The sequence below is a fragment of the Mesoplodon mirus genome, assembly GCF_964341445.2.
Source record: "Mesoplodon mirus genome assembly, chromosome: 12".
Taxonomy (NCBI): Eukaryota; Metazoa; Chordata; class Mammalia; order Artiodactyla; family Ziphiidae; genus Mesoplodon; species Mesoplodon mirus.
Genome location: NC_138988.1, coordinates 83,934,222 through 84,077,608, shown reverse-complemented (window position 1 = coordinate 84,077,608; position 143,387 = coordinate 83,934,222). Strand labels below are relative to the sequence as shown.

Here is a 143,387-nt window from a genome sequence, read left to right as displayed (position 1 = left end):
CACAAAAGGAAAGCTTTCGGGCTCTTTCACATCCACATATGAATTCTTTTTTCCAGTTACTCAAGTTCTGGAAGCTTTGAGAATCATCGACGCAGGCAACAGTCAGAACCTCTGTAAAATGGCGTCCTTAGGCTTCTGAATCGCTCTTGACCGGACGTGTCCCAAATCCGCATGGTAACAAAATGTCCATCCACCTCCAAATCTTTACTTAAAAATTCCACACCTATTGTATGGAAGAGCTGGGTATCAAACTTATTAGTCACATATCTGTTCATTCGAGAACTCTTCCAACTCCACCATCTCCAAGGAGAATTACTTTAAAAAGCGATGATTTTCCTGCCATTATTAATCTCAAGATCTCTGATTTCAGAACCCTTAATTGTTCAGGTCAAACATCATCATTTTCTCTAGGACTGTCTGGAAGATTCACCTGGACACGGACAACAGGGAAAGCGGTTCACCACTGTGCCGGGCTCATTATAGGAGTGCAGGGAGTTTCTCGCGGCCACACGGAGGAAGCCTGGGAGCTCCGGTCCGGTCAAGGACCCGGCAGACAGGACGCGTCGGTGGCACTGCTGACCCTCGAACTTCTGAAAGAATTGCCATTAAACTAAATTTCCATTCTCAGTTAAATTCTAGCTCCAGAATGAGGAGGAAATGAAATTCACAGAGAAAACAAAGGTAGTTTACCACAAACCTTTGCTGAGAGATCTCCTCACATTTCCCTCAGGAAGAGGGAAGTTAAACCCAGGAGGAAGTGGGGGTGGTGGTGTGGGGATGCAAGAGGCAGCCATAAGAAGGGGCACTGATGAACATGTGAGAAGAAGGAAGCATTAAATCCGTAGAACAACGATAATAGTGACTAATTGGAGGCATATTAAGACAAGGCGTGTACCAGATTGTTTTCAGACATCAAATTTTTATTTCAGACATCAAAGTATTAAGGAAGGGACTTCCCTGGTGGCCCAGTGGTTAAGAATCCGCCTGCCAATGCAGGGCACACGGGTTTGAGCCCTGGTCTGGGAAGATCCCACATGCCGCGGAGCAACTAAGCCCATGCGCCACAACTACTGAGCTTGCGCTCTAGAGCCCGTGAGCCACAACTACTGAAGCCCACGCGCCTAGAGCCCATGCTCCGCAACAAGAGAAGCCACCGCAATGAGAAGGCCAGGAGCCGCAACCAAAGAGTAGCCACCGCTCGCCGCAACTAGAGAAAGCCCACGCAGCAACGAAGACCCAACACAGCCAAAAATAAATAAATTTTCTAAAAAAAAGAAAAAAAAATTTTAAATATGAAGGAAAACCTGTATGAGAAGTAAAAGTAATCATGGTTTACCTCATGGTGTAAATCGCTTGGACATACACATGGTAATGAACATATTCAAGTACTGCGATGGCCAAAAAGTTCGTTCAGTTAATGAATACGTTGTTCAAGAAAGTTCTTGGTGAAAATGTGTCTTATTTTTACTTAAAACTGAATGAACTTTTTGACCAACCCTATACTTACCTGATGTTAGGTCTACATTGAAGGGACGGGAACACGTGGGGAGAGTGTGTGTGTGTGTGTGTGTGTGTGTGGTGAGAAACAGGGAGAACAGAGCTAAATCTTCCTTCTCCACAGTGTAAAGTAGGAGGATAATGCCCCAAACTCATGTTATTTACAAAAAATGAAGGTGAACACCAAAATAGTCTGCTAAAAAGGATGAACTAGGCGACTGGGGAGAGTAATAGGGCAGGGCACTGTTCTTTTTTCCTCTGTAATAAGCACTGTAGATATATTTGACCATATGTGCAGGTGTAGCTCATAAAAAACTTAAAAATATGAATATAAAAAATTTTTTAAATCTGTTGAATAAATCTTGCTGGCAACTTTCTGTACTAGGATGGCATCATACATTTTTATTATTACACATTTTTATTATTTTGCAAAGGTCTTCCATGCTGACACTTTATCTTCTACAGCTTATTGTAGAAGTATGACACTCATAAAACTCATTAAAGCAACAGTGACCTGAATGCATTAATACTCTGTTCAAATGGAAATGTTCCCATTTTAATAACTATTAGCTTTTAATTATACAATAATCAACTAAAAGTTTCAAAAATCCCTCATTGTTGTATAAAAACTCTTTCCAAGAAAGGGTAAAAGGCATTTTGAGAATATGAAATTCTTTCATAAATAAAGGGTTAGTAGTGTATAATTTTAGGGGACAGTTCACATCAACCAACAAAATAAAATTTTCAAGAATATGCTAGTAATCAGATGCAGAAAGACAAACATCATATGCTATCACTTATGTGTGGAATAAGATGATACAAATGAACTTATTTACAAAACAGAAACAGACTCACAGACTTCAAAAACAACCTTATGGTTATCGAAGGGGAAAGGGGCAGGGAGGGATAAATTAGGAGTCTGGGATTAATATATAAACTACTATATGTAAAATAGATAAGCAACAAGGACCTACTGTACAGCACAGGAAACCTTACTCAATATTCTGTAATAACCTATACAGGAAAAGAATCTGAAAAAGAATGGATATATGTATATGTATAACTGAATCACTTTGCTGTACACCTGAGACTAACACAACACTGTGAATCAACTATACTCCAACATAAAATAAAAAATTTTAAACAGATTATGCTAATAAATATTATCTCTCAAGATTCAAAAGTGAATTAAGACTTTATTATAATTATGCATGTCTTATTTCTAATAATCGACACATTTTACATGTATGTATTTAGAAAGAAAAAATAAATTTACGAGGGAAAACATTAATGAGTCCACAAATGAGAGCACAGGGGGGAAATATGCTCTTTGCCATTAGTATAATCTTAGAGGTACTTTCTGTAATCCTCCCTCTTCTACCTTTCAGATGGCAATTTTTAAAAAATCAAAAAGAACAGACAAAAAATGGTGAGATAATTGAATGTTAGGAGGCAGAATTGAATCTCCGTAGGTTGTATTTCCTTTGGGGCACTGCCTGTTTTCCAGGGAAGGACCGTGGGTGTGCCGTGCTGGACATTACTCTTCTCGCAGGAGCCCCATGCTCCACAGGTGCTGGATCTCAGCGCAGGGCCACCACTGCAGGAGGGGAAGAGCAAGGTGGAACCTTGGCGTTGGCTGATCTGTGTCCCATGGGGAGCTCTTCTTTGGGGACTTCCACGAATGACAGCATGTGTGCAAGCAGAGTTGCAGAGTTCTAAAGGACCCAGAAGGGGCACGGTAGAAAAACCCTGGGCTACTGCTATCGACGGAACCTCTCTGTAGCCATAGACTGTGAAGGTCGGTAATATTTGAGTTACAATAAAATATATACGAATCCCAGCTGTTCATTCACCAAGTTTTTATTGAGCACCTACTCTGTGCCCAGCACTGCACTAGGTGCCATGGAGAATACAAGAGAAGTATAAGATACAGTGTCCGCCCTCAAGGAGCTTACAAAACTAGAGGCAGAAATCAGATGTACATGTGACTCAGGCAGCATGTGATATATACAAAGAGTACGACTACAGATAATGTAGTGGCTAAGAGACGCCCGAGATCCACAGCAGCTGGGAAGAGTCTCTTAGAGCAGGGGAGGAGTTAAAACTGGCTAAGCGGGGGACTGGCAGAGTGCCTGGAATGGGCAAGGACAAAGGCTGCGAGGTAATCTAGCTGGAGCAGGAGCTTGTGCTCAACCGTGGGCACTAGCGGAGCCTGGACAGAGGCTGGGACTTGGGTTGGGCCCGTGGGCAATGAGGATACGCTTTGATCCCTCTCTTGACATGAAGACCTGGTGGCTTGCTGGGGACCCCTGCTGCCCTCCTCTCCTCTCCCGGCACAGCCCTGTCTTGCCCTCCCCAGCTCCTCTCCTAGGAAAATGGAAGCTGGATGCTGAGTGGAGCCAGTGACAGAAGTTTAATACATACCCTGCTGCAAAAACTGATCAGGGCTTCCAAGGCAGGGGAGTTTTTGCTTGGCTGGATATTTGCCCTGGTGCTTTCATATGAACTGACCAAGAGGAGGGTATTTTGGATTCTTTTAAAAACTCTCCTCAAGAGGACCAACCCAGAGATAATTCATTGATCACCAATCACAACTGTTACCCCAAAGCCACAAATATCTAGATCCTTCCCCTCAGATCAGAGATGGCTTCAGGGAGTCCCACCTCCTGGTAATGGAAACCTCACATGCTCAGCCCTGGTCTCAGAGAAGCATGGACTCCGCTCTGGACCTTGTGAGGAGATGTTTTCCACTCGCACTCCAGGCGGCTTAAACGGCCTGGGAAGCCTCAGTGGATTTTCATTCAGTTCATTTCCAACATTTTCATGTATGTTTAACTCCGCGCTGGGGTGGCAGTAGGCGTGTTTAAAGTGCCAGGGGAGGTAGGCAGCAGAGTGCATTTGGGCCAAGGAGAAGCCATGGGATTGGAGGGCAGTAAAATGGCCTCGGGTGTAATAGTCAACTGGTCTCTCCCAAGAACAGCTGGCATAGGATGCCACACAGGGCAAGAAAGTGCTGCCTCGCCTCTTACTCAACAAGGAGGGCAGAGCTGGGGCAAAGGCAGTGGGCAGGAGGGAGGGAGAAGCCCTGTGGACTTCAGGGTCAGAAGTCAGCACGGGAACCCCAGGAGGCGGGAGAGGAGCCCGAGAGCAGGATGGATGGAACAGCACTGAGTGAGGTCCCACGGGGGCCACAGTCACAAGGAGGGAGCAGCAGCAGACACGGGGTCCCTCCCCTTGCCTGCTCCAGGTGCTCCAGCCAGGCCCCTCCTCTCCCGTCACAGAGCCCAGGAATCCCAGAGCAGTGAAGCATCGGTGGGTGTGGGGCTCAGGGTCTCAGCAGGAGGCGTGTTCCCGGCCACTTGAGCCACAGGAAGGGGAGCAGGCGCCGGGTGAAGGTGGCAGTGAAGGTGTAGAGGAGTTCTTGCGACTCGGCGTTGGTGAAAGTCACGGTGCCCCCTTCGTAATCCAGGGCAATGCCCACTCTCCGGGGCCGCAGTGCCGGGAAGAGCTCGGCCTCGGGACTGGTGTTGGCCCAGATGCCGGCGGAGGAGAGGCGCAGCGCCCACACGCCGTCCTCCGGCCGCAGGGAGAGGTCGCCCTTCCTCTTCACCGAGTCTCTGGCCACCCCCACCATGCAGCTTTCCAGAACTTCCTCCTCCTCCTCCGCCTCCTCTTCTTCCTCTTCATCCCCCAACGATTCCTCGTCCTCATCCGTTTCCCAGTCATCATATCCGTCCCCATAGCCGGCCTCCTCTTCCTCCTCCTCCTCTTCCCCCTCTTCCTCCTCGTCCCCCTCCTCTTCATCCTCGGACCAGCCCTCCCTCTCCACCTCCACCTCCCAGTAGACCTTGCCCCAGGTGAAGCCCTTACTGCCCAGCACCCCCGGCTCACAGTCAAACTGCTGGGGGTGCAGGTACGCGCTCTGGTACAGGCCGCTGTAGGTCACGCACTTCCAGTCCTCCGACAGCTGCAGGTACCCACTGGCCGACTGTGGGTCTAGGGTGACACTCACTGTGGGGACAAAGGAAGAAGTAGCGGTGTCGCCGGCGGACCAGGAGGGGAACCCCCCAGTCTCCACAGCAGGGCTGCCACACCGCACGATCCAAGGGGTGCGCTCCACGCCTGTGGCAGCGTGAACAGGCCCCTCAGGGGTATGTGATGCGCGGCCTGACTGCAGGGCCAGAGGCAGCACAGCAGCGGGGCCTTGGGTGTAATAGTCAACTGGTCTCTCCCAAGAACAGCTGGCATGGGATGCCACACAGGGGCAGAGAGTTCGCTCCGAATACAGGAGCCACATGACAGGGCAGATGAGAAGGAACTCAGTCATGGGGAAAAGGACTGGCGGCAGGACCTCTGAGGACAGAATAACCAAACACGGGCGGGAAGGGTCAGAGGCTCCAGTGGAGGGCTCTACTGCAGACAAAGGGTAGCAGAATAGTCAGAAAATGCAAGGTGGGGACTTCAGAAGTGCAGCTGGGAAACTCTCCCTGCTGTACAAGAGAATGGGCTACCTGGGGGCAGAAGGATTCTGTGGGGAGAGTATTCTTTATTTGAGGCAAATCTAGGAACAACCCTTTGGATACTCACCTGTCTTATACTCTAAGTCTCTCAGCAGCTTCCCTGGGGAGAAAAAAAGGACAGCAGTGACCCTCAAGCCCAGCAAACCTATGAACCTGTTTCTCACTTGGACAGTATTAATTTGTGACAAGTCTCCATCCCTGAGATCCCAAGAAGGGAAAAACAACCAGGAGACCTCAGAGGAATAGGTCAGAGAATACGACACGAAGGAGCCAGGTATCCTCTTCTCAAAGCGGCACCCCAGCTCCTGACTCCCACCCCAAGGCCCTCCCCAACCCCTACCTTGGAATTCTCTCAGGCCCCGCTGCAGAGACAGAAGTCTATCTGAGAATTCTCCTGTCCTTTTTTTAACCACACGAGCAATGGGTTTCCCAATCCAGAACTTCTTCCGTGGATACCTGAGAAGATGACAGACAAACCTGCTACTTAGCTCTTCCTACATTTCTCTCAATCCTCATGACAATTTATGAAGGGGGAGGGAAAGGTATGATTATCCCCAGGTAATGGAAAAACAGGGCCTCTGAGGTACTAAGTGAACTGCCCAAGGCTGAGCCAAGACTTAAAACCACCAGCAGACTGAACATTCAGGGCCCTTTTGTCTGCCAACATGTGTTCTCACACCATCCTGTCCCGTCTCAGACAAGGATAGTGGACACAGGAGTGGGGATTATACGGAGAACTTGCTCCAGTGCAGAGAAAGTCTCCACCAATTATCAAGGACATGTTCTTGCTTCCCAGGAGAGGTTATCAGGATGAACCATGCGATGTGGGAACCTCTGGCCTCATATCACACAGCCATTAATTCAGATGGATCATGGTCAAGGAACAGGGGAGGGGACAAAGGCACAGGGGAATGAGGTGCACCATGGAAAGGAAACTCTTTTACCTGTTTAAGAAGTCTCTGGTGTCCTGGAAGGGAAGAAAGCACAAGAGTCAATGTGAATCAAAGAAGACTTCATTCATATGTACCAACCCTATTAGAGACCGGGACACATCAGTGAACAAAACAAATGCAGTTCTTCCTTATGGAAATGACATTCTAGTGGCAGCAATGGATAAAACAAAAACAAACAAAATCATCACAATGACAGAGCAAATGCAGGGGGGTGGTAGGAGAAGGGGATGACAGGCCAGCTTCTCTGAGAGGATGACACTTGTGCTGCGATTTGAAGAACTCAGTACTGGCCAGGTGAAGAATGGGAGGAAAGCAAGGTGGGAAAGGGCTTGGCAAAGGGGGCAGGGGCCACATCATGCAGAGCTGGACAGGCATATAGCAAGGAGTTCAAATTTTCTTCTATGTTCAGTAGAAAGCCACCAAAGTGTTTCAAGTAGGGGAGTGATGTATGTGATCTGCTTTTCAAGTGGCTGAGACTGCTAAGTATCCTCCAGTATCTATTCTCCCCTTCTTCCTTTTAGTAATCGAACCTGTGGAGTAATAGCTGGGCAGAGGGCCACCCAACAGAAAACTACACTTCCCAGATTCCCTTGTAACCAGGTTTGGTCATGTGACAAAGCTCCAGCCAATGGGATGCGAAAGGAAGCAATGACTATAATTTTGGGGTCACATCTTTTAAAAAAAGAAATTCCATTCTACTTCCTCTTTTTCCTTGGCTCAATTTTGGATATGATGGTGAGTCCAACTTTGACAAAACAGCTGGGGACAGCATCCCTTGAGGTTAGTGAAACAACCAGATGGAAGTAACCAGCTTTCTGAATGACCTCATGGACAGCTGCCCTGACAGCTCTAGACCCCTCATGTCTGAACTGTTTCTGGGAGGGAAATAACTTGTTTGATATAGTCGCTAGCCAAAATCCCAAGTGATCAATCACTTGGCCATCCTGTACAGAATGGATTAAGAGAGGCAACGCCAACATCAGGGGGCAGTCTGGAGGCTGTTTATGGACCTGGCAAGAGATAATGATGCCCTGCCTAGGGCAGTACAGTGGAGCCAGGGAAGCAGCACATTCTAGGTATGTTTGAGACAGACTGGGCATACTGGTGAAAGATAATCAAGGACAGGCCACGGCTTGCACAGGAGGGAGGATGGTGCTATCTGAGTGATAGAAGGGGGTAGAATGGGAAGGAGGTTCTTGCGAGATGCTGGTTATTTCCCTTTTATAAGTCTAAATCCTCCATAATACTCTATAGTAATTTTTGCCTTCCTTTTACTCATCCCACAAATTTTAAGTGCTTCTTATGTGTCAGACACCACTCTAGAAGCCTGAGATAGAGCAGGAAAAAAAAAAAGAGAGACACACACACACACACACACACACACACACACACACACACACAAATCCCTAGCAGCGGGAAGCAGAGAGCAAAGAATCAACATAACAAATCCATTATATGATGCTATTAAGTGATAGGTGCTATAGGAAGAAGACAGTAGTGTGGAGGGGGACTGGGTAAGGGTGGGGGCAGAGTGACCTCTTTGAGAGAGTGGGATTTGGGAAACAAATGGGATCGCCAAATTGTGGCTGCTGCGGACTGTTTCAGCAAGTCTCCGGAACAACTTGGGGTTTTGCTCGAGGAGAGGCCACCCAAGAGGTCAGAGCCACACCTCGCCCCCACCGTGAAGCAACTAACCAGAGACTGGTTGTGAGTTGCTGGCAAATCCTTCTACTCTGTCCCTCAAAACAAGTAAGTCCGAGCCAGCTTCAGAGAACAGGGGGACAAATCTTGAGACAGTGTATGCCACCAGCTCTGCTGGGATACGTGACATAAAAAGGCAAATAAATGGGCAGTAGGTGGGTGCAGTTAGGGAGCCAAGAGGGCATATTTTGTGACACAGGAGCTGCTAGAACAGAGAGAATATGAGGCCAGTCTAAGGGCTGAAGGTTGTGAGTGGCCCAGAGAGGGTGGGACCCGGAGCACCAGTGCAGGAACCCTTCTGTCAAAGGACGCAGAAGGGGAGACTGGGGAGTCCCGAGGCGATCTGCAGCCTCACACACTGGGCCTCCAGAGGGACGCAACCTGCCCAAGGCTCCTAGAGGGCCTCTCACCCTCCAGACTCCTGGGGCTGTGGTGAAAGAGGCAGCCAGAGCAGAGAGGCTGGGGCAGGAATCACAGCGATGCTGGGTATTAAGAACCCTAAGGTTCTTCATGGGTGTGGATGGCGACCGACAGTGGAACAGGCAGAGGTACGACCTGCCACCAGACCCTGCAAGGCCTGTCCAGGGCTGAACCAGGGGGGCTTCATAATTCCCTCCAGAGGGGCTCTCCTATCCCCTAGTTCCCTTTATTGTCTTCCTGATAGTCCCAGGCCAGAGATCTTTCCTTTTCTATCGCCTTTGTCAAAAGGCCTCTGTTTCTGTCTTTTTTTTTTTTTTGCCACACAGCATGTCTTGTGGGATTTTTAGTTCCCCAACCAGGGATCAAACCCAGGCCCTAGGCAGTGAGAGCACCAAGTCCCAACCACTGGACCACCAGGGAATTCCCTGTTTTTATCTCTCTCTCACCTGTATTTCTCTACCAGACTTTTGGATCAGGGCCCCTATCTTAGTAGGGCCTCATCTTTACTCTCCATTGACAATCAACTAATCTCTGGTAAAATACTAATGACAGTTCAGAAGTGAGCGGTCCAGTTCCCTTGCAGCAAAAGCAAACCCAAACAAAACACACAGACAAAACCCATCAGCAACAACATTTCCTTTACTGACTTTCAGCAGACACCCACCTTCTCTCCTTTCCCTCCTCCCACCTGGCCCCAGGGATGTCTTCAATCTGAGTGGTCTCAGAGGCACTGAAGGCTGGGCCTCTGCTGGCCCACAAAGCTCTTCTGGGCAGACTGTGGAGAGGCTCCCCTCCAGGCAGACACGGCTGGATCTCAGCCCCCTCAGTACCCCAGTTATGTCCCCCCTCTGTTCCACAACAAGTACACATCCACATGGTGGCAGCGGCTGTGGGGGAAGAAAGGATGTGCACCCCTGGAGAGGGGGGAGGGCGTGGAGAGGCAGCAAGTGACCCAGTCAGAGTCTGAGAGAGAAATTCTAGGGAACAGAATGACTTCTGGAGGAAAGGAAGGAACCAGAGAGACATTCTGGACAAAGTGAGAGAAAAGAAGAGCAAGAGGCCGGAGGCCTGTGAGTCAGGACACCCGAGCTGGAGCTCTAACGTGATTTCTGACCTGCCCCACGGCCTGGGACAAATTCTTCCTCTCTCTGGTCGTCAGGGACTTCATCAGTGGGGGCTCGACCGGAAGAGTTCTACATCCCCGCCAGTCCCAAGGCATGAGTCGGAATCCGCAAAGATGGAGAGGCAGGCAGAGGCTACCTGTGCCGGCCCGTGTACCCGGTGGACTCGTCATCTCTCCCCAGCATCCCACCTCTGACTCGCCCTGCCACTGACCAGGGACAGCACTTCCCTAGAGGAGGTCCTGGGCGGTTCCGCTGCCGGCCAGCAGCCCCACCATGCAAGTGGAGGAGCTCATCACACAGGCCTTCTCCTGGCCTGCAAGGGCAGAAAGATCGAGCGTGCTCTCTCCAAAGGCCGCTGAGCCCTGTTTAAGGCAGTGTGACTCCTCTGAGAGGCTTGGGGGTGGAAGGAGCTGTGGTGTCATTTCAACATGACAGCCTTTTCTCCAATCCATGACCCTCCCTTTCTCGGCGCCAAAGCTGCCTCTTCCGGGAGGTGTTCCAGAGGCCCCCTGCCTGCTCTCCACCTTATTCTCTGAGGCTGATTCCACAGTCCCAGAGAAAACCTCTGCCTTCGAGAAGTCTCCCTTCCCCAGCTACCCATCTCCTCCAGACCCTCTGGGTTCTTGACAGAAGCCACGCTCAGCCCTCCCTCAGTGACCCCTGACCCCACAGGCTTCTTCATCTCCAGAACCATAAACAGCTTCCCCTGGACCAGTGTCTGCCAATGACTTGTTAGAAGACAGGCTCGTGACGGTAATGATGAGCATGGAGGACAGTAACGAAAATACTGATGACCTTCTCTTCCATTTCTACAACACTTTTCAAAGTTTTAAACTCTTTCATGTAGAAAATTTACTTTTTGAAGTGACAACATGCCAGTTATTTTATGCTCATGCGATCATTGCAATAAGTGGTGGGGATAAAGATTATCATCTCCATGCTTCAGATGAGAAAACTGAGGCCCCGAAAAGAAGCGACTCTCCAAAGGTCCTGTAAGTGAGTGGCAGGGCCAAGACCTGCTGTCCTGGTCTCCCGGCTCCCTGCCCCAGGGAGGTCTCTCACCTGCATGAGCTCTGCAGCCGGCTGCTGTGCCTTGCCCTCCAGCTCGGAGATGACCAGCGCCAGCCGGGCAAGCTCCCCGACGCCCCTGGTCTTGTACTTCTCCCTGCCCTCTGTGAGCTCCTGCTCCAGCTTCGCCAGCTGGTCCAGCAGGCGCTGTTCCCGCTCCCTCAGGAACTGGTGGCCCTGCTCAAACTCAGCCACGATGCACTGCCTCTGGTCCTGGAGCTTCTTCTGCAGGGGTGGGAAGGGGAGAAGGGGGTGACACCTCCGCCCCGGGGCAGAAGATCCCTCCAGGACCTGGTGTAGGGGAGCACAGGCTGGCTCTTTGCCTCTCGTGCCCCTCGCTGACCCCATTCATGAATTCTACAGTGTTTGGGCTGGAAGGGGCTTTAGAGCTCTCCTGTGGCAACCTCCTTTCCTCAAAGAAGACACAGTAAGTCAGTCAGGTCAGTTCCCTCAGACACCATGGGATTGGAACCCTGACTGCCTGTCATTATCTGTTCTAGGTAAACCAGTATGTTCTGGGGTCCTTTGAGGAACATTATGAGCAAACACATTTTCCCCTCCTGGACACCAATCGCCGTGTGCTGCCTCTTCTAGGAAGTTTTCCTTGATTAATTTTATCCAAGCCTGACCAATCCTCTCTTCAGCATCCTCCCCCTTATGTGTAAAATATCTGTGTGTACCCCATCCCTGCCATGTAGGACTATATGCTCTTCCCTCAGTGAAACTGTGGAATGTCTATGCTCAGGGACCATGTCCTTTCTTGTCCCCAAGTCTCCCTGCCGAGTCCAGGCTGGGATCTGGTCAGCATCCTCGCACACTGAGCACCTGGAGGCACTCCTTGGATTGGGCCGTCTCCTGCTTCACTCTGTCCCTCTCCCAGGGCCTAACTGCTCACCACCGGGACTGGTCCCAGCATCCCTCCACCCTCCAATGCCCACTTCCCCAACAGACGTTCCCCTAGAAAACTGGAACCTCTTATCAGTTTTTTCCCTCTGATCCCATCTCTCATCAAGCACACAACGCGCTGCCTGTTTCCTAACTACTGGCAACCACAGGCGCAGGACTCGCTAGACACAGTGTCTTCAGAGCTGGTCGGGCCTTGCCTAGCCCACCCCTCTCAGTTCTCGTCCTGGAGCCAGCGCCCTCCTTCCAAACCCCCTGCTCCCCTCACTCTCAGGAACCATGTCTTTCTCCCTCTCTTTGAAAGGAAGAACGAAGCCAGGCCTTCCTCAGTTCCCTATACTCTGACTCTGCTGAGCAGACACGCCCTGCAGCTGCGGTGAGTCACAGAAGGAGGAGGACCTTAGCTGACATCCAGGCAACCCAGTCACTTGTGAGACGAGGAAGCAGGCCAGAGCCACAGAGCTCAGACCGGCAGGGCCTGGGCTAAAGCCCAGGCTTCCCGGCCGTCGGTCCAGTCGGGGCTCCCTCTCCCAGGGAGCCGGCTGCCTGCCTCAGAGCTTTCCCTCAACAGCCTCACTTACCAGCACAGCCAGGATATCAGCTTCTCCCTTGGCCTGAAAGCCCTGAATTTTGTCTCTGTCTCTCCTTAGGGTACTCAGGTGGTTCAGGATTTTTTCCTGTAGAAAGACAAGCAGTGGGGATGCTCTGGGCTGAGGCAGGAGGGTGGACTCGGGCTGAGTCCTCGGCCAGCGAGAAGCCTTCTGAGGGGTCTGCGCCGGGCCTCGCCTCCGGGTGGGTGCCAAGCAGAGCATCCCTCCCTGCGGGGGTGAGGAGGGCTTACCCTGTGGGGCTGGGCCGCCTTCTCCACGAGGACGGCCGAGTGGTGCCTGTGCTCGCGGGACTCCCGGCACATGACACACAGCAGCCTGCCATCGTCCTCGCAGAAGTAGTGCAGCTTCTCCTGGTGCCGCTCGCACAGCCTCGTGTCCTGCGGCTCCCGGGCCGCTTCCCCCGGCTGCCGGCCCTTGTCCACCTTCAGCCGCTCGATGTTCTCCACCAGGCTGGCCAGCTGCCACACTGGCCTGATATTCTCCTTCTTAAAAGGCTTCTTACACAGGGGGCAGACAGGGCGGCCCCCTGATGCAGGGCGGACGTCGGTGGTACAGCTGCGGCAGAAGACGTGGCCACAGTCAATGGTCACCGGGTCCCGCAAGTAATCGAGGCAGATGGAGCAGGTCACCTCCTCTTCCAGGCTCCGCAGTGGTGCCAACGCAGCCATGGTGTCCTGAGCTCAGAGGGGTCCCTGTTCACTGGTGGGGACTTCTCCTCCTTGGAGACCAGACACGGAGTCAAGAGCAGGCACAGCAGAGGGGCAGAAATGGCAGCCTTGCACAAAGCTGCCAGCCCCAGCGATCGATCAGTCAATCAATAGATACTTAGCAGCTCCTACGAGGCTCACACAGAATCAGAGCGAAAGGACCTTACCGATCCTCAAGTCCAACTCCCTCATTTTATAGATGAGGAAACTGAGGCCCAGAGAGGGTAGCTTGGTAGAAGGGAGAGCAGAGCTGCCACCAGCCCATGCCACGCTGTTGGGAAAGCACCCCTAGCTCAAGACCCTTTCCTTCCATCTGTTGGGAAATTGCTCTAATATACCAATTATGATAGAACAAGGCACCAGATAACTACCTGCTGAAAAACTGTCATAACATGCAAATCTACAGTCTATTATGTGCACAGTGCTGTCTCACTTCTGCACTGCATGGGTGGCACACCTGTTCATGGGGGGCCCTGACAGAGTCAAGAGACTCCTTTGTCTTCCCTGTAGATCTCAGGTGTCAAGGACTAAGCGCACTGAGGTTCTTTACCAAGACTCAAGAAGCGTCAAGAGTCTGAGTTCTGGTGTTCTCCTTTATAGATGTTTCCTTGGGCTGTGCTGAAGTTTTGGCTTGGTTCACTTCCCCCAGAAAGCAGGTCTCTACCCAGACTCAGCCTGCCGGCAGAGCACGGCCTGACCACACCAGACTCGTTCTCAGATGTGCCCCCCTGTGCAGCTGGCCTGGCTGCTCTACTGCTAACAAGGGCGACTGAGACCAACGTGAGAGGAAACCTCAGGTGGCTTGTGACCGTGATGTGCTGATGAGGGCTTGGCCGTAAGAGGGAGCACAGAAGCTGAGCACAGAGAGGACTTTAGTCCTGTTTACCTCTGCAGCCCTGGCCCACTTCCTGTCTGAGGTTAGGAGCCTCAGCACACCAAACCCAACAGCTTCCTCCTGCCCCTGACACTGTGTGACAAGAGAGAACTCATTTAAGTACTCTGAGCCTCAGTTTATCCATCCATAAAATGGGGAGAGTGATACTTACCTTCAAGGGTTTCTAAGTGGGTTGAGTAAAAGAATTACGTTGCAAATACTATGCATAAGTGCAGTATAGAGGGGGAATCTAGGAGAGAACCCAGAACCCGCGGTTCCCAAATCCAGTGAGTGTTCAAAGCACAAGTAGAGCAAGAGTGGAAATTTAAAGTGAGGATGAACCGCCATAGTGACACACGAGCTCCAGAGTTAAAGCAAATGAGAGACTCGTGGGGCAAACTGGGGAATCTGCTGTGCCGCAGACCCACAGAAGGACCCACAGGAGGCAGTAAGCAGTCGCTGGGAAGACAGCCAGCAGATAGGGCACGCAGGTAACTGCGAGGCTGGAATGAAGCCCTTGGAACCACAGGCAAATCAATCCGATTACTGACTATGTACGTGAAAGTCCATTACAGCAGAGTTCAGTGGCCTTCAAGGTCTTTCACTGTAGTGACATGAATGAGCTAGAAATAAAGCCCCAAAGAGAAAACGACACAGGAATACAAAGTCTACTTCTTGAGGATCTAACGCAGCAATATATAAAAAGTGCTTTATAAAGTGAAAGTACTGTACAAATGTAAGGGATTATTTTACTGCTGACAATGAACTCCAACTGGAAGCTCCAATGGATTTAGAGATGTGTGACTTTAGGAGTGTGGAAAAGACCTGTACCTACAAAGCTCAAATGAAAGAATCAAGGAATTTAACTGGTAAATGAAGGTAATAAAGTTTTTAGAATGTTAATAAGGGTAGTAAAAATCCTAGGAATTGCCTGGTCAACTCCCTGGTTTGTCTGTTGAGGAAGTGAGCCTGAGGTGATTCCTGCGGGTGGTGGAGCCCTTCACCAACTCACTTTGCTGAGGGGCTTGGAAGTTCAAAGGCTAAGGTTATTTGTTTCTTTTATTGTTGTAGGGGGATGGCATGTGTTTATCTTCGGGGCTGGGAATTTAATTCTGTTGCAAATGACCAGATGAATAAAAGTACTATGAAGAGCTCAGCTACAGCTCCCCGTCCACACAAAACCTGACACAATCAGGCACCCTCATCACCTGGAGCAGGAGTTCTTAACCCAGGCTCCATGCTGGACTTTCACACATCTTTAAACCCCCAACACTGTATGAAAATGGTTACTAATGTACTAGATGAAAAACCTGTCCAGGGATTAGAGAAGAATGCTGGTGAGTAAGTGTAGGAGGGATGATAGAACTAGAAAAACACCATCTTGCAAGCTCCACTGTATAAGACAAGGATCATCATCAGATACTAAAACCATGAGGTACTAGGGGACAGGACAGTCCCATGGTGCTAAGTACCGCCCAGTGGGTTACTCCCTAATGTACCTTGATAAGGGAGAGATCTGGTGATAGCCTTAGTAAATGACCAAATCCAGCATCGCTAATAGAGGGACAGGTGTTTCTGGCATATGGTTCCCAATGTGGCACCATATGAATTGCACAATGTCACCTTTGAAGTAGTCGTGCCAAATATGTTTGAGGTGGGACCTCCCTGGTGGCGCAGTGGTTAAGAATCTGCCTGCCAGTGCAGGGGACACAGGTTCAATCCCTGGTCTGGGAAGATCCCACATGCCGCGGAGCAACTAAGCCCATGCACCACAACTACTGAAGCCTGTGCACCCCAGAGCCCGCGCACTGCAACTACTGAGCCCACGTGCCACAACTACTGAAGCCTAGAGCCCGTGCTCTGCAACAAGAAGCCACCACAATGAGAAGCCCGCGCACCGCAACGAAGAGTAGCCCCTGCTCGCCACAACTAGAGAAAGCCCACGTGTCGCAACAAAGACCCAACGCAGCCAAAAATAAAAAATAATAAAAAGTTTGATGTGAATGAACCCAATCACATCTTTCAACCTACCTTCCAGTTTATAGAAAATATGAGGGTTAGAAGAATGAGTTAAAGCCCATCATCAGGAGACAGATAAATCCAGAATAGGAGACATTCCACAAGACAACTGGCCTGGACTTTTAAAAAGTCAGTCATGAAAAATAAAACAGGATTGTTCTTGATTTAAAAAGACTAAAGAGAAATAAGAATCAAATGCAAATACTTTGATTAGATCCTGTTTTTTTTTAAAAAAGCTATTAAAAACAGTTTGGGGACAACTAGAGGAAATTTGACAAAAGACTAGGTATTGGATCATATTAAGAAATTATTATTGATTTTTTACTAGCAGTTATTGAAGTTATGTATGAGAATGTACATATTTTCAGGCAACACATGCTGCAGTATTTAGGACTGTATGACTACAACTTACTTTTAAATGGTTCAACGAAACAAAATAAAAAGTCAGAAAAACTTTCTGAGGAGAGGGGCTAGAGTTTTCCATCCTTCTTAAAAGAATCTGTACAAGAGTCTGTAACTATCAAAGATGTTGAAAATCTCTAATAGAGAGATGATCGTGCCCAACACTTGTAGAAGCTCAATACATAGGTGCTGAACAAATGAATGGATTCAGAGGAACGAAGGCAATGTTAACTGCATATGCATTTGTTTGAGAGTCTGCTGAAACTAACAAATGAAACACAGTACAGTTCTACGTTCAATCCCATTGCTTGGTTATATAGGCTCCATCCTGAATATATAACAAATATTGAAGATGGCTTACTCTGGCGTTGCTGACTATGTATAAGACTCGAGGTGTAAATCTGTGGGTTGAAACCAGGTTCAAGTTAGGGCTCTAACCCAAAAGCCCAGCGACTAACAACTTCTTGGTGACAGCATTTCTGTAGGACCCACCTTACCGGCCATTTACAAATCTTATGTTGTTTAATGCTCAGGATACTTTTCTGAGGAAACTGAGGCTCAGGGAGGGAAGCAACTTGCCCAAGAGCACGTGGCTAGGAAGCAGTGTCTGGTGCTGATGCCTCAGCCCAATCCATTACACTCTCTTCTCTGCCCAGGCAAACTGTAAAACGGGGCCTAATACCAGCTCCTTTGTCAGGAAGCTTGGATGAGGTCATCTCAATGGAAGGGCTTTGTAAACTGGAGAGTGCTGACAAAAGTAAAGGGGCATGTATTACTGCTGACGCTGAGGGAAAGCACGCTTGCCTTAGATTTGACAGGAAGCAGGGCTCCTGTATGAGACGCGGGTGGACCTGGGTTACCACGCTCCCCTGTGATTCTGCCTTTTCTATCATTTGTGCCTTTAGCATATTCTGATGATCTCGACAGGTTTTCACAATAAGGGGTAAAACTATCACACTCCTCTCCATTCCTGGCTCTCTGGGTGGACAGAAACCACAGAAAGCCAGAGCCAGAAAAAGTCTTCACAACGACATGGTCCACCCTACTTCCTTTACCCAAATGAGAATTCTGAAACCTGAGGAAGTCGTTTCATGGATTACCTTCTACCAGAGGCCACTCACCCCTGCCCTGGGGTGGACAGGTCTTCTGTCCTTTCAATAAACCAGAAGCTGGTTTCAATTCCACAGAACCAGGCAGAACTGGAGACACTCCCGACCTTTTTGAGTTCCCCTTGCCCCACAATCCACCTGTCCCCTACAGCTCTCTGCATCTCCTAAATACCTACTCTACATATGTCAACAGACTGGCTGAGGTGACACCACATAATTTCTGGCACACATTTCAGGATGTGGATGCCGTGCACAAGTGCTGGCTGCAAGAACCCCTGTGAGTTGTAAAAACTAGCTGAGGTTTCTCTTTTCATGGTTAGAATTCTGGTAGATAGACCTTATCAAGTTACAAAAAGAAACTTCTATTCCTACTATTTAGAGAATTATATATATATTTATACATATGTGTATATATATATAACTTGATACATGATTTTTTCTTCTTTATATAGTCATGTGTTTTTTTCTTTAATTCATTAATGTGATGAATTGTGTTAAAATATTTTCTTATAAGTCATCTTTATTTAGGAATAAACCCTACTTGATTATGATGTATCATGTGTAATTTTAATAAACAGTTTGAGTCAGGTTAAAAAAAAAAAAAAACTAGCTGAGGGAAGCATCGCCGCAAATGCCCACACCTTGTAAGGGACAGGTGCTTACACTCCTCACCCACCCCAGAGGGAAAGGATCTAACTCTAGACCCCTGTTTCTTAACAGTTGCCAACTTCTACCCTAGCAGGTTCTAAACCTTCCCTCAACTTCCCATGGCTTTTGATGCCCCACACCTTCGTCCCTCCTTCCTGCTGCCTTGGGCTCCCACATGCCACAGCAAGGGACCCTAGAGGACACCGAATCCCAGATGTGGACTCCAAGGCCCAGGGAGGTGAATGGAGGGGGCTGGATTTGCACCCTGGTCTCCAGGCTGCTTCTCAAGTCCACGCATGGGGCTCCAAACAAGAGCCCCTTCTTCCTTGTGATCCTAAAGTGCTGAGCCTAGGGCTCCGTGCCCTGTGGGAAGGCCATTTAAGGGCTCTTGGGGCTCCAGATTAAGCCTCATTTCTTAATCTGAAATAACCAAATTCTCCTAGAAGTAAACTTCTGTGAGACACCTCTAACAAAGCAGGAAAGGACAAAATTCAGGGCAAAAAGCAAGTGATCTGGATCTGGATACTAGAAGGAGTGGCCATGCCCCTGCTGCCGACACCTGAACTCCCAATATCTTTACAGTCCTGGCTGTGGGCTGGGCACCAGGCAATCTCAGGGGATGCCAGTTTGGTGGGCGGTGCATTGCTGAGGTCACACGTGGGTTACTTTTCCCCCACAGGTCAAGCATCACTGGTGCTCTGAGGCACAGTGCAGGCCATGCAAACCCCCGGGGCCAGGCCGAGACATGCTCTGAACAGTGGAAATCCCCACAGGGCCCAGGGCAGGGCATGGAAGCAGCAGCCACTGGGAGTTGGATGGGACAAGGCTTTGAAGTGCTGCTGAGGCTTTTAAGTAGGAGGGTGTCAAAATTCATTCAACAGTTAATAGGTATTTACTATGCGCCAGGCACTGAGGATACAACAGAGAACAAAAATGGGAAAGTCCCTGCCCTCCCAGAGCTTACATCTAGTGACATAACTGAGTGATCCTTTGGAAGCTGCAATCAGAGCTAACTGTGGGGATTATACAATCCTCAAGGCCTTCCCGATGTACTTAAACCTCCTCTCTTCATTGCCTAGTGTTCCAGGCACTGCAGCCTTCCTTTCGTCCCTCAGACATACCCTGCCACGTGTTAAAACACAGGTTCGCTCATGTAACCACCCAGGCTCCAGGGATAAAGTGAAAACTCCTTCCCATGCTCTGTGAGGCCGCCAATAATCTAGGCCCAGGCCTTGTCTCCAGGCTCATTTCCTGCCATTGCCCACCTCAAACTCGACCCCACAGACAAACCAAACCCCTCTCTAAGCCTCCAAAAGTGCCATGCTCTTTCCTGCCTGAACCCTTTGAAAATGGTGTTCCCTCTGAATAGAACACCGTTCCTTTCCTTCTTAGTAGACTCCTTTTCCAGCTTGAAGTCTCAGCTGAAAGCCACCTCCTCTTTCCTGACCTGTCACACTGAGGCCACATGCTCTCTCCCTTATACAGCCCCCCAGCACTCCACACTGCACTGGATACTTCTATGCAATCGTGAGTCCCTACTTATTATTATAATTACTTATTTAACACCAGGTTTTCCCACCGCGTTGGACAGAGGCTGTGTCCGCCTTATCCCCGGAATCTAGCACAGTGCCTGGCAGAGGAAACATGAAAAACTGGCTGAGGAAGTGAATAAAGCACAGGCACAGAGCGTCTGATGCCCACAGAATGCTCCCTAAGTATCTGCTGAACTAGTGCAAGAAATCTCAGCCACTTGTCCTTTCCCTCCAGCAAGATGAGAAAGTACTAGAGAGAAGTGATTTCTTCAGATTCCCTGCAGAACAGTGGGCTGCAATCACCAGCACACCCCCAGTCATGGTATCCAAGGTTTGGCTCCAGGAACGTACAGAAACCAGGAGAGAAGAAAAAGCTGTGTCCCGGGAAATGGTTGTGATTATAATGGTGATAATTGCTCCTTCCCTCTTCTTTCGTTTTACACTAGGTATGCATCCGTGAACAAAACAGTTTATTTGTCCTGGTTTTGAGCATTTCAAATGAATGGAATCATATTGCATTTGCGGGGGTGGGGGTGGGGGGGACTATCTACGTCAAGTCTGTGAGGTTCACTCACATGATTGTGAGCCGATTTTGTTCATTTTCATTGCTTTATGACTGTATAATTCTACTTCTGATGTAGCCTATTTTTGTTTTTCGGCCACGCCATGCGGCTTGCAGGATCTTAGTTCCCCAACCAGGGATCGAACTCCGGCCCTCGGCAGTGGAAGTGCTGAGTCCTCATCACTGGACCACCGGGGAACTCCCTGATTCAGTCTACTTCTTATGGCCCCTGAGTCGTTTCCAGTTTGGGACAATTACAAACACTGCTCTGTGAACATTTCTGCTCACATGCCTTAGTACACCCAGGCAAGCAGGATGCACCCCCAACTTACCTAGATCAGGCCAAACTGTTTCCAAAGTGGTTGTACCACCGCGTGTCCCCACTAGCGGGCTCCGAGCGCCCATGTTGCTCCACAGCCTCACCAATACCTGATATTTTCATCTTTTAAATTTCTGCCATGGTGACTATAGGTAATAATACTGAATTGCATATTTGAAAGTAGCTAGGAGAGTAGATCTTAAAAGCCCTTAACACTGGGCTTCCCTGGTGGTGCAGTGGTTGAAGAGTCCTCCTGCCGATGCAGGGGATGTGGGTTCCTGCCCTGGTCCAGGAAGATCCCACATGCCGCGGAGCGGCTGGGCCCGTGAGCCATGGCCGCTGAGCCTGCGCGTCCGGAGCCTGTGCTCCGCAACGGCAGAGGCCACAACAGTGAGAGGCCCGCGAACCGTTAAAAAAAAAAAAAGCCCTTAACACAAGAAGAAAAAACTTTGTAACTATACATGGTGACACACGTTAACAGGACTATTGTGATCATTCTGCAATATATACAAATATCAAATCATTATGTCGTACACCTGAAACTAATGTAATGTTATATGTCGATTATACCTCAATTTAAAACAAAACAAAACAATTAAATACGTAATAGATGCTTCACACTCTAAAAAAAAAAAAATTGCCAATCTGGTGAACGGGAAATAGAATCCCATTGTGTGTATGTATATGTATGTTTAATGCTTAAAAAAAATAGTAAAAAGAAACAGCATGAAGAAAGGCCCAGTAACAGGCCAGGGAATCAGCCCTAAAGCAGCAGATCAGATTGTCCCTTGATCCAACTAGTAAGTGCTGTAAATGTTTATCTTTTGCAGGAAGGGGTCCACCAGCTTCCATTCTTCCTTCCTCTGCTAACTTTACCCAGTTCCTTTCTGGGGATCATGTGCTTGGGGTAGAGCTCTCCCCCCAGCTCAAAGGTGGAGCAAGAGAAAGAGTCGTAAGCCCCCCTGGCCACAGTGCTTGCTTTAGGGTTGAGAACATGACTCAATTGCAGCCAGTCACAAGGAGACCTAGTTGAGTCACGGGGGAAAAAAGATTCTTGAGAACTTTTTCTCTAGAACTTGCAAGAAGTGAGGTCAAACGGTTTGGAGCTGCTAGAGCAGCTAGCCAGAGGGTTAGCCTGTTTGAGAATGAAGCCAACCCAGGGATGAAGTGAAAGAAACCAGGTCCTGATGGCATCCGGTGAAACCTGTACGGAGCTGTGCCTGAATCTAGCCTAACCTTGAACTTTTCTGTCACCGGAGGCAATAAATGCCAATAAATGCCCTTTCTGCCCAGCCAGCTTGGACTTGTCTATCATCTGACCTCTCCCATCCCCACCCCAAATTCCTGCCAGATACAGCAGAGGAAGTTATTGATGGTTACTAGGCTGAAATATACAAAGAGCTCATGCAGAAAAATCAGCCTCTTCATCTAGACAAAGCACTGGGCAAAGGTAGACACTAAGTGGCAATTCTGTTCTCTCTAGGCCCCACAGGTAGAATACAACCTGCCAGGACATAACAGATCTCCAACCTGCTCCATTGTTGAGTAAGGAGCAGGCAGATCTTCTTCCACCCCAGCTGTCATTCTAACCAAAGCCTAAAGTGAAGAGTCCTGGGTTCGGATGAAAACCCAGATTATCACCCAGCCTCAGCTACTCTGCTGTGCAGCCCAGGGCTAGATTCTTGACCTTTCTGGGTCTCAATATCACCATGAAGTAATAGGGGTAGGAGGTAACATCCAGGCAATTCACAGGACAAATTGACATAAAGGTTTGGCAAGCATACCAGAATATTTACTGTGCAACATAAAGTCACTGCTGTGATCAAGAGCCACCAAAGCAGAATAAACATAGATGATATCTTTGGATCAGGTATCCCAGTTTTATTGGGTTTTTTTGGTTTGTCTGTTTGTTTGTTTTGACAATTGGTTATCAGGCAGGAAAAAGCCAGTTAATCAAATTTAGTTTCTTCAAGATCATAAATGGAGTCAGTGAACTCAAAATCTATGGGTTAGTGAGATGGAGACAGCCTAACCATTCATTCCCCAGAGGAAGGAGGGCCCTAAGCCACCAGCTAGGAAGTTACTACTTTAATCAAATTTGAGACACCCATGTCATTACATGTTTGCATCTCTGAAATGTGATAAATGGCATGCCATAATTTAACTGGCAAAATATTTTTTCTATGTGGAAATAAAATAATTGATGACATCTTAGATGTGGTGAAATGTAGCATATCTCGTACAAAGTGCTGCCAGGGTCCTCTAACACATGGAACTCATCCTGCCACCCTCCTGCTTCAAAATTCCTGAGGTCAAAGCTACACAGCAGGGCACACAGGCCCCCTATAATCTGCCCCCCACTTACCCATCCAGCCTTGAATCCTAACGCTAGAGACACTGAACTGGAAAGACAGCCCCTTCTTCACCACCCCCTCTCCCCACCCCTTGCTCTTGTACATGAGCTTCTCAGTCCCAGCTCATCCTTGAAAGCCTGAATCAGATATGCCCCCTTATCTGTGAGGTCCTTCCTGTGCCCATCCCACCTCTAAGCTGAATGAATTCCCTCCCTCGGGAAGCTCCTGCAGATACTACATTTCTATTATAGCACTATCATACCACTGCCTAATTGATATTTTTACCCATCTTTCTTCCAACCAGGATGTGAACCCAAGGGTCAGGTCTCACCGATCTTTTCATATCTCCAGTATCGGGCACAAAGTCTGTAAATGTTTGTGAGGCTAAATGTTATCCCATGATTCCAGAGCCTCATATCTTCTTCATTATCCCCCTCACCACACTCCCTTTCCCACTTTGCAATCTTGCTTCAGCAGGAGGCTCCAAGGGCTCCCCTCAGATTAGACATTCTTGGCCACAAACACTACCCAGATCTCCTCCCTCTGCACATATAGTTTGGGGGGAAAGGTCACTGTATTTCTACCAAGTTGGCAAGTTTTAATTTACCCTGGATGCCAGCCAAATTAAGCCTTTGTTTTCCAAAACCAATTTCTTCCCATTCTCCATGTCTTTTCCTATTCTGATCCTGGGGGGGTTTAAGTCTGAAGTCACCCCAAGAAGCCTCAATTCCAACTACCGGCTCTCCTCTGCAGCTCGCAGTGTCTTTTGCAGCGGTCACCCCAGTCTGAGCCCAGCCTATCACTCCCTTTGGGGGAAGTGACATCTAAGAAGTCACCTACTGCCGCTGGGCCTCAGTTTCCTTACTGCTTAACAAGGTAAGAATAACGTCTTGTCAAGTTCTCCAGGCTGTTTGAACTTCAATCGAGGTCACATAAGCGGAAGTGTTTTCAACAGCAAAAAACTCTATAAAAATACATGCTAGAAAAGAGCACAGGAGCCAACTTAAAAGAACTCGCAATGGCTAAAGTTGTAACAAAACAAAGTAGTATTGAATTATAACCCAAAGTATAAAATAAATATCCATGAGTCCATACTGATACAAATAAATGATTGAATAAGTGATTAAATAAGGCAAAAGAGACAAATCTCCCACGCAGAAGAATTCCAGATAATATATGTACGGAGTTGCCCTTAAGGAGGCAGGAGATAATCCCACTACTTAGGTCAGGGCTGCACACAGTTTGACTACTGTCCAAAGAGTACAGTATGGAAGGGGGTGGGGGGGCATGGGGGGGAGGAGGGGAGGAAGAGTAACTTTACAGTGGAGAAGTCTGACTTCTCAGCCAGGTAATCAAGATCAGCATCAAGTTATAAAGCATGTTCCCTTGATGTGAAGTGATGAAAACGGCAATCTACCTCTGTGGTCTTCCTCCCAATAACCCATAAGCCCAGACTCAGGAGAAAAACAACAGACAAATTCCAATAGAGGGGCAGCCTATAATACACATGGGGGATATTCCTCAAAACTCTCAAGATCATCAAAAACAAAGTCTGAGGGGCTTCCCTGGTGGCGCAGTGGTTGCGAGTCCGCCTGCCAATGCAGGGGACGCGGGTTCGTGCCCCGGTCCGGGAGGATCCCACATGCCGCGGAGCGGCTGGGCCCGTGAGCCATGGCCGAGCCTGCGTGTCCAGAGCCTGTGCTCCGCAACGGGAGAGGCCACAGCAGTGAGAGGCCCGCGTACCACTAAAAAAAAAACAAACAAAAAAACAAAGTCTGAGAAACTGCCACAGCCACGGGGAGCATAATGAGAACTAATTGGAATATGGTAACCTGGGTGGGATCATGAAACAGAAAAAGTACTTAGGTAAAAACTAAGGAAATCTGAATGCATTATGGACGCAGGCCAATAATAATGTATCGGTACAGGTTCATTAATTGTAACAAATGTTCCATATTAATGTAAGGTGTTAATAAATGAATGGGGAAAAGGTTTGGGGTATATGGAACTCTGTACTAGCTTCACGATTTTTCTATAAATCTAATACTGTTCTAAAAAATAGTATTTTTTCAAAAATATGGAATTGTAGTTTGAGGAATATACAAAATAAAGTCTATTTTTTAAAAAAGCTGATTCTTTTAAGCTTGGGGGGTGAGTAACTCTAGGGATTGATTTTTAGCTCAGGCACGGTCAATGACACTGATATTTGTTGCATGCACGAACGAATATCATTCTCTGTAAGTGCACACAAACCGGCGTGGTGTCAAAATCTGGAACGTACTGGGAATTTGGAAGTGTTTGCCTCTCATAAGCTCCACAAAGGCAAATTTACACACTTTTCTAAGGCCATACAGGGTGAAAAGCAGCAGGGAAAATGCTGATGTGCTAATGGACTGGAGGAGGAAGTGAATGCACAGCTCCAAGTATACGTGGCTAAACCGGTTTATTCTGACCAATTTAAAAAAAACAACAACAAAACACCATGGCTCTGGTCCTGGAGCCTGACTGGCACTCTACGCGGCTCCAAGCAACGAGACCGTCATCTGGGCCCCGCTTACTTCTGACTCTGGAGCCAAGGATGGATGGGTGCCTGAGCTGGACACGGGAAAGCGAGGAAGACCCAAGAGGAGGGAGCGAATGGAGGCCCAAGCAAGCAGGAGGATTAGGCCGGGAGGGAGGACGCCGCGAACTTCACCCTTCTCCCAAGCCGGCCCGGCGGCCCGGCCTCGTTCCGCTCGCGCGGCCGCGTTCGGTTGCCCGGACCCCGGGGCGCGTGTGTGACTGCTGCTTTGCTGCATTTCTCACCGGGCGCCCCCTACTCACCGGTCCCCAGCTCCGGGCCGCGAATCCCGGGCTGGTGTCGCTTCTTTCCCGCGGCGGTCAGTTCCGGGTCGCGCGCCTCCGCCAGCATCCAGCGCGACGGCGCGTCCCCGCCCGATAATCTCCGGGTTCTTTGGAGCCCTCCACCGAGATTTCCCCCGGACCAGCGCCCGGATTGGCCCCTGCCGAACGCCGCCTCCCAATGGGAGCCTTAGTTCCCTCTTCGTCACTGATCACTGGGCAAATCCCCGGGCCGCAGCGGTGGGTGGGGCAGCAGGGGCTTAGAAAGGGAAACTGAAATCTTGCGGAGTTGAGGCTTAGCGGATGCCGCAGCTGGAGTTTGGCGCGTGGTGCGCGCTTCCGCGCTACGGGGTGGAAGGGAGTCGAATTTTGAGGCCTAATGAGACATCTCCGTAGGACTCTGGGACCCCAGAATCCCTCCCCTCCCAATTCCCGCCCCGGTCTGGACGAGGGTCGGAGGGCACTAGGCGGCGAAGCGAGTTTGCCAGGTGCTCAACATTAAATATGACTCTGCCCGCAACGTGGCCTAAATTTGCTTCCTGGACCAGGCAGAATCTTACCAAGCAGATAGTCTCAGGGGACTATTTGCAGAAATTAACTACCATTTCCGAGGCGCTTACGATGAGGCGCTTTACATAAAATATCTTTAAACCAGTCAGGCATTTTTGTCCCCATTCGACAGAGATGCCAAGAGCTTAGGGGCCTGGGCTGTTTCCCTCTTCGGCGTTGGATTCAGAAACCACACAGCCCGAAAAGTGGACGGACACTCGGGTTCCCAGGATCCTCGGTGGGGAGATTTCCTTGAGGCTCCCGAGCGTCCACGCCACCCGGGGCCCGGGAAGCTGACGACGCCAAGCGTCCCTGGCCGCTCACTCGACTCCTGTGTAGTCGTTGCCGTGTCCCAGGCACCGCCGCATGAAAATCGCCCAGTCTCTGTGGGCCAGCGGGACAGTCACCACGTTCAGCACATAGGCCCTCCAGCTACCTACTCTTTTAGTTGGTGTTTTGGAGGAAATGTTTGAAATGCTCCTTAAATGATTTCGTGCTACTAATTTGTCCTCTCCTTGTCTGTAGGAGGTACTTGCCCCACCCACAGGCCATTCGTGCATCCTCCAGCCACAGAGGTCCTTTCCCCTGCTTGAAATTCTCTGATAACTTCCCAGCCCACTTAGAGAGACAGGAAGGCCTCTTCAGGGCCTGCGGGGCTGACATAACCGCCCGGATTATCACTCTGACTTCTCTCTTGCCACTTTTCCCTAAGTCCCTGTGCTTCAACCCCTCTGGTCTTGAAACTCCCAGCCCTAACCCCTGGCATGGCTGCCCCCTTCTTGTCAGTCATGTCTCTGCTCCCTTGACATCTCAGAAAGGCCTTCCTCCACCATCCAGTCTGTTTCACTTTTGTCATACATTTTTCATCATTCCAAAGCATCTTGTTCATTTCTTTGTCAATGTGTTTATATTCCCCACTCGCCACCCACCCCTGAGCAATGTAGGCCCCATGAGGGTGGAGACATCACCTGTCTCCCCTGCACATGACTGTCATTCAGTAAATGTATATTGAATGAATGAGCTCTGCTTGGGCATTTCTAGAAGCTTTCTAAAGCCCTATGGCCCTGCTTGGCTGCAGTGTCAGTTATGCACTCCCCTCTCCCACCACACTACACCTTGGTTGATGTGGCTTCTCAAGCTCAAGTAAGGGCAATGGTGACTCCAAGGCTTGCTTTATACAGTCAAAGGCAGTTTTGTAGTCGAACACAGTGGTATCTGCCCCTATAGCTACTGGGTGCTCAGACTCACTGCCCCTGAGTTTCTGAGGGCAGAGCCAAAATTCCTTCCTCCAGCCCTCCAGCCCAGTGTTCATACCAGCTGGAGACCAGAGCATCATATGGGGCTGGTTAAGAGTTTAGCTTTCGAGTCAAGTTGCTGCTTGGCTCTGCATGGGCTGGGATCCTCCTCTCTGCTACTTTCTTCGTGATTCTGGGGAGTTGCTCAGCCTCTATGTGCCACAGGTTCTTTCTCTGAAAAATAGAGATAATAATTATATCCACTTCATAATTATATCCACAGGCTTAAATGAGATAATACATGTAAAACCTTTGAAACTGTCTATAAGTATTGACTAGCCCAAAGGATATAATTACTTGCATTTGAAATGAGAATCTTAAATCAAGCAAGAAAATTTAGTAGGTATGTTCCTACTATTTACCATATTTATTGAATTAAAATATGGCTTTCAGAAATCTCAAGGTCTGAAGAATGTTAGAGTGCTTGGAAAGAGGCCTCTAAACAAAAAATACTTAAAAATATGAAGTTCCCACTGGTAAAGAGGCAAAGAATTTGTTTGAATCTTTCATATGAAGGATACCTTGTAATCAGGGCCAGAATAAATGACTACCTCTAAAGGAAAAGCTAAAAGTTACATGAACTAAACTGGGTTTTAAGCCTACATGTCTGTTTTCTAGCAAAGGTTTAACAGAGAAATAAATGTATGCTGCTAAGAACCGACTGCTTTTGTGCTAAGACCTGGCTATGGGCTAAAAAAATAACAGGCTTCACTGTCCCTTTCAAAAGGAAAAAGAAAGGCATTTTGAATGCTAACAGCATTGACTGCCGGGTTTTAAACAGAAAGAAGGCATAGGCTGAGCCAATTTCTTATATGACTTGAGTTGTTCTTTAAAATAATTTATATTCCAACTTTAGGGATGTTTATATAAACGTCTTTTTGTGCAAAAGTTAGTGAAAATATGCTGTATAGTAAACAATGAGAAATTCAACTTTTAACTTTAAAATTAAGAATTCTAAACCTTATGTGGTGAAGGTGCAGTTACCCCAGAGTGTGAAGCAGAATACTATCATTACATTTTTAAAAATTATTATGGAAATTTTCAAACCTATACAAAAGTAGAGAAAATATCATGAACCACTTGGCCTCAACAATTATCAACAAGTTGTTTTGTTTCACCTATTCCCTCCCCCCACTTTCTTTTTTAACTGGAGTATCTTAAAGCAAATCACAGACATGTTTTACTTTACTTGTAAATACTTCCACATGCTTTTCTAACAGATAGGGACTTTGCTTACATAACCAAAAGCCATTATTGCACCAAGCAAAATTACTCATTTAATTATTCAATATTTTCATAATATAATTTAGTACCCAGACCATATTCAAATTCCCTGATTTTCTTAAAGATGTCTTTTTGCATTTGAGTTGTATGAATCCAGATGCAAACAAAGTCCATACTATTAAGAAAAAGAAAATTCCAAACTTGGACATAGACAAAATGATGACTGTGTGTCCTTTCTGTGTAACGCTGGAGCATTTTCCAGCAGGCCCATGAAAGAATTATCTCATTCTCTAGGGAGGTTTTACTTTGACTTATTATTTTAGGGTATTTAGCATATTCTTTAAGGGTAGATGTGAATTTATAGAAAAATAATATAGATACAAATGATTCTTGGTCAATAACAATGTACATGAATATTAGTCAGTAGAGATATAAAAGATGTATGTCCAGTGCCCATGTATATAAGTTTTTTTTAATCTTTTTGAAATAGTTCCTTAAATGCTCCTTAAATGATTTCGTGCTACTAATTTGTCCTCTCCTTGTCTGTAGGAGGTACTTGCCCCACCCACAGGCCATTCGTGCATCCTCCAGCCACAGAGTTTTTTAAAAAAAATTTTTTTTTAAATAGTTTTTTACTGGTCCCCTTGTTAATACTTCCTTGATAAATGCTCTTTATATTTGTCTAAGACCACTGTTTTTAAGTTTTTGAAAATTATACTTTGACAATACATTGCATTTTATTATTATGTCTTTTAATCCTTTTCTTATCTATAGCAATCCACCCTCCCTTTAGTTTTATACTATTAATATGTTGGAGAAAACTGTTCATTTATCCTGTAGAATGTTCTACATTTTGGATTTGCCTGGTTTCCTCATAGTGTCAATTAACTTGTTTCTCTATCCCCTGTATTTCTTGTAACTGGTAGTTAGATCTAGAGACTTTATCAGATTTGGGTCCCTTCTTTCTTTCTTTCTTTCTTTCTTTATTTATTTGGCTGCATTCCGTCTTAGTTGTGGCACGTGGGATCTTTCGTTGCGGCGCGCGGTCTTCTCTCTAGTTGTGGCTCACGGGCTCCAGAGCTCCTGGGCTCAGTAGTAGCGGCACCCAGGCTTAGTTGCCGTGCAGCATGTGGGATCTTAGTTCCCCAACCAGGGATCGAACCCGAGTCCCCTGCATTGGAAGGCAGATTCTTAACCACTGGACCACCAGTGAAGTCCCTTGAGTCCCATTTTTTAAGGCAAGAAATATTCCATAAGTGCTGCTGTGTACCTATTGCATCACACGAAGAAATATATGATTTCCACCCCACTTTGAGTGATGGCAAGTTTGATGGAAGGTTCAGATATTGTCATCCTGATTACTCTTTCCCATTGGGATTTGTTATGTATTTATTGTTTCTCAGCTCTGAAATGCACCTGAGCCATTTAAATATTTTTCCTTTGCCAGCAGGCACTAAGCTTTGTCACTAGAGGGCACTAGAGAGTCATTGCAGGGAAAACGATTTTTGCTTCCTGGTTCTGATATGCTCCTTGCCAGGCTCCTAAAGCTAGCGCCTGGCTTTTCCAGCACCAGCTCCTGAAGCACAGGAAATCTCCCTACCATCCAGCTTCTGCCATGCATGGTGGTCATCAACAAACAGCGCCAGCAGCAACCCCTCGGGAGATTTTATATTGTTCACCCTGGTGTGAACAGCTTTCTCCTGCACCCAAGAGGGTGGATTTCTGGGAAGTTCCAGAGGGCAGATTTCCAGTAAACCCTAGACATCATATTTCCAGCAAACTCTAGACATCATATTTCCAGCAAGTTCTGCTGTGGCAGAACCACCTTGACTTCCCTCCTGTCCAGTGAGCCTCGTTGGCACCTTCACTAACAAGGCCAGATCCCATCCCTTCTGTTTTCTCGAAGACTATGCCTCTGTGATGTCCCACCTCCTCTATCATCATTTTTTACCTTTTCACTGACTTAGTCTCATAAGCGTACACACATATTATAATATCCCTCATTTAAAAAAAAAAACTCCTTGATACCATAAGTTTTTCAAGGATTTTTGCTTAGCCAACCCCTCCCTCCATTCCTCTGCTCCCATGACTGGAAATCTTGTTTGTACTTGATTGCTTCATTTCTTTTCCTTCCTCCCAAAGACTGTGAAATATATCAAAATATATCATCTGTTGGAAAGAGTACATATAATGCATGTATATGTTTTAAAATAAGAAGAAGATAATAAAGTAGACATTTGCACTCATCTCTCATTCTAGGAAATCAGATACTTCCATCATCTTTCACTGTGTGCCCCTAACGGATGTATCACTCCTTCTCTCCTCTAGAGGTAAGCATCAATGTGCTTTTCTGTGATAGTCATTAGCTTTTCTTTGTAATTGTTTTACACATGTAGATATCCCTAAACAGTACATTACCTAGTTTTGCCAGTTTTTGAACGTTATATACATGGAATCACACTGTATGTGTTCTGTGACTCATTGTCTTTGTTTTTGAGATCCACCATCTTGATGCATTTAGCTTTGGCTCATTCATTTTCACTGCTGTGTAGTATTTCAAATATGAACAGTCTACGTTTTTTTCTATTCCACTCTACTGTTCCTGGAATTTGGTTTGTCTCCATCTTTTTGCTATTATGGGTAATGCTGCTATAAACATTCTCATACATGTATCCTGGCATACACCTGCAAGACTTTTTAGGGTATGTGACCAAGAGTGGAATTTCTGAGTCTTAGAATGTGCATATATGTCGTGTTACTAAGTGAGGCAAGACTATCTCCCAGGGGGTGTATTTCTTACTCTTCCTCCACTGGCAGATGAAGTTGCAATTGAACCACATCCTCAGTATCACTTGGTATTGTCAGACTTTCAACTCTTTGCCAATCTGATGAGTGTGAAATGTTATCTCATTTTAATTTTAGTTTCCATTTGCCTAATTATTAATGAGGATGAGAATTTTTCATTTTTCCTTCTTTTTTTGCCATTTGTATGTTTCCTTCTGTATAATGCCTCTTACGTCTTTTATCCATTTTTCTATTGGGCTGTTTTTAAATTTATTTTGTGGATTTATGGGAGATATTTGTTTTTTCACATGTTCTGGGGACTAATTCTTTGTTGGTTGTATGTGTTACACATATCAGAGTTTCTGGCTTGTCTTGATGGTGTCTTTTGATGAAGAGAAGTTCTTCATTCTAAAGTAGCCGAATTTATCATTCTTTATGTTGTGGACTCTGGGTCTAGTTTAATAAATTCTGCCTGTCCCAAGATCACATAGATAATCTCCAGTATTATTTTATAAACATTTAAAAGTCTTGTGTTTCAAATTTAAGCCTTTAATATACCTGGATTAATTCTTTTTTTTTTGTGTGTGGTACACGGGCCTCTCACCGTTGTGGCCTCTCCCATTGCGGAGCACAGGCTCCGGACGCGCAGGCTCAGCGGCCATGGCTCACGGGCCCAGCCGCTCCGCGGCATGTGGGATCTTCCCGGACTGGGGCACAAACCCGTGTCCCCTGCATCCGCAGGCAGACTCCCAACCACTGTGCCACCAGGGAAGCCCCTTCATGAATTTTTTAAAAAGTATTTCCTTATTTATTTGGCTGCACCAGGTCTTAGCTGCAGCATACAGGATCTTCATTGCGGCATGTGGGATCTTCGTTGCTGCATGCGAGATCCAGTTCCCTGACCAGGGTCCCCTGCATTGGCAGCGTGGAGTCTTAACCGCTGGACCACCAAGGAAGTCCCTTCATGAATGTTTTGAGGACGAGACTAGTAAATGCTGCTGCAGTACGATTCTACACAGGAATGGCTTTTTTTGCTGATGCACCCCTCAAAAGTGTGGAAGAAAAATGTCATTAGGCTGCCCTACAAGAGCTTTCCTAGGTGTCTTCTGCTTTAAGTAGAAATGAGACCCATTTGCAGTGATAGAAAATGATGATTTTGGTGCAGTCTGTGCTCCTTGGCACAATGTTGTATTTGGAGCTCTGTAAGCTGCTTCTCAATAAAAGAAAGAAGGTAGCAACCTTTGGAGACAACCAAAAAAAAGCCAGTGCAAAAGAAACAAACACAAAACAATGAGCCAAAGCCACCCATCATCAGCGCCTACTTTTTGTGCAAAGTCTCAGCTGCTTATCCTGCAACTTCTGTTGGTGACGACCCCCTGCCTTGTTTCCATAAAACACCAGCTTCCATCTTTCCTTACCCTCTCAACATATCTTTACCTTTACCTTTTTTTTTCAATAACAGTAAAGTCCTTTACCTCATATTATAATCTTTATCTATTAGCTATTTAACAAGTCTTTTAAAAACAATGCTAGTGTTTTTATTTGGATTGTTATTGATTGTTTTGTTAGTGTTAAGTTTACAAAGAAGTATAGATTCTGAGTTGTCTGCCAAAACCCTATTTTCCCCATAAACCCTGTTATTTTTGTGGTTATATCTTTATACTCTTTGATTATGTGAATCATGTGAGTCCCTTACTATTCAAAAAGTTTTAAACAAAGAAAATTAATAAACCACAGGAAGATTAAAAAACAAAAAAATTATCTATACTCCCACCACAGTAGACCCCATAGCAGGATGAGGATGCCTAGTTGGAGAGTGACAATTTTCCCTTTGACCAGAGGATCAGCCTTCCTTCTGGACCAGGAACAGCTGGCAGCTGCTGTGCAAAGGGCTGTCCTGCTCCGCAGGGAGAAAGTTCATAAGGTCCAAAGTCCTGGGGCTGACAGGTGCTGGAAGAATCTTGTTGCCAGAGACGCTGGGGAGCTTGGTCACAGATACCCATTGCTCTGTGAGGCCTGAGGAAGGCAGGGAGACCAACGGCAGGACTTCTTTACAGTTGCTTGGATGCTTTTGTGACTTCCTGTTACCAGACCCCCTTTCAAATTTTGTTTCTTGTCTGGGAATTTGGTACAAAGTCAGGGAAAGTGCTGCCCCCAATATCCAAAGGTTAATCAGATACTGGCAGGAGCGTGAGGGCAATTTTTCTTTGCAGTTGGAGGCTGTAAGGCTAACAGTTTATCTTTTCTGGGTTGTGGAGGGTCTCTTTGGGCTCTGTCTGAATGGCTCCCAAGGAAGATACAGAGCCCTGGATTTTATCCTCACTCAAGGCCCACCCAGCCTTAACCAGGTATGCAGTGTGAGCTGAACAGTTTCTTCACTGGGGACTGCTATCCATATAATATCAGTGGCTTACCTTGTGCTGAGCTTTATTCAACCCATTGATGGCATATTGAACAATACTTTAAAGCCCCTGTGGAAGTATAGCAAAAATATATTGCATGACTTGCTAAAGAAAGAAAAACTGATCCTGTTTGGAGGACTATAGAAAAGTAGGTGTTAGCAAGGTCCAAGGCTGCGTCCCAAAGGCCAGGAGTGGTTATAGTTTGTCCACCCCCAGTAGTAATACCAGCATCTGCAGGAGTAAGTGGCCACCTCCTTGTATGAGCCTCCACAGTCCACAGTGGGAGGCCCAGCACCAGAGACCTTTTCCCAAGCACGAAACAGGCTGCAAAAACTACTCATTTGCATGTATGTGCTACCCTTCCAGAAAAAGGAAGGATGACTCTGAGGGCAGAGCCTTAGGCCCAGAGGATGGAGCTGCCAGCCACAGAATTATTTCTGGGCCTTGAAACCAAATGGAATTTTCCCTGCTGCTTTTAACATTGCTTCAGACCAGTGACTCCTTTCTTCCTTGCACTATTTCCCTTTTGGAATAGGAAACATAGCTGTTTCATATACCTGTCTCAGCACTGAATTTTGAGAGAAGGATAACTTGTTTTCTAGATTCACAGGTCCATGGTTGGGGTAGAATTTTGCCCCAAGATGAATCATACCCAGAGATCACTGATACCTGGTTTAATGATTTAGATGATGAGATTTGGGTCTTCTGAGTTGGTGATATATACATGAGAGTCTGAACTTGAGTTCATGCTGTAATGGGTTGAGACTTTCAGGATGGCTGAGATGGGGTGAATATCTTGCACTGGGGATGGACATGAATTTTGGGGGGCCAGAGGGTGGAGTGTGGGTAGGCTGAATAATGGGCTTCAAAGATATTCATACCCTAATCCCGAGAACCTGTGAATGTTTTCTTATATGACAAATGGAATTTTGTAGATGTGATTAAGTTAAGAATCTTGAGATGATGAGATTATCCTGGATTATCCAGGTGGGCCTTAAATGTGCTCACAAGTGTTCTTATAAGAGGGAGGCAGAATGAAATTAGACTACAGGAAAGAAGAAATAAAAAACTGGAGTGATGTACTTCGAAGACAGGGGAAGGAACCACAAGCCAAGGAATCTGGCCATCCGAATCTGAAAAAGGTGAGGACACGGATCCTCCCCTCAGAGCCTCCCCTCAGAAGAAACCAGCCCTACTGACATCTTGATTTTAGTCCTGTAAGACTCATCATTATGACTGTTAAATTAACATCTGTTAAGTAGAGCACAGAGTGCTAGATGGTGAGCATGGCTCAACAACAGACCACAAGAGAAATGGAAATAGGGAAGTTTATTATTCACGGGTGCTGGAGGAGGTATGTAGCATGCCTCAAGGGGCCACAGAGGAAGTTTAAGAGAGAGTGCAGACAGAGAGAGAAGCAGGACCTGGGGCACCTGCCTTATCTAAGGGTTGCACGGGGAATGGTTCTGGGAATAAAGGGAGACTGTTAGGGAAGTCATATCAGGAACTTACATTTGCTTGTGATTCTGTGGGCTGTTTTCTAGGGCATGTGGTTGTGTGGAGTGGGGTTAGGGGTAGTTAAAGGCCCCTGCAGGCTGCTTTGGGGTAATTTGTTACAGCACCAGTAGGAAATGAATACAGTTGGCCACTGGTTTAATGCACGTATTGCTTCCTTTGGGATAGCACCCTAACCTCCTAGGGGGTCATCTTCCACTTGGTGCTGTAAGTGAGCCTCAAAGTAAGTCATTGTGCAATTTTATGAAGCCAGCTTCTTCTAGGTGATGGGACATGTGTTAAGATCAGTGAAGTCCATGGGCATAAGTCCATTTCCACATTTCCTTTGCTGTAAAATATGTCACTTGTCAGATGCGATGCTGTATAGAATACCATGGTGATGGACAAGGCATTCTGCAAGGTTACAGTTGTAAGCTGGGAGAAGTGAACCAGTCACAAAAGGCAAATCCATATTGGAGTAAGTATCTGTGATGGAAAGGTTAACTCAGCAGGCCTGAGTTGCTCAAACCCTGCACATTCCCAAGAAGGGCCTGTTTTCATGACTGACCTTTGGCCAACTCCTGGGAATTGAGCTCTCAGAATGTTCTGACTGATAAAAATGTTTTGCATGGGCTTCCCTGGTGGTGCAGTGGTTGAGAGTCCACCTGCCGATGCAGGGGATACGGGTTCGTGCCCCGGTCCAGTAGGATCCCACGTGCCGCGGAGCAGCTAGGCCCATGAGCCATGGCTGCTGAGCCTGCACGTCCGGAGCCTGTGCTCCGCAACGGGAGAGGCCACAACAGTGAGAGGCCCGTGTACTGCAAAAAAAAAAAATGTTTTGCATGATGTGGTGTAAGGCTTAAAATTATGTAATTAATATTATAAAATTATAATGAGCTTAATACTGTATGCTGCCTTGACATTAGGTAAAATTGGGGGAGCCCTGAATGACCTAACTGCAAGTTCCCCTCCGCACTCTGTTCTTGTGGATAAGGGCCCTAGCCAAATAACCCTCCTTATCAAAGGGACCAGGCACAGTTCCTGCTTAACCCTGAGTGGTGGTGGTGTCAGGTTCCTGACAGCCTGAAGAATTATTCAAACAAGCCAATCACATCCTCCTCCAAGAACCAGGGGTCACTCGGCTTCTTGATACTACAAAGCTGGCCTCCCGCAGAACCTAGTTGCTGAAAGTGTTACCAGGTGCAACCCCTTGGTGCCCCTGCGTGATGTACCATGGGGTACTTAGCCTTTGCACACAATCTTTGAAAGCAAGACTTTAACTGCATCTACCCTTCTCCAGAAGAACAGGTATGATATTACATTGATGACACCGTCCTCTGAGAAGATTCATTTGACACACTCATTCAGGACATAGAAACAAAGGAGATCACAAAAAAGGGATGGCCCCACACGTAGTACAAGACCCTGCCAACCACCTCTGTTCAATTCCTACAAATTATTCAGCAGCTCAAGGGCTGCTCCATCCCCTACACACTGTTAAGAAAACTGTGACCCTCTTGCCATCCACAATGTTAATAAAAGCTCAACCTTTTGATCTTTTGCAGGGATTCTGTAGACAACTTATTCCTCATTTACAAATTTTACTTAATCTCACTTTTGCTGTTACCTGCAAATCAACCCACCGTGAATTTGCCCGTCTCCATCCAAAGGCTACAAGAGGCACTCTTATTGGTTTCTCCAGAGACTCCTTCACTGTAGAGGATTTAGCAATCTCCTCTCATACCTCCTGGAGTCTCTGGACTACCCATGTTTGCCATAAGTTGTTCATTGGTTTCTGAAGCAAAAAATTGCCTTCCTTGGTTCTGTGCTATATATCATTAGAGGAGCAGCTGCTAGCTGCTTATTGTGTGCTTCTGGAAACAGAAACTTTCACAGGCCCTGTATCTGTGACCCTTTGTACCCAGCTTCTCATTATGCCTTGTATCATGAAAGCACCCCACAGCCCAGCATAGCTACCCAGGCCTCCTTGCTATAGGATGGAGCCAAACCTGGACCCTTTGGCATACTTACCTGCAGGAGGGGATGGCCTCCCCTGTCCCTAGTCCCTTGCCAGATTTCTTGGCGCTAGAGGAAGTCCTCTCTCCCAGACCTCTTGGCTACCTGGGATGCCCCTTGGGATCAACCAAGTGAACAGCAATGGGAGTTTATACAATTTGCAGATGGTACCATCCCCATAATACATAAAGGAGCTCAGTGGAACATTTTTGATTTTCATCCCTTAACCAGGATGTCCCTAATAAAGGAGAGGACCCAAGGGTCAGAACAATTGGCCACACTTCTGGCAGTCATCTTAGCACTGAATGCCTGGCCAGCAAATGGCCACATCTGTACTTTTTTACAAACTCTTGGGCCATTGCCTAAGAGTTGCCCCCTTTGGGGTAAAGAATTCTGGGAATATCTTGCCTCACAGATACCCAAATCATAAACTGAGGTAACAGATGTCTCTACATATACTAAGGCCCCAATACAAGTTTCCCTCCCAACTCTGCTCCTGCAAATAAAATCCTCTAGTCAAACAGACTTTCTTATCAAAAGAGTCTGGGCATAGTTCCTGCTTATCCCTGAACAGTGTGTTTCAGTTCCTTGCCAGCCTGCAGAATTTTTCAAACAAGCCAATCACATTCTCCCACAAAAACCAGGGGGCACCTCACCCTCTTGATACTACATAGTCTGCCTCCCACAGCCACTGGTTGGTCACTGTTCCCAAATGCACCCTCCGTGTGTGGCTCTGCATGGTGTGCAGTGTTCTCTTTCCCTGGGGTGTGAGTAAATGTGACTATTAAACTGCTGTCGAACTCATTTGACTCTTGATGGTACACCTTGGCCAGATCCTTCATCTCTTTGAGTATAAATATCTTTCCTCCCTTAGCAGGTCCACAATTCTCCAACTCAGTATTTTTGAGTTGATGATATATACATGAGATTTTGAACTTGAGTTCATGCTGTAATGGGTTGAGACTTTCCAACTATCCAACTCATAGTTATTGATCTAATGGTCAGGAGGAGAGGTTAGCCCTTGGTCCTGAGAGGAGTACATATTATGTCACAAGGCAGAGGTCACTGTGTCATCTTTTAGTAAGGGGACATGTATTAGTTTCTGAGGGCTGCGGTAACAAATCACCACAAACTAGGTAGCTTAAAACAACAAATGTCTTCTCTCATAGTTCTGAAAGCCAAAATCAGAACAAAATCAATGTACCGGCAGAGGTCACTCTCCCCAGAGGCTCTAGGAGAGATTCTGTTCCTTGTCTATTCCAGCTTCTATTGACTCTAGGCATTCCTTGAATTGTGACTGTATTACTTTAAGTTCTGCCTCTATCTTCACAATTGCCTCTTCCTTTTCTCTGTGTGTCTCTTATAAGGACATCTGGGTTGAATTTAGGGTCCACCCTGGTAGTCCAGGATGGTCTCATCTCAAGATACTTAGTTACAACTGCAAAGACCCTTTTTCCAAATAAGTTAACCTTCACAGGTTCTGGGGATTCAAGCGTACACATATCTTTTGGGGGGCCACCATTCAACCCACCACTGGGGAGGACAGCCCATAACAGAAAGGAGTGGGCCACTTCTCTAGGCCAAGAAAATGCAGAGGAATCTGAGGAGTCAAGTGTTTATCTGGCTTTGGTGTCAGGGTAATGCTGGCCTCATAGACCTAATAACCTGTCTGGCCTAGAAGCAGTTAAGATGTAAATTCCATGCAAAAATGTTTTTTTCACAACTACTATGATCTTTTTCATCTTTTGTGCTCCTATTTGGTTTTGGGATACAGATTTGTTCCCACTGATTGGTTAGTTATATGTGACAGTGCACTTTGCCAACATACATGCCTAGTCTGAGGTAAAAAATAATGGGTGTCTGGCATCACACAAAGAGTTGGTAAGGCCTTACACATCCCTCTAGGGAAAATATAGAAGAATTCTGGGATACCAGTGGATATGGCTGTCCAGATCGGTGGAACTCCAATGGTCCACGACCTCTCCAAAAGGGTAGGGTGTGGGGTGGGGCGGAGCACTTGGGATTTTCAAAAGGGCAAAAGCAAATGAATAGTGAAAATGGCAGAAGCACCTGACTCTGGATGGGTGAATCCCCCAGTACAAAGGGTAAAACCTCCACCTGTAGGTCGGGGAAACTAGACGCCTGCCTAGGAGCATGGGTGCTCCGCGTTGCCAAGCAACCATAGGGCTCGCCCCGGGGCCACAGGGGCTTGGTCTAAGTGAGGGCAGACTTCTTGGCCAGTTGGTCTCTGCTGCATTGACCTTCCTTGCTCTGATTTGTAAAATGGTCCTACCAGCGCCTTTGTGCCCTGACGCACAGGCTTGTTGAGGATCACAACACGGCACAAATTTTTTTTTTTTTTTTTTTTTTTTTTTTGCCGTACGCGGGCCTCTCACTGTTGTGGCCTCTCCCGTTGCGGAGCACAGGCTCCGGACGCGCAGGCTCAACGGCCATGGCTCACGGGCCCAGCTGCTCCGCGGCATGTGGGATCCTCCCAGACCAGGGCACGAACCCGTGTCCGCTGCATCGGCAGGCGGACTCTCAACCACTGCGCCACCAGGGAAGCCCGGCACAAGTTATTTTAAAAGCATTCGTAGCTGGTGAATCCCCCTGGTGCCGCTGGGCCTTTCTTTTCCCTGCCGACCTGGGCGCGAGGGGCCAGACGGTGGATGCGCGGGTCCCTGAGGAATGGCTACATTCTTTGGGCCGCCTGGTGGAGGTCTTTCCTGAGGGTCCAAGACGCGGGTCTGAGGGGCAGGGGTCCCGGAGGCACAGGCAGGGCTGGGGTTGCCCAGAAGGGCCCAGCAGTTGTCGCAGAGGCTCCAGCAGAGCCCAGTGACTGAGGCCTTGTCTGCGATTAGGCGGCAGGTGGCCCAAGTGAGTCCGGGGCTGGGCTGGAGAGGCCACGGAAGGTTGGGCCAGGTGCTGTGATGATGGATGCACTGCAAAGGAGACAGAAACAAGAGAGTCAAAGCAGGGGTCCCTGTGAGGCTCAGGATGGCAGCTAAAAGTGAAATATTAGCTCCCATTTCTTGGTGTGGAAATAATAACCAACATTCTATAGGGCATTTTGCTTTGCAGAGTGAGTTTCATTTATTTACCTGATCTCTCTGAATCCTTTCTGCAGTCCTCTGGGATGTGGGGGTTATTATTATTATCTCCCTTTTATGGGGGTGATGGTGGTGTTGGAAGGAGCTTCATGGCTAGGTTAAGGCCAACTGATGCCCTAAGAACAGCTCTACAGTGGTGCCTCCTTGGCCTTTCCATGGTTTAACATAACATCTTAAGAATACTGAGTCCTCCAAGCCATTAATGTATTTCACCATTTATTTAGGTCTTCTTTGATTTCTTCCATCTTTTTTTTAGCTTACAGCATAGAGATCTTACAGATATTTTGTAAGATTTATACCTAAGTACTTCACGTTTTATGGTATTGTTGTAAATGATACTGTTTTAAATTTCAGTCTTCAGTAGTTTATTTATTTATGTGTATTAACAAACAATTTTTAAAATATTGACCTTGTATCCTGTGGTTTTGTTAAACTCATTTATTAGTTCTGCTCCTGTTTGTAGAATCTTTGGCATTTCTTTTTTTCCCCCCAAACTCTACTGAGATATAATTGATACATAAAGTTGTGTAAGTTTAAAATGTACAACATGTTGATTTGAAACACATATACTACGATATGATTACCACCACTGTGTGAGCTAACACCTCCATCGCATCACATAATTACCATTTATTTTTTGTGGTGAGAACATTTAAGATCTACTCTCTTAGCAGTTTTCAATTATACAATACAATACTGTTAACTATAAGAACAATGCAATGCATTAGGTTCGCAGAAATTGTTCACCTAATAACTGGAAGCTTGTACTCTTTGACCAATTCCCCTACTCTCCTAGCCCCTGGTAACCACAATTCTACTCTCTATTTCTGTGAGTTGTTTTTCTTTTAGATTCCACGTAAGTGATATCATATAGTATTTCTCTTTCTCTGTCTGATTTATGTTTACTTAGCACTATGCCTCAAGGTCCATCCAGGTTGTCACAAATGGCAGAATTTCCTTCTTTCTCATGGCTGAATAGTATTTCATTATATAGATATAGATATATCATATCTTCTTTATCCATTCATTCATAGATGGACTTGTAAGTTGTTTCCATATCTTAGCTATTGTGAATAATGCTGCAATGAACACGGGAGTGCAGATATCTCTCTGATATCCTGTTTTCATTTCCTTTGAATATATATCCAAAAATGGGATTGCTGGATCATATGGTAGTGCTATTTTTAATTGTTTGAGAAATCTAAAAAAAACCAAACTCATAGATATGAAGAACAGATTGGTGGTTGCCAGAGGTGGGGGTGGGGGTGGGCAAGATGGGTGAAGGTGGTCAAAAGGTACAAACTTCCAGTTACAAGACAAATAAGTTCTAGAGTAGTATTATACAGCATGGTGACGAAAACATGTATTCTGCTGCTGTTGGATGTCTGTTAGTTCCATTTAGACTAAAGTATGGTTCAAGTCCAACATTTTCTTGTTGATTTTCTGTCTGGATGATCTGTCCATTGCTTGAAGTGGAGTACTGAAGTTCCCTGCTGTTATTGTTTTGCTGTCTATTTCTCCCTTCAGATCTGTTAGTATTTGCTTAATATATTTAGGTGCTCTGGTGTTGGGTGCATATATATATATTTTTTTTAATATATTTTTATTTATTTATTTATTTTGTCTGTGCTGGGTCTTAGTTGCGGTATGCGGGATCTTTTTTAGTTGCGACATGTGGGCTCATAGTTGGGGCATGTGGACTTCTTAGTTGTGGCATGCGGACTCTTAGTTGCGGCATGTGGACTCTTAGTTGCAGCATGCACGCGGGATCTAGTTCCCCGACCAGGGATCGAACCCAGGCCCCCTGCATTGGGAGCGTGGAGTCTTACACACTGGACCACGAGGGAAGTCCCTGGTGCATATATGTTTATAATTGTTATATATTCTTGATGAGTTGATCTTTTTATTATTATATAATGACCTTCTTTGTCTATTGTTATTGTTTTTAGCTTAAAGCCTATTTTATCTGATATAAGTAAAGCTACCTTCGCTCTCTTGTTTTCCACTTGCATGGAATATCTTTCTCCATCCCTTCACTTTAAGCCTATGAGTGTCCGTCCTTAAAGCTGAAAGTGAGTATCTTGTAGGCAGCTTATAGTTGGATCTTTTTTTAATCCATCTAGCCACTCCGTGACTTTAGACTGAAGAATTCAATACATTTACATTTAGAGTAATCATTGATATATACAGACTTACTAATACCATCTTATTGATTTCTGTCTGGCTGTTTTGTAGTTCCCTTTGTTTCCTGTCTTGCTGCCTTCCTTTGTGAATTGGTGATTTTCTGTGGTGGTATGCTCTGATTTTCTTCTCTTCATCTTTTGTGAATCTACTGTAAGTTTTTTTTGCTTTGTAGTTACCATGAGGCTTACATAAAACCTCTTATTAGATGTATCAGCATGCAAAAACTTAATTTCACTAGCATGCAAAAACTCTGCCTTTTTACTTCTCACCCATTTATACTTCTAATGCCAAAATTTACCTCTTTTTATATTGTATATTCATTAAAAATTATAGTAGCTATAGTTATTTTTAGTACTCTTGTCCTTTAATCTTTATACTATAGTTAAGTGGTTAACACACCATCATATTACAGTAATAGAGTTTTCTGAATTTGACTGTATACTTACCTTTACCTGTGTGTTGTGTATATATATGTATGTTTTCATGTTACTAATTAGCATCTTTTCATTTCAGCTTGAAGAACTCCTTTTAGCATTTCTTGTAAGGCAGATCTAGTGGTGATGAACTCCCTCAATTTTTGTCTGTTAAAGTCTTTATTTCTCCTTAATAAAGGACAACTGTCAGATAGAGAATTCTTGGTTGGCAATGTTTTTCTTTCAGGACTTTGAATATATCATCCCACTCTTTCCTGGCCTGTAGGATTTCTGTTAAGAAATCCACTGATAGCCTCATAGGGGTGCCTTTGTAGTTTACAGTCTTCTTTCTTGCTGATTTTAGGATTCTGTCTTTGTCTTATATTCTTCCAGTTTTATTATAATGCGTCTTAGAGAAGATCATTTCAGACTGAAATAATGGAGTGATCTAATAGTTTCACGAACTTGAATATTCAAATTTCTCCCAGGTTTGGGAAAATTTTAGCCATTATTTCTTTTAAATAGTTTTTCAGCCCCTGTCTCCCTTTCTTCTCCTTCTGGAACACCATGATTCAGATTTTGTTTCTTTGGATGGTGTCCCATAGATCACATAGGCTTTCTTTACTCATTTTTATTTATTTCTCTTTTTTAAAATTTTAAATAGTTTTTATTTTTAAATAGTTTAAGATTTACAAAAAGTTATGAAAATAGCTCAGAGGACCTCTGTGTACCCTTTTCCCCAACATCTGCCAGTGATAACATCTTAGGAAACAAAGAAATTGACATTGATACAATACTATTCACCATGGCTTATGTAAAAGTCCATTGTTTAATCCCCAAATGTTTGGGGATTTTATAAATATTTTTCTGTTCTGTGTTTCTAGTTTAATTCCATTATGGTTAAAGAACATATTTTGTATAATTTGTATAATTTCAATTCTTGTAAATTGTTAAGGTTTGTTTTACAGCCCAGAATATGTTCCTTTATACGAATATTTCATATGCACTTGAAAAGAATGTATATTCTGCTTTTGTTGGGCAGAGTGTTTTGTCATTGCCATTAGGTCAAGTTAGTTGATATGTTGTTCAGGTTTTCTTTATCCTTACTGATTTTCTGTCTGATTTTTCTCAGTTTTGGAGAAAGGAGTGTTGAAGTCTCCAACACAGTTTTGGGTTTGCCTATTTCTCATATCAGTTCCATCAGTCTTTGCTTCATGTGTTTTGCAGCTCTGTTGTTGCACACACATTTGTGATTAGCATGTTTTCTTGGAGAATTGACCCCTTTATCATTAAGTAATAGCCTTATCTATCCCTTGTAACATACCATGTTCTGAAGTCTACTTTATCTAATATTAATATAGCTACTTCAGCTTTATTTTGTTTAGTATTTGCATGGTACATCTTTTTCAATTCTTTTACTTTTAGTATATCTATATTATTATATTGATATTTAGTATGGGTTTTTTTGGAGAAAAAATATAGTTTGGTCTTTTTTTAAACCAATTTGACAATCTCTTTTAATGGGTGTGTTTAGACTATTCACATTTAATGTAATTATTAACATTGTTGAACTTGGGTCCACCATTTTATCATCTCTGTTTTGTACCCTATGTTTTTTACTCTTCTATTTCACTTTTCCTACCTTCTCTTCTTTTATTCTAATATTTTTAATATTCCACATTAACTTACCTATTGGCTTTTGGCTATATCTCTTCATATTACTTTTTTGGTAGTGGTCTCTGGGTTACAATATACATACCTTAGAGTTAAAAATCTACATCGAGTTAAAAGCTTGCAACTTCAAGTAAAATGTAGAAGCCTTACAACCATATAGGTTGCTTTCCCTATAGTTGTCTTATGTATTACATCTACATACATTATCTCACTAACAATGTTACAATTTTTGCTTCCAACAGTCCTACGTATTTTAAAGAATTTGTGAGGTATAAAATAGACTACTATATTTATCCAAATATTTACCATTTCTGTTGCTCTTTCTTCTGTTCTGTTGCTATTGCTGAAGTTCCAAATGTCCCTTTGGAATTTCACATCAGCCTGAAGAACTTCCATGAACAATTCTTTTAGGGCAGGTTTGCTGGTGACACATTCTCTCAGTTTACCTTCATCTAAAAATATTTATATTTTGCTTTCATTTCTGAAGGATATTTCACTGGACTGACAGGTTTTTTTCCTCCAGGACTTTACAAATGTTTCCCCCACTGTCTGTTGGCCTCTATGGTTTCTAATGAGAAATCTGTTCGGATTCAAATCTGAATGATTTGAATCGTTCTTCCCCTCATTGTGATATGTTATTTTCTTCTGATTGCTTTCAAGATTTTTTCTTCAACTTTGGTTTGCAGCAGTTAGATTATGATGTATCTGGGGTGGTTTTCCTTAAAGTCATTCTGTTTGGCATTTGCTGGGCTTCTTGAATCTATAAATCTATGTCTTTTGCCATATTTGAAAAGTTTTCAGCCATTTTTTCTCTAAACATTTTTTCCTTTACCAATTTCTTTCCCTTCTCTGGGACTCTAATGACATGAATGTTAGACCTTTTGATATTTCATAGGTCACTGAGTTTCTGCTTTTTTTAAAAAAATCTTTTTTTCTCTCTTTTATTAAGACTTGATAATTTTTATTGCACTATCTTCAAGGTCACTGGCTCTTTCTTCTATTATCTGCATTCTGTTGTTAAGGCCATGCAGTGAAATTTTTATTTCAGACACTGTGTTATTTAATTCAGTGACCAGATATCGGAGGTATTAGTGAAAGAGAATGAGCTGCCTAAAATCACACCTAGCTTCTGGCTTGGGTCATGGAGTTATTGTTGATACCTTTTACTGAGGAGTAGGAACAATGAGGAAGATAATGCATTTGGAGATGTGAATTTGAGGTGCAAGTGGTATATTCAAGTGGTGATACCGTAGGCTTCTGTAGCTCCCTAGAGTTTGCATTTCTGGGTAGAGGCCAGGGTTAGTGATAAAGTTGTTGTGGTTTAAATCAATGTTTTTCAAAGTGTAGACTGCAATACCTTGTATCATGGCATCAATTTTGTGGGTTATAACGGCATTTTAAAAAATGGACCGCAGGGACTTTCCAGTGGTAAAGAATCCGCCTTACAATGCGGGTCACATGGGTTCTATCTCTGGTCAGGGAACTAAGATCCCGCATGCCGTGGGGCAGCTAAGCCCTCGTGCCACAACTAGAGAGAAGCCCACGTGCTGTAACGAAAGATCCCACGTACCACAACTAAGACCCAGTGCGCCAACTAATGAGCCCATGCACTCCGGAGCCCGGGCACCACAACTAGAGAGAAGCCTGCGCACCACAGCGAAAGATCCCGAATGTGGCAACTAAGACCCAACGCAGCCAATAAATAAATAAATAAAATATAAAAAAATAAGAATAAATTGCTTTAAATGATTCAACAGTAGAGAGTAAGAATTACAAAAATTTAGGGCTGTATTTTAAAACTCATTTGAGAGTATGAGAGTTAGATTATTAGAACCACTATGTTCAGTCATAGGTCTGTTATTCATACTCTGCCTGGAAAAGCTCATCATGGTTTAAACTAAGGGCTTTCAAACATTTTTTGAAACATGACAGTAAGAAATTAATTCACAATCCAGTCTAATATACATGCACACGCATACACACACACACATACACACACACTAAAACACAAGTTTTGTTAAATACCATTTACTCTTTATTATATGTAATATACTGATTTTTTAAATTGCAGTCCAATTTTTTTAAGATTTATTATGTATTTATTTAATTTATTTATTTTTTACTGCATTGGGTCTTCGTTGCGGCACGTGGGATCTTTGTTGAGGCGTGTGGGCTCTTTCACTGTGGTGCGCGAGCTTCTCTCTAGTTGTGGGTGCAGGTTTCTCTCTCTAGTTGTGGTGAGCAGGCTCCAGGGCCCATGGGTTCTGTAGTTGTGGTGCATGGGTTCCAGAGTGCGTGGGCTCAGTAGTTTTGCGGCATGCAGGCTCTCTAGTTAGGGGCGTATGAGCTCAGTAGCTGGCCATAGACGTATCCATCACCTCCCAAAGTTTCCTCCCACCAGCTTTATTATTATTATTATGTTATTGTGTGTATGTATGTGTGTGTGTGAGATAAGAACACTTAGCATAAGATCAATCCTGTTAGCAAATTTTAATTATATAACACAGTATTGTTATCTATAAGCACTATGCTGCAGAGTAGATCTTCAGAACTTATTTATCTTGCATAACTGAAACTATTACCCTTTGACCATCACCTCCCCTTTTCCCTCCCCTCCAGCTGTTGGCAACCACCATTCTATGGTCTGCTTCTATGAGTTTGACTATTTTTAGATTTCTCATATAAGTGAGATTCTACTGTACTTGTCTTCTGTGTCTGGCTTATTTCACTTTGCATAATGTCCTCCAGGTCCACCTGTGTTGTTGCAAATGCAGGATTTTCTTCTTTTTTAAGGCCGAGTAATATTCTATTGTATGTATATACCACATTGTCTTTATCCATTCATCCACTGGACATTAGGTTGTTTCCATATCTTGGCTATTGAGGATAATGCTGCAATGAACATGGGAGGGTAGATATCTCTTCGAGATCCTGATTTCAATTCCTTCAGATAAATATCTAGAAGTGGGATTGCTGGATCATATGGTAGTTCTATTTTTAATTTTTTGAGAGACATCCATTGGGTTTTCCATGACTGTGCCAGTTTCCATTCCCATCAGTAGTGTACCAGGGTTTCTTTTTCATCACATTTTCACCAATACGTATCTTTTGTTTTTTAAATAATAGCCATTCTAACAAGTGTAGGTGAAGGTTCAAATTCTGCAGCATGGAAAGTTCTTGGCAACGTGTTATCCTTTGCATTTGGATAATAAACTGGTTGTTTTCGTATCTTTTATAATAGCAAGTCTGTCCCATTGCCTTGATGTTTTAGTTTCTGAGGCAATCAATCAAGTCTCAACCAGCAATATAGAATACCAGCGCTCTTGATAGCCTTCTTGATACGTAGCTTCAAATTGTGTGTTTCTAGCACATTATTGTTGTAAAAATATTTTTGAGAATATTGCATCTTGTATCAGTTTTCTTTCAGAATTTAATCTCAGGGAGAATATTATTTTTTTTGACATACTAGTATTTGTTCTCCTGTCAGCTAAAGAATTAATGTGATTCATTATTTCCCTTTTCTCCTTGGTTGATGGGACTTTTAAAACCAGTTTAGTCATTCTCTTAATGATTTGGAGTTAGTACATATACTTACCTTCACTTTTTGTGTTGATTTTCTTTTTTATTTCCATGTTATCAATTAATTTTAATATAAATTGTCTATATTTGTGGTGGAAAGAGACAGTGTAAGTATAAATAAATAAATACTACACTATAAGTCTTAGTAGTTGCAATGGTAATAAATCATTATTTTATCTCACTTAATTTCTTCCAGTTTTTTTTTTTTTTTTTTTTTGCGGTACGCGGGCCTCTCACTGTTGTGGGCTCTCCCGTTGTGGAGCCCAGGCTCCGGACGCGTAGGCTCAGCGGCCACAGTTGACGGGCCCAGCCGTTCCGCGGCATGTGGGACCTTCCTGTACGGGGACACGAACCCACGTCCCCTGCATTGGCAGGCGGACTCTCAACCACTGCGCCACCAGGGAAGCCCAATTTCTTCCAGTTTTATTGAGATGTAATTGACATATGGTACAGTATAAGTTTAATATTCATTTTATCTCACTTCTGAGAAACTGCTCTAAGTTAACATAGCACTCACTTTGTTTCTTCTTCATTAAGTAGGATGGAAACTATTCCATCCTAGTTACCTTATTATACTACATAAGGTCAAACACTATCTGATTTCACTCTGGAATCATTTTGCAGATCTCTTTTCTTAGTGAGGGCATTTTCATCTTCATCTTAATATTACCCATGTTTATTTCCATAGGGTAAAATTCTAAACCATCTGAAGATTCTGAAGGGAGACAGGGACAGGATTCGGAATTTTCAGTCTACGGGACAAGATGAGATTCAGGCCCTGCTGGTAAGAGAAGTCTCAAGTGAATGTTCTGTGTACCTGTGTCAGGTGGGAGAGTGTGTGTGTGTGTGTGTGTGTGTGTGTGTGTGTCGGGGGTAGGGGGGATATTGAAGGATGGGGAGAAGGAGGGTGTGATGAAAGGGATTCTTGTTCTGAACTCATTCCCAGATCTCACAAATGTTCTGGTGTTTCCCAGCCTCTCAGAAGAAATCCTCTTCCTCTTTCTGCCTTTACTGTAGGCAAAATTCCAGAACCACAAGCAAGACATAGCATCAGTGTTTGAGCAGGGCCATCAGTTCCTGAGAGAAAGGGAGCAGTACCTGTTGAAGTGGCTGGATGGGATGGAGCAAGAGCTCACTGAAGGGAGGAACAGCCATGTCACCAAGGGCTCTGAGGAGGTCATCCAGCTTGAGACCCTGATTTCCGAGTTAAGAGAAGAAGGCTCGGCAGCCAGCACTTGAACTTTAGCAGGTGAGCGACCAACTAAACTGTACCTGAGTCCCCTTGCTCCAGGATGCAGTGTAGCCCTCCATTAGCATGAGATTTGGACAAGGAGTCAGGAGAGACAAGGTTTTGTTCTCATTTGTTGAGTTCTTTAATAAGTTACTCAGCAAAGCAATAGGTTTTAAGTCCCAAATTGTAGTGGGCAAGGGACTGTAATAGACCCAGATCTTACAATGAGATAGTAAGATCTATACATTTATAATTATAAGAAATAATCAACTGTTAAATCTTGTGGTCAGACAGGAAGCCCCAGGAATTCTGGAAAAGACTAGGTTTAGTCAGGGAAGGCTTCAAGGAAGAAGCAGCTCTTAATGGCAGCCTTGAAGAAAATGTAAAGATTTGGATTAGCAGGAAGGAGGAGTTGAACATTCCATTTGGTGGACGTGCATTGGTTAAAATGAAATAAATGAATGTGCTAACAAACTTAATGAGTGTGATAATAAAAAGGTGGGTGTGGGTGCTGAGGAAGATAGTTTGGAATGTAGAAAGGGTACATAGAGTGAAAGGAGCTACCTTTCTGGAGGAGTCAGCTTAAGTGAGGAAGAAGTTAGAGGGAAGATGAGACAGGTAAGATGGGGTCAAATGAGTAGAGGCCTTCCAAGGCAGGCTGAGATTTCAGTCTTAACTTGGTAGACAGTAGGATTCTTAACAGATGAAGGAAGGTTTCCTGGAGGGGATAGTCTAGCACTCAAATAGAGAAAAGGATGGGGACATATGTCCACATAAACTGATACTACAGTGGAGAACAGAACAGGTCCAGGCTCATCAGAAAATTCTCTGTACAGTCTTGTTGTGTACCCATTCCCCAGCAAGTCCATCGTAGGGAATGGTGTCAGCTCCTGGGAACCTTATTTCCATGACAGTCTGTCTTCTCTTCCTTTCTAGGACCCAAGCAACATAATAAGCAGGTAAGTGCTGTTTGCTTTTTTTTTTTAACCACTTAGGTGTTCCTTTGTTTTTTCTTTCTGTCACCATAACTTATTGAAATGTGGCAAGGGCTGGAAAGGGGTTGTTTGGAGGAAGAGAGGTTCTTCTAGAAAGGGTAAGTTGAAAGGTGTTCCATAGAATGGGGGAGGGAGTTCTAGAAAAATTATTGTCATGGAACTTATGTTAGGATGGTAATGGGATAGGGAGAAATGAAATGGGAGGAGATTATGGGAGAGTATTAGAGAAAATTTAGAATACACATTTGTTTCTAAAACCCGATTTCCTCTTGTTCTTTCTGTACTTGATTCCCAGCTGCTTCTCCTGGCCACAGCTTCCCTCATATTCTGTAGAGCACATTTCATCATCAGATTGTCCTCCATGCTTGCTAGTGATGGTTTCCTGCTCTCCACCTGACCATAAGAAGAGGGACATTTATATGAGTCATAGAAATAATGGGTTCTTGAACAGTGGGTCTGAGGAAATGTGTGTTAGGCATTTAACATTGACAGTTTTCAAAAATTATACCCACACGATACTCAGAAGCTTTGAACAGAGATAAAAGGGAGGTATTTTGATAATACACTGTTCACCCCAGAGACATCCAGGACTATTGGCATATACTGAATGTTTACTGTGGACCAGTTACTGGGTAGAAAGGGGTGTAATGAGATAGGTTACCAGATTCTGGCTGGGGAGACTAGACAGAGACAATTAGAGATGAGCAATTGTATAAGAAATGAGAGTGATACAGAATGGATAAGACTTCTTGCCTGAAAGCATTTTGTCTGATATTAGTAGAGGTATTCTAGGATTTTTTTGATTACTGTTTGCATGCTATTTAACTTTTTATCCTTTAACTCTCAACCTTTCTCGGTTGTTATTTTTATGTACCTCTTATAAGAACATAATTTTTTTTTCTTTTTAAATAAATTCATTCTGACACTTTTTAATTGGAATATTTAGTATTTATAACTCCTGGATATCACAATTTTCATTTACATTTTCAAAAATAGTTGCATAATTTGCCAAATAATGTCCTTAAATTTAATTTTTTTATGTCTGAATATATTTGTTTTGTGTATTTCCACTTTTGACTCCTCTACTTGCCTCTCCTTCTTTTTTCCATTTTTAATATTTTTTATTTTTGTGTGTGTATATCTATGAGCCCTGCTTTTGTCATAGGCCAAAATTTCTAGTATTTGGTATTTTTATTGTTTTCTAGCTATTTTGAAATTTTAAATTTGATTTGCTATTTAACATAAGATTTAAGAAAGAGGGATATCTGTCAATGGCGCTGGGTTCTTTTTCTAGTAGTTTCATGCTTCATAGTTTTTAAATCTTGTGATCAGACAAGTTTGTTGCCATTTCTACCATTTTGGACTTTATTGAGGCTTTCTGTATTGTACGTTGTACATTTTTGTACAGTTCTAAACACTTAAAAAGAAAGTACACTCTCTGTGCTCTTAGAATAGGATTTGATATAGCTCCATGAGGTTTTCCTTAGTAATTTTGTTATTTAGGTATTTTGTATTGATACTTATTTTTTGACTTCTTGATATGTCACAGACTAAAAGAAGTCACTCAAAGATTCCTATTAGCAATGAATTTTTGCCAATTTTTCTTGTATTCGTATAGTTTTTGCTTTTTATTTTATTTATTTATTTATTTATTTTTTTGCGGTACGCGGGCCTCTCACTGCTGTGGCCTCTCCCGTTCCGGAGCACAGGCTCCGGACGCGCAGGCTCAGCGGCCATGGCTCACGGGCCCAGCCACTCCGCGGCATGTGGGATCTTCCCGAACCAGGGCACGAACCCCTATCCCCTGTATTGGCAGGCAGACTCTCAACCACTGCGCCACCAGGGAAGCCAGTTTTTGCTTTTTATATTTTGATGCTTCCTTTTCTTTTAAAAAGAGTTATATCTTAACTGTGGATTATAATCTTCTTAGTAACATGAAATACCCTCTGTTGTCTTAATATTTTTTTGCCTTGAATTTAATCCTGTTTGATAATATCAAGACCTCAGATTTCCTTCATATTGTATTTAGCTTATATATGTCTGCCCAGCTACACCTTAATTTTAAATTTAAAGCTGTCCACATAAAAAAAAAACACCCTGCAACCTTGTAAATTACCTATACACCAATACAAAATAAAAAAATTTTTTAATGTAAATATACTGAAATTGAGATGTTTTGCATAGTGACCTTTAAAAGTTTTGTACCAGTTTTCAATCCCATCAATCTGTATGACAGTATAGTCTCCCTAAATTCCTGTCAATACTCTCCTCATAATATTACCTTTGCCAAGATGATAGATTTTAATTTATTCCCATTTCTTATTCCACCTTTGCATTTTTATTTACATGTATTTGTTATATATTTGTTTGACATTTGCATTTCTTATTTTCCAAATTGTTTTCTAATACACTTTAATTATGTTTTGTTTGGTATTTAGTTATATTAAAACACTGAATTCAGGAAGGACAAAGCAGCCTCCAACATCAGAAGCCGGTCTGACATTTACCTTAGGCCTCAGCGTTGCCAGAAGCTGGGCTGGTGCTCACCACGCAGCCGTGTTCTCCTGTTGGACATATGTCACCTCACAGAACATCAACATCAGACAAGGACACCTGAGACCATGATACAGTGAGACAAAACAAGACCACAACATCATTTTGTCCAAGCACAGACCAAACAAGGCAGCACTATGCACCTCACCATGTATCACACCTCTCCCTGTGCAGATACCAGCAACCACGGCTTCTTTCCAATTACAGCTGCATCCTCACTCTATAGTCTTTCCTCCTTACAAGGAAGGTTCACTGAGATGCCCCGTCATAGAATTGCCCCCACTTCCTGACAACACCCAATCTACAGTGAGCCTCTCCTCCATACACCCTCCTCAAAATCACCCAACCACATCCTGTATATGTTCTATCTAACACCTCACACTAAGACACCATGGTCCCTGATGGTGTGTCATCTCCCTTGCTGCATCCAGTAATAAATCCAACTTGTTTGTCCACAGATTTTCTCCTGGTGGTCTTTGGATGAAAATCATTGCTACCTGTTTGTCAATTTTTTTGTCTTTGAGTTTGATAAGGGCATGTGTTAGTACCTTTGTGAATGTCTGGTTGACATAAAGAAAATTTATGATTTTTTAGTGGTTTTTCATCTTTGGGTCATACAACTCTTCATTCCCCAAATGTAAAAAATTCGTGTATTTTTTTGTCTAGGAGAGAGGGGTCCAAGGGTAAGGGAAACAGAACTGATTGAAGTTGGGGGGAACGAATAGCAGGAGCAGTCAGTAAAGAATTCTAAGGTGGTGGATTCTACGGTTTACATCTCCTGCTTTATAATTTTACAAGTATGTACAGGTCCTACAAGGTATTTGATATATGTTGTGTTCAGTGAATACTTTCTCTTGGGCTAAGTGAAGACTTCAGTGTCTGCTTATATTTACCAGGTTAATGAAAAGAACAACAAGAGCTCAAGGTTATAAAGACAAGAATTAGCTCCAGCGATGGGCAGTTTTGAACACATATGACCTTAAGGTGATAAACCATGGTGTCCTTAATGTCTGAACACTCTAGTTGTTAAAATACATATTACTGAAACTTTCTGCGCATGCTGCATTTTAAGGATATATCTAAGACCCACATAGACAAATCCATGATTTCCATATGAAGGTCATTTTAATATGCATCAACCTATGAGTCACACAGTATCTTTTGGGGGGAAGAGACTGGAAATTAAGAACATTATAGATATACAATGCCCAGTAGGCTAGCTACTAGCCACATGTGGCTATTTAAACTAAATAACATTAAGGTGCTCAGCACAATAGCCACTTTTGAGGGGCTAAATAGCGACCTGTAGCTAGTGGCTACCTGATTTTGACAGTACAGATATAGAATAATTCCTTCACCACAGAACATTCTATTGGACAGGACTGCTCTTCATGCTTTCTGGGCCTCAAGTCAGATATACTGGACCCATGAAAGGGCCAATATTATTTCTCTTAGAGACGATGTCAGATTTCTCTCTGGGATATGAATACATACTTAGCTGGTGTGTAACAAAACCAAACTAGGTTATGAGTGGGTATGGTGCCTTCAGGCACAAACGGTTTCCAGGTCCAAAGGGGAAACACCTATCCCCCTACCTCCCTTCCCAGACTGAGGACACTCTCTGAGATCAATTTCCAATGGGTGAGTTCTCTCCTAGAGGACCCCAGGGGCAGGGCCCTCAGCTAAGTGTGGGGAGGCAGGGAGTCCAGCTCAGGGAGAGGGATTCTCCAAAACGAAGAGGAGGCAAAGGCAAGGGTCAGTTAGGAGAGTTTCCCAGGTTTATTCAAACAGAAGTTCTCATAGTGTGACCTGTGGAACCCTTGAAGTCACTGAGACCCTTTCATGAGATCCATGAGGTGAAACCTACTTTCATAGCATTACTAAGATATTATTTGACTTTCCACTATGTTGATATTTGCTTTGAGGTATAACTTAGCAGTGATGGAGACTACTGTAGCAAACTGAAATATAATGAATTTCACCACAACTTACTTGCAGAAAAAGAAAAGCAGGTTTCCTTTAAAACATTCTGGTTGATGCATTACAAATTTTTATCTTTCCTTAATAAGCTATAATGGAAAAGAAAATGAAAAAGAATGTATATACACATGTATAACTGAATCACTTTGCTGTACAGCAGAAATTAACACAACATTGTAAATCAACTATATCTCATAAAAAAACTCTAAAAAATACATAAAAATTCTTTTGTTTCCTAAATCATCCTGAAATCCACTCTTTTTTTTTTTTTGGCCACACCCCACAGCATGTGGGATCTTAGTTCCCTGAACAGGGATTGAACCCTTGAACCCAGGCCATGGCAGTGACAGCTCTGAGTCCTAACCACTGGACGGCCAGGGAACTCCCTTAAATCCACATTTTAAAAGTATCTTCTAAGATGACTTGGGAAGTACCCATCAAGCCCTTCTGCTACATTCCAAAGTACTATGTCCCAAGGAAAATAATTTGTGTGACCTGAGCTACCCTCTTCTTCATGGAATACAATGTTTACTTGAAAGAATGAATGACACTGGAAGATCTATATAACTTAGTGAAATAACGTATTACTTTTTTAAAATCTTACCTTAGTACAAGAGACATTCAATGTGCAAAATAGGGTTATGGATTTTAACGTAACAGAATAGGAAACAGTTAATAATATTGTTTCAGGTCCACTTTGAAAATAACCTTTGAGAAACTACCACTTGTGTAGTTTTCGTTTTGTACCAAAGACTAACATCCATGACTGTCTGAAAAGGTTATTAAAAATACTACGCCTACATATGTGTGGGCTTTTTTATTTTCATAGACTTCAATCAAAATAACGGATTCAATGAAGAAGCAGACATGAACATCCAGGGGTCTTCTAATGAGACAGATAAGAAAGAGAGAGACTTGCAAAAATATAAAAATCTGAAAAGCTCCACATTTCCCACTACCGTGTTTATTTTGGGAAGTAGTTATTTTTCATATTAAATCATAGGTTATTAATATTATTCTAAATCAATTAATTAAAATTTTTTGAACTCTATTATTTCTACTTTGGAACGTATCGATAGAAGTATCCACATAAACAAAACTATCTTTGGGGTCGTCACTAGTTTGTGAGACTGTATAAAAATTCTGACCACAATGTTGTGAAAATCGCTGACTACACAGTCCCTGGGCCAGGACTCAGGGAGACAGTGTGACAAAGAGCTCTGGGTGCAGGAGGGGAGAGATCAGGCAAAGTCCCTGGTCCCGTGACATGCAGGCTCTCAGGCTCTCAGGCTGTCAGGCGGTCTCTGGGGCCGGGACGCTCCGTGGTGGGGAAACCCCGTCTCCCCGAGTTTCGCTTTCTCTCTCACAACCTGTGTCGGGCCCTGCTGCCTGGACACTCGTGACGCGACTCACTTCTCACTCCCATTGCGTGTCCGGTTTCTGGAGAAGCCAATCAGCGTCCCCGCGGTTCCCGGTTATAAAGTCTCCACCGACCCGCCGCACTCACTTTCTTCCACACCCCGAGGATGCGGGTCATGGCACCGCGAACCCTCCTCCTGCTACTCTCGGGGGCCCTGGCCCTGACCGAGACCTGGGCGGGTGAGTGCGGGGTCGGTAGGGAACGGCATCTGCGGGGAGGATCGAGGGGACCCCGGGGGTCGGGGGGCAGGACTCACAGGGAAGGAGCCACGCCGCCGCCCCCAGCCCAGACCCGCCCCCTCACCCCGGTCCCCGCCTGTCCCTCCCTTGCTTCCCGCCCCCTCTTCTCTCCCCCGAGGTGCCGGCCCTTCTCCGACCTCCACACCTTTTCCGTCTCACGAGCCCCTCGCCCCCTCCCCCTTCCCGGCCCCGTCACCTCGGACCCGGGGACCCGCGCCGGGAGGAGGGTCGGACCGGGTCTCACCCTTCCCCGCCCCCAGGCTCCCACTCCCTGAGGTATTTCTACACCGCGGTGTCCCGGCCCGGCCTCGGGGAGCCCCGCTTCATCGCCGTCGGCTACGTGGACGACACGCAGTTCGTGCGGTTCGACAGCGACGCCCCGAATCCGAGGATGGAGCCGCGGGCGCAGTGGGTGGAGCAGGAGGGGCCGGAGTATTGGAAAGAGCAGACGCGGATCTGCAAGGACACCGCACAGGTTTACCGAGAGAACCTGAACACCCTGCGCGGCTACTACAACCAGAGCGAGGCCGGTGAGCGACGCGGGCCCAGGTCCGGATCATGACCCCCACCCCCAGGGACGGGCCGGCGTCGCCCCGAGTCTCCGGGTCCGAGGGTCACCCCAACATTGCGGGACCCCTCCCCCCCGGTCCCCGACCCGGGAAGAGCCCGCGGGGACTTTACCCAGTTTCATTTTCCGTTTGGGTTTAATCGCTGCGGCTGGTCGGGGCGGGGTCAGGGTCTCACACCCTCCAGCAGATGTACGGCTGCTACGTGGGGCAGGACGGTCGCCTCCTCCACGGGTACAGACAGGACGCCTACGACGGCGCCGATTACATCGCCCTGAACGAGGACCTGCGCTCCTGGACCGCGGCCGACGCGGCGGCTCAGAACACCAAGCGCAAGTGGGAGCGGGCCGGTGATGCGGAGCAACGCAGAAACTACCTGGAGGGCACCTGCGTGGAGGGGCTCCTCAAATACCTGGAGACCGGGAAGGACACGCTGCAGCGCGCAGGTACGAGGGGCCGCGGGGCCTCCCTGGTCTCCCCTCGGGCTGGAGCTGGCTTCCCACAGGGGAGGAAATGGGGTCCCTGTGGAAACACCACCCCAATTTCTTGTCGGGAGAGGGGTGAATCCGCCCAGGTTTCCATATTCTGTACAAGACAGTGACTCGCCAGTGGCCTCACTTCTCTGAAAGACAGTGAAGGAATCCAGTCTCTTTGGGGAAGAAGCAGGAAACCATCCCTGAAATAACTGACCAGCAGCGCCCTTTGACCCTGACCCCCATCTTGTGAACCATGACTTTCCCTCGCAAGGCCTGTTCTTATCTTGAGAACATCTTAGGAGACCTGACTCCAGCTTTTCTGAGTCATTCAGCCTCCACCAAAGTCAGGACCATTGCTCTGTATTCTCCCCTTTACATGGAGCCTCCTACCTTGGCTTTCATCCTTATTCTAGAACTTTCCAAGGACTGGGAGATTTTCCCAGACCCCGGAGTCCAGGCTGGTGTCTGGTGTTTTGGCTGCTTCATTTCAAACCTGTTGTGCTGTCCATTCTCAGGATGGTCACATGATGCTGCTTCAGTGGCCCATGAAGGTAACACTAAGTGTGAATTTTCTGATTCTTCCTCCTCAGACCCTCCAAAGACACACATGACCCATCACCCCATCTCTGACCGTGAGGTCACCCTGAGGTGCTGGGCCCTGGGCTTCTACCCTAAGGAGATCTCACTGACCTGGCAGCGTGATGGGGAGGATCAGACCCAGGACATGGAGCTTGTGGAGACCAGGCCTTCAGGGGACGGAACCTTCCAGAAGTGGGTGGCCCTGGTGGTGCCTTCTGGAGAGGAGCAGAGATACACGTGCCATGTGCAGCACGAGGGGCTTCAGAAGCCCCTCACCCTGAGATGGGGTAAGGAGGGACATGGGGGGTGGAGCTTCCTCTCAGATAAAGCAGGAGCCCTTCTGGACACTTTCAGCAAGGTCGGGATTCAAGCCTGAGGTCAGGGCCCCTTCCCTTTCCTCCACAGACCCTCCTCAGCCCACCGTCCTCATCATGGGCCTCATTGTTGGCCTGGTTCTCTTGGTCACTGGAGCCGTGGTGGCTGGAGCTGTGATCTGGAGGAAGAAGCACTCAGGTAGGGAAGGGAGGGAGGGATCTGAGTTTTCTTGTCTCACTGGGGGGTTTCAAGCCCAGGTAGAAGCTTGCCTGCGTTTTTACTAGGCAGTACCATTCAGAAACATTGCTTGCCAGTCTGGAGACTGGCACTTAACCTTTTGTAAAGCACATGTGGAAATGAAAGACAGATTTTTTCACCTTCATAATTCCAGTTGGGGACCAGATTACCAGCACTTGAAGGTCAGAGAGGGAAGGTCCCTGCTGAGGAGAGACCCCCAGGAGGGCAGAAGTTGATCCAGTCCCCCCACATCTCCTTTCTTCGTGTTCCTGATCCTATCATGGGTTTTGGTCAACAGTTCTGGGAAGTTCTCTGTGGTCCAGGACTAGGGGGTTCCTCTAGGATCTCAACTCAGTCTTCTCCCTGGCCTCTCACGTGTTTTCTTCTTACAGGTGAAAAAGGATGGAGCTACGCTCAGGCTGCAAGTAAGTGTGGAGGGGGTGTGATTCCTGAGACCCTTGTGAGGGTGCAGACAGGAGGCCATGGGGGGCTCACCCTCCTAAAGCTCCTTCTCTAGTTTCTCTCCTGTGGGTTCTGACCACGTCCTGGTGGTGTTCTCCCCCAGGCAGTGACAGTGCCCAGGGCTCTGATGTGTCTCTCATGGATCCTAAAGGTAAGACCCTGGAGGACCTAGATTGGGAGAGGTGTTGGGGTCGAGGGGATGCCCCGGGTGGTGGGGATCTTTGAGTGGGACATTTGAGCATGTGGGGGGCTGTTGGGAAGGTCAGCACTTACATGACTGACCTGAATTTGTTCATGGTTATTTTCTTTCACAGTGTGAGCCAGCAGCCTCGTGGAGACTGAGTGATGCAGAGTCCCACTTTGTGGCTTCAGATCCCGTGACTCCTCTTTCTGCAGCTGCATCTGAATGTGTCTGTGTTCCTCGGAGCATAATGTGAGGAGGTGGGGAGACTGGCCCAACCCTGCCCACCACGACCCCTCCCCACCCTGACCTGTGTTCTCTTCCCTGATCCACTTGCCTGTTCCAGCAGAGGTAGGGCTGGGCCACCTCCATCCCTGTCTTAACTTCGTGGTGCACTGAGTAATAATGTCTTACTTGCCTGTTGGGAATAAAACCTCTATATGAATTTTGTTTTTTCTGATTCCTGCCATGAGGCATTGATGGATTAATAAAGGAAAGGATTCTTAAAGTTTGAGAGAGAAAATAAATGGAAGCGCTGAGAACCTTCCAGAATCCGTGTGCTTGCTGTGCTCTGTCTGCTGCAGGTGGGACAGGAGGAGGCGGTGAGGAGCTGAGCGTGGACGCGGCCTGTGCCCACTCCGTGCTCACTGCATCGTGGCTTTGATGTGGTCACTGCTCTGCCAGGTCACCTGCTCTGTTCCTTTGTCCTTGTCACTTCACTAGAACCTTGTCCCACCAGGACCTGTGATCTCAGGGACTCAGAAATCACCTGGGCCTTGTACTGTCTCCAGGACTGTGGGCAGCAAGGGCTTCCTGTAACCATGTAGCCTTGGCTCAGGCCTTGCTCCCATCCTCGGACCCTGTCTTTATCGTGCGTGTTTTTTTTTTTTTTTTTTTTTTTTGCGGTACGTGGGCCTCTCTCTGTTGTGGCCTCTCCCGTTGCAGAGCACAGGCTCCGGACGTGCAGGCTCAGCGGCCATGGGTCACGGGCCCAGCCGCTCTGCGGCATGTGGGATCTTCCCAGACCGGGGCACGAACCCGTGTCCCCTGCATCTGCAGGCGGACTCTCAACCACTGCACCACCAGGGAAGCCCATCGTGCGTGTTTATATTTTGCTTATTTAGTGGTTGTTATTGTTGGATTAATGACTGTTGTTTTTCACGTGCAGAGTTCTGGTCTCATTCTTCTCTGGGTGTCCCCATCTCTGACAGCAGCAGGAGTCATTTTGCCTGTCGACGTCCCTACAAGTGGAAGGGGGCCCTGCACACAAGATTCTCAGTAGTATCAAGAGAGCAATTTTCAGCCTCATCCAGCTCTTGCCCTCCTTCTAGAGACGTTTGCTGGATTCTTTCCAACTTTTCCCCATCTTTTAAAAGGAACCAGATTCTGGAATTAGCAAACAGAAGGGACCCAATAGTCTCTCATCTTGACTTAATTCTTGCTGGATTTCTCTCTTCTCTGCAGCCTGGCCCCTCTTCTGCCCTTAGATCTTCTAAGCCTAGTGCTGACTCCAATCCAAACTGATGGATTTAGAAAGCAGAGTCTAATAGAGTCAGGGTACGTTGGAATAGAGGACGCATAAGTGCAGGATATTCTTTTCTGAAGAGAGAAGGAGCGTGGTGTGTGGTGTGCAGACTGATTGGTGTGTGAGGGAGGGGAGATCAGCCCTTGTGAGAAAAGTACAGGCGGCATTGATGTCATTGCGAATGGATGTGGTGTCGTAGCTGCCACAAGGCAGCCTGTGGCCTGAGGTCATGTTAGTAAAGACACTGTCTCTAGGAAAGGGAGGTGCTCTACACTGCTCATTCATTCAGTTGACATTTTTGTGTGCCAGATACATGACGCACTGTTCTTGCATCTAGGAAACCTCAGGGAACTAACAACAGACAAAACCTGTCCGCCATGTGGAGTATATGTTCTAGGGGAACGGGCAGAGTGTGCGCTAGGACACTAGTAAGTGAGGGAAGGGTTCACCTTAAAAGTTGGTAAGTGCTTTGAGGAAGGTGACCCAGCGTGTAAGTGTGTGGGGACAGGGATGATGTCTGTTCTACTAGGGCGGTCAGTGTGGGCCTCATTGAGAAGGTGACCTTTGAGTAAAGATGTGAAAGACATGAAGGAATGTCCACGAGGATGTCTGGGGCAAGTTCTCTCCAGGCCGGGGAGCCTCCAGTGCCAGTGCGCTAGGGCAGGAGAGTGTCGGCGTGTTCAAGGAAGAGCGAGGAGGCCATCGTAGCTGGAGGAGAGAGGAATGGAGATGAAATCCGGTGTCTGGACAGATCATATACACCTAGACAATATCAGAAGGGTTTTGATTTTGTCTGAGGAAGGTGCGGAGTTTACAAGATGGTTTGAACAGAAGATTGACCTCGTGTGACTACTCTTTAGAAACATCTGGCTGCTGGGCAGAATCAGGAGGTGAAGGGCAAGAGATTCCAAAGAGGAAACTGTAGGAAATGGTGCAGTGTCCAGGCTGGAGATGCTGGTGCTTGTCTGAGGTGTGAGCAGGGAAAATAATAGTAACTGATTGGATTCTGGATATATTCTGAAAATGGCATTTTACAGCAATTCCTAACGGATGAAATTTGGGTTATAAGAAAGAATGAAGCAAGACCGCAAATTTTGAGATTTGCAAGTAGACATGTGGGGCACCTTCCACAGAAATGGGGAGACTCTGGAAGCAGCATATTTGAGGAGGCGGCAGCATTGGCATTCGCTTTAGGAAAGGGCAAACTGAGTCTGGGGTTCAGGTGAGATGGCTGGAGAAATATTTGGAGGAGGTGACATCCTATAAATGAGGTTTAAAGCTTTGAGAACAGATGAGGTCACCAGGGGAGAATTGGCTACAGAAGATGAAGGACAAGGACTGAACCCTGGACCCCCCAGCGCTATGTGATCTGATCAGACCACACACCCGAGCAGACCTCACGTTTCTGAACACCGAGTCTAGATGGCAAAGAGCACAGGGTCCCAAACTTCCTGTGCATCACGTGCACGCCTCAGGTGGAAGGGAGCGTGAGAATCTGCATTTTAAACAAGTTTGGTGCTGATGTTGCTGGTCTTCAGATCACACATTTAGTAGCAACAATGTAGACCAGGATTCCCACGTGGCTGTGCATCAGCCTCACCTGTAGGGCTTGTTCATAAGGGATTCCTGGACCTCATGCCCACATTCTGAGATGGTGGGTCGGGGAAGAGTCCTGAGTAGTTTGTAACAATCCCTACAAGCAGTCCTGAGGCTCAGGCAGATTGGGATCCACTGAGGTCAGTGATCAGAGAGTAATCAGGGTGGGGAGGGGTTTTAAATCCTCATGGAAATGTTTTTCCCTGGGAAAAAAAAGTGAGGACATTTTCTGGGAGATACATGTGTTCTCTACCATGCAGTATAGCCAGGTGGAAAATTTAAGAAGCAGTTATCCGCTCAGCATAAAGAAAAGCTTTTGAGTTCTAAGAGGGTAGACCTAAATTTTCTCCACACGCACACGAAAAAGGTGATTATGTGGCGTGATACAGTTGTCAGCTAATGCTACGGTGGTAATTATTTTGCAATATTAAGTGTATCAAGTCAACAAATTGTATACCATAAACTGACTCAATATTGTAGATCAATCATATCTCAATAAAGCAGCAGGGAAGAGTCTCTGAATCCCTGCTCTCTCAGAGTTTCACTACATGGTATTGTCATGCAATTCTTTATGGGCAAAAAAGGGTTTCAAATTGTTCTAAATGGAACGAGAGAGAGAGAGAGAGAGAGAGGGAAAGAGAGATTGACTGTAGTTTTGTTTCAGGAAAAAGCCACCGAACAGCCCTGAGACTACACAGCCAGGAACAGAATACACAATCCCACACGGGTCAGGTCCCACAGAGGAAGCCCTGCCCGTGCAGGTGGGCCCAGATGCCACTGTTCACAGCACTGTCAGCCCTGATGCTGGACAGCGCGCCCTGCGGCTCAGCCTGCTGTCTCTGCTGCTCCTGACAACTACTGCCGCCTCGGCCATAGGTGCCAAAGCCTTCAGCACAGTTCCAGCCTCTCTGTGGCACCATGTCCTGAGTCAGAGTCCAGCATGGGGTCACCTGCCTGGTGGAGCCTCAGGCTGTTTCAACCTGCCAGAATGTTTAGAAGCAGGTTTTTCTCTCTTATAGAGGGAGGTGGTCTCTACAGCCGACCAAGATCTTCAAGTTTGAAATTCCCCTAACTTGGGAAGAGGGTACAGATTCTAGGGGTGGAGGTTGAAGGTGAGGAAGGAAAAAGAATGACAAATTACAATTTTTGTAGCAGTGATCTAGACGAGAACTTGACCTGGTACATTGTAAGCAGTCAGGTTGGATGGATGAATAAGTAGTAAATGACATCTTTCAACTTCTTCTGTGATGTTCTGTTATGGGATCCAGCTTCTGTCTACTCCAGTTTATACTCAGATAAGCAGAGTGCATTTTTCAATAATGAAAGGATTACTCAAAATGTCCTCTCCCTACCTTTGTCTAAGCTTAAATAAACAAGATCTATAAGTCTTCATGGGATCCATACATAAACACTGACATTTTATACTAGGTTTCATATTTCTTTGTACATGCACATCTTTCTGGGGAAAGTATCCATATCACTTATCAGTTTACATGTGATCCCCACAAAAGTCTTTAAAAAGTATCAATACTAGTTTAGACACCAAGTTACTCAATCTCTGGTCCATGAGGAACTAATGATCCAACTGTCTTAGCAGATCCAATCACATGATATAAATGCTCATCTTTTTCTTGGCAATTACCAGTCTGGGTCAAGATAAAGGTAGAAATTTACTTGCTTACACTCACTTTCAATGTCTGTATGTTTCTTATTGTGAGCTGAGAGCAAACATTTCACAAACCAGCACTGGCTCACAGAAGAGATAAAGTATCATTGGTTTGGGTGGACTTATATTCTAGCACCTACCATGCTGCCAGATAAATAGCAGGAGTGAAAAAATAGGTCATGGAGACTCCATTCCCAGTAACGCGATAGAACTTGTTTTTTTTTTTTTTTTTTTTTTTTTTTTTTTTTTTTTTTTTTTTTTTTTTCTGGTAGGATTAGCTCTTAACAACTTTCATGTATATAACATACAGCAGTTTTACTTATATTAGTCATGTTGTTCATTACATTCCTAGAATTTAGTCATCTTGTTATTGCAGAAGGTTGTACCTTTTGACCACCTTCATCACCATACAAAGATATTACATTATTATTGACTATATTCCCCACGCTGTACACTTCATCACTGTGACTCATTTATTTTGTAACTGGAAGTTTGTACCTCTTAAATTCCCTCACCTATTTCACTTATAAGTATTAATTTTTAAAACTTGATTAGATATATTTAAATCATAAATGGGACACATGCTTCTTTTGTTCAGTCAAATGATACAGAAACAAATGGAAAGGTAGTAATGTCCCCTCACTCTTCTGTTCCCCTCACTTTTCCATCCTTTCCCTGAGTAAACAATTTTGATGTGTATCTTACCATCATATTTTTACATTTATATTAAATGTACAAATATATAAATATATAAGGCATAAGTTGTATTACAAAGTGTTTTACATTATTCTGCTACTGCATTTTTTTTTCTATTTTTTTTTTTTTGCTTTATAACAAATTTAATCAGTTATACATATACATATGTTTCCATATCCCCCCTCCCTTTTGCGTCTCCCTCCCACCCTCCCTATCCCACCCCTCCAGGCGGTCACAAAGTACCGAGCTGATCTCCCTGTGCTATGCGGCTGCTTCCCACTAGCTATCTACCTCACGTTTGGTAGTGTATATATGTCCATGCCGCTCTTTCACTTTGTCACAACTTACCCTTCCCCCTCCCCATATCCTCAAGTCCATTCTCTAGTAGGTCTCTGTCTTTATTCCTGTCTTACCCCTATGTTCTTCATGACATTTTTTTTTTCTTAAATTCCATATATATGTGTTAGCATACAGTATTTGTCTTTCTCTTTCTGACTTACTTCACTCTGTATGACAGACTCTAGGTCTATCCACCTCATTACAAATAGCTCAATTTCATTTCTTTTTATGGCTGAGTAATATTCCATTGTATATATGTGCCACATCTTCTTTATCCATTCATCCGATGATGGACACTTAGGTTGTTTCCATCTCTGGGCTATTGTAAATAGGGCTGCTATGAACATTTTGGTACATGTCTCTTTTTGAATTATGGTTTTCTCAGGGTATATGCCCAGTAGTGGGATTGCTGGGTCATATGGTAGTTCTATTTGTAGTTTTTTAAGGAACCTCCATACCGTTCTCCATAGCGGCTGTACCAATTCACATTCCCACCAGCAGTGCAAGAGTGTTCCCTTTTTTCCACACCCTCTCCAGCATTTATTGTTTCTAGATTTTTTGATGATGGCCATTCTGACTGGTGTGAGATGATATCTCATTATAGTTTTGATTTGCATTTCTCTAATGAGTAAAGATGTTGAGCATCCTTTCATATGTTTGTTGGCAGTCTGTATATCTTCTGTGGAGAAATGTCTATTTAGGTCTTCTGCCCATTTTTGGATTGGGTTGTTTGTTTTTTTGTTATTGAGCTGCATGAGCTGCTTATAAATTTTGGAGATTAATCCTTTGTCAGTTGCTTCATTTGCAAATATTTTCTCCCATTCTGAGGGTTGTCTTTTGGTCTTGTTTATAGTTTCCTTTGCTGTGCAAAAGCTTTTAAGTTTCATTAGGTCCCATGTGTTTATTTTTGTCTTTATTTCCATTTCTCTAGGAGGTGGGTCAAAAAGGATCTTGCTGTGATTTATGTCATAGAGTGTTCTGCCTATGTTTTCCTCCAAGAGTTTGATAGTGTCTGGCCTTACATTTAGGTCTTTAATCCATTTTGAGCTTATTTTTGTGTATGGTGTTAGGGAGTGATCTAATCTCATACTTTTACATGTCCCTATCCAGTTTTCCCAGCACCACTTATTGAAGAGACTGTCCTTTCTCCACTGTACATTCCTGCCTCCTTTATCAAAGATAAGGTGACCATATGTCTGTGGGTTTAACTCTGGGCTTTCTATCCTGTTCCATTGATCTATCTTTCTGTTTTTGTGCCAGTACCATACTGTCTTGATTACTGTAGCTTTGTAGTATAGTCTGAAGTCAGGGAGCCTGATTCCTCCAGCTCCATTTTTCGTTCTCAAGATTGCTTTGGCTATTCGGGGTCTTTTGTGTTTCCATACAAATTGTGAAATTTTTTGTTCTAGTTCTGTGAAAAATGCCAGTGGTAGTTTGATAGGGATTGCATTGAATCTGTAGATTGCTTTGGGTAGTAGAGTCATTTTCACAATGTTGATTCTTCCAATCCAAGAACATGGTACATCTCTCCATCTATTTGTATCATCTTTAATTTCTTTCATCAGTGTCTTATAATTTTCTGCATACAGGTCTTTTGTCTCCTTAGGTAGGTTTATTCCTAGATATTTTATTCTTTTTGTTGCAATGGTAAATGGGAGTGTTTCCTTGATTTCACTTTCAGATTTTTCATCATCAGTATATAGGAATGCCAGAGATTTCTGTGCATTAATTTTGTATCCTGCAACTTGACCAAATTCATTGATTAACTCTAGTAGTTTTCTGGTAGCATCTTTAGGATTCTCTATGTATAGTATCATGTCATCTGCAAACAGTGACAGCTTTACTTCTTCTTTTCCAATTTGGATTCCTTTTATTTCCTTTTCTTCTCTGATTGCTGTGGCTAAAACTTCCAAAACTAGGTTGAATAAGAGTGGTGAAAGGGGGCAACCTTGTCTTGTTCCTGATCTTAGTGGAAATGGTTTCAGTTTTTCACTATTGAGGACGATGCTGGCTGTGGGTTTGTCATATATGGCCTTTATTATGTTGAGGAAAGTTCCCTCTATGCCTACTTTCTGCAGGGTTTTTATCATAAATGGGTGTTGAATTTTGTCGAAAGCTTTCTCTGCATCTATTGAGATGATCATATGGTTTTTCTCCTTCAATTTGTTAATATGGTGTATCACGTTGATTGATTTGCGTATATTGAAGAATCCTTGCATTCCTGGAATAAACCCCACTTGATCATGGTGTATGATCCTTTTAATGTGCTGTTGGATTCTGTTTGCTAGTATTTTGTTGAGGATTTTTGCATCTATGTTCATCAGTGATATTGGCCTGTAGTTTTCTTTCTTTGTGACATCCTTGTCTGGTTTTGGTATCAAGGTGATGGTGGCCTCGTAGAATGAGTTTGGGAGTGTTCCTCCCTCTGCTATATTTTGGAAGAGTTTGAGAAGGATAGGTGTTAGCTCTTCTCTAAATGTTTGATAGAATTCGCCTGTGAAGCCATCTGGTCCTGGGCTTTTGTTTGTTGGAAGATTTTTTATCACAGTTTCAATTTCAGTGCTTGTGATTGGTCTGTTCATATTTTCTATTTCTTCCTGATTCAGTCTTGGCAGGTTGTGCATTTCTAAGAATTTGTCCATTTCTTCCAGGTTGTCCATTTTATTGGCATAGAGTTGCTTATAGTAATCTCTCATGATCTTTTGTATTTCTGCAGTGTCAGTTGTTACTTCTCCATTTTCATTTCTAATTCTATTGATTTGAGTCTTCTCCCTTTTTTTCTGGATGAGTCTGGCTAATGGTTTATCAATTTTGTTTATCTTCTCAAAGAACCAGCTTTTAGTTTTATTGATCTTTGCTATCGTTTCCTTCATTTCTTTTTCATTGATTTCTGATCTGATTTTTATGATTTCTTTCCTTCTGCTAACTTTGGGATGTTTTTGTTCTTCTTTCTCTAATTGCTTTAGGTGCAAGGTTAGGTTGTTTATTCGAGATGTTTCCTGTTTCTTAAGGTGGGATTGTATTGCTATAAACTTCCCTCTTAGAACTGCTTTTGCTGCATCCCATAGGTTTTGGGTCGTCGTGTCTCCATTGTCATTTGTTTCTAGGTATTTTTTAATTTCCTCTTTGATTTCTTCAGTGATCACTTCGTTATTGAGTAGTGTATTGTTTAGCCTCCATGTGTTTGTATTTTTTACAGCTCTTTTCCTGTAATTGATATCTAGTCTCATAGCATTGTGGTCGGAAAAGATACTTGATACAATTTCAATTTTCTTAAATTTACCAAGGCTTGATTTGTGACCCAAGATATGATCTATCCTGGAGAATGTTCCATGAGCACTTGAGAAAAATGTGTATTCTGTTGTTTTTGGATGGAATGTCCTATAAATATCAATTAAGTCCATCTTGTTTAATGTATCATTTAAAGCTTGTGTTTCCTTATTTATTTTCATTTTGGATGATCTGTCCATTGGTGAAAGTGGGGTGTTAAAGTCCCCTACTATGAGTGTGTTACTGTCGATTTCTCCTTTTATGGCTGTTAGTATTTGCCTTATGTATTGAGGTGCTCCTATGTTTGGTGCATAAATATTTACAATTGTTATATCTTCTTCTTGGATCGATCCCTTGATCATTATGTAGTGTCCTTCTTTGTCTCTTCTAGTAGTCTTTATTTTAAAGTCTATTTTGTCTGATATGAGAATTGCTACTCCAGCTTTCTTTTGGTTTCCATTTGCATGGAATATCTTTTTCCATCCCCTTACTTTCAGTCTGTATGTGTCTCTAGGTCTGAAGTGGGTCTCTTGTAGACAGCATATATATGGGTCTTGTTTTTGTATCCATTCAGCCACTCTGTGTCTTTTGGTGGGAGCATTTAGTCCATTTACATTTAAGGTAATTATTGATATGTATGTTCCTGTTCCCATTTTCTTAATTGTTTTGGGTTCGTTATTGTAGGTCTTTTACTTCTGTTGTGTTTCTTGCCTAGAGAAGTTCCTTTAGCATTTGTTGTAAAGCTGGTTTGGTGGTGCTGAACTCTCTCAGCTTTTGCTTGTCTGTAAACGTTTTAATTTCTCCATCAAATCTGAATGAGATCCTTGCTGGGTAGAGTAATCTTGGTTGCAGGTTTTTCTCCTTCATCACTTTAATTATGTCCTGCCACTCCCTTCTGGCTTGTAGAGTTTCTGCTGAGAGATCAGCTGTTATCCTGATGGGGATTCCCTTGTGTGTTATTTGTTGTTTTTGCCTTGCTGCTTTTAATATGATTTCTTTGTGTTTAATTTTTGACAGTTTGATTAATATGTGTCTTGGCGTATTTCTCCTTGGATTTATTCTGTATGGGACTCTCTGTGCCTCCTGGACTTGATTAACTATTTCCTTTCCCATATTAGGGAAGTTTTCAACTATAATCTCTTCAAATATTTTCTCAGTCCCTTTCTTTTTCTCTTCTTCTTCTGGAACCCCTATAATTCGAATGTTGGTGCGTTTAATGTTGTCCCAGAGGTCTCTGAGACTGTCCTCTGTTCTTTTCATTCTTTTTTCTTTATTTTTCTCTGCAGCAGTTATTTCCACTATTTTATCTTCCACCTCACTTATCCGTTCTTCTGCCTCAGTTATTCTGCTATTGATCCCATCTAGAGTATTTTTTATTTCATGTATTGTGTTTTTAATCGATGCTTGATTCATCTTTAGTTCTTCTAGGTCCTTGTTAACTGTTTCTTGCATTTTGTCTATTCTATTTCCAAGATTTTGGATCTGGGAAATAGAATCTTGGATCATCTTTACCATCATTATTCTGAATTCTTTTTCAGGTAGACTGCCTATTACCTCTTCATTTGTTAGGTCTGGTGGGTTTTTATCTTGCTCCTTCTCCTGCTGTGTGTTTTTCTGTCTTCTCATTTTGCTTATGTTACTGTGTTTGGGGTCTCCTTTTTGCAGGCTGCAGGTTCGTAGTTCCTGTTGTTTTTGGTGTCTGTCCCCAGTGGCTAAGGTTGGTTTAGTGGGTTGTGTAGGCTTCCTGGTGGAGGGGACTAGTGCCTGTGTTCTGGTGGATGAGGCTGGATCTTGTCTTTCTGGTGGGCAGGTCCACGTCTGGTGGTGTGTTTTGGGGTGTCTGTGGACTTTTTATGATTTTAGGCCACCTCTCTGCTAATGGGTGGCGTTGTGTTCCTGTCTTGCTAGTTGTTTGGCTTAGGGTGTCCAGCACTGTAGCTTGCTGGTCGTTGAGTGAAGCTGGGTGCTGGTGTTGAGATGGAGATCTCTGGAAGATTTTCGCCGTTTGATATTATGTGGAGCTGGGAGGTCTCTTGTGGACCAGTGTCCTGAAGTTGGCTCTCCCACCTCAGAGGCACAGCACTGACTCTGGGCTCCTCAATTTGGGATGATGTGTTGTCTATTCATGTATTCCACAGATGCAGGGTACATCAAGTTGATTGTGGAGCTTTAATCCGCTGCTTCTGAGGCTGCTGGGAGAGGTTTCCCTTTCTCTCTAGAACTTGTTTTAAGGCTGCCTCTTCCAATGAAAACAAATAAACATAATAAATAAAGTATAAAAAGCTTCCATAAGTACAGTTATCTAGAGAATAATTGTTTAGGCCAAAATATAAATGTGGGTAATAACCCAGAGGGAAAAGTTGTTTTTATCCTTAGGGCATTAGCCAAATCTGGAAAAATCTTACCTTTGGTTTTCTCAAGCTTATGAGCTGTAATTGGAAATGTCACCCAGAGAGCTCATATTTTTTTTTAATCTGTGAAGTAAAAGCTTTTAGTAAGAAAGGCTTAGTGGAAGCCCCTGAAAAAGCCTCCCAAGCTCAGCCACGACACAACATTAAAAACAATATTGTGTCTTGGGATAATGAAAGAAGTTAATGTCATCCTCAAAGACTTAAAGGATTCAGGGGTGGTGGTCACATCACGTACGAATTAACTCACCACTGTGGTTCTTGCGGAAACTGGAAGGATCGTTGTCAGTGACAGTGAGACAGCGCTCTCAGCGCTGCTATCTTGCTTTCCATTTCCTACGTTTCTGTTTCTACCTACAACGTTCGCTCTTTTAAAAATCCCAAATTACCTGGAAGATTGGGCCAGTTTTTCGGGAATATAATTTTGATCTGGATTCCTGTGAAGTGAGCCCCAAAACCTTTGACTTGAACTCTTTATTCTGGTCTCTGCATTGCTAGCCTCAGCCGTGTGACAGGCCATGTAGTCACATGGTCCCAAAGTCACCCTGTGGTTGGCAGACTCTAAATTGGTCCCCGATGCTCCCTCCTCTGGTATCTATGTCCTTGTCTAATACTTTTGGAGCATAAGCTGGACCTAGTGACTCACTGGTAACAAAAGGAATAGGGGAAGTGATGAATGTATATTTGGGGATCACCAGGGAAAAAGATAGGAGGGACCCGGGGTCAGCTGTCTCAGGGCTGGCTGTCCAGGCCTGGCTGGGGAAGCAGAGATTCCCGATGGAACCCAATGACAACTGATGCTGCATTCTCTCCCTACCTGAGGAGTTTCTCCTCTAGATCTCAGCCTCCACAGTCACTGCCATCAGACAGGAGGAGGACGAGGAAGAGACCACCAGCAGTGATTCTCATCCTGGCTGGAATGTCAAGAGAACTGTCTGTGAAAAGCACCAGAAGGGAAGTGAAGGAACGAAGGCTCCTAAATCTCACACCTGGTGACCCAAACGCTCCCCTATCAGACCCCGTGGCTAGAAAGATGAGGAGGGTAACAGTCTCCAGTCTCCCTGTGCTGTGCCCCCAACCCTGGCCCAGCTCTCCCTTTCTCCATTTACAATAATGTCCCAGGAGCCCAAGTGCTGACACTGTAAATATATCTCTGCTCATCTTAGAACAGACCACCACAGCCACACACTCCTGGGAAGTCCTGTTCTCCCGATATGTATTCAGTACGTGCAGCAGAACCCAAATAATAGTGGTCTCACAGGATGGAAGCTTGTGTGTGGCTCCCATGACAGTGAGACAGGCAGTTCCAGGGCTGCTAGGGTGGCTTTGCACCACGAGGATGTCCAAGCATCCAGGTCTCCTTGACCTTTGTTTTCTGCTGTCCCTGGGATGTTGTCCTTATTAACATGACCCAACATACCTAAGACCATGTCATTGGTCCATGAGCAACCAGGGAAAGCAGGAGAGAAGGGAAAGTCTCATTGTGTATCTCCATCAGAGCTCTTGGGTGAGACCAAGTGCATCATCAATGAGCAGTAATATTTTGAAAGGAATCTTTTTCTGAGCAGTAAGTTTCAATAGTGGGATGAAAATATTTAGTCCACCATTCTGTAAACAGATGTGCTCTCATCTAGGCTTTGTTGTTCTATTTACAGATCACAGGCAGAGTAGATTTAGCATAAACCTTAAAGGGCCTGGGATCTGAGGAATGGTAAATAAGCACTGGCTTCAAGTTTAAGTCACCAGCTGCATTAGCCCCTAACAAGAGAGTCAGCCTCGCCTTTGAAGTTTTGAAGCCAGGCATTGACTTCTCCTCTCTAGCTCTGAAAGTCCTAAATGGCATCTTCTTCCAATAGAAGGCTGTTTCATCTATATTGAAAATTTGTTATTTAGTGTAGCCACCTTCATTAATGGTCTTAGCTAGACCTTCTGGATAACTTGCAGCAGCTTCTACGTCAGCACGTGCTGCTTCACCTCACATTTTCATGTTACAGAGATGGCTTCTTTCCTTAATCCTCATGAACCAACCTCTGCTAGCTTCAAACTTTTCTTCTGCAGCTTCCTCACCTTCTCGGCCTTCATAGAATGGAAGAGAGTTAGGGCCTTACTGTGGTTTAGAATTTGGCTGAAGAGAATGTTGTGGTTGGTTTGATCTTCTATTCAGAGCACTAAAACTTTCTCCATATCAGCAGTAAGATGGTTTTGCATTCTTACCATTCGTGTGTTCCCTGGAGTAGCACTATTTATTTTCTTCAAGGACTGTTCCTTAGCTTTCACAACTTGGCTAGACTTCTGTGCCAGAAATATAAAATTAGGAAAATGAATGGATGTGTTTTCTTTTGTTTTCTTCCAAGTGTACGGGTTTATTGAGGGCATGGGGGTCTACAGGACAGCCCCAGGTGCCTGTGGAGAAGGCCTGCCATCGGTCAAGAGGGCCGCGGCCCCCAGGGCAGCCGGGGATGGGGTCTCCAAAACCTGGGCTTACTTGAAAGTGTGACTCTCCGCTCCACCGCGCCCAAAGACTCTGGGTCCAAACATGGCCCCGTAGGAGGGTTGGTTGCAATAGAGCTTGCCTTCATGCTCAGTGTGTCCCCGCTCCCCAAGGTCAGCGTCTTTCCACATTTCTCACACTTCAGGCAAGGCCATGCCAGTCCCTCCCCAGGAGGTCACCCGCTCAGCCAAGTACACCTCCTTGTCGCACTTCGGGCACTTGGGCACCGTGGCGCCGGGTCCGGGGCGGGTGGCTGGGCGGGAGCACACAGGAGCGCGGGACTTGGAAAATGAATACGTTTACATTCAATTTATAATAGCATCAGGATAAAATATTTAGGTATCAATTTAAAGAAAGTGCACCACATAAGTACACTGAAATTATATAGTTTTGCTTAGAGTTTCAGTCTCTTTGGTAAAGTATTCCTTCTGTTCATTCATAGTATTCCTGAGCTCGTTATACTGCCTTTCTGATTTTCCTTGTAGATTGTTGCGTTTCCTCGTGAGCTGTTTGAATTCTCTATCAGTTATGTCGCAGTATTCCATGGCCTTAAGTCTGGTTTCTGGAGAACTGTCCTTTACTTTTTGTGATGCGGTGTTACTGTGGTTCTTCGTGTGCTTGCTGTGCTGTCCCTCTGCCAGCACTGGTGAAGTGGGGAGCACTTTTCTGCTTGATTCTAACCATTCAACAAATTAGAGAGCAGAGGCTTTTCTCTTCTCTTCCTGGAGGTGGCGCTACAGCACAGGTTTGGGGTTCTCCTACCTGTGTTACCTGCTTGGGAGAGTTGGCACTTTCCACCCCGCATCAGGGGTGTGGTCCCGTGCCCTCTTATTGCTTCTTGTGCCTCCAGGGATTTTGGTGCCTTGTTGCTGCCTGTGCCACTGGCATCGCTGCCTGGTGACCTGGGATAGTGGGCTCTTCCCTCGTGTCCGGGATCCCCTGAACCACGGGGGACGAGGGGGGCGTGGGTAGCTGGGGTGGTGCAGGCACCTCTGCCATGTCCTGTGCTGTAAGGTTCTCGGCTCTGCTGCTGCCAGTGGGTAGCTGGAGGGGCCAAAGTCATGGGCGTCTCAGGGGCTGGTGGCTGGGGTCCCAGGACCCACTTCTGCTGCTGCCTAGTTACCTGGGGCCCTGGGCACTGCTGAGGCTGGAAGGCTGGATTCCTGTGTCCTGTTGCGGCTGCTACTGGGTGTTCTGGGGCTTCCAGCTCAGTGGCCGCAGGTGGAGAACAGGATCGCAGGCTCCGCCTCTGCTCTTCCCTAGGTTCAGCCTCATCTCTGTGTCGCAGTCCACCCACCTTTCCACGCACCCTGTGTGGGATTCTCCGGAGTCCTGGTGTGTTGGGCAGAGTCACCTGTGGTGTGTCATGGATGTTTACTGGTTGTGGATGGAAGCGGGGAGAGACAAAGGCAGCTTTTCACTCCTCCGTGTGGCTGCTGTGTCTCCTCTAGGTCCCAGTTTTATGTCCAGAATCCACCGATTCTGTTCAGCTGGAAGCCTGGCTCAGCTGCAGACTGTGGGGCCCTGGGGGGCCTCCCCTGAACCCTGACCCCGAAGTCCTGGGTCAACATCAGGGCCACAAATTAGATCAGAGTCCAGGACCACAGGGCCTTTAATTTCAGGTTTGGAAGTGGCTGGAGGGATCCAGACAGCAGGTCCCTGTCTATTATTAGGTCCACGAAGGGGAAGAAGAAGCAGGACACTGGGCTGTCCTGGGCCCTCGGGACTGGGGAGGAGCGGAGAGGACCCTTGAGGCTTCAAACGGTGGCGGATTTGATGCCTGGGCAGGAGGGGCCAAGCTTGGTGTTCTTGGGTACAGTGTTGGGACGCCTGGGTCCTGTCGGTCTGGGAAGCGGGGAGGTCGTTTTCTTGTCTCAGGGAAATGTCAGGAGGACCCCCAGGCCCAGACTCAAGGCTGATCTCCTTGTCCCACTGTGGTCTCCAGGCTCCAGTCCACGTCCTGTCCTCTGCTCTCCTGTCCTCTGCTCTCCACCTCCATGGCCACCAGCTGGGCAGGTCTTTTTCCAAAGGTCTTTAGCCAGTCTTTTTGGCACAGTGGTCCCCGCTGTCTTAGCTCACAGGGAGACGATGTCCAGGCAGCCCCGGGCTGTGAGCTGGGATGGACTCTCCCTTCCTTGAGTCTCCCTGCTGGCCCCCAGCACCATGTGTGTGTGGGGTGGAGTGAGGACTGGGGGTGAGGTTATTTCTCTGGAAGAGAGGAATTCCTTTAACCACCTCCCCTCTCTCCTTTTCTCTTTTCTCTTTCTTCCAGGTGTATCTGAGTTATACCATACCTGTAAGGACAGGAAAACACCTAAAACATAAGCATAGTTTACCAGCAAAATATAGAGCTGACACCTGTGTAATTATCATCCAGGTGAAAAACAGAGCCTCTACCAGCACCCAGGCCAGAAGCCCCTGTGCCTCTCCCCACCCAGACTCCACCCTCCCCACACACGTGTCCACTGAGTGACCCGCCCTGCCCCTCTCCTCTCGCGTTCCTCCCCCTCCACTCCTGTTGGCCTCCCTCTCCTAATGTCACTGTTTCCTCCCTCTCCTCACTTCTCACTTCTTCATAGGCTGTTACCTTGGGGATTCCCTCCTCCTCTGCCCCCTTTTCCACCCCATCTTAGGGGTGGAGGTTCCAGAGTTGATTCCTTGGAGGAAGAGCCTATATCCCTGTCAGCAGCCGGAAGAAGTGACAAGGACTTGGGGTTCAAGGTCCCACCCCTGGAGACTGAGGACACCCAGTGTGTTTGTGGGGTCCACCCTGGACCTGGGAACCAGCTGTTAATGGCCTTGAAATCTGATCCTCCCTGAGGCCAAAGTCCTTGGTGGTTTGATGGGGAGATAAAGGTCCGTGTCAGCATGTATTCTGGGTAACAGTTCAGACTTTGAACTTGACACTGGATGAACTCCAACTTGTGTGCGCAGCACTGACCCACTGCTAGGAGCCCAAGGAAACCCTGGGCAGGTCTTTTGTAACGGGGTCAAAGGGGAGCTCAGGTCTCCTGTCATCAGCAACTGTGGCCACACAGGGGCGCCACCACTCCGCCCTCTCCTATTCAGCACAGGGAAGCGAGAGGATGGGCTGTGGTCTGAGTCCGACAGAGATGGCTGCCCTGGAGGCTGGTCAGCAATGGGGGGATGAAGATGCTGCCTGAGAAGCTCTGGGGTCGGGCTCGGGGATGGGGCGGGGGTTAGAGGGGAGGAGAGCCCTGCCTTGTGTCTGAGGTCTCCATCTTTCCTCTCCACAACCCGTCTCTCCAGCTCATTGATGAAAACACTCTGGAAAACTCAAAGTTGATAATTATTTCACTCTCTGTTTGTTTCTGGCAGATATTAATTTTTTTTTCATTTTAGTGTAGTTTGAGATTCACAAAAAAAGTAGCAAAGTTATTAGAGAGTTCCTGTAAATCCCACGCTCAGTCTCTCTGTGGTAATATATCACCATCATACATTTGTCACAGCTAATGAAGCAATATTGATACATTAGTACTAAACTCCAGAATTTATTTGGACTTCATTAGTTTTTCCCTTTCCTGATCTACGATCCTATCAAAGACACATTGTGTTAAGTCCCAATCATGTCTCCTTCAGGCTCCTGTGGCTGTGACAGTCTCGCAGAGGTCCCTTGTGTTTGATGACCTTGATGTTTTTGAGTACTGCTCAGGGATACTGTAGAATGTCCATCTATTCAAGTTGGTCGACTGGGGCAAAGAATTTTGGGGAAGAAGACCACAGAGATGAAGTGACATTCTCCACACAGCAAGGGTGTATACTCTCCACTTGATTATCAGTAATAAGTTCACCTTATCGCCCGGCTAAGGTACATTTCCCAGGTTTCTCCTTGTGAACTTTTATTTTTACTTCCCTACTTTCCATACTGTAGTCTTTAGAAGGAAGTTACTATGTGCAGCCCACACTTGAGGGGCGTTCTTCTATAAACATTGGTGTGCAGAGGTTTGTGCATATAAAAGTTTTCAAATGAGTTGCATGAGGACTAGAGTGCTCAGTAGACTGGATGGAGGGTCTATGTGTAGCTTTATAAGAAACTGCTGACCATCATTTCTAGGGGCTGTGCTGCTTCGTATTCCTGCCCCAGTGAGTGAGGGTTTCTGTCGCTCCACATCCTGGACAGCACTTCTTATCACCCGTTCTTGGATTCTAACTATTCTAATAGGTGTGATGATACAGCATTTTTAAAAATTTACATTTCCTAATAATATATGATGTTGAGCACCTTTTCATATGCAGTCCCATTGATAGATCTTCTTGAAGAGGTGTCTGTTCAGACTTTCCTTCGTGTTTTTTTTTTTTTTTTTTTTTTTTTTTTTTTGCGGTACGCGGGCCTCTCACCGTTGTGGCCTCTCCCATTGCGGAGCACAGGCTCCGGATGCTCAGGCTCAGTGGCCATGGCTCACGGGCCCAGCCACTCCGTGGCATGTGGGATCCTCCCGGACCGGGGCACGAACCCGTGTCCCCTGCATCGGCAGGTGGACTCTCAACCACTGCGCCACCAGGGAAGCCCTTTCCTTCGTTTTTAAATTGTTTTCATATTATTGAGTTTAAGTGTTCTATGTATATTCTAAAACAAGTCCCTTATCAGATATGTGAATTTACAAATAATTTCTCCCAGTCTGTGGTCTGAGCTCTTTTACTGGCATAACAGTATTCATTAATGCATAGATATATTTGGGGAGAAGAAAAAAGAGAAATTGCCAACTGCAATGGTTTCCAAGTAGAGGACTTGGGCAAATGGGGGATGAGAGGGAGAACATGAATTATTTATTTTGTGTACCCTTGAGTACCCTTCTATGTAGGTAAATATGCTTTCAAAAATTACATTAAAATCCCTTGCACTTGTAAAACACCTGACAGATCCTCTTCAGATCCTGCATTAGGACACACATTCTCTACTTTGGCACCCAAAGTCTTTTAACTGAGCTATTCTGCCACAGAAATTCCATTACTGGAAAAGATGGGCTGGATTGTAGGGAGAATTCTGCTCGCTGAAAATGCCATGTAAAATATAAAAACCATCTTAAAAGCATCAAAGAGGTGACAAGGTCTTAATAAGTGACCACACTGAAAAAAGAAGGGAAAAATCCTACTTGGGCTCCAAAGAAAACACAGTCCTGAGAAAAGGAGAAAAGGCCGTGTGAGTTCACTGCCCAGAGCTCAGGCACGGAGCCCAGTACGTCCTGCTCTGTGCCCACAGCTCTTCACTCGTTCTGCCCACTTGCCTTCCTTTTAAAGATTTAAACAAAGCTTTTTAATTCTTATTATGAGGTATATGTGTAACGTATAATATAGGATATAATGTATGTTCACTGTAAAACAAGTAATACAGTGTTGAAAGTGATAAATGACAAAGTAAAAAGAATGTAATCCTCACATTTGGAGATATTTTGTTGCATTTTTCTTTAGTTTCTTATACATCGTCCTGTTGTTGCCCAAGAGCTGGAAATTTCTCTAAGCTGATCAGCCCAGACCTCAGTGGCCCCCACCCTGAACTCTCCAGATGCCATTTCCCAGTCAGCTCACTCTCACACCCCTGAGAGGGCTATTTCTCATTTCCTCCTTTCCCCTCAGACCCCTCCACCCATCCCCCACTCCCTGTTCTTAATGGTGAGCTTTTCTTTTTCAATCAGGAAACATAAAGGACTCAGGTGACAATTACATCCTCCTCCTGCACTATTCCCACATCTGCACCTGTATCTCACCTTCCCACCAGTGATGATGGATGGTCCCCTCCTGTCTAAGGCTGCCCCTCAGCGTGGGTGCAGGATCCGACTCCATCCTCCCCTGTGTCATCAGTTTCCCACTCTCTACTGCTCCTTCAACCCTGCCTACAAACATGCTGCAATTCCGCCCATTAAAATTAATCAAACAAAACTAAATAAATTAAAACAAAATTCTCCCATAAACATCCACCACTCTGTGTACAGTTTCCTTCCAACTGCTGCTCCATTTCTATGACTCTTCTTAACACAACAATTCCTAAGGCCAAAGGCCATTCTCTCATCTACTAGGTTGTCTTTTTATTTTTAGCTAATGGATATATGCACATAGTTTTAAAAAGTAAAATACTTCTACAAGATTTGATATCTAGACCGATGTCCCCAACCTACCATGTCCCCCGTCTCTTGAATCTCAGAGAGAAGCTGTTTTAGTTCTTAAGCTGATTCTCTAATTGTTTCTTCTGTCTCTAAAAAGCATGCTTTTAATACTCCTTTGCTTTCAGTTGTATGTATCATCTTTAGCTAATTGGTTTTTCTTTCACACACCCCTGTCTTCCCAAAATAGTTATAATTTATAATTATAAATCTATCAGTTTTGTAATTTTGATTAGCTCGGTGTGCAATATTTGCATTATGATGATGATGGAAATGCCAGTCACAAGTGAGCATTTAGTAGACTATGATTACTTTTCTTGAATGGATATTTAAGATTTTGCTGGAATAAATAATATCTTACTTCTGTTGTACTCATTTTTTTTTTTTTTTGTAGTTTATTGGCCTGCGTTGGGTCTTTGTTGCTGCGTGTGGGCTTTCTCTAGTTGCAGCGAGCAGGGCTACCCTTCGTTGCGGTGCGCGGGCTTCTCATTGCGGTAGCTTCTCTTGTTGCGGAGCATGGGCTCTAGGTGCGCGGGCTTCAGTAGTTGCACCAGGTGGGCTCAGTTGTTGTGGTTCACGGGCTCTAGAGCACAGGCTCAGTAGTTGTGCCACACGGGCTTAGTTGCTCCACAGCATGTGGGATATTCCCGGACCAGGGCTCAAACCCTTGTCCTCTGCACTGGCAGGCAGATTTTTAACCACTTCGCCACCAGGGAAGCCCCATATTGGGCTCATTTTAAATCATTCTAAAACTCTGTGCAGAATCTAAGTCTTTCTGAATACATTCAAGAACATTGGATATTCCACCAACTTCACCTCTTTGCACAGACTCTCCCACAGCCCTCCGTGCTGCCACACGGAGACTGGTTCCCTGCACACCTGGGGCAGGGCTGACATCCTGGATCTCGTTCGCCTCATTCTGGGCAGCCCTCTGCCTCTCTCTCCTACTGTATAATTTTACAAGGCTTCCCTGTTGCCTGGATCCCATGTTTCCCTGTAGTTGGTTTTCTCCATCATTTCCCCTGCACTTTGTCTAACAGTATCCTGAAGAAGGGAACATGGAAAGGAAAACATGGTAACTCTGGAATGTCTTAGGCTACCCTAGGACTTACTCTCATCTTGACTCAATATAGAACTCTGTGTTGGAAATACTGATTTTTTTCCTTAGAATTCGGAAGGCATTGCTTCACTGTCTTCTAGCCTCCAGGCCCATGTTTTTTGACTCTTGAAGTTTTCAAGGTCTCGCTCCTTTTCCATTCTTTCTGCAATTTCACTGTGATGTTTCTTAGAGTCGGTTTGTTTTCATCTACTGCAGTAAGAGTTTGCTTAGGCCATTCCAGATGTAAATTTTTGTCTGTAAGCTCCGAGAGATTTTCTTGAAAATAATTTTTTATTATTTCCTACTCTCCCTTATTTTTGACACTTGTATTGCTTACTCGCTGGAATCTCTTGATTGATAGAGGAATATTCTTACAGGTCTTCTCTCCTCCTTGCCATTACTTGTCTATTCCTATTGCTTACTGTGAGTATGTGAGTATGACTGAAATTTTTCAATTCATCTACTGAATTATACATTTCTATGACATTATTTTTAATTTCAAAGAGGCTTTTTGGTTCTATGATTTTATATAATTGTATAGAATTCTGTTTTTGTTTTATATACCCTATATCTTTTACATCTTTCAAATATTATTGATAATAGTGGTAGGGGAGCTGTCAGGTCTCTTAGTTATCTACTTTCATGATATCATGAACTTCTTCCTCACAGCACTTAGCTCAGTAGTGATTTACATTTATCTTTGTCATTTCTGTCCATCTGCCTCACCACAGTGCCTGTCACACATCACCCAGGTCCTAACTGTTGTTCATTTTTTCTCCAGTATCTCCAGATCCTGATTCAAGGTGGCTTTGAAATATACGCTCCTTAACCTCTCTGAGCCTCCCCTTCTGTGTCTCCTCTCTCTGAGTCTCTCTCTCTGTGTCTGTACAAAGGGATCACATGTTGGGTGCCTCATGGGTTTGCTTTTTTTTTTTTAATTAATTAATTTATTTATTTATTGGCTGCGCAGGTTCTTCACTGCGGCATGCGGGATCTAGGTCCCTGACCAGGGATAGAACTCGGGCCCCGTGCATTGGGAGCTCGGTGTCTTAGCCTCAGGACCACCAGGGAAAACCCCTCGTGGGTTTGCTTTGAGAATAAATTTGACCCACTATGTAAATCACATGGCATTATTGCCTTAATTCTTATTAAGTGTTCCTCTATTCATAGTTACCATCATTACAACGACTGTAAAATTTAGATTGTTTCCATTTTTTGCTTTTATAAACCACAGTTCAAGAAACACCCTTGAATATGTATTTTTGAGGACATGTGTGATTATCTTCGCAGGATGAATTTCTGAAAGAGAATTTCTATGTCAAAATGTAAACATATTGAAGGCAACCCTCCTACACTGTTGGTGGGAATGTAAATCGGTACATTCACTAGGGAGAACAGGATGGACGTTCATTAAAAAAGTAAACATACAAGTACCATGTGACCCAGCAATCCCAATCCTGGGCCTAGATCTGGAGAAAACTGTACTTTTAAAAGACACGTGAACTCCAACGATCATGGCTGCACTATGTACAATAGCCAAGACATGGAAGCAACCTAAGTGTATAAGGACAGATGAATGCATAGTGAAGATAAGATACATATACACAATGGAATATTACTCAGCCATAAAAAGGATGAAATAATGCCATTTCCCGCCACAAGGAAGGAAGTGAAACAAGAAAAGACAAGCATCCTATGATATCACTTACAGGTGGAATCTAAAAATGAATACAAATGAACTTCTTTACAAAAGAGAAACAGACTCACAGACTTAGAAAAGAAACTTACGGTTACCAAAAGGGAAAGGTGGTGGGCAGGGAAAAATGAGCAGGTTGAGATGAACATGTACACACTACTATTTATAAAATAATCAACAAGGACCCACTGTATAGCACAAGGAACCCTACTCAACACTCTGTAATAACCTATATGGGAAGAGAACCCAAAAAAGGACATATATACGTCTATGCATAAGTGAGTCAAGTTGCTGTACACCTAAAAAAAACAAAACACCCCGCAACATTGTAAATTACCTATACACCAATACAAAATAAAAATTTTTAATGTAAATATACTGAAATTGACACATTTTGCATAGTGACCTTTAAAAGTTTTGTACCAGTTTTCAATCCCATCAATCTTTCTGACAATATATTCTCCCTAAATTCCTGTCAATACTCTCCTCATACTATTATCTTTGCCAAGATGATAGATTTTAATTTATTCCCATTTCTTATTCCACCTTTGCATTTTTCTTTACATTTATTTGTTATATATTTGTTTGACATTTGCATTTCTTATTTTCCAGATTGTTATCTAATACACTTTAATTATGTTTTGTTTGGGATTTAGTTATTTTAAAACACTGAATTCAGGAAGGACAAAGCAGCCTCCAACATCAGAAGCTGGTCTGACATTTACCTTAGGCCTCAGCGTTGCCAGAAGCTGGGCTGGTGCTCGCCACGCAGCCATGTTCTTCTCCTGTTGGACATATGTCACCTCACAGGACATCAACATCAGACAAGGACACCTGAGACCATGATACAGTGAGACAAAACAAGACCACAACATCATTTTGTCCAAGCACAGACCAAACAAGGCAGCACTATGCACCTCACCATGTATCACACCTCTCCCTGTGCTGATACCAGCAACCACGGCTTCTTTCCAATTACAGCTGCATCCTCACTCTATAGTCTTTCCTCCTTAAAGGGAAGATTCACTGAGATGCCCAGTCATAGAATTGCCCCCACTTCCTGACAACACCCAATCTAGAGTGAGCCCCTCCTCCATACACCCTCCTCAAAATCACCCAACCACATCCTGTATATGTTCTATCTAACACCTCACACTAAGACACCATGGTCCCTGATGGTGTGTCATCTCCCTCACTGCATCCAGTAATAAATCCAACTTGTTTGTCCACAGATTTTCTCCTGGTGGTCTTTGGATGAAAATCATTGCTACCTGTTTGTCAATTTTTTTGTCTTTGAGTTTGATAAGGGCATGCGTTAGTATCTTTGTGAATGTCTGGTTGACATAGAGAAAATTTATGATTTTTTAGTGGTTTTTCATCTTTGGGTCATACAACTCTTCATTCCCCAAATGCAAAAATTCATGTATTTTTTTTATCTAGGAGAGAGGGATCCAAGGGTGAAGGGAAACAGAATTGATTGAAGTTGCGGGGAACGAATAGCAGGAGCAGTCAGTAAAGAATTCTAAGGTGGTGGATTCTAAGGTTTACATCTCCTGCTTTATAATTTTACAAGTATGTACAGGTCCTACAAGGTATTTGATATATGTTGTGTTCAGTGAATACTTTCTCTTGGGCTACGTGAAGACTTCAGTGTCTGCTTATATTTACCAGGTTAATGAAAAGAACAACAAGAGCTCAAGGTCATAATGACAAGAATTAGCTCCAGCGATGGGCAGTTTTGAACACATATGACCTTAAGGTGATAAACCATGGTGTCCTTAATGTCTGAACACTCTAGTTGTTAAAATACATGTTAATGAAACTTTCTGCGCATGCTGCATTTTAAGGATATATCTAAGACCCACATAGACAAATCCATGATTTCCATATGAAGGTCATTTTAATATGCATCAACCTATGAGTCACACAGTATCTTTTGGGGGGAAGAGACTGGAAATTAAGAACATTATAGATATGCAATGCCCAGTAGGCTAGCTACTAGCCACATATGGCTATTTAAACTAAATAACATTAAGGTGCTCAGCACAATAGCCACTTCTGAGGTGCTAAATGGCGACCTGTAGCTAGTGGCTACCTGATTTTGACAGTACAGATATAGAAAAATTCCTTCACCACAGAACATTCTATTGGACAGGACTGCTCTTCATGCTTTCTGGGCCTCAAGTCAGATATACTGGACCCATGAAAGGGCCAATATTATTTCTCTTAGAGACGATGTCAGATTTCTGTCTGCGATATGAATACATACTTAGCTGGTGTGTAACAAAACCAAACTAGGTTATGAGTGGGTATGGTGCCTTCAGGCACAAACTGTTTCCAGGCTCAAAGGGGAGACACCTGTCCCCCTACCTCCCTTCCTAGACTGAGGACACTCTCTGGGATCAATTTCCAAGGGGTGACTTCTCTCCTAGAGGACCCCAGGGGCGGGGCCCTCAGCTAAGTGTGGGGAGGCAGGGAGTCCAGCTCAGGGAGAGGGATTCTCCAAAACGAAGAGGAGGCAAAGGCAAGGGTCAGTTAGGAGAGTTTCCCAGGTTTATTCGAACAGCAGTTCTCAGAGTGTGATCTGTGGAACGCTTGAAGTCACTGAGAGCCTTTCATGAGATCCATGAGGTGAAACCTACTTTCATAGCATTACTAAGATATTATTTGACTTTCCACTATGTTGACATTTGCTTTGAGGTATAACTTAGCACTGATGGAGACTACTGTAGCAAACAGAAATATAGTTATTTTCAACACAACTTACTTGCAGAAAAAGAAAAGCAGGTTTCCTTTAAAACATTCTGGTTGATCCATTACAAATTTTTTTTTCCTTAATAAGCTATAATGGAAAAGAAAATGAAAAAGAATGTATATACACATGTATAACTGAATCACTTTGCTGTACAGCAGAAATTAACACAACATTGTAAATCAACTATATCTCATTAAAAAAAACTTTAAAAAATACATAAAAATTCTTTTGTTTCCTAAATCATCCTGAAATCCACTCTTTTTTTTTTTTTTTTGGCCATGCCCCACAGCATGTGGGATCTTAGTTCCCTGAACAGGGATTGAACCCTTGTACCCAGGCCATGGCAGTGACAGCTCTGAGTCCTAACCACTGGACGGCCAGGGAACTCCCTTAAATCCACTTTTTTTTTTTTTTTTTTTTTTTTTTGTGGCGCACGGGCTTAGTTGCTCCGCGGCATGTGGGATCTTCCCCGACCAGGGAAATCCACATTTTAAAAGTATCTTCTAAGATGACATGGGAAGTACCCATCAAGCCCTTCTGCTACATTCCAAAGTACTATGTCCCAAGGAAAATAATTTGTGTGACCTGAGCTACCCTCTTCTTCATGGAATACAATGTTTACTTGAAAGAATGAATGACACTGGAAGATCTATATAACTTAGTGAAATAACGTATTACTTTTTAAAAATCTTACCTTAGTACAAGAGACAATCAATGTTCAAAATACGGTTATGGATTTTAACGTGACAGAATAGGAAACAGTTAATAATATTGTTTCAGGTCCACTTTGAAAATAACCTTTGAGAAACTACCACTTGTGTAGTTTTCGTCTTGTATCAAAGACTAACATCCATGACTGTCTGAAAAGGTTATTAAAAATACTACGCCTACATATGTGTGGGCTTTTTTATTTTCATAGACTTCAATCAAAATAACGGATTCAATGAAGAAGCGACATGAACATCCAGGGGTCTTCTAATGAGACAGATAAGAAAGAGAGAGACTTGCAAAAATATAAAAATCTGAAAAGCTCCACATTTCCCACTACCGTGGGAAATACCGTAGTTATTTTTCATATTAAATCATAGGTTATTAATATTATTCTAAATCAATTAATTTAAAAATTTTGAACTCTATTATTTCTACTTTGGAACGTATCGATAGAAGTATCCACATAAACAAAACTATCTTTGGGGTCGTCATTAGTTTGTAAGACTGTATAAATATTCTGACCACAATGTTGTGAAAATCGCTGACTACGCAGTCCCTGGGCAAGGACTCAGGGAGACAGTGTGACAAAGAGCTCTCGGTGCAGGAGGGGAGGGATCAGGCAAAGTCCCAGGTGCCGGGACGTGCAGGCTCTCAGGCTCTCAGGCTGTCAGGCGGTCTCTGGGGCCGGGACGCTCCGTGGTGGGGAATCCCCGTCTCCCCGAGTTTCGCTTTCTCTCTCACAACCTGTGTCGGGCCCTGCTGCCTGGACACTCGTGACGCGACTCACTTCTCACTCCCATTGCGTGTCCGGTTTCTGGAGAAGCCAATCAGCGTCCCCGCGGTTCCCGGTTATAAAGTCTCCACAGACCCGCCGCACTCACTTTCTTCCACACCCCGAGGATGTGGGTCATGGCACCGCGAACCCTCCTCCTGCTACTCTCGGGGGCCCTGGCCCTGACCGAGACCTGGGCGGGTGAGTGCGGGGTCGGTAGGGAACGGCCTCTGCGGGTAGGATCGAGGGGACCCCGGGGGTCGGGGGGCAGGACTCCCAGGGAAGGACCCACGCCGCCGCCCCCAGCCCAGACCCGCCCCCTCACCCCGGTCCCCGCCTGTCCCTCCCTTGCTTCCCGCCCCCTCTTCTCTCCCCCGAGGTGCCGGCCCTTCTCCGACCTCCACACCTTTTCCGTCTCACGAGCCCCTCGCCCCCTCCCCCTTCCCGGCCCCGTCACCTCGGACCCGGGGACCCGCGCCGAGAGGAGGGTCGGACCGTGTCTCACCCCTCCCCGCCCCCAGGCTCCCACTCCCTGAGGTATTTCTACACCGGGGTGTCCCGGCCCGGCCGCGGGGAGCCCCGCTTCATCGTCGTCGGCTACGTGGACGACACGCAGTTCGTGCGGTTCGACAGCGACGCCCCGAATCCGAGGATGGAGCCGCGGGCGCAGTGGGTGGAGCAGGAGGGGCCGGAGTATTGGGATCGGCAGACGCGGATCTCCAAGGACAACACACGGTTTTACCGAGAGAACCTGAACACCCTGCGCGGCTACTACAACCAGAGCGAGGCCGGTGAGCGACGCGGGCCCGGGTCCGGGTCACGACCCCCATCCCCAGGGACGGGCCGGCGTCGCCCCGAGTCTCCGGGTCCGAGGGTCACCCCAACATTGCGGGACCCCCCTCGGTCCCCGACCCGGGAAGAGCCCGCGGGGACTTTACCCGGTTTCATTTCCGTTTGGGTTTAATCGCTGCGGCTGGTCGGGGCGGGGTCAGGGTCTCACACCCTCCAGCAGATGTACGGCTGCGACGTGGGGCCGGACGGTCGCCTCCTCCGGGGGTACAGACAGTTCGCCTACGACGGCGCCGATTACATCGCCCTGAACGAGGACCTGCGCTCCTGGACCGCGGCCGACGCGCCGGCTCAGATCAGTAAGCGCAAGTTGGAGGAGGCCGGTGCTGCGGAGCAATTTAGGAACTACGTGGAGGGCATCTGCGGGAAGTGGCTCCTCAGATACCTGGAGAACGGGAAGGACACGCTGCAGCGCGCAGGTACGAGGGGCCGCGGGGCCTCCCTGGTCTCCCCTCGGGCTGGAGCTGGCTTCCCACAGGGGAGGAAATGGGGTCCCTCTGGAAACACCACCCCAACTTCTTGTCGGGAGAGGGGGGAATCCGCCCAGGTTTCCATATTCTGTACAAGACAGTGACTCGCCGGTGGCCTCACTTCTCTGAAAGACAGTGAAGGAATCCAGTCTCTTTGGGGAAGAAGCAGGAAATGATCCCTGAAATAACTAACCAGCGGCGCCCTTTGACCCTGACCCCCATCTTGTGAACCATGACTTTCTCTCTCAAGGCCTGTTCTCAGCCTGAGAACATCTTAGGAGGCCTGACTCCAGCTTTTCTGAGTCATTCAGCCTCCACCAAAGTCAGGACCATTGCTCTGTATTCTCCCCTTTACATGGAGCCTCCTACCTTGGCTTTCATCCTTATTCTAGAACTTTCCAAGGACTGGGAGATTTTCCCAGACCCCGGAGACCAGGCTGGTGCTTGGTGTTTTGGCTGCTTCATTTCAAACCTGTTGTGCTGTTCATTCTCAGGATGGTCACATGATGCTGCTTCAGTGGCCCATGAAGGTAACACTAAGTGTGAATTTTCTGATTCTTCCTCCTCAGACCCTCCAAAGACACACGTGACCCATCACCCCATCTCTGACCGTGAGGTCACCCTGAGGTGCTGGGCCCTGGACTTCTACCCTAAGGAGATCTCACTGACCTGGCAGCGTGATGGGGAGGATCAGACCCAGGACATGGAGCTTGTGGAGACCAGGCCTTCAGGGGACAGAACCTTCCAGAAGTGGGTGGCCCTGGTGGTGCCTTCTGGAGAGGAGCAGAGATACACGTGCCATGTGCAGCACGAGGGGCTTCAGGAGCCCCTCACCCTGAGATGGGGTAAGGAGGGACATGGGGGGTGGAGCTTCCTCTCAGATAAAGCAGGAGCCCTTCTGGACACTTTCAGCAAAGTCGGGATTCAAGCCTGAGGTCAGGGCCCCTTCCCTTTCCTCCACAGAACCTCCTCAGCCCACCGTCCCCATCATGGGCCTCATTGTTGGCCTGGCTCTCTTGGTGGTCACTGGAGCCATGGTGGCTGGAGCTGTGATCTGGAAGAAGAAGCACTCAGGTAGGGAAGGGAGGGAGGGATCTGAGTTTTCTTGTCTCACTGGGGAGTTTCAAGCCCAGGTAGAAGCTTGCCTGCGTTTTTACTGGGCAGTACCATTCAGAAACATTGCTTGCCAGTCTGGAGACTGGCACTTACCCTTTTGTAAAGCACATGTGGAAATGAAAGACAGATTTTTTCACCTTCATAATTCCAGTTAGGGACCAGATTACCAGCACTTGAAGGTCAGAGAGGGAAGGTCCCTGCTGAGGAGAGACCCCCAGGAGGGCAGAAGTTGATCCAGTCCCCCCACATCTCCTTTCTTTGTGTTCCTGATCCTATCATGGGTTTTGGTCAACAGTTCTGGAAAGTTCTCTGTGGTCCAGGACTAGGGGGTTCCTCTAGGATCTCACAACTCAGTCTTCTCCCTGGCTTCTCACGTGATGTTTTCTTCTTACAGGTGAGAAAGGAGGAAGCTATGCTCAGGCTGCAAGTAAGTGTGGAGGGGGTGTGATTCCTGAGACCCTTGTGAGGGTGCAGACAGGAGGCCATGGGGGGCTCACCCTCCTAAAGCTCCTTCTCTAGTTTCTCTCCTGTGGTTTCTGACCACGTCCTGGTTTTGTTCTCCCCCAGGCAGTGACAGTGCCCAGGGCTCTGATGTGTCTCTCACGGATCCTAAAGGTGAGACCCTGGAGGGCCTAGATTGGGAGAGCGTTGGGGCCGAGTGGATGCCGCGGGTGGTGGGGATCTTTGCGTGGGACGTTTGAGCATGTGGGGGGCTGTTGGGAAGGTCAGCACTTACATGACTGACCTGAATTTGTTCATGATTATTTTCTTTCACAGTGTGAGCAGCCTCGTGGGGACTGAGTGGTGCACGGTCCCACGTTGTGGCTTCAGATCCCGTGACTCCTCTCTCTGCAGCTGCATCTGAATGTGTCTGTGTTCCTCGGAGCATAATGTGAGGAGGTGGGGAGACTGGCCCACCCCTGCCCACCACGACCCCTCCCCACCCTGACCTGTGTTCTCTTCCCTGATCCACTTGCCTGTTCCAGCAGAGGCAGGGCTGGGCCACCTCCATCCCTGTCTTAACTTCGTGGTGCACTGAGTGATAATGTCTTACTTGCCTGTTGGAAATAAAATCTCTATATGAATTTTGTTTTTTCTAATTCCTGCCATGAGGCGTTGATGGGATAATAAAGGAAAGGATTCTTAAAGTTTGAGAGAGAAAATAAATGGAAGCGCTGAGAACCTTCCAGAATCCGTGTGCTTGCTGTGCTCTGTCTGCTGCAGGTGGGACAGGAGGAGGCGGTGAGGAGCTGAGCGTGGACGCGGCCTGTGCCCACTCCGTGCCCACTGCATCGTGGGTTTTGATGTGGTCACTCCTGGTCACATCTTCTCAGCTCCTTTGTCCTTGTCCCTTCACTAGAACCTTGTCCCACCAGGACCTGTGATCTCAGGGGCTCAGAAATCACCTGGGCCTTGTACTGTCTCCAGGACGGTGGGCAGCAAGGGCTTCCTGTAACCATGTAGCCTTGGCTCAGGCCTTGCTCCTATCCTCGGACCCTGTCTTTATCGTGCGTGTTTATATTTTGCTTATTTAGTGGTTGTTATTGTTGGAATAATGACTGTTGTTTTTCATGTGCAGAGTTCTGGTCTCATTCTTCTCTGGGTGTCCCCATCTCTGACAGCAGCAGGAGTCATTTTGCCTGTCGATGTCCCCACAAGTCCAAGGGGGCCCTGCACACAGGATTCTCAGTAGTATCAAGAGAGCAATTTTCAGCCTCATCCAGCTCTTGCCCTCCTTCTAGAGATGTTTGCTGGATTCTTCTTTCCAACTTTTCCCCATCTTTTAAAAGGAACCAGATTCTGGAATTAGCAAACAGAAGGGACCCAATAGTCTCTCATCTTGACTTAATTCTTGCTGGATTTCTCTCTTCTCTGCAGCCTGGCCCCTCTTCTGCCCTTAGATCTTCTAAGCCTAGTGCTGACTCCAATCCAAACTGATGGATTTAGAAAGCAGAGTCTAATAGAGTCAGGGTACGTTGGAATAGAAGACGCATAAGTGCAGGATATTCTTTTCTGAAGAGAGAAGGAGCGTGGTGTGTGGTGTGCAGACTGATTGGTGTGGGAGGGAGGGGAGATCAGCCCTTGTGAGAAAAGTACAGGCGGCATTGATGTCATTGCAAATGGATGTGGTGTCGTAGCTGCCACAAGGCAGCATGTGGCCTGAGGTCATGTTAATAAAGACACTGTCTCTAGGACAGGGAGGTGCTCTACACTGCTCATTCATTCAGTTGACATTTTTGTGTGCCAGATACATGACACACTCCTTGCATCTAGGAAACCTCAGGGAACTAACAACAGACAAAACCTGTCCGCCATGTGGAGTATATGTTCTAGGGGAACGGGCAGAGTGTGCGCTAGGACACTAGTAAGTGAGGGACGTGTTCACAATAAAAGTTGGTAAGTGCTTTGAGGAAGGTGACCCAGCGTGTAAGTGTGTGGGGACAGGGATGATGTCTGTTCTACTAGGGCGGTCAGTGTGGGCCTCATTGAGAAGGTGACCTTTCAGTAAAGATGTGAAAGACATGAAGGAATGTCCATGAGGATGTCTGGGGCAAGTTCTCTCCAGGCCGGGGAGCCTCCAGTGCCAGTGCGCTAGGGCAGGAGAGTGCGTGTTCAAGGAAGAGCGAGGAGGCCATCGTAGCTGGAGGAGAGAGGAATGGAGATGAAATCCGGTGTCTGGACAGATCATATACACCTAGACAATATCAGAAGGGTTTTGATTTTGTCTGAGGAAGGTGCGGAGTTTACAAGATGGTTTGAACAGAAGATTGACCTCGTGTGACTACTCTTTAGAAACATCTGGCTGCTGGGCAGAATCAGGAGGTGAAGAGCAAGAGATTCCATAGAGGAAACTGTAGGAAATGGTGCAGTGTCCAGGCTGGAGATGCTGGTGCTTGTCTGGGGTGTGGGCAGGGAAAGTAATAGTAACTGATTGGATTCTGGATATATTCTGAAAATGGCGTTTTACAGCAATTCCTAATGGACGAAATTTGGGTTATAAGAAAGCAGAATGAAACAAGACCGCAAATTTTGAGATTTGCAAGTAGACATGTGGGGCACCTTCCACAGAAACGGGGAGACTCTGGAAGCAGCATATTTGAGGAGGCGGCAGCATTGGCATTCGCTTTAGGAAAGGGCAAACTGAGTCTGGGGTTCAGGTGAGATGGCTGGAGAAATATTTGGAGGAGGTGACATCCTATAAATGAGGTTTAAAGCTTTGAGAACAGATGAGGTCACCAGGGGAGAATTGGCTACAGAAGATGAAGGACAAGGACTGAACCCTGGACCCCCCAGCACTATGCGATCTGATCAGACCACACACCCGAGCAGACCTCACGTTTCTGAACACCGAGTCTAGATGGCAAAGAGCACAGGGTCCCAAACTTCCTGTGCATCACCTGCACGCCTCAGGTGGAAGGGAGCGTGAGAATCTGCATTTTAAACAAGTTTGGTGCTGATGTTGCTGGTCTTCAGATCACACATTTAGTAGCAACAATGTAGACCAGGATTCCCACGTGGCTGTGCATCAGCCTCACCTGTAGGGTTTGTTCATAAGGGATTCCTGGACCTCATGCCCACATTCTGAGATGGGTCGGGGAAGAGTCCTGAGTATTTTGTAACAATCCGTACAAGCAGTCCTGAGGCTCAGGCAGATTGGGATCCACTGAGGTCAGTGATCAGAGAGTAATCAGGGTGGGGAGGGGTTTTAAATCCTCATGGAAATGTTTTTCCCTGGGAAAAAAAGTCAGGACATTTTCTGGGAGATACATGTTTTCTCTACCATGCAGTATAGCCAGGTGGAAAATTTAAGAAGCAGTTATCCGCTCAGCATAAAGAAAAGCTTTTGAGTTCTAAGAGGGTAGACCTAAATTTTCTCCACACGCACATGAAAAAGGTGATTATGTGGCGTGATACAGTTGTAAGCTAATCCTACGGTGGTAATTATTTTGCAGTATTAAGTGTATCAAGTCAACAAATTGTACACCATAAACTGACTCAATATTGTAGATCAATCATATCTCAATAAAGCAGCAGGGAAGAGTCTCTGAATCGCTGCTCTCTCAGAGTTTCACTACATGGTATTCTCATGCAATTCTTTATGGGCAAAAAAGGGTTTCAAATTGTTCTAAATGGAACGAGAGAGAGAGAGAGAGAGAGAGAGAGAGAGAGAGATTGATTGTAGTTTTATTTCAGGAAAAAGCCACAAAACAGCCCTGAGACTACACAGCCAGGAACAGAATACACAATCGCACACGGGTCAGGTCCCACAGAGGAAGCCCTGCCCGTGCAGGTGGGCCCAGATGCCACTGTTCACAGCACTGTCAGCCCTGATGCTGGACAGCGCGCCCTGCGGCTCAGCCTGTTGTCTCTGCTGCTCCTGACAACTACTGCCGCCTCGGCCACATGTGCCAAAGCGTTCAGCACAGTTCCAGCCTCTCTGTGGCAGCACGTCCTGAGTCAGAGTCCAGCATGGGGTCACCTGCCTGGTGGAACCTCAGGCTGTTTCAACCTGCCAGAATGCTTAGAAGCAGGTTTTTCTCTCTTATAGAGGGAGGTGGTCTCTACAGCCTACCAAGATCTTCAAGTTTGAAATTCCCCTAACTTGGGAAGAGGGTACAGATTCTAGGGGTGGAGGTTGAAGGTGAGGAAGGGAAAAAGAATGACAAATTACAATTTTTGCAGCAGTGATCTAGACGAGAACTTGACCTGGTACATTGTAAGCAGTCAGGTTGGATGGATGAATAAGTAGTAAATGACATCTTTCAACTTCTTCTGTGATGTTCTGTTATGGGGTCCAGCTTCTGTCTACTCCAGTTTATACTCAGATAAGCAGAGTGCATTTTTCAATAATGAAATGATTACTCAAAATGTCCTCTCCCTACCTTTGTCTAAGCTTAAATAAACAAGATCTATAAGTCTTCATGGGATCCATACATAAACACTGACATTTTATACTAGGTTTCATATTTCTTTGTACATGCACATCTTTCTGGGGAAAGTATCCATATCACTTATCAGTTTACATGTGATCCCCACAAAAGTCTTTAAAAAGTATCAATACTAGTTTAGACACCAAGTTACTCAGTCTCTGGTCCATGAGGAACTAATGATCCAACTGTCTTAGCAGATCCAATCACATGATATAAATGCTCATCTTTTTCTTGGCAATTACCAGTCTGGGTCAAGATAAAGGTAGAAATTTACTTGCTTACACTCACTTTCAATGTCTGTATGTTTCTTATTGTGAGCTGAGAGCAAACATTTCACAAACCAGCACTGGCTCACAGAAGAGATAAAGTATCATTGGTTTGGGTGGACTTATATTCTAGCACCTACCATGCTGCCAGATAAATAGCAGGAGTGAAAAAATAGGTCATGGAGACTCCATTCCCAGTAACACAATAGAACTTGTTTTAAGGCTGCCTCTTCCAATGAAAACAAATTAACAGAATAAATCAAGTATAAAAAGCTTCCATAAGTACAGTTATCTAGAGAATAATTGTTTAGGTCAAAATATAAATGTGGGTAATAACCCAGAGGGAAAAGTTGTTTTTATCCTTAGGGCATTAGCCAAATATGGAAAAATCTTACCTTTGGTTTTCTCAAGCTTTTGAGCTGTAATTAGAAATGTCACCCAGAGAGCTCATATATTTTTTTTTAATCTGTGAAGTAAGAGCTTTTAGTAAGAAAGGCTTAGTGGAAGCCCCTGAAAAAGCCTCCCAAGCTCAGCCACGACACAACATTAAAAACAATATTGTGTCTTGGGATAATGAAAGAAGTTAACGTCATCCTCAAAGACTTAAAGGATGCAGGGGTGGTGGTCACATCACGTACCAGCTAACTCACCACTGTGGTTCTTGCGGAAACTAGAAGGATCGTTGTCAGTGACAGTGAGACAGCGCTCTCAGCGCTGCTATCTTGCTTTTCATTTCCTACGTTTATGTTTCTACCTACAAAGTTCTCTCTTTTAAAAATCCCAAATTACCTGGAAGATTGGGCCAGTTTTTCGGGAATATAATTTTGATCTGGATTCCTGTGAAGTGAGCCCCAAAACCTTTGACTTGAACTCTTTATTTTGGTCTCTGCATTGCTAGCCTCAGCCGTGTGACAGGCCATGTAGTCACATGGTCCCAAAGTCACCCTGTGGTCGGCAGACTCTAAGTTGGTCCCCGATGCTCCCTCCTCTGGTATCTATGTCCCTGTCTAATACTTTTGGAACATAAGCTGGACCTAGTGACTCACTGGTAACAAAAGGAATAGGGGAAGTGATGAATGTATATTTGGGGATCACCAGGGAAAAAGATAGGCGGGACCCAGGGTCAGCTGTCTCAGGGCTGGCTGTCCAGGCCTGGCTGGGGAAGCAGAGATTCCCGATGGAACCCAATGACAAGTGATGCTGCATTCTCTCCCTACCTGAGGAGTTTCTCCTCTAGACCTCAGCCTCCACAATCACTGCCATCAGACAGGAGGAGGACGAGGAAGAGACCACCAGCAGTGATTCTCATCCTGGCTGGAATGTCAAGAGAACTGTCTATGAAAAGGACAAGAAGAGAAGTGAAGGAACGAAGGCTGGTTAACCTGGTGACCCAAACGCTCCCCTATCAGACCCCGTGGCTAGAAAGATGAGGAGGGTAACAGTCTCCAGTCTCCCTGTGCTGTGCCCCCAACCCTGGCCCAGCTCTCCCTTTCTCCATTTACAATAATGTCCCAGGAGCCCAAGTGCTGACACTGTAAATATATCTCTGCTCATCTTAGAACAGACCACCATAGCCACACACTCCTCGGAAGTCCTGTTCTCCCGATATGTATTCAGTATGTGCAGCAGAACCCAAATAACAGTGGTCTCACAGGATGGAAGCTTGTGTGTGGCTCCCATGACAGTGAGGCAGGCAGTTCCAGGGCTGCTAGGGTGGCTCTGCACCACGAGGATGTCCAGGCGTCCAAGTCTCCTTGACCTTCCTTCTCTGCTGTCCCTGGGATGTTGCCATTGTTGGCATGACTCAAGTTACCTAAGACCATGTTCATGGTCCATGAGCAACCAGGGAAAGCAGGGAAGGAAGAAAGGTTTCTTCCCTTTAAGATCAAAATTTTAAAGTTCACATCTGCTTCATCATGTTGTCTAGAATTTAATCAAAAGGATACAAGTAGTGGAGATTGCATTTTTTTTTACTTTAATTAATTAATTAATTAATTAATTTTGGCTGCATTGAGTCTTCATTGCTGGGCTTTCTCTAGTTCTGCTTAGTTGCAGTGCGGGGGGTTCTCATTGCGGTGGCTTCTCTTGCGAGCATGGGCTCTAGGCGTGCAGGCTTCAGTACTTGTGGCACATAGGCTTATTTGCTCCGCGGCATGTGGGATCTTCGCCGACCAGGGATCCAACCTGTGTCCCCTGCATTGGCAGGCGGATTCTTAACCACTGCGCCACCAGGGAAGTCCCGAATGTATTTTTAATCTGGGTGACTTTGTCCAGAAAAAAGCTCTATTACTATGGAAGAGAGATGATTTTTGTTATACTGAAATTTTTTTAAATCAGTAGTGGAGAATTGTTATTATCAATATCTTAAGCTGAGCCAGATTTGTAGTTTAAAAATAGAATAATCTTAGTATATATTGCTAATTGATAACAAAATTGCAGATAGAATATGTGATAAATACCACCTGATAAAATGAAATCGCTCTCTATAACACTGTCGAAACTGGTAACAGTTACTGTATCCAGGGAGGGAATTTGGAAGGGTTTTGGATGGCATGGAGGAGGAAATTTACTTTTCACTATATGTCCTTTACGTCATATGAATTTTTTTAACTTTATGCATGTATAAGTAAGTTGAAATAAATGTTGAATGACCAAAGAAAACCCCACACTCATTTAGTAATCATTTATTAGGCCGTTTCTAGATGTCAGGCTCTGTGCTGGGCCTCAGTGAGTGACACATCAAGGAACTCACGATGGAGTGAAATGACCTGGTAAATGCAACACAGTCTATAATTAGTTGTTGGGGAAACAGCTTCCAGGAGGGAGGGAGCTGATTGAGAGCATACTGTGTGCCGGGTGTGGTGCCCCCTGCCGGGGACATAAAGAAACCTAAGGTCTATGCCTTGGTGACCTAAATGTCTCACCCCATGAGGGTCTGTGCCAGTCCATGATTTCCCAGGAGCCCCACTCTTATCCTGTCCCTGTGTGGGACATGAGCTGAGGATAGGAGAGACGACCTTGGCCCATTTGGTCCAAAAATTAGTGGAAAGGGTTAGTTAGAGAACACAATTTCCTAATAAAACTGAGTAATCAACACGAGAGAAAATCGCTAAGAAATAATCTGGATGAAGGGGAGGAAACCAACAAACTAGAATCACAAGGAGTGACTCTGGGATCCTGTGTGAAAGTAAGATGGGAGGAAGAGTGGGAGCCCAGGGTTTGCTGGCAGGATGACACAGGGAAGAAAATGTGAGTGACTTTAGTGACAGCACTTTCCTTAGAGGTGTAGGAGGTTTGAAAAGTAAGGGGGCAAATATTCAGAGGGGACCCTCTCAGGTTCCCACGGACCTGGAGAGAAACCTTTCCGATGAAAACATTGATTCTTGTATCCAGGTCGGTGCCGTGATAAACACAAGTCAGTTCTGCAGATCATCCTGCATGAGGCGGACCCACAGTGACACTGACTGTTCAGTGACTGTGCAATCCGTGTGTGAACACGTCCAGGGCAGAGTCCTCACTACCTCGTGCTCCTGCTTCTCTGACCTGGAATGTCCCAGTGCAGACTCTGAGATGCTACCCAAGGATCCCTGCCTCCTGGGCTTCACACCTTGTGGCTCTCTGCCCCGGAGTGTGGGTGGGACCTGTGACTTCCTTCTGACCAATACAATATGACAACAGGGATGTCACTCCTGAGATTAGATCATAGAAGAGCAAGACCCCATCTTGCTGGCTGACTTTCTACTGTCTTCACTGCTTGCAAGCTCTGAGGACTGCGTTGGCAAATCCTACATGGCAGGAAATTAAGGGCAGCCTCCTGTCAACATCCAGCAGAAGTCTGAGGCTGCCAGTGTAACAGCCCACAGGAAACTACTCAGTCTTCTTCCCTAAGGCAACGCTTTCCTTTCCTTGATGACAGACATTCTGCTTTCTCTTTACCAGCATAATGTCATCTTCTCTGTCTATCCTAGTTGCTCACTTCATCCAGGAGGCCCCAGAAGGGAGCAGCAGGCAGGGTGGAAGAGCTGGTGAGCAGGGGTGTGGCCAGACCTCTCCTAATGTGTCACCTTGGACAACAGATGTTCCCAGGAAGTCAGCTGGAAGAAGAGCAGTCAGGGCAGCAGGGATGGGAAGGAGATGCGTGAACACCCCTGTGACTCTCAGGCCCACGAGGGGCCGTGGTTTCAGGCTGTGAAATAACACAGTGATGAGTAAACTCTGCATGGACCCTGCTGGTCGTCACCCTTCAGCATCTGGAAAGCCCAGCTCACACCCAGATGCAAACACCATGGAGGCCCTCCAGCCCAGGTGTGACCCTCACTTCTGCCCACTTCCAGCAAACACACTCCAGCAGCCAATGTAGAACCAACTCTCCTGTCACTTCAGATCCCATGGACACACCTATAGGGAGTGTGAGAAACGCAATAGACTCCCAGCCAGTCTCAGAGCCCAGAGGGGACAGGGAAGCTGTCAGAGCCCCCAGAGGAGGTGACCCTTAGTGAGGCTGGTGAACAGTGTATGGGAGTCAACACAGCAGAGTGAGTACAGACCTGGGTGCAGCAGTCAGACCGCTTCCTTAGAGTCATGGCTCAGCCAACTGAGAGCCAGCCAAGCTCTCAGAGGCCTCAGTTTCCTTGTCTGTAAAATGGGGTTCATAGCTGTCCCTAACTCAGAGGACTCTTATGAGATTTAAATGATTCATTTCACATAAGTCCCTTAAAATGGTATCTGACACATTTATTAAGGCAAAATCCTGGGAAGGGAGTTCCCGCATGCAGCTCCTGTTTCTTTCTTCCGAGAAGATGAGGACAACTTCTCCCCAACACTCATCACCTCAAACTCTTCTTACTCATGTGCAGATGGAGAGCTGTCCTGTCCCTTAGAGCCCCTGAGGTGGGAGGGGCACCTGGAGAAGGCCAGGGTGGGGGCCAGGATGAGGACGCATCAGGGCAATGCACACCCGCACACCATAAAAACACACATACACATACAAAGGCCCACACATGCTTGTGTACACTTACCCACACACATATACACAAACATCCACAATTTCTATACACATGTGAACACACACAGACACACATGCAGGTTACACTCTCCCTTCAGATTTGCCAGTTCATTGTAGGACTGGGCTTAATACTACTTCATCTTTGTAAAACAATTTAGGATCCTGCAGGAGACGGACCTGAGAATTTTTGTCCCACTAGAAAGAGACCCATTCCCCAGGCAATCTGGTACTTTCTGGGCCTCATGTGGCCCTGCTCCTGGAACCCTCATAGAGGAGAATGGGAGCTAAACTTAGATCAAGGTCCTGGAGTCCAAAGGCAGCCACATACACTGGCCAGACCTGGAACTGGGGCTCAGGGGATCCAGCAGGTCCCCAGCCTCCCAGCTCACCTGCACTTTCTCAGCTGGCCTCCCACCAGCCAGGGTCCCTCCAGGCTTTGCTGCACAACAGAATGTTTGCACGTTGGCTCCAGAAGTCACGAAGACAGGGGTTGCAATTCAACCCCTGAGGTGAGAGACCCTTGGGTCAGAACAATGAAACCCAGGATCCCTTCCTAACCTGAGTTCTTGTTGTTCTAGGGCACAGTTGTTGCAGGCAAAGTTCCAACCATCTAAACTCCTGCAAACACAACCCCACTGACAGCAGCTGCAAGGAGAACCTGGCCAGCAAATGCTCCCTTGACGGGGATGTTGGGCTGGGAAGACGGCTTTGAGGAGGAAAGGAGAGGGAGGGGCCCTGACCTCACATCTGAGCCCTGACCCTGCTGAAAGTCCCCAGAAGGGCTCCTACTTCCCTGACAAGAAGGTTCCCCCTCAGATCCCTCCACACTGGACCTCAGGAAGAGGGGTTCAGGCAGCCCCTGGTGCTGCACGTGGCACGTGTGTCTCTGCTCGTCTCCAGAAGGCAACACCAGGGCCACCCACTTCTGGAACGTTCTGTCCTCTGAAGGCCTGGTCTCTACAAGCTCCATGGCCTGGGTCTGGTCCTCCTCATCATGCTGCCAGGTCAGGGTGACCTCTGAGGGTACAAGCCCAGGGCCCAAGATCTCAGGGTGACCTCTCCGTCAGGGCTGCGATGGTGTGTCCCCTGTGCTCTGGAGGTTCTGTGGTAGACAAAGCAGGGAGGGCTCAGCCAGGGGCTTGCTGAGTAGCATCGACTCCAAAGATCAAGACACCATAACTCCTGATAGTTTGGCTGCCAACCAGCACAAGGCATGGACCGTCCTATAGGCAGCGGGTAAAGGGAACGAGCATTACACAAGCCAGCTCCAGGACACGGAGGTGAGAACTCTGTCCAACATTCTCCTCCAGGATAAGATCCCCTTCAAGGACTCTCCTCCCTCTTTTTTTTTTATTATGTTTTCCTGTCAGTGGTGTGCAGGGTTTTTTCTAATAGTTTTAGGTTTCATAGTTTTTAAATCTTGTGACCAGACAAGTTTGTTGCCATTTCTACCATTTTGAACTTTATTGAGGCTTTCTGTAGTGTACGTTGTAAACTTTTGGACAGTTCCAAACATTTGAAAAGAAGGTACATTCTCTCTGTTCTTGGAATAGGATTTGCTATATCTCCATGAAGTTTTCCTTAGTAGTTTTGTTATTTAGGTATTTTGTATTGACACTTATTTTTTGACTTCTTGATATGTTATGGACTAGAAGAAATCACTCAAAGATTCCTATTAGCAATGAGTTTTTGCCCATTTTACTTGTATTCTTATAGTTTTTGCTTTTTATATTTTGATACTTTTTTTCTGTATGACCTTTAAGGAGAGCTATATCTTAATTGTGGATTATAATTTTCTTAGTAAGATAAAACACCCTCTGTTGTCTACCTTAATATTTTTTTGCTTTGAATCCAATCCTATTTGATAATAAGATCAAGACCTCAGATTTCTTTCATTTCATATTTAGCTTATATATCTCTGCCCAGCACTTCCTTAATTTTAAATGTAAAGCTTTAAAACATGTATATTTAAAGCTTAATTTTAAGTTGTCTAGTTTATATCCTCAGGTAATTTCTTTAGAGGTTGTAGTATTACTGGCATGTTTCAAAGATTTTCAAAGGCAGAAAATGGCTTTCTCTCCTTTTTAATTTTGTCTGTAAATGATATATTGGTGGGTAGAGAACCCTTGGATCCTGGTCCTTTCTTCAGAACTCTATATATCTACTCTTTGACTCTGATGTTGGAACCGACCACTTGGAAAAGCAGCTTTTACTCTCTGCCCCTTTGGTCCATTGTTGGTGCTTGTGCACACGCACGTGCTGACGATGGGAAATCATGCCTTCCTCTCAGGAGTTCTAACTGTGACTTCATTTTCTCTAGATATCCCCAGAAGAAGTTCTGGATTGAAAACCCTATCAGTCCTGCAATCAAAAAGCAGACACAAGAATTTTCAGATAAACTTCTTTCTTTAGAGCAAGGACTCAAAGGATTCCATGGTAAAGGAAGGGGTTCTGAGCCTAGAAAAACTTCTTTCTTTCTCTATAATGTTTCCTTAGGTTTTGATTGTGGCCGTGGCTTCTCAGAGTTCCTTGCTCTTGTGCACGTCACTCACACCACGCAGGGACCTCGGACAGGGAATCTAAGCAAGTCCAAACCAGAGAGCATTCCACATGATAGTCTAACAATGTTACCTACACTAAAGCAGAATCATAGTCAATAGGTCTCAGAGTTGGTAAAAAGATATTTCACATTTAACAGTGAGGTAAAAGAAAATTGGGAGGCTATGGAAAACAGTGTGACATTTCCTCAAAAAATTAAAAATATAATTACCATATGATCCAGCATTCCCACTTTCCAAAGAAGGAAAAGCAGGATCTCAAAGAGATATTTGCACACTCATGTTCATAGCAGCATTATTCGCTATAGCCAGGAGGTAGAAGCAACCCAAAGGTCCATCAGTGGATGAATGGATAAACAAAATGTGGCATATGCAGACAATGGAATATTATCCAGCCTAAAAAAGGAAGGAAATTCTGACACATGCTACAACATGGAGGAACCTTGAGGACATTATGCTAAGTCAAGTGAGCCAGTCACGAAGGGACAAGTACTGTATGATTGCATTTATGGGAGGTCTCTGAAGTAGTCAAATCCACAGGAACAGAAAGTAGATTAGTGGATGGGAGGAGGGGAAATGAGGAGCTGTTGTTCAATGGGTAGAGACTTTCAGCTTTGAAGAATAGAAGAGTTCTGGAAATTGGTTGAACAGCAAGTTAAATATGAGTAACATTAATGAACTATACACTTAAAAAAGGAAAAGATGGTAAATGTTATGTGTTTCTACCACAATTAAAAATTTTTAAAATTTAAAGAATACTGGGAGAATGAATCTAAAAGAGGTATATTTGAGAGTGGAGAGAAATAGTACTGTCTAGTCCTAGAAGTTTAAGAGTTAGTTTAAAAACAGGGAATAAAGCCCTGGTGGCACAGTGGTTGAGAGTCTGCCTGCCGATGCAGGGGACACGGGTTCGTGCCCCAGTCCGGGTAGATCCCACATGCCACGGAGTGGCTAGGCCCGTGAGCCAGGGCCACTGAGCCTGCGCGTCCGGAGCCTGTGCTCCACAACGGGAGAGGCCACAGCAGTGAGAGGTCCGCGTACCGCAAAAAAAAAAAAAAAAAATGCTGGAGACGGTGTGGAGGAAAGGGAACCCTCTTGCACTGTTGGTGGGAATGTAAATTGATACAGCCACTAGGGAGAATAGTATGGAGGTTCCTTAAAAACCTAAAAATAGAACAACCATATGACCCAGCAATCCCACTACTGGGTATATACCCTGAGAAAACAATAATTCAAAAAGAGACGTACCACAACGTTCACTACAGCACTATTTACAATAGCCAGGCCATGGAATCAACCTAAGTGTCCATCGACAGATGAATGGATAAAGAAGATGTGGCACATATATACAATGGAATATTACTCAGCCATAAAAAGAAACAAAATTGAGTTATTTGTAGTGAGGTGGATGGACCTAGAGCCTGTCATGCAGAGTGAAGTAAGTCAGAAAGAGAAAAGCAAATACCATATGCTAACATATATATATGGTATCTAAAGAAAAAAAAAGGTTCTGAAGAACCTAGGGGCAAGGCAGGAATAAAGAAGCAGACATAGGGAACGAACTTGAGGACACAGGGAGGGGGAAGGGTAAGCTGGGGCGAAGTGAGAGAGTGGCATTGACATATATACACTACCAAATGTAAAACAGATAGCTAGTGGGAATCAGCTGTATAGCACAGGGAGATCAGCTCAGTGCTGTGACCACCTAGAGGGGTGGGATAGGGAGGGTGGGAGGGAGATGCAAGAGGGAGGAGATATGGGGATATATATATACATAGAGCTGATTCACTTTGTTATACTGCAGAAACTAACACACCACTGTAAAGCAATTATACTCCAATAAAGATGTTAAAAAGAAAAATGGGGCTGGGACAACTGGACATGCATATGCAGAAAAAAAAAAAATCTAGATGTAGACGTTACACACTTCACAAAAATTAAATCAAAATGGACCACAGTCCTAAAGGTAAAATACAAAAGTGTAAAACACCTAGAAGTAACATAGGAGGAAAGCTAGATTACCTTGAGTATGGCAGTGACTTTTTAGATAAAACACCAAAAGCACAATCCATAAAAGAAATAAGTGATAAGCTGGACTGCACTGAAATTAAAAACATCTGCTCACAGAAGGGCAATGTCAAGAGAATGAGAAGACAAGACACAGACTGGGAGAAAAATTTGCAAAAGACGCATCTGATAAAGAATTGTTATTCAAAATAGGCAAAGAACACTTACAGCTCAACAATAAGAAAACAGTCTCATTTAAAAATGGGCCTAAGGGACTTCCCTGGTGGCACAGTGGTTAAGAATCTGCCTGCCAATGCAGAGAACACGGGTTCAATCCCTGGGCCGGGAAGATCCCACATGCCGCAGAGCAACTAAGCCCGTGCGCCACATCTACTCAGCCTGCACTCTAGAGCCCGTGAGCCACAACTACTGAGCCCACGTCCTGCAACTACTAAAGCCCACGTGCCTAGAGCCTGTGCTCCACAACAAGAGAAGCCACCGCAATGAGAAGCCCACACACTGCAACGAAGAGTAGCCCCCGCTTGCCACACCTAGAGTAAAGCTTGTTCATAGCAATAAACACCCAAACGCAGCCAGAAAAAAAAAAAGGACCAAAGACCTTAATAGATACCTTACCAAAGAAGATATACAGATGGCAAATAAGCATATGAAAAGATGTTCCCATTATATGTCATCATGGAAATGCATATTAAAACAATGAGATACTACTACGCACCTATTGGAGTGGCCAAAATCCAGAACACTAAGAAGACCAAATGCTGGAGACGATGTGGAATAACAAGAACTCTCATTCACTGACGGTGGGAAGGGAAAATGGTACAGCTACTTTGGAAGATGGTGTGACAGTTTTTTGTAAAACTAAAAATACTCTTACCAGACAATCCAGCAGACAATCCAGCGGTTGTGTTCCTCGGTATTTACCTAAAGGAGTTAAAAACATGTCTACACAAAAATCTGCATATGAATGTTTACAGCAGTTTTATTCATAATTGCCAAAACTTGGAAGAAACTCCGATGTCCATCAGTAGGTGAAGGGATAAATAAACTGTGCTACATCCAGACAATGGGATAGTATGCAGTGTCCAAAAGAAATGAATTAGTAAGACTTGTAAAGGCATGGAGGAACCTTAAATGCACACTACCATGTGAAAGAAGCCAATCTGAAAAGTCTATATACTGTATGATTCCAAGCATATGGCATTCTGGAAAAGGCAAAACTGTGGAGACAGTAAAAAGATGTGTTGCCAGGGGTTGGGGAGTGAGGGGAGGAATAAGTAGGCGGAAAATAGAGGATTTTTAGGGTAGTGAAACACTCTGATACTATAATAATGGACACAAGTTCCTATACATTTGTCCAAACCCACAGAATGTAGAGTTCCAAGAGTGAATCATAATATAAACTACAGACTGTGGATGATGATGATGTGTCAGTGTAGGTCCATCAGCTGTAACAAACACACCACTCTGCAGGGGACATTGATAATGGGGCACGCTATGCATGTATGGGGGCAGGGAGTATATGGGAAATCTCTGTATATCCCCCTCAACTTTGCTGTGAACTTAAAACTACTCTACAAAAATAAAGTCTTAATAACATGTGAACGAGTGTTATCTAAATACCCAGCATCACAGAAAAGTCTGCCTTCTTGTAAGAGGACTCTTTCAGTTGCAAGTTAACAAAACTCGAATGAATCTAGCTTTGGTAAAAGAGGTTTAACATGTTGATTTACCTGGGAAGGCCAGGGGTGAGGCCAATTAGAGACATGATTGGACCCAGAGACTCAAACTTGTCATCAGACCTCAATTTCTCTTCTCTTTCACTGTTCCTTGGGAAGACAGACAATATGATCTCTAACCCCCTCACATTACCCACTTTCACAACTTTAGCAGAAAGATAAACATCTTTCTCACATTGACCGTACATGAAGTACTGGAGAGGAAAGACTACCCTTGGACCAATCCCTGTTGCTAGGTGGATGTGGTACAACATGGTAACCTGACTGGTCAGGCCTGGGTCATGTGATTTCCTCATCCCTCGGTTCATTATATTTCCTAAGTTATTTAAGGTCATGCTGATTATTAAACCATGTAACTATTAAACAAAAAGACTTTTGCAAATTCTCAGAACCATAAGAAAATAAGTGAGAACATTAACTAGTAGAACTGCTGGGTGTCTTTTTATTTCCTCTTCTTTATATTTCTACCTAGCCTTTGCCTCTTCCAATCCCCAAATTACCTAGAAGACTGGGCTACCTTGCTGGGATCATAATTTTGTCCTGTATTCCTGTGGAATGAACACAAAGTCCCTTGGACCTCAGCTCTGATCTCTGCACTCCTGGCTACAGCCCTGTGAGATGCCACACTTTCAGGTGGTTGCCAGAGTCCCCCTTGTGGTGAGCACACTTCTAAGATGTGATTCCCATCTCCTGGTGTTCATGCACTTGTGTAATTCCCACCTTTGGACTATAAGCTGGACCTAGTGACTCATTTGTAATAAAGAGAATACAGTGAAGTGATAGAATGTTATGATCACCAGGGCACAGGATATGAGGGACCGGAGGTCAACTATCCAAAAGTCAGCTGTTCAAACCAGTTGGGGGAAGCACAGACTCCTTATGCAATCTGAGGCAGAATGACCCTGCACTCCTTTTCTACCTGAGGGGTTAATCCTCTAGATTTCCACCTCCACAATCCCTGTCATCACACAGGGTGATGAGGAGGTGACCAGCAGTGATTCCGATCCTAGGTAGGATGAGCAGGAGGTCTGGTCTGCAAGGAGGACAGGAAGTGAAGAAACAAGGGCTCCCAAATCTAACACCCAGTGACCCAAACACTTCCCTAGGCCAGACCCCATGGCTAGAAAGATGAGGAGGGTAACAATCTCCAATCTCCCTGTGCTGCCCCCTCTGGCCCAGTTCTCCCTTTCTCTAACTCACAGTAATGTCCCAAGAGCCCACAGAGGTGACACTAAATATATCTCTGCTCATCTCCAGAACAGACCACCATGGCCACACACTCCTGGGAAGTCCTATTCTCTCGATATGTATTAATTCAGTATGTGCAGCAGAAACCCAAATAACAGTGGTCTCACAGGATGGAAGCTTGTGTGTGGCTCCCATGACAGTGAGACAGGCAGTTCCAGCGCTGCTAGGGTGGCTTTGCACCACGAGGATGTCCAAGCGTCCATGTCTCCTTGACCTTTGTTTTCTGCTGTCCCTGGGATGTTGCCCTTATTAGCATGACCCAACATACCTAAGACCATGTCATTGGTCCATGAGCAACCAGGGAAAGCAGGAGACAAGGGAAAGTCTCATTGTGTATCTCCATCAGAGCTCTTGGGTGACCAAGTGGATCGTCAGTGAGCAGTAATATTTTGAAAGGAATCTTTTTCTGAGCAGTAAGTTTCAATAGTGGGATGAAAGTATTTAGTCCACCATTCTGTAAACAGATGTGCTCTCATCTAGGCTTTGTTGTTCTATTTACAGATCACAGGCAGAGTAGATTTAGCATAAACCTTAAAGGACCTGGGATTTGAGGAGTGGTAAATAAGCACTGGCTTCAAGTTTAAGTCACCAGCTGCATTAGCCCCTAACAAGAGAGTCAGCCTCGCCTTTGAAGTTTTGAAGCCAGGCATTGACTTCTCCTCTCTAGCTCTGAAAGTCCTAGATAGCATCTTCTTCCAATAGAAGGCTGTTTCATCTATATTGAAAATTTGTTATTTACTGTAGCCACCTTCATTAATGGTCTTAGCTAGACCTTCTGGATAACTTGCTGCAGCTTCTCCGTCAGCACGTGCTGCTTCACCTTGCATTTTCATGTTACAGAGATGGCTTCTTTCCTTAAACCTCATGAACCAACCTCTGCTAGTTTCAAACTTTTCTTCTGCAGCTTCCTCACCTTCTCGGCCTTCATAGAATGGAAGAGAGTTAGGGCCTTACTGTGGTTTAGAATTTGGCTGAAGAGAATGTTGTGGTTGGTTTGATCTTCTATTCAGAGCACTAAAACTTTCTCCATATCAGCGATAAGATGGTTTTGCATTCTTACCATTCGTGTGTTCCCTGGAGTAGCACTATTTATTTTCTTCAAGGACTGTTCCTTTGCTTTCACAACTCGGCTAGACTTCTGTGCCAGAAATATAAAATTACGAAAATGGATGAATGTGTTTTCTTTTGTTTTCTTCCAAGTGTACAGGTTTATTGAGGGCATGGGGGTCTACAGGACAGCCCCAGGTGCCTGTGGAGAAGGCCTGCCATCGGCCAAGAGGGCCGCGGCCCCCAGGGCAGCCGGGGATGGGGTCTCCAAAACCTGGGCTTACTTGAAAGTGTGACTCTCCGCTCCACCGCGCCCAAAGCCTTTGGGGCCGAACATGGCCCCGTAGCAGGGTTGGTTGCAATAGAGCTTGCCTTCATGCTCAGTGTGTCCCCTCTCCCCGAGGTCAGCATCTTTCCACATTTCTCACACTTCAGGCAAGGCCATGCCAGTCCTTCCCCAGGAGGTCACCCGCTCAGCCAAGTACACCTCCTTGTCGCACTTCGGGCACTTGGGCACCGTGGCGCCGGGTCCGGGGCGGGTGGCTGGGCAGAAGCACACAGGAGCGCGGGACTTGGAAAATGAATACGTTTAAATTCAATTTATAATAGCATCAGGATAAAATATTTAGGTATCAATTTAAAGAAAGTGCACCACATAAGTACACTGAAATTATATAGTTTTGCTTAGAGTTTCAGTCTCTTTGGTAAAGTATTCCTTCTGTTCATTCATAGTATTCCTGAGCTCGTTATACTGCCTTTCTGATTTTCCTTGTAGATTGTTGCGTTTCCTCGTGAGCTATTTGAATTCTCTATCACTTATGTCACAGTATTCCATGACCTTAAGTTTGGTTTCTGGAGAACTGTCCTTTACTTTTTGTGATGCGGTGTTACTGTGGTTCTTCGTGTGCTTGCTGTGCTGTCCCTCTGCCAGCACTGGTGAAGTGGGGAGCACTTTTCTGCTTGATTCTAACCATTCAACAAATTAGAGAGCAGAGGCTTTTCTCTTCTCTTCCTGGAGGTGGCGCTACAGCACAGGTTTGGGGTTCTCCTACCTGTGTTACCTGCTTGGGAGAGTTGGCACTTTCCACCCCCCATCAGGGGTGTGGTCCCGTGCCCTCAGTGCTTCTTGTGCCTCCGGGGATTTTGGTGCCTTGTTGCCTGTGCCACTGGCATCGCTGCCTGGTGACCTGGGATAGTGGGCTCTTCGCTCGTGTCCGGGATCCCCTGAACCACGGGGGACGAGGAGGGGCGTGGGTAGCTGGGGTGGTGCAGGCACCACTGCCATGTCCTGTGCTGTAAGGTTCTCGGCTCTGCTGCTGCCAGTGGGTGGCTGGAGGGGCCAAAGTCATGGGCGTCTCAGGGGCTGGTGGCTGGGGTCCCAGGACCCACTTCTGCTGCTGCCTAGTTACCTGGGGCCCTGGGCACTGCTGAGGCTGGAAGGCTGGATTCCTGTGTCCTGTTGCGGCTGCTACTGGGTGTTCTGGGGCTTCCAGCTCAGTGGCCACAGGTGGAGAACAGGATCGCAGGCTCCGCCTCTGCTCTTCCCTAGGTTCAGCCTCATCTCTGTGTCGCAGTCCACCCACCTTTCCATGCACACTGTGTGGGATTCTCCGGAGTCCTGGTGTGTTGGGCAGAGGCACCTGTGGTGTGTCATGGATGTTTACTGGTTGTGGATGGAAGGGGGGAGAGACAAAGGCAGCTTTTCACTCCTCTGTGTGGCTGATGTCTCTCCTCTAGGTCCCAGTTTTATGTCCAGAATCCACCGATTCTGTTCAGCTGGAGGCCTGGCTCAGCTGCAGCCTGTGGGGCCCTGGGGGGCCTCCCCTGAACCCTGACCCCGAAGTCCTGGGTCAACATCAGGGCCACAAATGAGATCTGAGTCCAGAACCACAGGGCCTTTAATTTCAGGTTTGGAAGTGGCTGGAGGGATCCAGACAGCAGGTCCCTGTCTATTATTAGGTCCACGAAGGGGAAGAAGAGGCAGGACACTGGGCTGTCCTGGGCCCTCGAGACTGGGGAGGAGTGGAGAGGACCCTTGAGGCTTCAAACGGTGGCGGATTTGATGCCTGGGCAGGAGGGGCAAAGCTTGGTGTTCTTGGGTACGGTGTTGGGACGCCTGGGTCCTGTAGGTCTGGGGAGGAGGGAGGTCATTTTCGTGTCTCAGGGAAATGTTAGGAGGACCCCCGGGCCCAGACTCAAGGCTGATCTCCTTGTCCCACTGTGGTCTCCAGGCTCCAGTCCACGTCCTGTCCTCTGCTCTCCTGTCCTCTGCTCTCCACCTCCATGGCCACCAGCTGGGCAGGTCTTTTTCCAAAGGTCTTTAGCCAGTCTTTTTGGCACAGTGGTCCCCGCCGTCTTAGCTCACAGGGAGACGATGTCCAGGCAGCCCCGGGCTGTGAGCTGGGATGGACTCTCCCTTCCTTGAGTCTCCCTGCTGCCCCCCAGCACCATGTGTGTGTGGGGTGGAGTGAGGACTGGGGGTGAGGTTATTTCTCTGAAAGAGAGGAATTCCTTTAACCACCTCCCCTCTCTCCTTTTCTCTTTTCTTTCTTCCAGGTGTATCTGAGTTATACCATACCTGTAAGGACAGGAAAACACCTAAAACATAAGCATAGTTTACCAGCAAAATATAGAGCTGACACCTGTGTACTTATCATCCAGGTGAAAAACAGAGCCTCTAGAAGCGCCCAGGCCAGAAGCCCCTGTGCCTCTCCCCACACAGACCCCACCCTCCCCACACACGTGTCCACTGAGTGACCCGCCCTGCCCCTCTCCTCTCGCGTTCCTCCCCCTCCACTCCTGTTGGCCTCCATCCCCTAATGTCACTGTTTCCTTCCTCTCCTCCCTTCTCCAGGAGCATCCCCATCTTCATAGGCAGATACTTTAGGGGATCTCCTCCCCCTCTCCCTCCCCCCTCCCCCTCTACTACCCCATTCTAGGGATGGAGGTTCCAGAGTTGATTCCCTGGAGAAAGAGTCTATAACCCTGTCAGCAGCTGGAAGAAGTGACAGGGACTTGGGGTTCAAGGTCCCACCCCTGGAGACTGAGGACACCCAGTGTGTTTGTGGGGTCCACCCTGGACCTGGGAACCAGCTGTTAATGGCCTTGAAATCTGATCCTCCCTGAGGCCAAAGTCCTTGGTGGTTTGATGGGGAGATAAAGGTCCGTGTCAGCATGTATTCTGGGTAACAGTTCAGACTTTGAACTTGACACTGGATGAACTTCAACTTGTGTGCGCAGCACTGACCCACTGCTAGGAGCCCAAGGAAACCCTGGGCAGGTCTTTTGTAACGGGGTCAAAGGGGAGCTCAGGTCTCCTGTCATCAGCAACTGTGGCCACACGGAGGCGCCACCACTCCGCCCTCTCCTATTCAGCACAAGGAAGGGAGAGGATGGGCTGTGGTCTGAGTCCGACAGAGATGGCTGCCCTGGAGGCTGGTCAGCAATGGGGGGATGAAGATGCTGCCTGAGAAGCTCTGCGGTCGGGCTCGGGGATGGGGCGGGGGTTAGAGGGGAGGAGAGCCCTGCCTTGTGTCTGAGGTCTCCATCTTTCCTCTCCACAGCCCGTCTCTCCAGCTCATTGATGAAAACACTCTGGAAAACTCAAAGTTGATAATTATTTCACTCTCTGTTCGTTTCTGGCATATATTAATTTTTTTTTCATTTTAGTGTAGTTTGAGATTCACAAAAAAAGTAGCAAAGTTATTAAGGGTTCCTGTAAATCCCACGCTCAGTCTCTCTGTGGTAATATATCACCATCATACATTTGTCACAGCTAATGAAGCAATACTGATACATTAGTACTAAACTCCAGAATTTATTTGGACTTCATTAGTTTTTCCCTTTCCTGATCTACGATCCTATCAAAGACACATTGTGTTAAGTCCCAATCATGTCTCCTTCAGGCTCCTGTGGCTGTGACAGTCTCGCAGAGGTCCCTTGTGTTTGATGACTTTGATGTTTTTGAGTACTGCTCAGGGATACTGTAGAATGTCCATCTATTCAAGTTGGTTGACTGGGGCAAAGAATTTTGGAGAAGAAGACCACAGAGATGAAGTGACATTCTCCACACAGCAAGGGTGTATACTCTCCACTTGATTATCAGTAATAAGTTCACCTTATCACCCGGCTCAGGTACATTTCCCAGGTTTCTCCTTGTGAACTTTTATTTTTACTTCCCTACTTTCCATACTGTAGTCTTTCGAAGGAAGTTACTATGTGCAGCCCACACTTGAGGGGCGTTCTTCTATAAACATTGGTGTGCAGAGGTTTGTGCATATATAAGTTTTCAAATGAGTTGCATGAGGACTAGAGTGCTCAGTAGACTGGATGGAGGGTCTATGTGTAGCTTTATAAGAAACTGCTGACCATCATTTCTAGGGGCTGTGCTGCTTCCTATTGCTGCCCCAGTGAGTGAGGGTTTCTGTCGCTCCACATCCTGGACAGCACTTGGTATCACCAGTTTTTGGATTCTAGCTATTCTAATAGGTGTGATGATACATCATTTTTTAAAATTTACATTTCCTAATAATATATGATGTTGAGCACCTTTTCATATGCAGTCCCATTGATAGATCTTCTTGAAGAGGTGTCTGTTCAGACTTTCCTTCGTTGTTTTTTTTTTTTTTTTTTTTCTTTTTTTTGCGGTACGCGGGCCTCTCACCGTTGTGGCCTCTCCCACTGCGGAGCACAGGCTCCGGATGAGCAGGCCCAGTGGCCATGGCTCACGGGCCCAGCCGCTCCGTGGCACGTGGGATCCTCCCGGACCGGGGCACGAACCCGTGTCCCCTGCATCGGCAGGGGGACACTCAACCACTGCGCCACCTGGGAAGCCCTTTCCTTCGTTTTTAAATTGTTTTCATATTATTGAGTTTAAGTGTTCTATGTATATTCTAAAACAAGTCCTTCATCAGATATGTGAATTTACAAATAATTTCTCCCAGTCTCTGGTCTGAGCTCTTTTACTGGCATAACAGTATTCATTAATGCATAGATATATTTGGGGAGAAGAAAAAAGAGAAATTGCCAAATGCAGTGGTTTCTAAGTAGAGGACTTGGGCAAATGGGGGATGAGAGGGAGAACATGAATTATTTATTTTGTGTACCCTTGAGTACCCTTCTATGTAGGTAAATATGCTTTCAAAAATTACATTCAAATCCCTTGCACTTGTAAAACACCTGACAGATCCTCTTCAGATCCTGCATTAGGACACACATTCTCTACTTTGGCACCCAAAGTCTTTTAACTGAGCTATTCTGCCCCAGAAATTCCATTACTAGAAAAGATGGGCTGGATTGTAGGGAGAATTCTGCTCGCTGAAAATGCCATGTAAAATATAAAAACCATCTTAAAAGCATCAAAGAGGTGACAAGGTCTTAATATGTAACCACACTGAAAAAAGAAGGGAAAAATCCTACTTGGCCTCCAAAGAAAACACAGTCCTGAGAAAAGGAGAAAAGGCTGTGTGAGTTCACTGCCCAGAGCTCAGGCACGGAGCCCAGCACGTCCTGCTCTGTGCCCACAGCTCTTCACTCTTTCTGCCCACTTGCCTTCCTTTTAAAAATTTAAACAAAGCTTTTTAATTCTTATTATGATGTATATGTGTAACGTATAATATAGGATATAATTGATGTTCACTGTAAAACAAGTAATACAGTGTTGAAAGTGATAAATGACAAAGTAAAAAGAATGTAACCCTCACATTTGGAGATATTTTGTTGCATTTTTCTTTAGTTTCTTATACATCGTCCTGTTGTTGCCCAAGAGCTGGAAATTTCTCTAAGCTGATCAGCCCAGACCTCAGTGGCCCCCACCCTGAACTCTCCAGATGCCATTTCCCAGTCAGCTCACTCTCACACCCCTGAGAGGGCTATTTCTCATTTCCTCCTTTCCCCTCAGACCCCTCCACCCATCCCCCACTCCCTGTTCTTAATGGTGAGCTTTTTTTTTTCAATCAGGAAAAAGAAAGGACTCAGGTGACAATTACATCCTCCTCCTGCACTATTCCCACATCTGCACCTGTATCTCACCTTCCCACCAGTGATTATGGATGGTCCCCTCCTGTCTAAGGCTGCCCCTCAGCGTGGGTACAGGATCCGACTCCATCCTCCCCTGTGTCATCAGTTTCCCACTCTCTACTGCTCCTTCATCCCTGCCTACAAACATGCTGCAATTCCTCCCATTAAAATTAATCAAACAAAACTAAATAAATTAAAACAAAATTCTCCCATAAACATCCACCACTCTGTGTACAGTTTCCTTCCAACTACTGCTCCATTTCTATGACTCTTCTTAACACAACAATTCCTAAGGCCAAAGGCCATTCTCTCATCTACTAGGTTGTCTTTTTATTTTTAGCTAATGGATATATGCACATAGTTTTAAAAAGTAAAATACTTCTACAAGATTTGATATCTAGACCGATGTCCCCAATCTACCATGTCCCCCGTCTCTTGAATCTCAGAGAGAAGCTGTTTTAGTTATTAAGCTGATTCTCTAATTGTTTCTTCTATGTCTCTAAAAAGCATGCTTTTAATACTCCTTTGCTTTCAGTTGTATGTATCATCTTTAGCTAATTGGTTTTTCTTTCACACACCACTGTCTTCCCAAAATAGTTATAATTTATAATTATAAATCTATCAGTTTTGTAATTTTGATTAGCTCGGTGTGCAATATTTGCATTATGATGATGATGGAAATGCCAGTCACAAGTGAGCATTTAGTAGACTATGATTACTTTTCTTGAATGGATATTTAAGATTTTGCTGGAATAAATAATATCTTACTTCTGTTGTACTCATTTTTTTTTTTTTTTTTTGTAGTTTATTGGCCTGCTTTGGGTCTGCGTTGCTGCGTGTGGGCTTTCTCTAGTTGCAGCGAGCGGGGCTACCCTTCGTTGCGGTGTGCGGGCTTCTCATTGCAGTGGCTTCTCTTGTTGCGGAGCATGGGCTCTAGGTGCGCGGGCTTCAGTAGTTGCACCAGGTGGGCTCAGTAGTTCTGGTTCACGGGCTCTAGAGCACAGGGTCAGTAGTTGTGCCACACGGGCTTAGTTGCTCCACAGCACGTGGGATCTTCCTGGACCAGGGCTCAAACCCTTGTCCCCTGCACTGGCAGGCGGATTCTTAACCACTTCGCCACCAGGGAAGCCCCATATTGGACTCATTTTAAATCATTCTAAAACTCTGTGCAGAATCTAACTCTTTCTGAATACATTCAAGCACATTGGATATTCCACCAACTTCACCTCTTTGCAGACTCTCCCACAGCCCTCCGTGCTGCCACACGGAGACTGGTTCCCTGCACACCTGGGGCAGGGCTGACATCCCGGATCTCCTTCGCCTCATTCTGGGCAGCCCTCTGCCTCTCTCTCCTACTGTATAATTTTACAAGGCTTCCCTGTTGCCTGGACCCCATGTTTCCCTGTAGTTGGTTTTCTCCATCATTTCCCCCGCACTTTGTCTAACAGTATCCTGAAGAAGGGAACATGGAAAGGAAAACATTGTAACTCTGAAATGTCTTAGGCTACCCTAGGACTTACTCTCATCTTGACTCAATCTAGAACTCTGTGTTGGAAATACTGATTTTTTTCCTTAGAATTCGGAAGGCTTTGCTTCACTGTCTTCTAGCCTCCAGGCCCATGTTTTTTGCCTCTTGAAGTTTTCAAGGTCTCGCTTCTTTTCCATCCTTTCTGCAATTTCACTGTGATGTTTCTTAGAGTCGGTCTGTTTTCATCTACTGCAGTAAGAGTTTGCTTAGGCCATTCCAGATGTAAATTTTTGTCTGTAAGCTCCGAGAGATTTTCTTGAAAATAATTTTTTATTATTTCCTACTCTCCCTTATTTTTGACACTTGTATTGCTTACTCGCTGGAATCTCTTGATTGATAGAGGAATATTCTTACAGGTCTTCTCTCCTCCTTGCCATTACTTGTCTATTCCTATTGCTTACTGTGAGTATGTGAGTATGACTGAAATTTTTCAATTCATCTACTGAATTATACATTTCTATGACATTATTTTTCATTTCAAAGAGGCTTTTTGGTGCTATGATTTTATATAATTGTATAGAATTCTGTTTTTGTTTTATATACCCTATATCTTTTACATCTTTCAAATATTATTGATAATAGTGGTAGGGGAGCTGTCAGGTCTCTTGGTTATCTACTTTCATGATATCATGAACTTCTTCCTCTCAGCACTTAGCTCAGTAGTGATTTACATTTATCTTTGTCATTTCTGTCCATCTCCCTCACCACAGTGCCTGTCGCACATCACCCAGGTCCTAACTGTTGTTCATTTTTTCTCCAGTGTCTCCAGATCCTGATTCAAGGTGGCCTTGAAATATACGCTCCTTAACCTCTCTGAGCCTCCCCTTCCGTGTCTCCTCTCTGAGTCTCTCTCTCTGTGTCTGTACAAAGGGATCACATGTTGGGTGCCTCATGGGTTTGCTTTTTTTTTAAATTAACTGATTAATTTATTTATTGGCTGCGCAGGGTCTTCACTGCGGCATGCGGGATCTAGGTCCCTGACCAGGGATAGAACTCGGGCCAGGTGCATTGGGAGCTCGGTGTCTTAGCCTCAGGACCACCAGGGAAAACCCCTCGTGGGTTTGCTTTGAGAATAAATTTGACCCACTATGTAAATCACATGGCATTATTGCTTTAATTCTTATTAAGTGTTCCTCTATTCATAGTCACCATCATTACAACGACTGTAAAATTTAGATTGTTTCCATTTTTTGCTTTTATAAACCACAGTTCAAGAAACACCCTTGAATACGTATTTTTGAGGACATGTGTGATTATCTTCGCAGGATAAATTTCTGAAAGAGAATTTCTATGTCAAAATGTAAACATATTGAAGGCAACCCTCCTACACTGTTGGTGGGAATGTAAGTCGGTACATTCACTAGGGAGAACAGGATGGACGTTCATTAAAAAAGTAAACATACAAGTACCATGTGACCCAGCAATCCCAATCCTGGGCCTAGATCCAGAGAAAACTGTACTTTTAAAAGACACGTGAACTCCAACGATCATGGCAGCACTATGTACAATAGCCAAGACATGGAAGCAACCTAAGTGTATAAGGACAGATGAATGCATAGTGAAGATAAGATACATATACACAATGGAATATTACTCAGCCATAAAAAGGATGAAATAATGCCATTTCCAGCCACAAGAAAGGAAGTGAAACAAGAAAAGACAAGCATCCTATGATATCACTTACAGGTGGAATCTAAAAATGGATACAAATGAACTTCTTTACAAAAGAAAAATAGACTCACAGACTTAGAAAAGAAACTTACGGTTACCAAAAGGGAAAGGTGGTGGGCAGGGGAAAATGAGCAGGTTGAGATGAACATATACACACTACTATTTATAAAATAATCAACAAGGACCCACTGTATAGCACAAGGAACCCTACTCAACACTCTGTAATAACCTATATGGGAAGAGAACCCAAAAAAGGACATATATACGTCTATGCATAAGTGAGTCAAGTTGCTGTACACCTAAAAAAACAAAACACCCCGCAACATTGTAAATTACCTATATACCAATACAAAACAAAAAAATTTTTTAATGTAAATATACTGAAATTGACACGTTTTGCATAGTGACCTTTAAAAGTTTTGTACCAGTTTTCAATCCCATCAATCTTGCTGACAATATATTCTCCCTAAATTCTTGTCAATACTCTCCTCATACTATTATCTTTGCCAAGATGATAGATTTTAATTTATTCCCATTTCTTATTCCACCTTTGCATTTTTCTTTACATTTATTTGTTATATATTTGTTTGACATTTGCATTTCTTATTTTCCAAATTGTTTTCTAATACACTTTAATTATGTTTTGTTTGGGATTTAGTTATTTTAAAACACTGAATTCAGGAAGGACAAAGCAGCCTCCAACATCAGAAGCCGGTCTGACATTTACCTTAGGCCTCAGTGGTGCCAGAAGCTGGGCTGGTGCTCACCACGCAGCCGTGTTCTTCTCCTGTTGGACATATGTCACCTCACAGAACATCAACATCAGACAAGGACACCTGAGACCATGATACAGTGAGACAAAACAAGACTACAACATCATTTTGTCCAAGCACAGACCAAACAAGGCAGCACTATGCACCTCACAATGTATCACACCTCTCCCTGTGCAGATACCAGCAACCACGGCTTCTTTCCAATTACAGCTGCATCCTCACTCTATAGTCTTTCCTCCTTACAAGGAAGATTCACTGAGATGTCCCGTCATAGAATTGCCCCCACTTCCTGACAACACCCAGTCTAGAGTGAGCCCCTCCTCCATACGCCCTCCTCAAAATCACCCAACCAGAGCCCACATCCTCTATATGTTCTATCTAACACCTCACACTAAGACACCATGGTCCCTGATGGTGTGTCATCTCCCTCGCTGCATCCAGTAATAAATCCAACTTGTTTGTCCACAGATTTTCTCCTGGTGGTCTTTGGATGAAAATCATTGCTACCTGTTTGTCAATTTTTTTGTCTTTGAGTTTGATAAGGGCATGCATTAGTATCTTTGTGAATGTCTGGTTGACATAGAGAAAATTTATGATTTTTTAGTGGTTTTTCATCTTTGGGTCATACAACTCTTCATTCCCCAAATGTAAAAAATTCGTGTATTTTTTTTTCTAGGAGAGAGGGATCCAAGGGTGAAGGGAAACAGAATTGATTGAATGTGGGGGGAACGAATAGCAGGAACAGTCAGGAAAGAATTCTAAGGTGGTGGATTCTAAGGTTTACATCTCCTGCTTTATAAATTTACAAGTATGTACAGGTCCTACAAGGTATTTGATATATGTTGTGTTCAGTGAATACTTTCTCTTGGGCTAAGTGAAGACTTCAGTGTCTGCTTATATTTACCAGGTTAATGAAAAGAACAACAAGAGCTCAAGGTCATAAAGACAAGAATTAGCTCCAGCGATGGGCAGTTTTGAACACATATGACCTTAAGGTGATAAACCACAGTGTCCTTAATGTCTGAACACTCTAGTTGTTAAAATACATGTTAATGAAACTTTCTGCGCATGCTGCATTTTAAGGATATATCTAAGACCCACATAGACAAATCCATGATTTCCATATGAAGGTCATTTTAATATGCATCAACCTATGAGTCACACAGTATCTTTTGGGGGGAAGAGACTGGAAATTAAGAACATTATAGATATGCAATGCCCAGTAGGCTAGCTACTAGCCACATATGGCTATTTAAACTAAATAACATTAAGGTGCTCAGCACAATAGCCACTTCTGAGGTGCTAAATGGCGACCTGTAGCTAGTGGCTACCTGATTTTGACAGTACAGATATAGAAAAATTCCTTCACCACAGAACATTCTATTGGACAGGACTGCTCTTCATGCTTTCTGGGCCTCAAGTCAGATATACTGGACCCATGAAAGGGCCAATATTGTTTCTCTTAGAGACGATGTCAGATTTCTCTCTGGGATATGAATACATACTTAGCTGGTGTGTAACAAAACCAAACTAGGTTATGAGTGGGTATGGTGCCTTCAGGCACAAACGGTTTCCAGATTCAAAGGGGAAATACCTGTCCCCCTACCTCCCTTCCCAGACTGAGGACACTCTCTGGGATCACTTTCCAAGGGGTGAGTTCTCTCCTAGAGGACCCCAGGGGCAGGGCCCTCAGCTAAGTGTGGGGAGGCAGGGAGTCCAGCTCAGGGAGAGGGATTCTCCAAAACGAAGAGGAGGCAAAGGCAAGGTTCAGTTAGGAGAGTTTCCCAGGTTTATTCGAACAGCAGTTCTCAGAGTGTGATCTGTGGAACGCTTGAAGTCACTGAGACCCTTTCATAAGATCCATGAGGTGAAACCTACTTTCATAGCATTACTAAGATATTATTTGACTTTCCACTATGTTGACATTTGCTTTGAGGTATAACTTAGCAGTGATGGAGACTACTGTAGCAAACTGAAATATAATGAATTTCACCACAACTTACTTGCAGAAAAAGAAAAGCAGGTTTCCTTTAAAACATTCTGGTTGATGCATTACAAATGTTTATCTTTCCTTAATAAGCTATAATGGAAAAGAAAATGAAAAAGAATGTATATACACATGTATAACTGAATCACTTTGCTGTAGAGCAGAAATTAACACAACATTGTAAATCAACTATACCTCATAAAAAATACTTTAAAAAATACATAAAACTTCTTTTGTTTCCTAAATTATCCTTAAATCCACTTTTTTTTTTTTTTTTTTGGCCATGCCCCACAGCATGTGGGATCTTAGTTCCCTGAACAGGGATTGAACCCTTGAACCCAGGCCATGGCAGTGACAGCTCTGAGTCCTAACCACTGGACGGCCAGGGAACTCCCTTAAATCCACATTCTAAAAGTATCTTCTAAGATGACATGGGAAGTACCCATCAAGCCCTTCTGCTACATTCCAAAGTACTATGTCCCAAGGAAAATAATTTGTGTGACCTGAGCTACCCTCTTCTTCATGGAATACAATGTTTACTTGAAAGAATGAATGACACTGGAAGATCTATATAACTTAGTGAAACAACGTATTACTTTTTTTAAATCTTACGTTAGTACAAGAGACATTCAATGTGCAAAATAGGGTTATGGATTTTAACGTGACAGAATAGGAAACAGTTAATAATATTGTTTCAGGTCCACTTTGAAAATAACCTTTGAGAAACTACCACTTGTGTAGTTTTCGTTTTGTATCAAAGGCTAACATCCATGACTGTCGGAAAAGGTTATTAAAAATACTACTCCTACATATATGTGAGCCTTTTTATTTTCATAGACTTCAATCAAAATAACGGATTCAATGAAGAAGCAAACATGAACATCCAGGGGTCTTCTAATGAGACAGATAAGAAAGAGAGAGACTTGCAAAAATATAAAAATCTGAAAAGCTCCACATTTCCCACTACCGTGTTTATTTTGGGAAGTAGTTATTTTTCATATTAAATCATGGGTTATTAATATTATTCTAAATCAATTAATTAAAATTTTTTGAACTCTATTATTTCTACTTTGGAACGTATCGATAGAAGTATCCACATAAACAAAACTAACTTTGGGGTCGTCACTACTTTGTGAGACTGTATAAATATTCTGACCACAATGTTGTGAAAATCGCTGACTACACAGTCCCTGGGCAAGGACTCAGGGAGACAGTGTGACAAAGAGCTCTGGGTGCAGGAGGGGAAGGATCGGGCAAAGTCCCTGGTCCCGGGACGTGCAGGCTCTCAGGCTCTCAGGCTGTCAGGCGGTCTCTGGGGCCGGGACGCTCCGTGGTGGGGAATCCCCGTCTCCCCGAGTTTCGCTTTCTCTCTCACAACCTGTGTCGGGCCCTGCTGCCTGGACACTCGTGACGCGACCCACTTCTCACTCCCATTGCGTGTCCGGTTTCTGGAGAAGCCAATCAGCGTCCCCGCGGTTCCCGGTTATAAAGTCTCCACCGACCCGCCGCACTCACTTTCTTCCACACCCCGAGGATGCGGGTCATGGCACCGCGAACCCTCCTCCTGCTACTCTCGGGTGCCCTGGCCCTGACCGAGACCTGGGCGGGTGAGTGCGGGGTCGGGAGGGAACGGCCTCTGCGGGTAGGATCGAGGGGACCCCGGGGGTCGGGGGGCAGGACTCGCAGGGAAGGAGCTACGCCGCCGCCCCCAGCCCAGACCCGCCCCCTCACCCCGGTCCTCGCCTGTCCCTCCCTTGCTTCCCGCCCCCTCTTCTCTCCCCCCGAGGTGCCGGCCCTTCTCCGACCTCCACACCTTTTCCGTCTCACGAGCCCCTCGCCCCTCGCCCCCTCCCCCTTCCCGGCCCCGTCACCTCGGACCCGGGGACCCGCGCTGGGAGGAGGGTCGGACCGGGTCTCACCCTTCCCCGCCCCCAGGCTCCCACTCCCTGAGTTATTTCTACACCGGGGTGTCCCGGCCCGGCCTCGGGGAGCCCCGCTTCATCGCCGTCGGCTACGTGGACGACACGCAGTTCGTGCGGTTCGACAGCGACGCCCCGAATCCGAGGACGGAGCCGCGGGCGCAGTGGGTGGAGCAGGAGGGGCCGAAGTATTGGGATCGGAACACGCGGAACATCAAGGGCACCGCACGGGTTTACCGAGAGAACCTGAACACCCTGCGCGGCTACTACAACCAGAGCGAGGCCGGTGAGCGACGCGGGCCCGGGTCCGGGTCACGAACCCCATCCCCAGGGACGGGCCGGCGTCGCCCCGAGTCTCCGGGTCCGAGGATCACCCCAACATTGCGGGACGCCCCCGGTCCCCGACCCGGGAAGAGACCGCGGGGACTTTACCCGGTTTCATTTCAGTTTGGGCTTAATCGCTGCGGCTGGTCGGGGCGGGGTCAGGGTCTCACACCCTCCAGGAGATGTACTGCTGCGACGTGGGGCCGGACGGTTGCCTCCTCCGGGGGTACAGACAGTTCGCCTACGACGGCGCCGATTACATCGCCCTGAACGAGGACCGGCGCTCCTGGACCGCGGCCGACGCGGCGGCTCAGAACACCAAGCGCAAGTGGGAGCGGGCCGGTGAGGCGGAGCATCGCAGAAACTACCTGGAGGTCACCTGCGTGAAGTGGCTCCTCAGATACCTGGAGACCGGGAAGGACACGCTGCAGCGCGCAGGTACCACGGGCCGCGGGGCCTCCCTGGTCTCCCCTCGGGCTGGAGCTCGCTTCCCACAAGGGGAGGAAATGGGGTCCCTGTGGAAACACCGCCCCAACTTCTTGTCGGGAGAGGGAGGAATCCGCCCAGGTTTCCATATTCTGTACAAGACAGTGACTCGCCGGTGGCCTCACTTCTCTGAAAGACAGTGAAGGAATCCAGTCTCTTTGGGGAAGAAGCAGGAAACCATCCCTGAAATAACTGACCAGCGACGCCCTTTGACCCTGACCCCCATCTTGTGAACCATGACTTTCTCTCTCAAGGCCTGTTCTTATCTTGAGAACATCTTAGGAGGCCTGGCTCCAGCTTTTCTGAGTCATTCAGCCTCCACCAAAGTCAGGACCATTGCTCTGTATTCTCCCCTTTACATGGAGCCTCCTACCTTGGCTTTCATCCTTATTCTAGAACTTTCCAAGGACTGGGAGATTTTCCCAGACCTCGGAGTCCAGGCCTGTGTCTGGTGTTTGTGCTTGTTATTTTCAAACCCATTGTGCTGTCCATTCTCAGGATGGTCACATGATGCTGCTTCAGTGGCCCATGAAGGTAACACTAAGTGTGAATTTTCTGATTCTTCCTCCTCAGACCCTCCAAAGACACACGTGACCCATCACCCCATCTCTGACCGTGAGGTCACCCTGAGGTGCTGGGCCCTGGGCTTCTACCCTAAGGAGATCTCACTGACCTGGCAGCGTGATGGGGAGGATCAGACCCAGGACATGGAGCTTGTGGAGACCAGGCCTTCAGGGGACGGAACCTTCCAGAAGTGGGTGGCCCTGCTGGTGCCTTCTGGAGAGGAGCAGAGATACACGTGCCATGTGCAGCACGAGGGGCTTCAGGAGCACCTCACCCTGAGATGGGGTAAGGAGGGACATGGTGGGTGGAGCTTCCTCTCAGATAAAGCAGGAGCCCTTCTGGACACTTTCAGCAAGGTCGGGATTCAAGCCTGAGGTCAGGGCCCCTTCCCTTTCCTCCACAGACCCTCCTCAGCCCACCGTCCCCATCATGGCCCTCATTGTTGGCCTGCTTCTCTCGGTGGTTACTGGAGCCGTGGTGGCTGGAGCTGTGATCTGGAGGAAGAAGCACTCAGGTAAGGAAGGGAGGGAGGGATCTGAGTTTTCTTGTCTCACTGGGGAGTTTCAAGCCCAGGTAGAAGCTTGCCTGCGTTTTTACTGGGCAGTACCATTCAGAAACATTGCTTGCCAGTCTGGAGACTGGCACTTACCCTTTTGTAAAGCACATGTGGAAATGAAAGACCTTTTTTCACCTTCATAATTCCAATTGGGGACCAGATTACCAGCACTTGAAGGTCAGAGAGGGAAGGTCCCTGCTGAGGAGAGACCCCCAGGAGGGCAGAAGTTGATCCAGTCCCCCCACATCTCCTTTCTTCGTGTTCCTGATCCTATCATGGGTTTTGGTCAACAGTTCTGGAAAGTTCTCTGTGGTCCAGGACTAGGGGGTTCCTCTAGGATCTAACAACTCAGTCTTCTCCCTGGCCTCTCATGTGATGTTTTCTTCTTACAGGGGAAAAAGGAGGAAGCTATGCTCAGGCTGCAAGTAAGTGTGGAGGGGGTGTGATTCCTGAGACCCTTGTGAGGGTGCAGACAGGAGGCCATGGGGGGCTCACCCTCCTAAAGCTCCTTCTCTAGTTTCTCTCCTGTGGGTTCTGACCACATCCTGGTTTTGTTCTCCCCCAGGCAGTGACAGTGCCCAGGGCTCTGATGTGTCTCTCACGGATCCTAAAGGTAAGACCCTGGAGGACCTAGATTGGGAGACGTGTTGGGGCCGAGGGGATGCCCCGGGTGGTGGGGATCTTTGAATGGGACATTTGAGCATGTGGGAGGCTGTTGGGAAGGTCAGCACTTACATGACTGACCTGAATTTGTTCTTGATTATTTTCTTTCACAGTGTGAGCAGCCTCGTGGGGACTGAGTGGTGCACGGTCCCACTTTGTGGCTTCAGATCCCGTGACTCCTCTTTCTGCAGCTGCATCTGAATGTGTCTGTGTTCCTCGGAGCATAATGTGAGGAGGTGGGGAGACTGGCCCACCCCTGCCCACCACGACCCCTCCCCACCCTGACCTGTGTTCTCTTCCCTGATCCACTTGCCTGTTCCAGCAGAGGCAGGGCTGGGCCACCTCCATCCCTGTCTTAACTTCGTGGTGCACTGAGTAATAATGTCTTACTTGCCTGTTGGGAATAAAATCTCTATATGAATTTTGTTTTTTCTAATTCCTGCCATGAGGCGTTGATGGGATAATAAAGGAAAGGATTCTTAAAGTTTGAGAGAGAAAATAAATGGAAGCGCTGAGAACCTTCCAGAATCCGTGTGCTTGCTGTGCTCTGTCTGCTGCAGGTGGGACAGGAGGAGGCGGTGAGGAGCTGGGCGTGGACGCGGCCTGTGCCCACTCCGTGCTCACTGCATCGTGGCTTTGATGTGGTCACTGCTCTGCCAGGTCATCTGCTCTGTTCCTTTGTCCTCGTCACTTCTAGAACCTTGTCCCACCAGGACCTGTGATCTCGGAGGCTCAGAAATCACCTGGGCCTTGTACTGTCTCCAGGACGGTGGGCAGCAAGGGCTTCCTGTAACCATGTAGCCTTGGCTCGGGCCTTGCTCCCATCCTCGGACCCTGTCTTTATCGTGCGTGTTTATATTTTGCTTATTTAGTGGTTGTTATTGTTGGATTAATGACTGTTGTTTTTCACGTGCAGAGTTCTGGTCTCATTCTTCTCTGGGTGTCCCCATCTCTGACGGCAGCAGGAGTCATTTTGCCTGTCGATGTCCCCACAAGTCCAAGGGGGCCCTGCACACAGGATTCTCAGTAGTATCAAGAGAGCAATTTTCAGCCTCATCCAGCTCTTGCCCTCCTTCTAGAGATGTTTGCTGGATTCTTCTTTCCAACTTTTCCCCATCTTTTAAAAGGAACCAGATTCTGGAATTAGCAAACAGAAGGGACCCAATAGTCTCTCATCTTGACTTAATTCTTGCTGGATTTCTCTCTTCTCTGCAGCCTGGCCCCTCTTCTGCCCTTAGATCTTCTAAGCCTAGTGCTGACTCCAATCCAAACTGATGGATTTAGAAAGCAGAGTCTAATAGAGTCAGGGTACGTTGGAATAGAAGACGCATAAGTGCAGGATATTCTTTTCTGAAGAGAGAAGGAGCGTGGTGTGTGGTGTGCAGACTGATTGGTGTGGGAGGGAGGGGAGATCAGCCCTTGTGAGAAAAGTACAGGCGGCATTGATGTCATTGCGAATGGATGTGGTGTCGTAGCTGCCACAAGGCAGCATGTGGCCTGAGGTCATGTTAATAAAGACATTGTCTCTAGAATAGGGAGATGCTCTACACTGATAATTCATTCAATTGACATTTTTGTGTGCCAGATACATGACACACTGTTCTTGCATCTAGGAAACCTCAGGGAACTAACAACAGACAAAACCTGTCCGACATGTGCAGTATATGTTCTAGGGGAACAGGCAGAGTGTGCGCTAGGAGGCTAGTAAGTGAGGGAAGTGTTCACATTAAAAGCTGGTAAGTGCTTTGAGGAAGGTGACCCAGCATGTAAGTGTGTGGGGACAGGGATGATGTCTGTTCTACTAGGGCGGTCAGTGTGGGCCTCATTGAGAAGGTGACCTTTCAGTAAAGATGTGAAAGACATGAAGGAATGTCCACGAGGATGTCTGGGGCAAGTTCTCTCCAGGCCGGGGAGCCTCCAGTGCCAGTGCGCTAGGGCAGGAGAGTGTCTGCGTGTTCAAGGAAGAGTGAGGAGGCCATTGTAGGTAGAGGAGAGAGGAATGGAGATGAAATCCAGTGTCTGGACAGATCATATGGACCTAGACAATATTAGAAGGGTTTTGATTTTGTCTGAGTAAGATGCGGAGTTTACAAGATGGTTTGAACAGAAGATTGACCTCGTGTGACTACTCTTTAGAAACGTCTGGCTGCTGGGCAGAATCAGGAGGTGAAGAGCAAGAGATTCCATAGAGGAAACTGTAGGAAATGGTGCAGTGTCCAGGCTGGAGATGCTGGTGCTTGTCTGAGGTGTGAGCAGGGAAAATAATAGTAACTGATTGGATTCTGGATATATTGTGAAAATGGCGTTTTACAGCAATTCCTAATGGATGATATTTGGGATATAAGAAAGCAGAATGAAGGAAGACCGCAAATTTTGAGATTTGCAAGTAGACATGTGGGGCACCTTCCGCAGAAATGGGGAGACTCTGGAAGCAGCATATTTGAGGAGGCGGCAGCATTGGCATTCGCTTTAGGAAAGGGCAAACTGAGTCTGGGGTTCAGGTGAGATGGCTGGAGAAATATTTGGAGGAGGTGACATCCTATAAATGAGGTTTAAAGCTTTGAGAACAGATGAGGTCACCAGGGGAGAATTGGCTACAGAAGATGAAGGACAAGGACTGAACCCTGGACCCCCCAGGACTATGCGATATGATCAGACCACACACCTGAGCAGACCCCACGTTTCTGAACACCGAGTCTAGACGGCAAGGAGACCAGGGGGTTCCCGATCTTCCTGTGCATCACCTGCACGCCTCAGGTGGAAGGGAGCGTGAGAATCTGCATTTTAAACAAGTTTGGTGCTGATGTTGCTGGTCTTCAGATCACACATTTAGTAGCAACAATGTAGACCAGGATTCCCACGTGGCTGTGCATCAGCCTCACCTGTAGGGCTTGTTCATAAGGGATTCCTGGACCTCATGCCCACATTCTGAGATGGTGGGTCGGGGAAGAGTCCTGAGTAGTTTGTAACAATCCCTACAAGCAGTCCTGAGGCTCAGGCAGATTGGGATCCACTGAGGTCAGTGATGAGAGAGTAATCAGGGTGGGGAGGGGTTTTAAATCCTCATGGAAATGTTTTTCCCTGGGAAGAAAAAGGACATTTTCTGGGAGATACATGTTTTCTCTACCATGCAGTATAGCCAGGTGGAAAATTTAAGAAGCAGTTATCCGCTCAGCATAAAAGTTTTTGAGTTCTAAGAGGGTAGACCTAAATTTTCTACACACGCACACGAAAAAGGTGATTATGTGGCGTGATACAGTTGTAAGCTAATCCTACGGTGGTAATTATTTTGCAATATTAAGTGTATGAAGTCAACAACTTGTACACCATAAACTGACTCAATATTGTAGATCAATCATATCTCAATAAAGCAGCAGGGAAGAGTCTCTGAATCCCTGCTCTCTCAGAGTTTCACTACATGGTATTCTCATGCAATTCTTTACGGGCAAAAAAGGGTTTCAAATTGTTCTAAATGGAACGAGAGAGAGAGAGAGAGATTGATTGTAGTTTTATTTCAGGAAAAAGCCACAAAACAGCCCTGAGACTACACAGCCAGGAACAGAATACACAATCCCACACGGGTCAGGTCCCACAGAGGAAGCCCTGCCCATGCAGGTGGGCCCAGATGCCACTGTTCACAGCACTGTCAGCCCTGATGCTGGACAGCGCGCCCTGCGGCTCAGCCTGTTGTCTCTGCTGCTCCTGACAACTACTGCCGCTTCGGCCACAGGTGCCAAAGCGTTCAGCACAGTTCCAGCCTCTCTGTGGCACCACGTCCTGAGTCAGAGTCCAGCATGGGGTCACCTGCCTGGTGGAGCCTCAGGCTGTTTCAACCTGCCAGAATGCTTAGATGCAGGTTTTTCTCTCTTATAGAGGGGGGTGGTCTCTACATCCTACCAAGATCTTCAAGTTTGAAATTTCCCTAACTTGGGAAGAGGGTACAGATTCTAGGGGTGGAGGTTGAAGGTGAGGAAGGGAAAAGGAATGACAAATTACAATTTTTGCAGCAGTGATCTAGACGAGAACTTGACCTGGTACATTGTAAGCAGTCAGGTTGGATGGATGAATAAGTAATAAATGACATCTTTCAACTTCTTCTGTGATGCTCTGTTACGGAGTCCATCTTCTGTCTACTCCAGTTTATACTCAGATAAGCAGAGTGCATTTTTCAATAATGAAATGATTACTCAAAATGTCCTCTCCCTACCTTTGTCTCTTTCTAAGCTTAAATAAACAAGATCTATAGGTCTTCATGGGATCCATACACACTGACATTTTATACTATGTTTCATATTTCTTTGTACATGCACATCTTTCTGGGGAAAGTATCCATATCACTTATCAGTTTACATGTGATCCCCACAAAAGACTATAAAAAGTATCAATACTAGCTTAGACACCAAGTTACTCAATCTCTGGTCCATGAGGAACTAATGATCCAACTGTCTTAGCAGATCCAATCACATGATATAAATGCTCATCTTTTTCTTGGCAATTACCAGTCTGGGTCAAGATAAAGGTAGAAATTTACTTGCTTACACTCACCTTCAATGTCTGTATGTTTCTTATTGTGAGCTGAGAGCAAACATTTCACAAACCAGCACTGGCTCACAGAAGAGATAAAGTATCACTGGTTTGGGTGGACTTATATTCTAGCACCTACCATGCTGCCAGATAAATAGCAGGAGTGAAAAAATAGGTCATGGAGACTCCATTCCCAGTAACACAATAGAACTTGTTTTAAGGCTGCCTCTTCCAATGAAAACAAATTAACATAATAAATAAAGTATAAAAAGCTTCCATAAGTACAGTTATCTAGAGAATAATTGTTTAGGTCAAAATATAAATGTGGGTAATAACCCAGAGGGAAAAGTTGTTTTTATCCTTAGGGCATTAGCCAAATCTGGAAAAATCTTACCTTTGGTTTTCTCAAGCTTTTGAGCTGTAACTGGAAATGTCACCCAGAGAGCTCATATATATTTTTTTAATCTGTGAAGTAAAAGCTTTTAGTAAGAAAGGCTTAGTGGAAGCCCCTGAAAAAGCCTCCCAAGCTCAGCCACGACACAACATTAAAAACAATATTGTGTCTTGGGATAATGAAAGAAGTTAACGTCATCCTCAAAGACTTAAAGGATGCAGGGGTGGTGGTCACATCATGTACCAGCTAACTCACCACTGTGGTTCTTGCGGAAACTGGAAGGATCGTTGTCAATGACAGTGAGACAGCGCTCTCAGCGCTGCTATCTTGCTTTCCATTTCCTACGTTTATGTTTCTACCTACAACGTTCTCTCTTTTAAAAATCCCAAATTACCTGGAAGATTGGGCCAGTTTTTCGGGAATATAATTTTGATCTGGATTCCTGTGAAGTGAGACCCAAAACCTTTGACTTGAACTCTTTATTCTGGTCTCTGCATTGCTAGCCTCAGCTGTGTGACAGGCCATGTAGTCACATGGTTCCAAAGTCACCCTGTGGTTGGCAGACTCTAAGTTGGTCCCCGATGCTCCCTCCTCTGGTATCTATGTCCCTGTCTAATACTTTTGGAACATAAGCTGGACCTAGTGACTCACTGGTAACAAAAGGAATAGGGGAAGTGATGAATGTATATTTGGGGATCACCAGGGAAAAAGATAGGAGGGACCCAGGGTCAGCTGTCTCAGGGCTGGCTGTCCAGGCCTGGATGGGGAAGCAGAGATTCCCGATGGAACCCAATGACAACTGACGCTGCATTCTCTCCCTACCTGAGGAGTTTCTCCTCTAGATCTCAGCCTCCACAGTCACTGCCATCAGACAGGAGGAGGACGAGGAAGAGACCACCAGCAGTGATTCTCATCCTGGCTGGAATGTCAAGAGAACTGTCTATGAAAAGGACAAGAAGAGAAGTGAAGGAACGAAGGCTGGTTAACCTGGTGACCCAAACGCTCCCCTATCAGACCCCGTGGCTAGAAAGATGAGGAGGGTAACAGTCTCCAGTCTCCCTGTGCTGTGCCCCCAACCCTGGCCCAGCTCTCCCTTTCTCCATTTACAATAATGTCCCAGGAGACCAAGTGTGACACTGTAAATATATCTCTGCTCATCTTAGAACAGACCACCACAGCCACACACTCCTCGGAAGTCCTGTTCTCCCGATATGTATTCAGTATGTGCAGCAGAACTCAAATAACAGTGGTCTCACAGGATGGAAGCTTGTGTGTGGCTCCCATGACAGTGAGGCAGGCAGTTCCAGGGCTGCTAGGGTGGCTCTGCACCACGAGGATGTCCAGGCGTCCAAGTCTCCTTGACCTTCCTTCTCTGCTGTCCCTGGGATGTTGCCATTGTTGGCATGACTCAAGTTACCTAAGACCATGTTCATGGTCCATGAGCAACCAGGGAAAGCAGGGAAGGAAGAAAGGTTTCTTCCCTTTAACATCAAAATTTTAAAGTTCACATCTGCTTCATCATATTGGCTAGAACTTAATCAAAAGGATACAAGTAGTGGAGATTACATGGTTGGTTTTTTTTTCCCACTTTAATTATTTATTTATTTATTTTGGCTGCATTGAGTCTTCGTTGCTGGGCTTTCTCTAGTTCCGCTTAGTTGCAGTGCGGGGGGTTCTCATTGCGGTGGCTTCTCTTGCGAGCATGGGCTCTAGGCGTGCAGGCTTCAGTAGTTGTGGCGCATAGGCTTATTTGTTCCGCAGCATGTGGGATCTTCGCCGACCAGGGATCCAACCTGTGTCCCCTGCATTGGCAGGAGGATTCTTAACCACTGCGCCACCAGGGAAGTCCCGAATGTATTTCTAATCTGGGTGACTTTGTCCAGAAAAAAGCTCTATTACTATGGAAGAGAGATGATTTTTGTTATACTGAAATTTTTTTAAATCAGCAGTGGAGAATTGTTATTATCAATATCTTAAGCTGAGCCAGATTTGTAGTTTAAAAATAGAATAATCTTAGTATATATTGCTAATTGATAACAAAATTGCAGATAGAATATGTGATAAATACCACCTGATAAAATGAAATCGCTCTCTATAACACTGTCGAAACTGGTAACAGGTACTGTATCCAGGGAGGGAATTTGGAAGGGTTTTGGATGGCATGGAGGAGGAAATTTACTTTTCACTGTATGTCCTTTATGTCATATGAATTTTTTTTAACTTTATGCATGTATAAGTAAGTTGAAATAAATGTTGAATGACCAAAGAAAACCCCACACTCATTTAGTAATCATTTATTAGGCCATTTCTAGATGTCAGGCTCTGTGCTGGGCCTCAGTGAGTGACACATCAAGGAACTCACGATGGAGTAAAATGACCTGGTAAATGCAACATAGTCTATAATTAGTTGTTGGGGAAACAGCTTCCAGAAGGGAGGGAGCTGATTGAGAGCATACTGTGTGCCGGGTGTGGTACCCCCTGCTGGGGACATAAAGGAAGCTAAGGTCTATGCCTTGGTGACCTAAATGTCTCACCCCATGAGGGTCTGTGCCAGTCCATGATTTCCCAGGAGCCCCACTCTTATCCTGTCCCTGTGTGGGACATGAGCTGAGGATTGGAGAGACGACCTTGGCCCATTTGGTCCAAAAATTAGTGGAAAGGGTTAGTTAGAGAACACAATTTCCTAATAAAACTGAGTAATCAACACGAGAGAAAATCGCTAAGAAATAATCTGGATGAAGGGGAGGAAACCAACAAACTAGAATCACAAGGAGTGACTCTGGGATCCTGTGTGAAAGTAAGATGGGAGGAAGAGTGGGAGCCCAGGGTTTGCTGGCAGGATGACACAGGGAAGAAAATGTGGGTGACTTTAGAGACAGCACTTTCCTAGAGGTGTAGGAGGTTTGAAAAGTAAGGGGGCAAATATTCAGAGGGGACCCTCTCAGGTTCCCACGGACCTGGAGAGAAACCTTTCTGATGAAAACATTGATTCTTGTATCCAGGTCGGTGCCGTGATAAACACAAGTCAGTTCTGCAGATCATCCTGCATGAGGCGGACCCACAGTGACACTGACTGTTCAGTGACTGTGCAATCCGTGTGTGAACACGTCCAGGGCAGAGTCCTCACTACCTCGTGCTCCTGCTTCTCTGACCTGGAATGTCCCAGTGCAGACTCTGAGATGCTACCCAAGGATCCCTGCCTCCTGGGCTTCACACCTTGTGGCTCTCTGCCCCGGAGTGTGGGTGGGACCTGTGACTTCCTTCTGACCAATACAATATGACAACAGGGATGTCACTCCTGAGATTAGATCATAGAAGAGCAAGACCCCATCTTGCTAGTTGACTTTCTACTGTCTTCACTGCTTGCAAGCTCTGAGGACTGCGTTGGCAAATCCTACATGGCAGGAAATTAAGGGCAGCCTCCTGTCAACATCCAGCAGAAGTCTGAGGCTGCCAGTGTAACAGCCCACAGGAAACTACTCAGTCTTCTTCCCTAAGGCAACGCTTTCCTTTCCTTGGTGACAGACATTCTGCTTTCTCTTTACCAGCATAATGTCAGCTTCTCTGTCTATCCTAGTTGCTCACTTCATCCAGGAGGCCCCAGAAGGGAGCAGCAGGCAGGGTGGGAGGAAGAGCTGGTGAGCAGGGGTGTGGCCAGACCCCTCCTCATGTGTCACCTTGGACAGCAGATGTTCCCAGGAAGTCAGCTGGAAGAAGAGCAGTCAGGGCAGCAGGGATGGGAAGGAGATGCGTGAACACCCCTGTGACTCTCAGGCCCACGAGGGGCCGTGGTTTCAGGCTGTGAAATAACAGTGATCAGTAAACTCTGCACGGACCCTGCTGGTCGTCACCCTTCAGCATCTGGAAAGCCCAGCTCACACCCAGATGCAAACATCACTGAGGCCCTCCAGCCCAGGTTGGACCCTCACTTCCGCCCACCTCCGGCAAACACACTCCAGCAGCCAATGTAGAACCAACTCTCCTGTCACTTCAGACCCCTTGGACACACCTCTAGGGAGTGTGAGAAACGCAATAGACTCCCAGCCAGTCTCAGAGCCCAGAGGGGACAGGGAAGCTGTCAGAGCCCCCAGAGGAAGTGACCCTTAGTGAGGCTGGTGAACAGTGTATGGGAGTCAACACAGCACAGTGAGTACAGACCTGGGCACAGCGGTCAGACCGCTTCCTTAGAGTCATGGCTCAGCCAACTGAGAGCCAGCCAAGCTCTCAGAGGCCTCAGTTTCCTTGTCTGTAAAATGGGGTTCATAGCTGTCCCTAACTCAGAGGACTCTTATGAGATTTAAATGACTCCATTCATGTAAGTCCCTTAAAATACTATCTGACACATTTATTAAAGCAAAATCCTGGGAAGGAAGAGAGTTCCCGCATGCAGCTCCTGTTTCTTTCTTCCGAGAGGATGAGGACAACTTCTCCCCAACACTCGTCACCTCAGCCTCTTCTTACTCATGTGCAGATGGAGAGCTGTCCTGTCCCTTAGAGCCCCTGAGGTGGGAGGGGCACCTGGAGAAGGCCAGGGTGGGGGCCAGGATGAGGACACATCAGGGCAATGCACACCCGCACACCACAAAAGCACACATACACAAAGGACCACACATGCTTATGTACACTCACCCACACACATATACACAAACATCCACACACATTTCTATACACATGTGAACACACACAGACACACATGCAGGTTACACTCTCCCTTCAGATTTGCCAGTTCATTGTAGGACTGGGCTTAATACTACTTCATCTTTGTAAAACAATTTAGGATCCTGCAGGAGACGGACCTGAGAATTTTTGTCCCACTAGAAAGAGACCCATTCCCCAGGTAATCTGGTACTTTCTGGGCCTCATGTGGCCCTGCTCCTGGAACCCTCATAGAGGAGAATGGGAGCTGAACTGAGATCAAGGTCCTGGAGTCCAAAGGCAGCCACGTACACTGGCCAGACCTGGAACTGGGGCTCAGGGGATCCAGCAGGTCCCCAGCCTCCCAGCTCACCTGCACTTTCTCAGCTGGCCTCCCACCAGCCAGGGTCCCTCCAGGCTTTGCTGCACAACAGGATGTCTGCACGCTGGCTCCAGAAGTCATGAGGACAGGAGTTGCAATTCAACCCCTGAGGTGAGAGACCCTTGGGTCAGAACAATGAAACCCAGAATCCCTTCCTAACCTGAGTTCTTTTTGTTCTAGGGCACAGTTGTTGCACGCAAAGTTCCAACCATCTAAACTCCTGCAAACACAACCCCACTGACAGCAGCTGCAAGGAGAACCTGGCCAGCAAATGCTCCCTTGACGGGGATGTTGGGCTGGGAAGACGGCTTTGAGGAGGAAAGGAGAGTGAGGGGCCCTGACCTCACATCTGAGCCCTGACCCTGCTGAAAGTCCCCAGGAGGGCTCCTACTTCCCTGACAAGAAGGTTCCCCTCAGATCCCTCCACACCGGACCTCAGGAAGAGGGGTTCAGGCAGCCCCTGGTGCTGCACGTGGCATGTGTGTCTCTGCTCGTCTCCAGAAGGCAACACCAGGGCCACCCACTTCTGGAACGTTCTGTCCTCTGAAGGCCTGGTCTCTACAAGCTCCATGGCCTGGGTCTGGTCCTCCTCATCACGCTGCCAGGTCAGGGTGACCTCTGAGGGTACAATCCCAGGGCCCAAGATCTCAGGGTGACCTCTCCGTCAGGGCTGCAATGGTGTGTCACCTGTGCTCTGGAGGTTCTGTGGTAGACAAAGCAGGGAGGGCTCAGCCAGGGGCTTGCTGAGTAGCATCGACTCCAAAGATCAAGACACCATAACTCCTGATGGTTTGGCTGCCAACCAGCACAAGGCAGGGGCCGTCCTATAGGCAGCGGGTGAAGGGAACGAGCATTACACAAGCCAGCTCCAGGACATGGAGGTGAGAACTCTGTCTAACATTCTCCTCCAGGATAAGATCCTCTTCAAGGACCCTCCTCCCTCTTTTTTTTTTTTTATTATTATGTTTTCCTGTCAGTGGTGTGCAGGGTTTTTTCTAATAGTTTTATGTTTCATAGTTTTTAAATCTTGTGACCAGACGAGTTTGTTGCCATTTCTACCATTTTGAACTTTATTGAGGCTTTCTGTATTGTACGTTGTAAACTTTTGGACAGTTCCAAACAGTTGAAAAGAAGGTACTTTCTCTCTGTCCTTGGAATAGGATTTGCTATATCTCCATGAAGTTTTCCTTAGTAGTTTTGTTATTTAGGTATTTTGTATTGACACTTATTTTTTGACTTCTTGATATGTTATGGACTAGAAGAAATCACTCAAAGATTCCTATTAGCAATGAGTTTTTGCCCATTTTACTTGTATTCTTATAGTTTTTGCTTTTTATATTTTGATACTTTTTTTCTGTATGACCTTTAAGGAGAGTTATATCTTAATTGTGGATCATAATTTTCTTAGTAAGATAAAACACCCTCTGTTGTCTCACTTAATATTTTCTTGCTTTGAATCCAATCCTGTTTGATAATAAGACCAAGACCTCAGATTTCTTTCATTTCATATTTAGCTTATATATCTCTGCCCAGCACTTCCTTAATTTTAAATGTAAAGCTTTAAAACATGTATATTTAAAGCTTAATTTTAATTTGTCTAGTTTATATCCTCAGGTAATTTCTTTAGAGGTTGTAGTATTAGTGGCATGTTTCAAAGATTTTCAAAGGCAGAAAATGGCTTTCTCTCTTTTTTAATTTTGTCTGTAAATGATATATTGGTGGGTAGAGAACCCTTGGATCCTGGTCCTTTCTTCAGAACTCTATATATCTACTCTTTGACTCTGATGTTGGAACCGACCACTTGGAAAAGCAGCTTTTACTCTCTGCCCCTTTGGTCCATTGTTGGTGTTTGTGCACACGCACGTGCTGACGATGGGAAATCATGCCTTTCTCCCAGGAGTTCTAACTGTGACTTCATTTTCTCTAGATATCCCCGGAAGAAGTTCTGGATTGAAAACCCTATCAGTCCTGCAATCAAAAAGCAGACACAAGAATTTTCAGATAAACTTCTTTCTTTAGAGAAAGGACTCAAAGGATTCCATGGCAAAGGAAGGGGTTCTGAGCCTAGAAAAATTTCTCTCTTTCTCTATAATGTTTCCTTAGGTTTTGATTGTGGCCGTGGCTTCTCAGAGTTCCTTGCTCTTATGCACGTCACTCACACCATGCAGGGACATCGGACAGGGAATCTAAGCAAGTCCAAACCAGAGAGCATTCCACATGATAGTCTAACAATGTTACCTACACTAAAGCAGAATCATAGTCAATAGGTCTCAGAGTTGGTAAAAAGATATTTCACATTTAACAGTGAGGTAAAAGAAAATTGGGAGGCTATGGAAAACAGTGTGACATTTCCTCAAAAAATTAAAAATATAATTACCATATGATCTAGCATTCCCACTTTCCAAAGAAGGAAAAGCAGGATCTCAAAGAGATATTTGAACACTCATGTTCATAGCAGCATTATTTGCTATAGCCAGGAGGTAGAAGCAAACCAAAGGTCCATCAGTGGATGAATGGATAAACAAAATGTGGCATATGCAGACAATGGAATATTATCCAGCCTAAAAAAGGAAGGAAATTCTGACACATGCTACAACATGGAGGAACCTTGAGGACATTATGCTAAGTCAAGTGAGCCAGTCACGAAGGGACAAGTACTGTATGATTGCATTTATGGGAGGTCTCTGAAGTAGTCAAATCCACAGGAACAGAAAGTAGATTGGTGGATGGGAGGAGGGGAAATGAGAAGCTGTTGTTCAATGGGTAGAGAGTTTCAGCTTTAAAGAAGGGAAGAGTTCTGGAAATTGGTTGCACAGCAAATTAAATATGCTTAACATTAATGAACTATACACTTAAAATGGGAAAGATGGTAAATGTTATGTGTTTCTACCACAATTAAAAATTTTTTTAATTTAAAGAATACTGGGAGAATGAATCTAAAAGAGGTATATTTGAGAGTGGAGAGAAATAGTACTCTCTAGGCCTAGAAGTTTAAGACTTAGTTTAAAAACAGGGAATATTGGGCTTCCCTGGTGGCACAGTGGTTGAGAGTCCGCCTGCCAATGCAAGGGACACGGGTTCGTGCCCAGGTCCGGGTACATCCCACATGCTGTGGAGCGGCTGGGCCCGTGAGCCAGGGCCGCTGAGCCTGCACGTCCGGAGCCTGTGCTCCGCAACGGGAGAGGCCACAGCAGTGAGAGGCCCACGTACCGCAAAAAAAAGAAAAAAAAAAAATGCTGGAGAGGGTGTGGAGGAAAGGGAACCCTCTTGCACTGTTGGTGGGAATGTAAATTGATACAGCCACTAGGGAGAACAGTACGGAGGTTCCTTAAAAAAACTAAAAATAGAACAACCATATGACCCAGCAATCCCACTACTGGGTATATACCCTGAGAAAACAATAATTCAAAAAGAGACACGTACCACAACGTTCACTGCAGCACTATTTACAATAGCCAAGACATGGAAGCAACCTAAGTGTCCATCGACAGATGAATGGATAAAGAAGATGTGGCACATATATACAATGGTATATTACTCAGCCATAAAAAGAAACAAAATTGAGTTATTTGTAGTGAGGTGGATGGACCTAGAGCCTGTCATGCAGAGTGAAGTAAGTCAGAAAGAGAAAAGCAAATACCGTATGCTAACACATATATATGGTATCTAAAGAAAAAAAAAAAAAGGTTCTGAAGAACCTAGGGGCAAGGCAGGAATAAAGAAGCAGACATAGGGAACCGACTTGAGGACACAGGGAGGGGGAAGGGTAAGCTGGGGCAAAGTCAGAGAGTGGCACTGACATATATACACTACCAAATGTAAAACAGATAGCTAGTGGGAAGCAGCTGTATAGCACAGGGAGATCAGCTCAGTGCTGTGACCACCTAGAGGGGTGGGATAGGGAGGGTGGGAGGGAGATGCAAGAGGGAGGAGATATGGGGATATATGTATACATAGAGCTGATTCACTTTGTTATACCGCAGAAACTAACACACCGCTGTAAAGCAATTATACTCCAATAAAGATGTTAAAAAGAAAAATGGGGCTGGGACAACTGGACATGCATATGCAAAAAAAAAATGAATCTAGATGTAGACCTTACACCCTTCACAAAAATTAAATCAAAATGGACCACAGACCTAAAGGTAAAATACAAAAGTGTAAAACACCTAGAAGTAACATAGCAGAAAAGCTAGATTACCTTGAGTATGGCAGTGACTTTTTAGATAAAACACCAAAGGCACAGTCCATAAAAGAAAGAAGTGATAAGCTGGACTGCACTGAAATTAAAAACATCTGCTCACAGAAGGGCAATGTCAAGAGAATGAGAAGACAAGACACAGACTGGGAGAAAAATTTGCAAAAGACGCATCTGATAAAGAATTGTTATTCAAAATAGGCAAAGAACACTTACAGCTCAACAATAAGAAAACAGTCTCATTTAAAAATGGGCCTAAGGGACTTCCCTGGTGGCACAGTGGTTAAGAATCTGCCTGCCAATGCAGGGAACACGGGTTCAATCCCTGGGCCGGGAAGATCCCACATACCGCAGAGCAACTAAGCCCGTGCGCCACATCCACTCAGCCTGCACTCTAGAGCCCGTGAGCCACAACTACTGCGCCCACGTCCTGCAACTACTGAAGCCCACGTGCCTAGAGCCTGTGCTCCACAACAAGAGAAGCCACCGCAATGAGAAGCCCACACACTGCAACGAAGAGTAGCCCCCGCTCGCCACAACTAGAGTAAAGCTTGCTCACAGCAACGAACACCCAAACGCAGCCAGAAAAAAAAAAAGGACCAAAGACCTTAATAGATACCTTACCAAAGAAGATATACAGATGGCAAATAAGCATATGAAAAGATGTTCCCATTATATGTCATCATGGAAATGCATATTAAAACAATGAGATACTACTACGCACCTATTGGAGTGGCCAAATTCCAGAACACTAAGAAGACCAAATGCTGGAGACGATGTGGAATAACAAGAACTCTCATTCACTGATGGTGGGAAGGCAAAATGGTACAGCTACTTTGGAAGACGGTGTGACAGTTTTTTGTAAAACTAAAAATACTCTTACCAGACAATCCAGCAGACAATCCAGCGGTTGTGTTCCTCGGTATTTACCTAAAGGAGTTAAAAACATGTCTACACAAACATCTGCATATGAATGTTTACAGCAGTTTTATTCATAATTGCCAAAACTTGGAAGAAACTCAGACGCCCATCAGTAGGTGAAGGGATAAATAAATTGTGCTACATCCAGACAATGGGATAGTACGCAGTGTCCAAAAGAAATGAATTAGTAAGACTTGTAAAGGCATGGAGGAACCTTAAATGCACACTACCATGTGAAAGAAGCCAATCTGAAAAGTCTATATACTGTATGATTCCAAGCATATGGCATTCTGGAAAAGGCAAAACTGTGGAGACAGTAAAAAGATGTGTTGCCAGGGGTTGGGGGGTGAGGGGAGGAATAAGTAGGTGGAAAATAGAGGATTTTTAGGGTAGTGAAACACTCTGATACTATAATAATGGAAAGTTCCTATACATTTGTCCAAACCCACAGAATGTAGAGTTCCAAGAATGAATCATAATATAAACTACAGACTGTGGATGATGATGATGTGTCAGTGTAGGTCCATCAGCTGTAACAAACGCACCACTCTGCAGGGGACATTGATAATGGGGCACACTATGCATGTATGGGGGCAGGGAGTATATGGAAAATATCTGTATATCCCCCTCAACCTTGCTGTGAACTTAAAACTACTCTACAAAAATAAAGTCTTAATAACATGTGAACGACTGTTATCTAAATACCCAGCATCACAGAAAAGTCTGCCTTCTTGTAAGAGGACTCTTTCAGTTGCAAGTTAACAAAACTCGAATGAATCTAGCTTTGGTAAAAGAGGTTTAACATGTTGATTTACCTGGGAAGGCCAGGGGTGAGGCCAATTAGAGACATGATTGGACCCAGAGACTCAAACTTGTCATCAGGCCTCAATTTCTCTTCTCTTTCACTGTTCCTGGGGAAGACAGACAATATGATCTCTAACCCCCTCACATTACCCACTTTCACAACTTTAGCAGAAAGATAAACATCCTTCTCACATTGACCATACATAAAGTACTGGAGAGGAAAGACTACCCTTGGACCAATCCCTGTTGCCAGGTGGATGTGGTACAACATGGTAACCTGACTGGTCAGGCCTGGGTCATGTGATTTCCTCATCCCTCGGTTCATTATATTTCCTAAGTTATTTAAGGTCATGCTGATTATTAAACCATGTAACTATTAAACAAAAAGACTTTTGCAAATTCTCAGAACCATAAGAAAATAAGTGAGAACATTAACTAGTAGAACTGCTGGGTGTCTTTTTATTTCCTCTTCTTTATATTTCTACCTAGCCTTTTGCCTCTTCCAATCCCCAAATTACCTAGAAGACTGGGCTACCTTGCTGGGATCATAATTTTGTCCTGTATTCCTGTGGAATGAACACAAAGTCCCTTGGACCTCAGCTCTGATCTCTGCACTCCTGGCTACAGCCCTGTGAGATGCCACACTTTCAGGTGGTTGCCAGAGTCCCCCTTGTGGTGAGCACACTTCTAAGATGTGATTCCCATCTCCTGGTGTTCATGCACTTGTGTAATTCCCACCTTTGGACTATAAGCTGGATCTAGTGACTCATTTGTAATAAAGAGAATACAGTGAAGTGATAGAATGTTATGATCACCAGGGCACAGGATATGAGGGACCAGAGGTCAATTATCCAAAAGTCAGCTGCTCAAACCAGTTGGGGGAAGCACAGACTCCTTATGGAATCTGAGGCAGAACGACCCTGCACTCCTTTTCTACCTGAGGGGTTAATCCTCTAGATTTCCACCTCCACAATCCCTGTCATCACACAGGGTGATGAGGAGGTGACCAGCAGTGATTCTGATCCTAGGTAGGATGAGTAGGAGGTCTGGTCTGCAAGGAGGACAGGAAGTGAAGAAACAAGGGCTCCCAAATCTAACACCCAGTGACCCAAACACTTCCCTAGGCCAGACCCCATGGCTAGAAAGATAAGGAGGGTAACAATCTCCAATCTCCCTGTGCTGCCCCCTCTGGCCCAGTTCTCCCTTTCTCTAACTCACAGTAATGTCCCAAGAGCCCACAGAGGTGACACTAAATATATCTCTGCTCATCTCCAGAATAGACCACCATGGCCACACACTCCTGGGAAGTCCTATTCTCTCGATATGTATTAATTCAGTATGTGCAGCAGAAACCCAAATAACAGTGGTCTCACGGGATGGAAGCTTGTGTGTGGCTCCCATGACAGTGAGACAGGCAGTTCCAGGGCTGCTAGGGTGGCTTTGCACCACGAGGATGTCCAAGCGTCCACGTCTCCTTGACCTTTGTTTTCTGCTCTCCCTGGGATGTTGCCCTTATTAGCATGACCCAACATACCTAAGACCATGTCATTGGTCCATGAGCAACCAGGGAAAGCAGGAGAGAAGGGAAAGTCTCATTGTGTATCTCCATCAGAGCTCTTGGGTGACCAAGTGCATCGTCAATGAGCAGTAATATTTTGAAAGGAATCTTTTTCTGAGCAGTAAGTTTCAATAGTGGGATGAAAATATTTAGTCCACCATTCTGTAAACAGATGTGCTCTCATCTAGGCTTTGTTGTTCTATTTACAGATCACAGGCAGAGTAGATTTAGCATAAACCTTAAAGGGCCTGGGATTTGAGGAATGGTAAATAAGCACTGCCTTCAAGTTTAAGTCACCAGCTGCATTAGCCCCTAACAAGAGAGTCAGCCTCGCCTTTGAAGTTTTGAAGCCAGGCATTGACTTCTCCTCTCTAGCTATGAAAGTCCTAGATGGCATCTTCTTCCAATAGAAGGCTGTTTCATCTATATTGAAAATTTGTTATTTAGTGTAGCTGACTTCATTAATGGTCTTAGCTAGACCTTCTGGATAACCTGCTGCAGCTTCTACGTCAGCACGTGCTGCTTCACCTCTCATTTTCATGTTACAGAGACGGCTTCTTTCCTTAAACCTCATGAACCAATCTCTGCTAGCTTCAAACTTTTCTTCTGCAGCTTCCTCACCTTCTCAGCCTTCATAGAATGGAAGAGAGTTAGGGCCTTACTGTGGTTTAGAATTTGGCTGAAGAGAATGTTGTGGTTGGTTTGATCTTCTATTCAGTTTTCATTTCAGTTATTGTATTTTTCATCTCTGTTTGTTCTTTAATTTTTCTATGTCTTTGTTAAACATTTCTTGCATCTTCTGGATCTTTGCCTCCATTCTTTGTCCGAGGTCCTGGATCATCTTCACTATCATTATTCTGAATTCTTTTTCTGGAAGGTTGCCTATCTCCACTTCATTTAGTTGTTTTTCTGGGGGTTTATCTTGTTCCTTCATCTGGTACATAGCCCTCTGCCTTTTCCTCT

General features: G+C 45.5%; 3 protein-coding genes and 3 pseudogenes across 8 annotated transcripts in view; 3 read left to right on the top strand and 3 right to left on the bottom strand.

Moving 5' to 3' along the window:
* Window positions 1–380, bottom strand: part of LOC309813161 (ras-related protein Rab-9A-like) — a 623-nt pseudogene extending 243 nt beyond the window's left edge. The window contains exon 1 of the transcript in view: window positions 1–380. This exon is cut by the window's left edge and continues 243 nt beyond it. The product of the transcript in view is annotated as a ras-related protein Rab-9A-like (transcript).
* Window positions 381–2,082: 1,702 nt separating this feature from the next.
* On the bottom strand, window positions 2,083–26,272 carry LOC309812990 (tripartite motif-containing protein 26). Of its 2 annotated transcripts, XM_082637490.1 has the most exons (8): window positions 26,147–26,272; window positions 13,028–13,515; window positions 12,768–12,863; window positions 11,278–11,508; window positions 6,962–6,984; window positions 6,358–6,473; window positions 6,085–6,117; window positions 2,085–5,508 (listed from the first exon to the last, which is right to left on the bottom strand). In XM_082637490.1, the coding sequence occupies exons 2-8, from the start codon at window positions 13,463–13,465 to the stop codon at window positions 4,823–4,825; spliced, it is 1,623 nt and encodes a 540-aa protein (XP_082493616.1). In that variant the 5' UTR covers window positions 13,466–13,515; window positions 26,147–26,272; the 3' UTR covers window positions 2,085–4,822. The 2 variants fall into 2 exon arrangements, with proteins under 2 accessions (XP_082493617.1, XP_082493616.1); XM_082637491.1 differs by lacking the exon at window positions 12,768–12,863 and having other exon boundaries at window positions 2,083–5,508.
* A 13,596-nt stretch (window positions 26,273–39,868) lies between these two features.
* LOC309813160 (tripartite motif-containing protein 26-like) lies at window positions 39,869–141,501 on the top strand (annotated as a pseudogene). The gene is made up of 6 exons: window positions 39,869–39,919; window positions 49,577–49,672; window positions 49,906–50,137; window positions 51,056–51,078; window positions 136,871–136,986; window positions 141,494–141,501. The product of its transcript is annotated as a tripartite motif-containing protein 26-like (transcript).
* LOC309812999 (BOLA class I histocompatibility antigen, alpha chain BL3-7-like) lies at window positions 57,106–60,567 on the top strand. 2 transcript variants are annotated; one of them, XM_082637509.1, is made up of 8 exons: window positions 57,106–57,246; window positions 57,567–57,836; window positions 58,043–58,318; window positions 58,939–59,214; window positions 59,333–59,440; window positions 59,872–59,904; window positions 60,045–60,092; window positions 60,256–60,567. In XM_082637509.1, exons 1-8 carry the CDS (start codon window positions 57,174–57,176, stop codon window positions 60,258–60,260), a joined length of 1,089 nt encoding a protein of 362 aa, XP_082493635.1. In that variant the 5' UTR covers window positions 57,106–57,173; the 3' UTR covers window positions 60,261–60,567. The 2 variants fall into 2 exon arrangements, with proteins under 2 accessions (XP_082493635.1, XP_082493634.1); XM_082637508.1 differs by lacking the exon at window positions 60,256–60,567 and having other exon boundaries at window positions 60,045–60,181.
* Window positions 74,104–87,404, bottom strand: LOC309813818 (cysteine-rich protein 1-like; annotated as a pseudogene). Its single transcript has 3 exons — window positions 87,375–87,404; window positions 75,016–75,157; window positions 74,104–74,366 (listed from the first exon to the last, which is right to left on the bottom strand). The product of its transcript is annotated as a cysteine-rich protein 1-like (transcript).
* On the top strand, window positions 87,360–125,032 carry LOC309813817 (uncharacterized protein; the record flags this gene model as incomplete). Its single annotated transcript, XM_082638946.1, is given in 16 exon segments — window positions 87,360–87,466; window positions 87,787–88,056; window positions 88,258–88,533; window positions 89,154–89,429; window positions 89,548–89,658; window positions 90,095–90,127; window positions 90,268–90,315; window positions 90,925–90,994; window positions 121,794–122,014; window positions 122,017–122,103; window positions 122,432–122,701; window positions 122,902–123,177; window positions 123,799–124,074; window positions 124,193–124,303; window positions 124,738–124,770; window positions 124,911–125,032. Coding segments are annotated over 16 exon segments (2,553 nt in total). The 5' UTR covers window positions 87,360–87,393.
* Window positions 141,502–143,387: the final 1,886 nt, after the last annotated feature.

What these genes read in the sequence shown, in the direction of transcription:
- LOC309812990 (XM_082637490.1), bottom strand. Translation starts at nt 13,465, where the DNA reads ATGGCTGCGTTGGCACCACTGCGGAGCCTGGAAGAGGAGGTGACCTGC. An exon ending in CGGCTGCAGAGCTCATGCAG is followed by an intron (nt 6,985 to 11,277) that starts GTGAGAGACCTC and finishes CTTCCCTTCCAG; the next exon opens with GACACCAGAGACTTCTTAAA. An exon ending in AGACTTAGAGTATAAGACAG is followed by an intron (nt 5,509 to 6,084) that starts GTGAGTATCCAA and finishes TTGTCCCCACAG; the next exon opens with TGAGTGTCACCCTAGACCCA.
- LOC309812999 (XM_082637508.1), top strand. Translation starts at nt 57,174, where the DNA reads ATGCGGGTCATGGCACCGCGAACCCTCCTCCTGCTACTCTCGGGGGCC. An exon ending in GGACACGCTGCAGCGCGCAG is followed by an intron (nt 58,319 to 58,938) that starts GTACGAGGGGCC and finishes CTTCCTCCTCAG; the next exon opens with ACCCTCCAAAGACACACATG. An exon ending in GAGCTACGCTCAGGCTGCAA is followed by an intron (nt 59,905 to 60,044) that starts GTAAGTGTGGAG and finishes GTTCTCCCCCAG; the next exon opens with GCAGTGACAGTGCCCAGGGC.